Source organism: Aedes albopictus, chromosome 1 (genome assembly GCF_035046485.1).
Source record: "Aedes albopictus strain Foshan chromosome 1, AalbF5, whole genome shotgun sequence".
In the NCBI taxonomy this organism is placed as follows: Eukaryota; Metazoa; Arthropoda; class Insecta; order Diptera; family Culicidae; genus Aedes; species Aedes albopictus.
The window spans coordinates 334,867,072-335,011,250 of NC_085136.1; the positions used below are offsets into that span (position 1 = coordinate 334,867,072).

General features: G+C 42.4%; 6 protein-coding genes and 1 long non-coding RNA gene across 7 annotated transcripts; 5 read left to right on the forward strand and 2 right to left on the reverse strand.

Moving 5' to 3' along the window:
* Positions 1-441: 441 nt before the first annotated feature.
* LOC109432065 (mRNA cap guanine-N7 methyltransferase) lies at positions 442-2,301 on the forward strand. The gene is made up of 3 exons (XM_019708365.3): positions 442-517; positions 594-1,808; positions 1,874-2,301. Exons 2-3 carry the CDS (start codon positions 626-628, stop codon positions 1,945-1,947), a joined length of 1,257 nt encoding a protein of 418 aa, XP_019563910.3. The 5' UTR covers positions 442-517; positions 594-625; the 3' UTR covers positions 1,948-2,301.
* Positions 2,302-19,362: 17,061 nt separating this feature from the next.
* Positions 19,363-22,476, forward strand: LOC109432063 (exosome complex exonuclease RRP44). Its single transcript, XM_019708364.3, has 2 exons — positions 19,363-19,517; positions 19,576-22,476. The coding sequence occupies exons 1-2, from the start codon at positions 19,478-19,480 to the stop codon at positions 22,446-22,448; spliced, it is 2,913 nt and encodes a 970-aa protein (XP_019563909.3). The 5' UTR covers positions 19,363-19,477; the 3' UTR covers positions 22,449-22,476.
* A 12,992-nt stretch (positions 22,477-35,468) lies between these two features.
* LOC109432061 (ADP-ribosylation factor-like protein 2-binding protein) lies at positions 35,469-36,591 on the forward strand. Its single transcript, XM_019708362.3, has 2 exons — positions 35,469-36,112; positions 36,174-36,591. The coding sequence occupies exons 1-2, from the start codon at positions 36,011-36,013 to the stop codon at positions 36,516-36,518; spliced, it is 447 nt and encodes a 148-aa protein (XP_019563907.1). The 5' UTR covers positions 35,469-36,010; the 3' UTR covers positions 36,519-36,591.
* Positions 36,525-39,490, reverse strand: LOC109404024 (nuclear pore complex protein Nup93-1). The gene is made up of 4 exons (XM_019676889.3): positions 39,094-39,490; positions 37,673-39,030; positions 36,809-37,605; positions 36,525-36,736 (listed from the first exon to the last, which is right to left on the reverse strand). The coding sequence occupies exons 1-4, from the start codon at positions 39,252-39,254 to the stop codon at positions 36,617-36,619; spliced, it is 2,436 nt and encodes an 811-aa protein (XP_019532434.2). The 5' UTR covers positions 39,255-39,490; the 3' UTR covers positions 36,525-36,616.
* Positions 39,491-41,066: 1,576 nt separating this feature from the next.
* LOC134287891 (uncharacterized) lies at positions 41,067-79,140 on the forward strand. Its single transcript, XM_062851071.1, has 2 exons — positions 41,067-41,558; positions 78,632-79,140. The coding sequence occupies exons 1-2, from the start codon at positions 41,361-41,363 to the stop codon at positions 78,959-78,961; spliced, it is 528 nt and encodes a 175-aa protein (XP_062707055.1). The 5' UTR covers positions 41,067-41,360; the 3' UTR covers positions 78,962-79,140.
* A 30,724-nt stretch (positions 79,141-109,864) lies between these two features.
* On the reverse strand, positions 109,865-110,681 carry LOC134287893 (uncharacterized). The gene is made up of 2 exons (XR_009997622.1): positions 110,248-110,681; positions 109,865-110,170 (listed from the first exon to the last, which is right to left on the reverse strand). It is a non-coding gene; the product is annotated as an uncharacterized LOC134287893 (long non-coding RNA).
* Positions 110,682-119,701: 9,020 nt separating this feature from the next.
* On the forward strand, positions 119,702-125,023 carry LOC134284131 (uncharacterized). Its single transcript, XM_062842452.1, has one exon. It carries the CDS (start codon positions 119,702-119,704, stop codon positions 125,021-125,023), a length of 5,322 nt encoding a protein of 1,773 aa, XP_062698436.1.
* The last annotated feature ends 19,156 nt before the right edge of the window (positions 125,024-144,179 follow it).

Below are 144,179 nucleotides of genomic sequence, written 5' to 3' on the forward strand. Positions count from 1 at the left end.
CGCTTAGATCCGGTAGGTACTTACGAACAATTTATGTGATTAATTTGAGGAGCTCTTGCTATGCCTCCGGAGGGCGATCTTCCGGATTTTTTGTTAGCTGGCCAACCCGATGTCTGTCGGCGTGGGCATCAAGAATGATGATCATGGAAGCCATTGCAAATGGAAAATAGCAACTTCTAGAGCAAAAAATGAGTAAAATTTGACGACAAAAAATTGACCTTTTTATGTAAACAAACGATTTTCACCTTATCTCACCAAGCGCCTCTACAATTGGGGGTCATCTGGATTAGCCTATTATTCTTCCAAAAAGAGGCATATCAAATCGGACTAGTGCTGTACCTCCTTAATCATTCCAAGCTCTAAACGTACGTTCACATCGCCGTTGGGCATTTGCGTGAACACAAGTTCACTCAGAAGTGCATTCGGTGTGACAAATGCACCAAAAACTGCATTTTTGACGTTTCACTTTCAGGTACTTTTCCAGTGGTGTGCGTGGATCAGCCGAAAAAGTAGTCAGGTAAAAAGTTGTACTCTGAAAATCTACTGATTTTTCGTGTTATTTCTCATTTTTGTGACTGTAATTCATATTCTAGGCCGTTTTATCGAACGTAGAAACTTGCTAGACATGTCGGAAACCGAGAAAAGTGATTTCATTGAGCAGCACCAGGGCCATCGTCTTTCGGAGGAAAGTTCGGATGACGAAGCGGAAAGTGCCACTGCCAGCAACCAGGAGCCATCGGGGAGTGCGAAACGGAAGGCCGATTCGGACGGTGACGAGCAGCCCGAGCATGAATTGGAACCACAAGCGAAGGTACCAAGGGATAACAACGCCACCGTGGTGGCTTCCCACTATAACAAATTGGAGGAACGAGGTCTGCACGAGAGGTCCAAGTCGAGGATATTCTACATGAGAAATTTCAACAACTGGATCAAGAGCATTCTGATCAATCGGTATCTGAACCGGATAAAGGAGAAAGCGGCCCTGGGGACTCCGCTCCGGGTGATGGACATGTGCTGCGGAAAAGGAGGAGATTTGCTCAAATGGATCAAGGGGAACATCACGCATCTGATCTGCACGGACATTGCGGAAGTGAGCGTCGAGCAGTGCGAGGCCAGATACAAGAACATCACCCAGAAGCCGGACCAGGGTGGCGGAAAGTTGTTCACGGCGGAGTTCTTCGCAGCAGATGCAACCCTCCAGCGCTTGAGGGAAAAGTACCGGGACCCGTCGATTGACCTCCACCTGGTCAGCTGCCAGTTCGCCTTCCACTACTGCTTCGAGTCCCTGAAGCAGGCCGAGTTCATGCTGAAGAACGCCGCCGAATGCCTGAAAGAGGGCGGCTACTTCATCGGAACCATTCCGGATGCGAACGAGATCATGAAGCGGCTGCGAGCGGCCGGTGAGGGAGCCGACAGCTTCGGAAACGACGTCTACCAGATTACGTTCCTGTGCGACACGGAAACGCCGCCGCTCTTCGGAGCCAAGTACAACTTCCAGCTGGACGGCGTGGTGGATTGTCCGGAATTCCTCGTCCACTTCCCCACCCTGGAGAAACTGGCGCTCAAGTTCGGATTGAAGCTGGTGGAGAAGAAACGGTTCGACGAGTTCTACGAGGAATCCGTGTCCACCGGGCGGGGACTTCTGGAGAAGATGCAAGCGCTGGAGACGTTCCCGGGCTTCTCGAGGGACGACCGCGAACGGCAGCAGAACCGGGAAGAGTACCGACACGCACAGCAGTACCTGGACCGGAAGGACGGACGCTACGGCAAAGTGGGAACGCTGTCCAAGTCCGAGTGGGAAGCTAGCAGTGAGTAGACGCTTGGAATTTCTTATTTTTCCTAATTCGAATCTAATGATGATTTCTATTTGCAGCTCTGTACATGTTCTTCGCTTTCCAGAAGATGAAAAAATCCTGGGATAAGGATGGAAAGCCAGTTTACTCATAAAAATGCTTTCGTATTGTAATCTACGAAGAGCTTCTTTTTAGTCTACAAAATATTCTGTCGTATTGTGTTTTTGAAAATTTTGATCATTTTGTGTCTAATGTATTGTATGTATGCATACTAAATGCTGATGTAGAAGTTATTTTTACTAACCTTTCTAAATTGTTATATTTCTTGATGAAAATCTCATTTTGGATAACATTTTACTACTGAGCTCTTCAGTACATAAGTAGGCACGTTGAATTATTTTACAACTATTCTTCAAATTGTAGAGAAGAGTCCAATCAATTATTATTTTGATCTTTTCCTATTCATAAGAAAATAAAAGTGCAGTTTGATTAGTGGTACAGGCTGTGTTAGTGTGAAATAAATGTAAATGATCCGAAAAAAAAAACTCGTCTGAAGCAACCCAAGTGGGTAGTCCTTCCCAGGGCCGGATCAACAAACTATCAAAATCTGGGAATTCCTCCAAGAGATCTCAGGGAATTCCTCCAGGAGTTTCCCAGAATTTCATTCAGGAGTTTCCCGGGAGTTCCTCCAGGAGAACGGTGGGATATCCGAGAATCTTCCAGAAGTTCCTTGAGATCCTTGGAAATTTGTTCAGGTATTTTTCGGAAATTTCCCGATAAGTTCCCCCGGAATTTCTCCAGAAGCTTCTCTGGAATTCCTCCAAGAGTTTTCGAAGAATTCCTCTAGTTTTTCCACGGAAATTCCTCAAAAATGTCTTCGGTAATACCTTCAAGAGATCCTAGAAAATTTCTCCACGGGTTTCTCGATAATGCCCCTTAGAAGTGGTTCCCACTAATACCCATCAGTTTCTTGTAAATGGTCCACTGCACGAATTTATGCTAGCCTGCTTACTCTCACTGAAAATTTGACGTTTGAACGGTGTCGGCACCGATCCCTGCAGGAGTTTATCTGGAAATCCTCCAGGAATTTTTTCTGATGAATTACTTCAGGAGTTTTTGAAGATTCTTCCAGAAGTTCCCTAGGAATTCCTCCAGTATTTCCTCAGACGTTTCCTAGAAATTCTTGAAGGAGTTTTGCTGGACTTCCTGCAGGAGTTTGCTGGAAATTTCTCCAGGAATTCTTTCTGATGTCGTTTTCGTTTTTGCGGTGGAGCTACACCGGTGTAGCACTTTTGCACCAAAAATGTTCGTTTTTGATTTTCGTGTTACACCGGTGCAGCACTTTTTCTGCACCGCGCATGATAGTGTAGCACTCAAAAAATCGGGAGTGTAGCTGGTGCACACCGTGTCCACCAATCAGCGTTTGCAAAGTTGTCAATATTTTGGTGTTTATACACGCACAACATTGCAACTGCACCGAAAATGTTCGTTTATTCTGCAAAAAGTGTAGCACGAAACGGTGTAGCACCGCCGCAAAAACGAAAACGACATGAGATTCATTCGGGAATTCCTTAAGGAATACCCGAACTCGGGTATTCCTCCAGGAATTAAGTAAAATGCAATTGGTTACTCAAATTGATGGACCCCCCGTTAGTTAGAGCCACAACAATTTTTGCAGACCCCTCGATTTTGGTCAAAATGGTGGCTCATTTTAACCGTTATAACTCGAAAACTTGTCCAAAACCTTGGGTAGCAGCTGTTTTGTTAGTGGGGACTCCTATTCGATTTGTTCAAGTTTTCACATCTTCCGGGAAATCTTCCAGAGTTGGAATGGAGTGCAGTAAAGACAGCCCCAGTGACCAACCCCATGAAACGGCTGTCATCCACATACAACTGCATTGAAGCCAAAAATATGGTGCTGGACGGAGTGCTGATTTGAATCGGCGGTTGCATAAGGCTGAAAACACAGTGATTTTTTTTCTGTAGAAGCTGGTGCGACATTCAAATTTAATTGACTTTAGTGTTGTTTTAAATGTGTTAAATTTATTTTCATACTTGTGCGTCTTGCTAATTTAACAAAGAACACTAAACCCATTGAACAATATGTGAAAATGATCGTTTTTCGCTCACGAATTTATCTTCACACGACAAAGTTCGCTTCCGCACGTAGCAGATTGGTCAGCAGACTGAAATTTCGTAAACAAACCTGTGGCGCCCCACCAAAGGTGGCGGCTTCAAGAACTAACGCTTTCTTCAGGGGGTTGCCAGCGACAAGTGATTGATTTCTGAAAACCAATTTTGGTGCTTAGTTTGCAGCCGTGTATTAGCTTATGGTTTATACACAGACAAACAGACGTAACCAGGGGGTGGGAAACTCGGCACACTTGATTTTGTGCCAAACGTGCCGGTGATGTGCCGAAGTGTGCCGGCGTGCTGGCAGTTATGCTGTCAGTTGATTCAGTACATTTTATCTATCTGGCAACCTTTTTCTTGTTTTGATTTCGCTTTGATGTGTTCCTGATTCTTCGTAATCATAACCAAAAAAATCGCTGATTCGGCAGCGGTATGTGAAGTTTATTTTGAGCAAAACATTGCAGAACTGAAAAATTTGCAGTCGTTGCAGGATTCGATGGCCAAATCTATCCTAGAACGCACTAGAGCCTTGACTAGAACGCCAAACTTTATAGATCCTCATTACTTGTCTTCGCTCTAATCATGCGTTCCGTCCAAAATTCTTCGCAAAACTCCATCGCAGATCTGTAATTTTAAAGCATTTGTCGTGGGAATTGCAACTTTGTTTTTCAGGTTACAAAACATTCGATGTCTTCGGAATGCCTTTGAAACGGTCTGAACCCTCGTCATGCTTGAATTTCAGTATGAAATTAGAGAATATGAGAGTTAGACCTGGAATCCTGCCTGGAATTAGATTGCAATTGCAACAGCCGGAACAGTCGCATTTTTTAATCAGTGTTGATACAAGTTGTCTTCGTTATTTTTTTTCTTCTCCAAAAAACACAAAAAAGTGTTGCCAGTTTGATGACAGCCAGCTCCATTAATGTGCCGGTGAGTGTGCCGAAAGTGTGCCGGGCACTTTGTGCCGAGTTTCCCACCCCCTGGATTCGTGCAACTTTTCCACCAGATGGTGGTAGTGTGAACTGGGCGATGGATATCCATGATAATCGTTCAAGGTGTTACGTCTGTTTGTCTGTGGTTTATATTTGACTAGCTTCCCTTTTATTCAGCGTTGGCTGCTTCTATGTATTCGATGGTTACACAACAGAAAGCAAATGACTGAAGCTTATAGCGCTGAAAATGTTAGTTGAAAAGGCATTCCGGAAACGGTACCGAATGTTTAACCTGATTCAGCTGCAAATCCTTTGGAAGATATAGTAAACATGTTGAAAAGATACACTTGATGTTGTTGTTTCCTTGACCTGAAAAAAGGGTACTACCTACAGGCTTACGTATGTTCAATAAAAATTACAATTACAATTACAATAGGCTCCTAAAGGCCTATCTCAATTTCTGCATAATTCGATCAAGCATTGATTAAAACGACATGTTTACTCATTTTTTAAGTATTCCTATTAGGTAAAGCCCATAAAATATATTTTCAAAAATTTTAATAATTTTTGCAACACTCCTTGTTTAGCACTAAATTTTGGGTAAATTTTGTTTACCGTGTATGTCAAACAGGAACATTTATTGTCAAAAGTGAGGCAATGTGGTGTCTTTTGCAACCCGCCGTTTCACTTTCGTTACGTCAAGGTTGACCTCGAATGTCAAACAAGACCTGCTCATCATTATTTTATTTTCAAGTTTATTAACTATTCTGTTATTGTTTAAGTTCGGAAAAATTACCATTGAGATCAGAAAAGCATGCTCTTTCGTGTTATGCAGCAAAACCGGGGAAATATTTTTCATTTTAGGACCCTATTAATTACTTTTTTCCCGGATGACGCGAATCCCGGGACGGGTATTTAAGGTCGGTCGGTTGTTCATTGGTGAGACCGCAGGGGGTGGGAAACTCGGCACAAAGTGCCCGGCACACTTTCGGCACACTCACCGGCACATTAATGGAGCTGGCTGTCATCAAACTGGCAACACTTTTTTGTGTTTTTTGGAGAAGAAAAAAAATAACGAAGACAACTTGTATCAACACTGATTAAAAAATGCGACTGTTCCGGCTGTTGCAATTGCAATCTAATTCCAGGCAGGATTCCAGGTCTAACTCTCATATTCTCTAATTTCATACTGAAATTCAAGCATGACGAGGGTTCAGACCGTTTCAAAGGCATTCCGAAGACATCGAATGTTTTGTAACCTGAAAAACAAAGTTGCAATTCCCACGACAAATGCTTTAAAATTACAGATCTGCGATGGAGTTTTGCGAAGAATTTTGGACGGAACGCATGATTAGAGCGAAGACAAGTAATGAGGATCTATAAAGTTTGGCGTTCTAGTCAAGGCTCTAGTGCGTTCTAGGATAGATTTGGCCATCGAATCCTGCAACGACTGCAAATTTTTCAGTTCTGCAATGTTTTGCTCAAAATAAACTTCACATACCGCTGCCGAATCAGCGATTTTTTTGGTTATGATTACGAAGAATCAGGAACACATCTGTTGGCGTTGGCACCGGGGCGCAATCTTTCAATTGGCAGCACGATCGGGGTGTGGTGTTCCTCTTGCGGTGGGACTAGACCAAATACTTACTGAATCCAGCAGCACTTTTGTCCACAGCTATCGCGATGATGAATCGACGATGATCAGGATGACGAAACCCACAATCGTTTCACGGTACCGTTGCGAAGGGATACGGTATTACATTCCGTGCGTGCCAACCAACAGACTAGACGGAACGCGTTACTTTCGAACACCGATACTACTCACTCAGGGTAGGAGGTTCAAGAAGGAAAATAGTTAAAATCGAACGTCCAAATCGTGTGTGATAGGATTTAGGCCTTTCTAGACTCATGCCAACGTTACTCGCATTCGGAACCTTGGCGTACCAGAGTGAGAAATAAATGCCTTCACACTTGAATCTAAATCGAACTGGCCTTTTCTAGACTCATGCCAACGTTCTCGCATTCGGAACCCTAGCTTACCAGAGTGAGAAAAAGTTCGATAGATTCAATGATTTGGGACTCGTCTAAAATCGTGTGTAGAGCACTTAGGCCTTTCTAGACTCATGCCAACGTTACTCGCATTCGGAACCTTGGCGTACCAGAGTGAGAAATAAGTGCCTCTACACTTGGATCAAAATCAAACTGGCCTTTTCTAGACTCATGCCAACGTTTCTCGCATTCGGAACCTTGGCTTACCAGAGTGAGAAAAAGTTTGACCGATCCAATGACTTAGACTTCCACGATTCTAAATATCAACACTTTAGAAGGATTGAATTATCCAATCAAGTGATCAGAATAATTTAAGCTTCGCAAGTGCAAGTTCAGGATCAAAGGAATTTGAGTAGCAAAATACTTATCCGGGAGGTATCCAGTGTGGAGTCCAAAAACAAAAACTGACTGTCGTCTTTATTGATCTTCCTCTTTTATAGCCGCAGGGCCTACCAAAAATTACACATGATCTTTCCTGAAAGGATGATGAAATAGCGGCTCTCGTTACGATCTACTCATTTACACTTTCAGTACGTGTTTTAACATGAATATATGAGCGGCCAGATTTCTAGAATGATCTTTCGCGGATACATGGTTTTTCGTGTTTTCACAGGAGAAATATTTTCTTCTCCGAAGAGAGAATTTTCCTGAATTTGAGCAATCTCTCTAGCTACATGATTTGATTGTATTTGTACAGAATTAGATCTACCATTCATATTTTGCACGATCCCGATGCTCAGCTGGCCTAATTTTCAAGATCAAGTTCAATGATTAATTTTGATTACATTTAGAATGCTACCGATCTGCTAGGCTATTGGTATGGTTTCCATCGGGTGTCGCTTCAGATTTGTTTATTTTATCATGCTGCTCAAAGTCAACCGAGTCCCTCAGCCGCATAGCTTTTGCTTCGTTATGCTGATAAACATTGCCGCTCTGCTCTACGTTTATAATCGCGGGCCCTATTATATTGTGGTAGGTCATGATTGTTCGAATTTGATTGGGGTTTTATGATGCGGCTCGCTTGGTTAATTGTAGGAAATGGTTGGAAAGGAATTCGTTCCGAATTGTGTGGATTCAAATGTACTTCACGCTTCGCGTTCGTAACATTCCGGCCCTCGTAAATCTACCGGGGAGATTTACCTAGTATCTTTCGATAAGCGAAGTGATCTTCCAAACATTTCCTTTACAATGTTGATTATGATAAAGTATAGTAATTATTTTTCTTATTACTATTATTGATCTTATTATCTTGAACAACTATATCTTATTAATTGTTGGATACATACTGGCTCTGTATGGCTCTTCTACATTTTCATTTAGTTTAGTGTCGCTTTTCTCTTTGACTGATTCCAGGTCTTTTGTTCTATCGTTTTCCTTGGTGAATTTTTTGGTTTCTTCCATAAATTTCTTGTGAGATAGAAGACTAGTGAGTGAATCCCAGCATGATGCAATTAACTTCCAACTAAATCCATATATGTCATATAAAATTCTTCCATGAATAAGTGTATCGACGAAGAATTTAATAATACGCACTATTAGGTATAAACCAATAGCAGTAGATGTTAGATTGCCCAGCCAAGTAGTCCAAGATATTAACTTCTTCCAATATTTGCTGAATACATTATCCAATACCTTTTCGGAAACCATAGCTTCAAATTGAAATCCTTGTCTGTTTGGATGCTGTCCAGCCATTATTTTGTACACAACTGCGGAGGCCGCACGTTTTTCCCCTTGCTCATATATCATGTTTCTCATTCTAACCAAATTATCAGAATCATATACTCCACTTTCCATCAAGTTTGGTAGCGGTGTATAGTTCCAGCTTGTGACAATGTTAGTTGATAATTTGTTTGGGCTTGTGCTTTCTCTCAATCTCCCATCAGTTGTGTACCACCGAGACCCAAATTTAAACTTAGCAGGCAACAGGGGAGTACAATCTATTTCTGTGCCTCTTGTTTGTAATACACGTGTTACTGGGGCTAAATACATGGTTATATTATTATAGTTCACTGGTAACTCTTGATAACATCTTTCTGAAGCTTTGGGAGTAACATACACTGGCTTACATTCCAAAACATGAAGAACTTCTCCTGCCACGACTGCCGTATAGCCGTTTCCTTTCATAATACTTGAAACGAATTCGTTCGGATTCAATCGTGCGAGGGTTAGTTTGGTTTCCATTATAGTTCGGTCCAACTTACACATTTCAGTCATTACCATGTTGTAAATATCATTCAAATTTTGTCCAATGTAGTGTTCCACTATAGTTATTTTCGAGTTGAAATATGTGAATAGGTCTAAATTTTTTCCTGACTCTACCTTTTTAGAGAACGGTGACTTAAAATCACTGTTTTCAATAATGAGAATACGAGGATGATCAGTTGTAAATCCTGAGTACCCACAAATCCTCGTTAACTTCCGGGTTTTTATTGAAAATATTTGTGACTCGGAAATTGTGCTATATATTACTGCTGTAGAAAGATGAACTGCTGGTTCTGAATTCATTGTTTTGTTAACCAACCCTTCATAAATAACTTCGAATTCAGTATCCTCACATGACTTATTCAAATTCAAGTCCCATGTTAAATATCCTTCTTCAGAGTCCAAACAACGTCCGAGTGAATAGGGACAATACAGACCATTCCTCAATGAAATTTGATCATTTTCTATGTCTACATGAGCTATGTAGTCAAACAAAGAAATTTCGTATTCATAAAATACCAATGCATTTGTCCATGTATAAAAGGGTGTACTATAAGTCCCACCGTAACACTTACTTCCTGATAAACTTCCTAAAATAATTGTCTCTCCATGAGTTGTGGTATTTAATTTCAGTTCATGTATCAATCTGTCATGTGTAAGTGCAACGGTCCCCAATGCGTGCACCTTTCTGCATTCTTCTGAGTTAAATTCTTTCACTATATAAGAGTATCCATATTGATATTCCGATACATGTGAGAATGCTCCACAATGTTTAATAGATCTTTTAATTATAACTTTACATTGAAATACCCTTGTTGTTGTTCTGACATTTCGTTGTAATACTTGAATTGATACTTGAGATGAAGATAAATTATTCATTTGTGGAACGCATGGTTCCACATCAAGAAGCGAATAGCTTGTCATATTCACCTCGGGATTGGCACAATCATAAGCAATTAAGCCTTTAGAATCAAATCCAGCTATTAATGCAATAAAAGACAATATTACAACCAATGATAACCAAGCTCTTTGCTTGATTTCTGATTTGGTATGCAACTTTTCTTTTGTTTCATGTTTGTTGTCCATATCGCTTTTAGCTCTTTTTGCCAAGTGCTTCATATTCTGATTTCCTTTACGTTTTCCCAGAATTGCATTGTTCTTTTTCATAGTGCTTTGATTTTCTTCTTTGTTTTCTTCACATGAAATTAATAAAACACTATTGTTTTTCTCTGTTTCTTTTGTTCTTAAATTGGAGTTGATTGATTTTTCATTAATCGGTTCTATGTTCATCCCATTCACGTCCACTACAGCGATTTTTGTAGTTGGACGAGAATAAACTCCCTTTTTCGTTTGTATCAATGCTGATCTAACCTGGCCATCGTCAGCAGTATTAACTTGAATAACCAAGATCCAGGTGGCATTTTTTCATCGACAATCAACACAAGGTCGTCGATTTTTATAGGATCGACTTTATTATTCCACTTGTTTCTATTAATTAATGTAGGAATATATTCCTTTTTGAAACGGTTCCAAAAATATTTCCCATATTCCATTACACTTGAGCATTGCTTCTGATTAAAACTCCAATCAAGCGTATCGTAAGGAGGGACATACTCTCCTGCTCTTCCTATTAAGATATGAAATGGTGTCAAAACTTCATCTTCAATATTATCGACTGGTATGTGGGTTAGGGGACGCGAATTTAAGATAAATTCAGCTTGAATCAATGCAGCTCTTAATTCCTCCACTTTTGGTATCTTACCATTGTTAGCTTGCAGCATAACATTGAGGGATTGCTTAATAATTCTGATTAACCTTTCCCATGCACCTCCAAAATGTGGGGCAGCTGGAGGATTGAATGTCCATTTTAAATCTAATAGGGTCCTAAAATGAAAAATATTTCCCCGGTTTTGCTGCATAACACGAAAGAGCATGCTTTTCTGATCTCAATGGTAATTTTTCCGAACTTAAACAATAACAGAATAGTTAATAAACTTGAAAATAAAATAATGATGAGCAGGTCTTGTTTGACATTCGAGGTCAACCTTGACGTAACGAAAGTGAAACGGCGGGTTGCAAAAGACACCACATTGCCTCACTTTTGACAATAAATGTTCCTGTTTGACATACACGGTAAACAAAATTTACCCAAAATTTAGTGCTAAACAAGGAGTGTTGCAAAAATTATTAAAATTTTTGAAAATATATTTTATGGGCTTTACCTAATAGGAATACTTAAAAAATGAGTAAACATGTCGTTTTAATCAATGCTTGATCGAATTATGCAGAAATTGAGATAGGCCTTTAGGAGCCTATTTTGCAGCCTCCCCATTATCCATTTTTTCATTGATTTCGTCAATTAACGTTTTAATAATTCTAGCTGCTCCAACAAAGTTTGTTCCGTTGTCACTAAAAAGGTGTTTAATCTTGCCTCTGCGATTTTGAAAATTACGAAGACAAACAAAAAATGAATCAGTATCAAGCTTCTCTGCAAGTTCAATATGGACTGCTCTGCTAGACATGCATGTAAATATTACACCCCATCTTTTTTTTTCAACTGATCTTCGAATCATTACTTCCAGTGGACCAAAATAATCCACTCCTGTGTTTGTAAAAGGATAAATGAATGGTTGAGTCCTGAAGTCCGGTAAGGTGGACATCATGGGAGGAGATGGTTTTGCTTTATTTAGTATGCATTTCTGACAATACTTCTTAACTTTTTTCAATAATGATCTACACTTGAGGATCCAATATTTTTGTTGGATGGCAGCAATAACTGCATTGTCGTTATAGTGGAAATATTTTTCGTGATACGTTTTGACTACCCAAAAAGATATATAATGTTCGTATGGGAGTATGATTGGAGTTCTAGCGTTTCTAGACAGACATACTGCCTTTTCTAAACGGCCCTTAGCTCTAAGAACTCCATTTTGATCCAAAAATGGATTGAGCTCACGAAGTCTACTTGATTTATCTATTCCATTACCATTTGTAAGAGACACGACTTCATCGTTAAAACATTCCCACTGAGCCTTTTTAAATAAAATATTTTCTGCTTCAACCATATCCTCATAGCAGAGTTTATGCAATGGTTTTCCTTTATTGACAATCCATTTGACGAATTGTTTGAATATGTTAACATGTCTTTTCAATTTCCAAAAGTCAGAAAAATGATCGTCTTTGATGAAAGAATATTTCTCTAACTTATTGTGCAAAGAAACATAATTTCTGATTTCTTCAACTGTTTGTCCAATTTTATTTCTGGATGGCCAATTTCTTTCATTATCACTCAGAAATGATGGACCAGAAAACCACTTTGGATTTTTCTTAACAATCTTGGTTCCTTCATCAGCAGGATTTTGATTTGAGGGAACATATCGCCATTGATCCATGTATGTTGTTTCTAAAATTTCAGCAACGCGATAAGCTACAAACTGTTTATATTTTCTATGCTCACTATTGATCCACGCTAGTACAGTTTGACTATCTGTCCACATTATGATTCTTGATATATTCAAGCGCAACTCTTTTTTAACTGTGTTCATTAAACGAGTACCAAGTACGGCGCCTTGTAGTTCTAGACGAGGTATTGAAATTTTCTTTAATGGAGCAACTCGAGATTTTGCTGCTATCAACGTAACCATTGCTCCATTATTAGTTTTATTTCTCAAATAAACTACGGCTGCAAATGCATCTTCTGAAGCATCAACGAATGTGTGTAATTCGTAATACTCTGCTGATGGGTGTGTAACACACCTGGGAATTTCAATTTTCGAAACTTGATTCATCATTTGTAGCCACAATTTCCACTGATTAAACGCTCTCTCAGAGATAGGAGTATCCCAGTCAGAAGTTTCTTTATGTAATCTCTGAAGTAAAATTTTTCCATGAATAATAAAATTTGATATGAGCCCTAGTGGATCATAGATGCTCATTACAAACGAAAGCACTTCGCGTTTTGTTGGCATTTGATCTTTTCTTAATATGTTTTCACCCAGTTTATCAAATTTGACTCGATATTGCAAAGAGTCTCTTTTAATATTCCAAAACACTCCGAGTACCTTTTCGGTAATTGAATCTTTATGTTCAAATTGTTTCGTTTCTACTATCTGAACTCTTTCTTTTGGAATGTGATTAATCAATTTATTTTTATTTGAAATAAAATTTCTTATAAAGAATCCACCATACTGATGAATTTTTATTATTTCATTAACCGTTTTAATTGCTTCTTCCATGCTTGAAAAACTGTCTAGATAATCATCCACATAATGTTGGTTGACAATTGCAGTAGATGCAACTGGAAATTGATTTTCAAATAATTTAGCATTATAATTTTTTACTGCTTGGGCACAAGCGGGTGAACAAGTTGAGCCAAATATCATGGATTCCATGACATAAATATTCGGCTGTGCATCTGTGTTACAATTACGCCAGAGATATCGTTGAGCATACTGATCTTCCTTTATAATTTTAATCTGCTGAAACATTTCCATAATATCTCCAGATACTGCAATACTGTGTTCTCTAAACCTCAAGAGAACTCCAAAAAGTCCCATCAAATTATCAGGACCAGTCATTAGTTCGGAATTAAATGATATTCCTTGGACTTCTGCCGCTGCATCGAATACAACTCGTGGCTTTGGCGGAACCTTATTCTTGTTAATGACAATGAAATGAGGCAAATAAAATATTCTGGGATTCTCACTCATCAGCTCTGCAGGTGAAAGCTGTCTAGCGTAACCTTTCTCCAAGAAATCACTAAATTTTTCATTTGCCCAATCTTTTAATTCTGGGTTCTTCATTAGAGACCTTTCTAGTGATTTTAGTCTATTCAGGGCATTGTTATAGCTTGGAGGAAAACTAGATTTATCATTCTTCCACAAAAGACCTAGTTCATAATGTCCATCCTTATAATTGAGAGTTTGATTAAGAATTTTCTCTGTCCTTTCGTCATCTTTTGATTTAGGGAGCTCCTCAATGATTTTAACTCCAAAATTTTCTAACGAACAAAAGTCTTCTAACATTTTGGAGAGATTTTCTGCTTCCTTTTCTTCTTTAATTGACATTGAAAAATAATCATCTTCCCTACAGATCTTACCAAAAATCAGCCAACCGAGTTTGGTTCTTACTGCCATAGGAGAGTTTTCATCAGCGTGTCTTCTGTCAGTTGTCATCAGGAGGTGGGGATGCTCCAGCCCGATTAATATAGTTGGTTTTGCATCATGATATCCGTCGATGTCCAAGTCTGCCAAATACTTGAAACGTTTTTTGATGTGCTTGATCTTCAGTGATTGCTTTGGCAGTTGTAAGTCCGGAATTGTTCTAACACCTTTCATGACGTACTGCTTGCCTTTCCCTTGTATTTGAATGTTAACTCGTTTACTCGGAGTTTCTTTTGATAAATTTTGCGTCCAAGTGAGGCATAATGGATCAGATTTTCCATCAAGCCCCAACTGATCTGCGATGGCTTCGTCGATCAAGCTGAGTGATGATCCCGGATCCAGAAATGCAAATGTATTGATGACTTTGTCCTTGTTGCTCAGTTTTACAGGTATTATTTGAAAGTACACATCCTTTTTATATCCATGATGATTATTCCTCTCCGATTTGTATTGTTGTTGCTTAGGTTGATGTAATAATCGATGATGCTTGCTTTTACATCCATTCAATTTACATTCCGTCTTTTTGGGGCAAAACCTTAAGTAATGCCCTTTTCCAAGACAAGAGAAACAGAGTTGGTTTTGCGATAATATTTCCTTACGTTGATTAACGTTAGCAGTTTTTAATTTGTTGCATTGCTGAGTTTTATGATTTAAATTGCAAATGTTGCACAAATCGTTGGATTTAGTGTGAACATGTATTCTAGATTTTGCAGGATGTGTCGCTGGCATTACATTTCTAGATGTTCCAGATGTGGGTAACAATAATCGAAGTGTCGATGCATGTGGTTTCAACCACTTGCTCAGATCAATCAGTGTGGGTTGAGATTGATTACGCTGCACCACTTCTGTCCAACTAATTTGCAAATTGAATGGTAACTTTTTCGTGATATCTTCAATTAGGCGATGGTCACGTAAAAAGTCTATTTTCTTCAACGATTCCATGTTTGTTACAAGATTGTCCAGAGCGTCCGATAACTCAACCGGGTTTACTCGTATTTGGTGAAGTACTTTCATCAAGTCGCTTAACAGCTGCTTATAAACAGTTTCAGGTCTTCCGAAAGTTTCTTCAAGTCGTTTAATGATTTGCGGGACATTCGCTGCGCTTATCATCAAATTCGCAACGCATTTTGCTGCAGATCCACTCAAAGCTTGTTCCAACCGATTTAAATTTTCCAAATTAGTGAATGCTCCTTCTATTGTAGTATCATCATAAATATTTTTAAATTTTGGCCAATCACGTGGAGCTCCATTGAAGGCTGGAAGTTTAATTAGGCCTTGTCTTTTGAAATATGGTGTTGCATCATTGTTTCTTGCTAACGCATTACTTATCGATTGATTTATATGCTCTGACAGATTTTGTTTTTGTAGCTTGTCGAGCAGGTCATTGCGTTCAATTTCCAATTGTGTGCATTTTACGCATAAAAACCTTTCTTGTTTAGTCGGTTTATGATCCAGCTTTGCACACGTTAAGTGAAACCAGCGGTCACACTCATCGCAACATACCATATCACACACTGTATCATCCTCATTACAAAGACGGCAATGGCCGTTCTTGTTCAATACGAACCTTGTAGACATGTTTGCTGATTCCCAGGTTAGCTTCGGGATTTCCTTGAGTTCACTCAAGCCTCGTTGCATAAAAGTCGCCGTCCAAGACTGTCTGCACAGTGCTGTATCTCGTACCACCAAAACCTTGTGAATGTCAGTTCACTTTCACTAATTTTTCACGACTGTTCAGTTCAATATTGCCTTCCCTAAAAGGGCGCTAGTCACTATGGCACGACTAGACCAATTTGTGAATGTAAATTCACTTATATTCTTCAGGATATCGTTGAGTTCAATGTTGCCTTTCCCGAAGGGAGCTAGTCACTATGGCACGACTAGACCAAATTTCTACTTGTGAATGTCAGTTCACTTCTAATTGCCTTCCCAAAAAGGGCGCTAGTCACTATGGCACGACTAGACCGATTTGTGAGTGTCTGTTCACTTATATTCTTCACGATATCGAGTTCAATGATGCCTTCCCAAAAAAGGGCGCTAGTCACTATGGCACGACTAGACCAACTAGACCTGTTCAGGTCAGTCACATAAAAACAATCGTGATTTATTTTTCTTCTTTTTTGTTCTGGATTGCTGGGTATTCGTATTCCTTTTCACTTGGTTATCGTGAATTGGGACCTTCTTGTTCCTTGCACACTTGTGTCACTTGTACCGCGAGTTTCCTTGCCTGTATAGGCTTATTTGCCACTATCCGTGAATGTCAGTTCACAGTTTGGATCCGATAGAATTGTAACCGTATAATTTGTGACTATGCATAACACTCAGACTGCACTCTTGGCGACAGTAAACCACGTTACAACTCGAAAAAACACTATTCTTGATTATTCGTTTTCAGTGATTATTCAGTTCACTTTAATTTGCCTTCCCGAAAAGGGCGCTAGTCACTATGGCACGACTAGACCAGTTTGTGAATGTCAGTTCACAGTTCGGATCCTATAGAATTGTAACCGTATAACTTGTGACTATGCACAACACTCAGACTGCACTCTTGGCGACAGTAAACCACGTTACAACTCGAAAAAACACTATTCGTTGGCATTGACTTCTACCCACTTTGCAATCAGTTAATTCACTATGCTTAACGTTGACAGTCTTCCACAATTTTTATTGTGGATTCAAATTCACTTTCCGGCACTATTTTTCAGCAAACATAATCCATAAGTACTCTTTTTCTTCAGTACTTGTCACTGTTCACGACAAGGTTCACGACGGTTTGATGATATTCAGTGTTCAATATTCTTCACTGTTTCACACTAGACTCGGTGTCGATTTCCACTTTTCAGCGCGCTCCTGGAGTTCGATTTTCCTTCCTCTCTGGCAGGCCACCAAAATGTTGGTGGCAGTAGCTCTTCCTCTCTGGAGCCACCAAATTGTTGGCGTTGGCACCGGGGCGCAATCTTTCAATTGGCAGCACGATCGGGGTGTGGTGTTCCTCTTGCGGTGGGACTAGACCAAATACTTACTGAATCCAGCAGCACTTTTGTCCACAGCTATCGCGATGATGAATCGACGATGATCAGGATGACGAAACCCACAATCGTTTCACGGTACCGTTGCGAAGGGATACGGTATTACATTCCGTGCGTGCCAACCAACAGACTAGACGGAACGCGTTACTTTCGAACACCGATACTACTCACTCAGGGTAGGAGGTTCAAGAAGGAAAATAGTTAAAATCGAACGTCCAAATCGTGTGTGATAGGATTTAGGCCTTTCTAGACTCATGCCAACGTTACTCGCATTCGGAACCTTGGCGTACCAGAGTGAGAAATAAATGCCTTCACACTTGAATCTAAATCGAACTGGCCTTTTCTAGACTCATGCCAACGTTCTCGCATTCGGAACCCTAGCTTACCAGAGTGAGAAAAAGTTCGATAGATTCAATGATTTGGGACTCGTCTAAAATCGTGTGTAGAGCACTTAGGCCTTTCTAGACTCATGCCAACGTTACTCGCATTCGGAACCTTGGCGTACCAGAGTGAGAAATAAGTGCCTCTACACTTGGATCAAAATCAAACTGGCCTTTTCTAGACTCATGCCAACGTTTCTCGCATTCGGAACCTTGGCTTACCAGAGTGAGAAAAAGTTTGACCGATCCAATGACTTAGACTTCCACGATTCTAAATATCAACACTTTAGAAGGATTGAATTATCCAATCAAGTGATCAGAATAATTTAAGCTTCGCAAGTGCAAGTTCAGGATCAAAGGAATTTGAGTAGCAAAATACTTATCCGGGAGGTATCCAGTGTGGAGTCCAAAAACAAAAACTGACTGTCGTCTTTATTGATCTTCCTCTTTTATAGCCGCAGGGCCTACCAAAAATTACACATGATCTTTCCTGAAAGGATGATGAAATAGCGGCTCTCGTTACGATCTACTCATTTACACTTTCAGTACGTGTTTTAACATGAATATATGAGCGGCCAGATTTCTAGAATGATCTTTCGCGGATACATGGTTTTTCGTGTTTTCACAGGAGAAATATTTTCTTCTCCGAAGAGAGAATTTTCCTGAATTTGAGCAATCTCTCTAGCTACATGATTTGATTGTATTTGTACAGAATTAGATCTACCATTCATATTTTGCACGATCCCGATGCTCAGCTGGCCTAATTTTCAAGATCAAGTTCAATGATTAATTTTGATTACATTTAGAATGCTACCGATCTGCTAGGCTATTGGTATGGTTTCCATCGGGTGTCGCTTCAGATTTGTTTATTTTATCATGCTGCTCAAAGTCAACCGAGTCCCTCAGCCGCATAGCTTTTGCTTCGTTATGCTGATAAACATTGCCGCTCTGCTCTACGTTTATAATCGCGGGCCCTATTATATTGTGGTAGGTCATGATTGTTCGAATTTGATTGGGGTTTTATGATGCGGCTCGCTTGGTTAATTGTAGGAAATGGTTGGAAAGGAATTCGTTCCGAATTGTGTGGATTCAAATGTACTTCACGCTTCGCGTTCGTAACAACATCAAAGCGAAATCAAAACAAGAAAAAGGTTGCCAGATAGATAAAATGTACTGAATCAACTGACAGCATAACTGCCAGCACGCCGGCACACTTCGGCACATCACCGGCACGTTTGGCACAAAATCAAGTGTGCCGAGTTTCCCACCCCCTGTGAGACCGTCTCCGCTGCGTCTTGGGTTTTCCCAAGGGGAATGACATTTCCTTTGCTAACCGCAAATATCCGCATTTATCCGTTGCTAACTGTCGTTAACCGCGTCTAACTCGTGGTCTAACTGCTGCTCGGTTAGCAGCGGTTAGCGATGGTTAGAAACGGATAAATGCGGATTTCCCGGTTAGAAAAGGAAGAGTCAATCTGCCTGGGTTTTCCAACAATTGCGTTTCCCCGTAAGTAATCCTTATCGGGTTAATTCAACGGGGGTAGACGGTACGAATGCATTCTTTCAACTGCTCGAATGTAAAAACGCTTTGCAGCAAATAAGCGTGCAGTTTTCACAGCATTTTCTGCTAAATTTTAACCCAAAACTCTGTTACCTAACTTTAGCGTACAAACTCATCAAATGACGTTCACCCGAACAAAACCACGCGACACCGCGAATGTAAACAGAAACAAGTTGATTTCCAGGGAGCCGGTTTTCGTAAAATTTAGTTAATTTCCGTACAAAAATCCTTTCAAAATGTTAACGAATCGTGTTTTTATGAAGAAAACTAGGAAAGGTAAGTAACAGTTAAGTTACCAGCATATGAAATCCCTAACAAGTCCGTTTTCTCCCAGGCGGAATAATCAAGGTCGTGCGGGAGCACTATCTGCGCGATGACATCGCCTGCGGAATCGCCTCGTGCGGATTGTGCATGCTGACCGAGTCGCGGACCAGTCTGGACCGAGTGCCGGAGTTCAGTAGCAACGCTTTCACCGGACCGCACTACCTGATGCTGGATACGAATGTGATTTTGTATCAGATCGATTTGCTGGAATCGGACGCGATCCGGAACGTGATCGTGCTGAGTACAGTGCTGGATGAGGTCCGACACCGGAGTCCGGCGATTTTCAAGCGGCTGAGGAAAATTGTGGCCGATCCGGGGAGGAAGTTTTTCACGTTCGTGAATGAGCACCACAAGGAGACGTACCTGGGGAAAGGGGTGGGCGAGTCGGCCAACGATCGGAACGACCGGATGATCCGGAGGGCGGCCGTTTGGTATGGGAAGCATATCAGGGAGGAAGATAAGGAGAATAGGGTGCGGGTGGTTGTGCTGACGGATGATGCGGAGAATAGGCGCAAGGCGAAAGAGGATGGGCTGCTGGTGGCATCGGTTGCGGATTACGTGGGATCGCTGAGTGGACATCCGGAGTTGAGGGATAAGGTGTTCAATACGGAGAAGTGGCAGGATGAGTCGAAGATCATATTCTCGGCACATTTGACGACGACACAGATTCACGAGGGGATCAAGAAGGGGGAGCTGCTGCAGGGAGCATTCTTTGCCTCGAGGGACAATTTCCTGGAAGGAAATGTTCGGGTGGAGAGCATCGAGGAACCGGTGCTGATTCAAGGCCGATTGAATCTCAATCGTGCGGTGGATGGAGATGTGGTAGCTATTAAGCTACTTCCGAAGAGTGAATGGAAGTGCCCGAGTGGGGTGGTTCTGGTGGACGAACAGGCGGTGGACAGTGAAGCCGTGGAAACTGCGGATCCGGAGTTTGAGCAGAAGGATGGTGAGGATCGGGTTCCAACCGCAACCGTGGTCGGTATCATCAAGCGGAAGTGGCGTCAGTACTGCGGAATATTGGCCGCTAATCCGATGGCGTCGTCTACCAGGCATCTGTTCATTGCGTCGGACCGGAACATTCCTCGGATTCGGATTGAGACCCGACAATCGGCGCATCTGATTACGCAGAAAATAGTCGTGGCCATCGATTATTGGCCAAGGCATTCCAAATACCCCATTGGCCACTTTGTACGCGCGTTGGGTGGTATCGGAGAGAAGGATACGGAGAATGAGGTAATTCTGTTGGAGCATGATGTTCCCCACGGCAGCTTCTCGGCGGAAATCCAAGCTCAACTGCCCAAGCTGCCTTGGACTGTTGATCCGGAAGAGTACAAAAAGCGTGTGGATCTGAGAGATATTACCATCTGCTCGGTGGATCCTCCGGGTTGTACGGATATCGACGACGCGTTGCACGCCAGAAGGCTGGGCAACGGAAACATCGAAGTCGGAGTTCACATCGCCGATGTGACCCATTTTATCAAACCCGGAACTCCGTTGGACAAGGAAGCTGGCCTCAGAGCAACAACAGTCTACCTAGTGGATAAACGAATCGACATGGTTCCGGATGTTCTCAGTTCTAATCTCTGCTCGCTCCGAGGAGGGGAAGAGCGGTTGGCATTCTCCTGCATCTGGGAACTGGACGACGGGGCTAACATCATCAACACCAAGTTCCACAAATCCGTCATCAAATCGAAAGCGGCGTTGACCTACCAGGAGGCACAGCTTATCATTGACGATCCCACCCAAACGAATCAGACCGCTCAATCCCTCAGACTCCTGAACAAGTTGGCCAAAATCCTGAAAAGGCGTCGTATTGACAACGGGGCCCTCGTCCTGGCCTCCCCGGAAATCCGCTTCAACATCGACAGCGAAACGCACGACCCCATCGACGTAGTCGCCAAGAAGATGCTGGACACCAACTCCATGGTCGAGGAGTTCATGTTGCTGGCCAACGTTTCGGTCGCGGCCAAGATCGAGCGAGAATTCCCCGAGTGCGCTATGCTCCGTCGCCACCCCTGCCCACCGGACGCCAACTTCGATCCCCTCAAAAAGGCCGCCTCCTACCAGGGATTCGAAATCGACACCTCCAGCGGAAAGAAGCTGGCCACCAGTCTGGACCTCGCCGTCAAACCGGACAACCCCTACTTCAACACGCTTCTTCGAATCCTCGCCACTCGCTGCATGATGCAGGCCGTCTACTTCATCAGTGGTACCATCCAACAGCAAGAATACTTCCACTACGGTCTGGCCTCGCCCATCTACACCCACTTCACCTCTCCGATCCGACGTTACGCCGACGTCATCGTCCATCGACTTCTGGCCGCGTGCATTGGAGCCGACGCCACCTACCCGGCCCTTCTGGACAAACAGGCCAGCTCCCAACTATGCAACAACCTGAACTACCGCAACCGGATGGCCCAGTACGCCGGGCGAGCATCCGTGGCCCTCCACACGCACCTTTTCTTCCGCGATCGCTCCGAGGACGAGGAAGGCTACATCCTGTTCGTCAAGAAGAACGCCATCCAGGTGATCATCCCCAAGTACGGCCTCGAGGGAACCATCTACGTCGCGGGTAAGAACAACGAGAAGCTCAAAAAGGACGGCCCGACCTTCGTCTACAACGAGGAAACGCAAACCCAATCCTGTGGCGCGGTGGAGTTCCATGCCTTCGATCCGATCACGGTCCGGCTCAGTTTGGATTCGACCAACGTGCAGCACCAGCGGTTGGTGTTCGAGCTGGTCACGCCGTTCATCGAGGGGTTCAGTGTTCCGCCGCTGGAGGGCGGTGCCTCGAACGGAGCTGCCGCCAAGCGGAAGGGGGATAAGGCGGCTGTGGAAACCGGTGAGAAGGCGACCAAGAAAAGCAAGAAGGGTAAGTTTTGATGGGGTTGAATTCTGATGCACTGAAACTGATTTTCGTATTTTTTACAGAGGAAAGTAAGAAAAAGATGAAATAGGTTCTGGCACGTTAGGATTTACTTTCTTAGGTTTAAAATTACGGAAATAATTGTATGTATTTCATTATCTATTCAATATCTACATGCTTCATGCTTTATTAGTACTCGATGACGTCCATTTAATCTTGTTGAACTCTCGGTAATAGAAACGGACGTGATATAGCACTTTGCTGATCGTTCTGAAGTTCTCACATTTCTAATGGTCGCATTTCCTGTTTAAAAGAGCAGATTGCCCGTTTACTGCACTCTTCCAGTAGCTCTTCGGTTTTCCAGATCCCAACTATCAATCGGTGCAGGCAGGTGGCCAACTTTTCTGGGCATGGGCTTATCTTTTTTTATAAAATCCTTTTATTGCGTTCAGTTAATACTTACATAAAATCTAAAACTATCTACATCTACCATATTTTCTGGAGTTTCTAATAAGTAACAGTAGAATTTTGCTAATTGCTGAATAATGTTTCGTTTTGATCTTCTAGAACGTCTAAAGTTAGGGTACACAAAATCCTCTGGTTCACATACTGCTAGACTAGGCTCTTGAATTACAATCTGTCGCCTTTGGAAACGCCAAACTTGTCTGACCTGCTGACAACGGAACAGTTTGTGCACTATCGTATCTGGTTCTCCAGGACACGTTTCGCAGTTTGGATCGTCAACTACATTACGTAGGAAAAGCAGTTCCCAATGTTTTATTTTCTTGTGCATAATCATGTACCAGACAGAACGCTGATGAGAGGTAAGCCCATTTGAGTGCAAATTTTTGTAAACTGCTCTCCAGTCTCGAACATCTGCAGATACAGTGTATCTTCGCCCGTTGATCAAAAGTTTCGAAAAAGATTGATTCCATATGCTTGTTAGAAGAGCAATAAGATCGGGATTGAAGTTCATTTTTCTCATTGTTTCGGCAAGAAATTGGTGGTTAACCCTGTCGAACGCATGGTCTAGATCAAATGATACTAGAAGGGAACTTCTACGCCTATGCTTCAATTTAGAGATTTCGTCCTGTATTCGACCTGTTGCTTCGTAGATGGTTCTTTTGCCGTTTGAACATTTTTGGTGTTCTGACAATACCACCGGAAGGAGGTTCTGTAAACGTAACTTAAGTACTCTGGCAAACAACTTAGGGTCGATTTCTTCACCTCGGCTTAACCGGTAAGCCAGGCTTACCCATATAGTTAAACCAGGTTTAACGCTTAAGCCAGGGTGAAGAAATCGGCCCTTATAGTCATAATTAAGAAGCGATATAGGCCTGTAGTTCTTGATAGAACTGTCTCGACCTTTCTTTTTGATCAACACAACGATACCATCGAAGAAATCCTTTCTAGCTCTTCCACCCAGAGCATCGTTGATGACGAGAGTGAAGTCGTTGCTGATAATCCTCCAGGTTTTTTGATAAAATTCCTGTGGCAATCCATCTGATCCTGGTGACTTCCGACTGGGACTGGTCTTTAGAGCGGTCAGGACCTCGTCCGACGTTATGGGCTGCATAATTGAGTTGTTTAGATCGTTAGTATGTGGGATCATTTGAGTAGGATTAAAGTTATCCGACAGTCTTCCTTCCACAGCTCCATACAATTGTCCAAAGCATGACTGGATTATTTGGCGTATTTGGCCTTGATCGTTAGTATCATTACCATTATTCATCCGTAGAGAAGTTATTGTTGTTTTAGTCCTGGGGCTATGCAGCTGTCCCACATGGAATAGCGTAGTAGATTCCCCCGCAATAAACGTTTCGTTCATCCGTCTAAAATTGCTGGAAAAATTCTGCTGATGACGTAGCATTTGTGCCTTGATCATGTTAATCGTCACAATCTGCTCCGGATTTCCAAATAAATTGCTATACGCATCGTTTAAGATGCCACGATATAGTTCCATTGTTTCACTGAAGTCACGATGAATGATGGATGCTCGCCATTTCAAGAAGGAAATTGTCTTGGGTTTCGCATATTTTGTCCACCATTCAATCCAAGATTGAAAATTTTGTCGAGATCTGATCCAATACGCCCACTTTCTAGCATACTCCTCCAAGACTTCTGGTTGATCCAGAATATGAGGTTGAAGTCTCCAGATCCCTCTACCCGCTGGAGTGCCGAGATCTGGCAGAACCAAACGAACAATGTAAGCTTTGTGATCCGTGAAGGAAGTCGCACAAAAGTGCACCGTTCTCAAATTGTTCCTGTTATAAACGCGTAAAATGGGCGATTTATGTGATTTCTTAAGAAAGAAATAAAAAGACCGTTCTGGTTCGTAATTAACAAATATCTAATATATTTCTCGTTCTACAATCGTTGAGATGCTTCGATCTCTCGTTTCTCTTCTAGAGCTCTGAGTACCCTCTTAGGGGTATCGTCTATTTATCGAGTATGGAGTCACAACAGTTCCTTGCTGTTTTTGATATCAAAATACGATCCAAACGAGATGCTGTGTTTGATCGTATGTATGAAAATTGAACCGAATTGTCCTTCAATGCTTCCCACGAATCTACCAGTTGTGCAGCATCCATCAGCCTTTTACACATTGGGCTAATGTTTGACGTTCCTGTAGCATCTTTGGCAGAAACTACAGAGTTAAAATCGCCACCTAGAATTATTTGGTTTGTGGCATGTTGGAGGTAATGTGTCAGCGAGGAGTTGAAAAAATCTTCCCTTGAATTTCTGTTTACTGGCCCGGATGGAGCATTTTTTTTCCTTCTAAACCATAGGGGGATAAATCTGCTCATCAGACACCCTAACAGGAAGGTTAGGGTAGTGTGGGGTTAAGGCCGTCTTCTACAACGCCAGTAGAAGCCAGGACTACTCTCTCCTCGACCCACTAAAACACATTCCTATGGTCGCCAAACCCTACGTCTCTCCGGAACCACCAAGAAGATATTGCTTCAGAGAGGGGCTAGTGCATATCGCACCCTCAAGGTTAGCTGCCGTAGCCTAGCAGCAACGAACATCGATGACTCGCTCTGGAGAGTCCCATCACGATAGCATGCTGGCGCTTAGCCAGTTTCCCGAGTGGTCCTCGCCACTCCCTTTGTCCTCGGAAGGCGGGCAGGGTGAACCCCGCCCGCGCCCTACTGCTGAGCGGACATCAAGAACTGATGCCCACATGCAACCCGATCTGACCTGCCCGCAAAGGAAGGGTATCACTACCCTTCAGGCCCTATCAGATGCATCCGTAGGTTGCAGACAGCAGGGTCTCACCTACCCCGACCCTTGCTGGGGACCCCTTTCCAACCGCGGGCTCGGATCCAACCCAGTAGACTGACGCCACGACAGCACCGCTACCGGGACTTCCTCTCCGCGGCCACTTAATCGCTGTAAGGGTCGATCTCGACCGCAGGGCACCGGTATGGCCTACGAAGCCGACTTCGAACCCCTGGACCACCTCTTGTACTGCATCTGGACTAGCCATTCTCCGAGTCCACGCGCCACCTCCTCTGTAGCTCCCAGACGATGTGGGTAATAGCCGTTGAAACGGCGTTCCAGCCAAACTCATCCCTACACATTCTCTGGACCAAGTTGTCCGGAGTTGTGTCCTCTCCGCATGTGGCAAGCATGCGGTCACGCATTGTGCGAAAACGCGGGCACACGAACAAAACGTGTTCCGCCGTTTCCTCTAAACCATTGCACACTGGGCATTCGGGAGAATCCGCATGCCCGAAACGGTGTAGATACTGTCGGAAGCAACCATGACCTGTAAGGACCTGTGTCAGGTGGAATGTAACTTCCCCATGGCGCCTATTAATCCAACTATCTACCCTCGGTATCAAGGGAGCATAGATGTTTACGAATGTTACGCCACTTATTTATCTTTAAGAGTTAAACTACGATACTATCCTTAACATCTGCTTTGTTGGTTTTACTGAAGGTGATAAATAGCATCCTTAACTTCACTTAGCATCGAAGTTAGATCCATCCTCTGCTAAACTGACGTAGTCGTTTCTTCAGTTGTCTTGGTTTTCCGTGCCTTCGTTCTCCTTGCTATTCTGGGGTTCACCGAAGTGCTGCTTCCGCCTTTCAATCACAGCTCTCGCGACTTTTTGCCCTGCCCTTAGCATAGAAACATACAGTTACAACCTAGTTCAGAAGGCAAAGATGGCGCTTCCGCGAACCTGAGCGTCTGTTCTTCAGGAGGAGCGGCTCACAACAGCGTCTGATCCCCATGTTAGGGGCGACTGATCAACGTGCCAGGGAAAGACTCTAAGCTCAACTGTGCACTATGGTCCTCCGGAAAGTAGGGAGTTGGTGTCAGGCCCTACGAGGCAGCCATAAAAAACCATTGTAACGGTAAATCAGCAACAGAATAATGTGAACCGAGATCAATAGCAACGACCCTAGCGAACAAGAAGGACTTGCGATTGGAAACTCGGTACGTGGAACTGCTGATCTCTCAACTTCATTGTCACCCGCATACTCGCCGATCTACTAAAGGACCGCGGGTTCGGCATCGTAGCGCTGCAGGAGGTGTGTTGGACAGGATCCATGGTGCGAACGTTTAGAGGTAATCATACCATCTACCAACAGTGTCAGCTGGACCGCCATTGAGTGCGCAATACACCACCTAGGAGTCCCGGTTAGCCTATGCCGGATATTGGAGAGCTACTTCCAGAATAGGGTGCTAATCTATGACACCGAGGAAGGCGAGAGGAGCTACAACATCACCGCAGGGGTCCATCTTGGGCCCGGTACTATGGAACGCGGCGTATGATGGCGTATTGAGGCTCAAACTTCCACCGGGCGTAAAGCTGGTCGGCTTCGCCGATGATATTACCCTCGTGGTATACGGCGAGTCGATAGAGGAAGCGGAACTGACAGCAACTCACGCAATTGACATAGTGGAGGACTGGATGAGGTCGAGACATTTGGCACTCGCGCACCACAAAACAGAGGTGGTGGTGGTAAATAACCGCAAGTCTGAACAGCAGGCAGTGGTCACCACAGGTGGATGCACGATCAACTCTAAGCGCTCACTGAAGCAATTGGGGGTCATGATCGACGATAAGCTGAAATTCGGAAGCCACGTAGAATATGCCTGCAAAAAAGCAAGCATGGCGATAATGTCAAATAGCTCGGCAATAGTCTCGAGTAAGCGTAAGCTGCTCGCGGCAGTAGCGGTCTCCATACTACGGTATGGCGCCGCTGCATGGTCGAAGGCGCTAGTGGTTAATCGAAATGTGAAGCGACTTGAGAGTACCCACAGGCTGATGTGCCTTAGGGTGGTGAGCGCATACCGCACCGTCTCAAAGGACGCGGTATGTGTACTAGCGGGTGTAGTGGATATGTAAGGATAATAAATAAAATGCTTGGATTTACTTAAAAGTGTATTGGAAACCATGTCAATGGAACAGCTTTAACGGATCCAGCGTGGAAACACAAAGAATACGCAAAACTTAACGAAGGTTTCGAATGACTGGGAGAAAACAGTGAAACGATGCGGGGATGATTGTAGTGGTGTCGCTTTCGGCGTCGCGGTTCCGAGATTGAGCCGAGGATGTGGGCAACACAAGGGGGTTCGGGAGTAAGAGTAGAGACTGAAGACCATTCTGGTAACTATTGTAGCTGCGAGCAGATGGGTATTTTGGACTGCCATCTTCCGTTACTACAGCGAGCATGATGCCCATAGCCTTAGTGGTTGCAGAGGATGAAGAATGTTTCGAGCGACGCGGCATAAGAGGCGCGAGGCGTATCGCCAGAACCTCGTCTATGCTGAAGTGGCAGAGGGAATGGGATTCCTCCAGCAAGGGTAGATGGACACATAGACTCATACCGAGCGTGTCCATGTGGATGAGCAGGCCCCATGGCGAGGTGAATTTTCACTTGACTCAATTTCTGTCAGGCCATGGGTGCTTTAGATGGTATCTGCACAGATTCGGACACGCAGGCTCCCCCGCATGTCCGGAGTGTGCAGACTGCGACGAGACCGCGGAACATGTGCTCTTCGAATGTCCACGTTTCGTGGAGCAAAGGTCGAGTATGCAGGAGGTATGCGGTAGAGATATCACGCCTGACAACATTGTTGAAAGGATGTGTATGGGGGCGGACAAGTGGGACTCCGTTACTTCCACGGTTTTTCGAATCGTACTTGAACTACAGAGTAAATGGCGAGCCGAACAACAGCTAGTTGAATTGGCCCCCTTCCCCATCCAGGAGCTTGAGTTCAATGGGTAGTCTAAGTACTAGCCAGGACCCGAGCCTCCAGGGGAGAGTGAACAACTTAAGGCGGTAGCTGGTGGAACGCTTACTATTAGAGTGTACTCATGTACGGTCCCCCCTTCCCGAAGTCATCCCTAACGGGCGTACCGCGAAGGTAAGGAAGAGAGAGAATGAGTTTTTAGTGGGTCGATCCCCACATCACCCGAGTGTAACGACCCGATCAATGTCCGCGTGACCAACCGAATGTCCGCACTAACCAGCCGAATACATGTTTACCGCGTCTTGAGAATGCGTCCGTACTGTTGTGTGTCCGAAGCCAGACTGTCTTCTCGGTCACCGTCCGACGGATGACATACACTCAAACGTGTATGTGTGACCGCTATGTTACCAAACGGGGGAGCATCCGCAGGTGTCAAATCTGCATCTTTGGTATGACCGTTACACCGAGGAACCACCTCTTGGGTATCTGTTGCAGATTTTCTCATTCTATAAAAAAAATACCATCTACCAGAGCTGCGGCAATACACGCACAGAGAACAGACATTTAAGCTCGAACAAAAATACGTCGAAATCGTGTGTAAAGGATTTAAGTGTACCTCAACGCCACCAACGGAGACTGCCCCACATATAAAGTCGATTTGACCACACGATGGCAGTGTTCATCGTTAAACTACACTAACCTACAAAGCGACACTAGCGCCAAACGGCCAAAAACGGCGAGCACTGGTAACAAAAATGACAACACAACAATGTAAGTAATGGGACGCTAGCGCCACGCAACGGGAGCATAACCACATACTTTAAAATGACCGTTACAAAGTTTTACACAAGGCAGAAAGCAAAGATAGACGTCTGTTCTCTGTGATACACGCGAGCTGGGAACAGCTTTCATCGTGATGGGTGATATGAAGAGGCGCGTGACCGGTTGGTGGCCGATCGACGAAAGAATGTGCAGGTTGAGGATCAAAGGCCGATTCTTCAACTTCAGCATAATAAACGTGCACAGCCCACACTCCGGGAGTACTGATGATGACAAGGACGCATTTTACGCGCAGCTCGAATGCGAGTACAATCGCTGCCCAAGCCACGACGTCAAGATCATCATAGGAGATTTAAGCGCCCAGGTAGGCCAGGAGGAGGAATTCAGACTGACGATTGGAAAGCTCAGCGCCCACCGGCTGACGAACGAAAACGGCTTATGACTCATTGATTTCGCCGCCTCCAAAAACATGACCTTACGTAGCACCTTTTTCCAACACAGCCTCCCTTATCGTTACACCTGGAGATCACCACAGCAGACGGAATCTCAAATCGACCACGTTCTGATTGACAGACGACGGCACTTCTCCGACATTATCGACTTCAGGACCTATCGTGGCGCCAACATCGACTGCGACCACTATCTGGTGATGGTTAAACTGCGCCCAAAACTCTCCGTCATCAACAATGTACGGTACCGGCGACTGCCACGGTTCAACCCAGAGTGACTGAAACAACCGGATGTCGCCTCAGTATACGCGCAGAATCTCGAAGCCGCGTTGCCAGACGAGAGCCAGCTCGATGAGGCCCCTCTAGAAGACTGCTGGAGTAGAGTGAAAGCAGCCATCAACGACGCAGCCGAGAGCACCATCGGGTACGTGGAACGGAATCAACGGAACGAATGGTTCGACGAAGAGTGCAGAACGGTTTTGGAGGAGAAGAACGCAGCGAGGGCGGTAATGCTGCAGCAAGGGACTCGACAGAATGTGGAACGTTACAAACGTGTCGTTCCCAAGAAACAAGGAAGTTCTATCAGAAGCTCAACGCATCCCGCAACGGATTCGTGCCGCGAGCCGAAATATGCAGGGATAAAGACGGAGGCCTCTTGACGGACGGACGTGAGGTGATCGAAAGGTGGAAGCAGCACTTCGATCAGCACCTGAACGGCGTGGAGAACGTATGCATGGGAGCCCACGGCAACGGAGGAAACGACGACGCCAGTGCAGCGGAGGACGGAAATGAACCAACTCCCACGCTGAGGGAAGTTAAGGATGCCATTCACCAGCTTAAAAACAACAAAGCGGCTGGTAAGGACGGTATCGCAGCAGAACTCATCAAGATGGGCCCGGAAATGTTGGCCACCGGCTGATAGTCAGGATCTGGGAAACCGAACAGCTACCGGAGGAGTAGAAGGAAGGGGTAATCTGCCCCATTCACAAGAAAGGCGACCATTTGGAATGTAAGAACTTCAGGGCGATCAAAATTCAGAATGCCGCCTACAAAGTAATATCCCAGATCATCTTTCGTCGTCTTTCACCCAAAGTAAATGGGTTTGTGGAAAGTTACCAAGCCGGGTCTTCGTTGATGGCCATTCAATATCGGACCAGATCTTCACGGTGCAGCAAATCCTTAAAAAACGCCGTGAATACCAGGTCCCAACGCACCACCTGTTTATCGATTTCAAGGCGGCTTAAGACAGTATCGACCGCAGAGAGCTATGGCCAATCATGGACGAGAACGGCTTCTCCGGGAAGCTCATTAGATTGATCAAAACGACGATAAACGGTGTAAGAAACTGCGTAAGGTTTTTGGACGGAGCGGGCCATTTGGCATAAAGCCATTTGGCATAAGGTCGTTTGGCATAAGTTCACTTGGCATAAAAACAAATGCACCCTTCTTTATTATGCCAAATGTCCATTATGTCTGTGAGAATCTTTCTCTGTAATGATTATTCAACAACTGTATTCATTATTTGTATACACTTTATTACCGATACTTCAATATTACATACAATGATTCACACTCCAGACAACAATAACAACATCTCAACATATGACAGATACTCAATGTAAACATACACGCTAAACGTAATACAGTAATACAATAATTTATTATGTGCACACCACAAGGTACCACAATGTCAAATGACCGTTATGCCAAATGGCTTTATGCCAAGCGACCATATGCCAACCGGCCTTATGCCAAATGAAACAGACCCGTTCTTGGGCGATCTGTCTAGTTCGTTCGAATCTCGCCGGGGATTGCGACAAGGTGATGGACTCTCATGCCTGCTGTTCAACATAGCCCTGGAAGGTGTTATGCGCCGAGGACGATGCGCGATTTTCACGAAATCCGGTCAATTTGTCTGTTTTGCGGATGACATAGATCGCAGTCAACCCTTCAAGAAGCAGTCCCCAAGTAACCACGAAGCCGTATATAAGTGCATCAATTATGCCGTATATTTATATTTAAAATTGTGTAAATAATGCTGCATTACTTTAAATACCTCATTGAAGCAATATTAAAGTCGAAAAGGGCCCCACTAAAATTAAATTAGTGCCACATATTGCTGCACGTTGACAGCCATTGCTAAAGTGACATAAATGCATGTGCTGTACATTTGCATTTGCACATGCTTAATACGTGCAACACGAAAAACCAAAACAAAAATCTATTTTTAGCACCGTTTCGTTATCGACGGTACTAATGCCCCCCACATGAATGTTTTAACCATTTTTTTTTGTTGCCAGGTCGGGAGTCGAACCAGAAGTGTTGAAGACCGCTTGATGAGTTCCATTCGCGCTGGTGCTGTGGACCGTTTCTGCTGCTGTGATAACAGCCGATATTTCATTAACTAGAAGAAAACTGTTCTTCTGCCTCAACCATTTCAGTAGAGGGCAAAACGACTATGGCATATGTAATTACAGGGATTCGTAATCACATTCTGATAAATCGCTGATAAATGCATAATGCATTCTATAGAAGATATTCAATCAATATAAGAAAAATAAAAAAACCTTTCGTACAATGCTCATAATATTATGCTAATTGTGGTTTCCATCATAATTGGCATGCGATAGCAGTCAACAGAAAAGAGAAAAGGTCATCTCTAAAAAGGGTTTTCTGAAGAAAGTCGTCGATCGGTGGTTCAAACGAGGATTAAGTTGGTCGGGATTAGAACCAGAAGTGTTGAAGATCGCTATAGTTGACCATGAAGTTGTTAACTTTTCTTGATTTAATTTGTTTACCATTAGAGTCAAGCTTTTATAATTGTATTGTTAGAGCAACCTTTGCTAGTTTGTACATTGCATTTATACAGTTTTTGCAGTGTTGAATTATTGAATTATCGTATATCACCTTTTAATGCACCCTAATGTAAAGAAAAAATGTAATGCATCAATACATTGATAATGCCAATCTAAAGGTATATTGCATGAGAAGTGTGGAATTACTGCATTTCGCATTGCAAAGGTTGATATTCAGTCTAATTCGTGCAATGATATAATGCTTGTGGTTACTTGGGTCGTCTGAATGAATGTTCGTGTACAATGCAGCGAGCACCCCAGTGGCGAAAGTTGGGAGCTACTCGCCAGTGTGGAAGGTAAGTACACCGATCTCTCGATACTCTGCTAAGCTAACGTTTCGAGTGTTCCAGATCTCGCCCTGAATTTATTGTCTGTGAGAGAAATTTACAAGAAGGGGTATCGAGTCACGTTTACCACCGAAGCGTATGAAGTCGAGCATGAATCAACAGGTGATGTCTGTCGACTAAATGCAACGCAGCATGCCATCGACAATCGAAACGGTCCATGCTTTTGAAATTTTCAATTTGATTTTTTAGTTTGTATTCTGAAATCGACTAATAAAGACGTTAATTGTAAATAGTTAAGTTGATTTATTTTCAAGTCCAGTTCGATTCGCTGCCCAATTCCGCCAATAGGTTATAGGCCATTGCGACCGGAATCGGAACTAGTGAAGGGAGACAGGCTGGTGTCGTTTCCGAAGCTCTACTAACAAAAGTAGCTGCATAACAGCTTATGGAGCAAACGCTTTTGGAAGGTAGCTCTCATAAACTCTTATACAGCAGAAATGTTAGTTGGCATGGCGTGAATGACCTTATCACAGACATAACACCTTGAACGATTTTCATGGAAATCCATCGCCCAGTTCACACTACCATCACCTGGTGGAAAAGTTGCACGAATCATTGTGTTGTGCAATATCGTCAACAGAAGGCGCTAGTGTGAATCGTCAAACGCATAGAAAAACGATGCGCGCGCCTATGGTTGTGAAAGCCACAACTATGAAAATTTAAAATGCTCGGTAAAAGCGTGATCGATGGAAATTTCGCAAGTGTTATTGACGATCTTGCGCCTAATACGACGCACAGGCAAACACAATTGTCCCACCACAAAATATTCATACCGGTTTCAGCATACATTGGTTGTAGTGTAGTCACCGCTACAGTAGTTTGGCAGCGGGTGCGCATTTTGGGGTGGTGTTTCGAATAATCGGTTTGTTTACGCGCTGTTTCCTTTGTTGTTGGAAGTGTGAACATTGTTCTTTCATTGATTGAACATTTGCACGATATCCTTGCAATGCTCAATACGTCTGTTTGTCTGTGACCTTATCGTGGCGAGTGATGATGAGCGCATCGTAGGTGCGTTGAATCTAGTACTGCAGAAGCATTTCAAGATCACCAGTCTCGGCGATATCAAGCTTTACTTGGGCATCAAAGTATATCGAGAGTGTTGTCCAATCTGCTGGTCTTCAAGATGCCAAAGCGTCTAGCGTGCCTATCGATCCTAGATACTACAAGATAGAAGAGGACAACGACCTGCTTCCAAACAATTTGGAATATCAGAAGGTAGTTGGGCAGTTGTTGTACATTGCAGCCAACAGCAGACTTGCCATTGCAGCGGCGATTTCGATCCTGAGTCGTAAGGTGAGTTGCCCTACCCAACGTGACTGGGACGAGCTGAAGCGAACGGTTCGCTACTTGAAGGGGACGGCAGACATGAGGCTTCGACCTTCGACTGAGCAGCAGCGGTGATTCATCTGGTCTAGTTGGTTTCGCCGACGCCGATTGGGCAGAATGTCGTACCGATCGGAAATCCAACAGCGGGTACGTGTTCCAGTACTGTGGAGGTACAATTTCATGGGCTTGCAGGAAGCAAACCTGCGTCTCCTTGTCCACAGCAGAAGTGGAGTTTGTAGCCCTTTCCGAGGCATCCCAAGATGCGGTTTGGCTGCAAAGACTGTTGGAGGACCTAGGTGAGAAAACAAAAAAAATTTTTATATGAAGACAACCAGAGCTGTTTGAAGATGCTGGACGCTGAAAAGTTCAGTAATCGTACGAAACATATTTCGACCAAATTCCATTACGCTAAGGACTTGAAGACGAAAGGTGTTGTTATGACGTCAATTATGTACTTTTCAGCCGACTTGCAACCCGCCGAATATGTACTCGTGAGCTTCCGCAGCAGACCCATCAAAAGCTACCCTCCAGGTATTCTTGTTGCATCCGGATCTCTTACGAACATCAGCTTTGTAGGGTTATTGTCCGGCATTCTCACAACATGTCATGGCCTTGGTTTCCTTCCAGCTTTTGTCACCTTCCGGATGCTAGGTTCATCCTACATCCTAGGTTTATGCTACACCCTGCCAAAAATGGTCCTAAGCACCTAACAATTCGAGTGCTTGCATGTGCTTCTCGAGCATAGTCCAGGTCTCGTGCCCATAGAGAACCATCGGTCTTATCAACGTCTTGTTAATAGTGCGTAGTGGCAGTCGACCAGCAGTTGAAACAGTTCAACTTGACCGTTTCCTCCTACTCCTCTCGATGTGAACCAGCGGCTCACGAAGCAAATTTGTCCTGCAATATTGTTCTGAAGAATTGGAGAAGATGAAAGATGTTCCTTTCCAAGACCTAGTCGATGAACTTCAATTCGTTGCGTAGTGTTCAATGTAGGGTCTAGCTCGAATCCAAAGTAAGATTCAATAAACCACGATCAGATGATCAACAGAAAATACATAATTCTTCAATTACTTACGCTCTGAAACAGCGTCTTTATATCACCACATCTCAGCCAATGCTCTCTTCCCACATGGTTCTCCCGACTACTAATGACCGTTTCTTCTCGTTGTCCATAACAACGAGCACATGTCTCGGAATACCGAAGCAAATCTACTCATTATTTTATAATAACATTACTATTTTCCTACATTCAACCCCGGAAATAAGTATTTACGTCTTCTTCTTTTTGGCATAACATTCCAACTGGGGACAAGGCCTGATTGTCAGTTTGGTGTTATATGAGCACTTCTACAGTCAAGGGAGATTCCATTACGAAAAGTTTCTGGACCGACCGGGAATCGAGCCCGTCACTTTTAGCGTCCCAATGATTACGTTTCCGACTCGAAACAAAGTTGTTTATTTATGAGCCATCTGTTGCGCTTTAAGAGAAATTTGTTTGTGCCACATGGCCTCCATGGTTACGGACCAACGATTCTTTTATTATGACAACCGGCACCTTTCCTTGCGAGAACCCGTCCCCGAAGCAGAATTATATCGATAATCCCCGGAAAGATGGATTTCGAGGAAAACCTAGTCAAGCGACAAAACTCCACCGAATATTTCGACACCGTAATTGGCCACATCGAGGACATCGTCATCGGGGAAGAGTTCCAGGTGAGTGAGAGTTGGACATTTCGGATAAACGGGGTTCAGCGTGTGTTTTGGCCATTTTCAGACCATGGTGAACCACTTCATGGAGTGCTACTACCACCTATTCGACCAGGGCGAGGAGAACAAGATCGTCTACACGGAGATATACCAGAAGTACACCAGCCTGATCGAGACGTTCATCGTGGAGAGCCTGAACGACAAGATGAGCTACTTCGATATGGACCGGTTCGCGCTGGAACTGGAGACCAAAAAGTCCCAGCTGGATGGGGAAATTTTCGAGCTGCTGTACACGTTGACCGACTTTCTGGCCTTCAAGGACATGGTGCTGGACTACAAGGCGTTCAAGGAGGGGCTTTATGACGATCTGAGCAAGGATTTTAGCGTGACCAGTCTGAAGCAGAAACAATGAGGGGGGTCGGTTGGGTGTGTTTATATTTAGGGAACTAGGACTACTTATTGGCAATAAAAGCGGACATTTATTTGTGGACATAATCGTTGGGTGTTCTTTCAATGCATGAGAATTTCCGTTTGGACGAGTCGATTGTTGGTGTCGCCAGGCATCCGGTATGGTACGGTTGCAGCCATGTTGGTCAGGGCTTTCGCCTGCTCGCGGAGGTAGTTCAGTTGCTGAAAGTTTCATGAGAAATATCCAAAATACATTAACCTGTTTAAAACGCACACCCTAGTCCCAAAACCTACCTTCAGTTTCAGTTCGTTCAAATCGTCCTTGCCCTTCAGCACTTTGTACTTATTGTAGGCGATGTCCATCGTGGCCAGCAGCAGATCCGGAATGACCTTGCAAACTTCGCCTCCGAGGCGTTTGAAGTTGTGCACGCACGCCTCCAGGTCGGCCATCCTCAGCGGCACCAACTTGATCCGTTCCAGCACTTCCAGCGCCGGTTGGTAGTTCCTGTTGTGATAGTGATCGAAAAAGATGACCAACTCCTTCAGCAGGCTAAACGTGGACCAAGTCTGAGGATCGCAGTTCTTCTCTGCTCCGGCGTACCTTTCGGTGAATTCCAGTGCCATCCGCTGCAGCCGTTCCCGCAGGGATCCGGCCTTGCTCGGTTGATGAACCACCTGAGATAGCAATATCGACGAATAGCGCAGCGCTTGCTCGTTGTTTCCGGCCAGATCGAACAGCTTGATGGCATCCTCGAACATGCCCTTCTTGACAAACTCCTCGGCGATCATTTCGCAGGCCATCTTGGCGTCGATGTGGCTACTCTCGAACTGGTCAATCAACCCCCGGGACCGGATTCCGTCGCGCTGCATCTTTCCGAACAGCAAATCAAAGTCGCGACACTCGATGGCCAAATCGGAAACGCACACCAGGAACAGATTGCGCCCTTCGGTGTCGCGGAGGTTCCGAAGGAAGAAGAAATACTGCAGCGCTTCGGCCGGATCGGTGATTTCGAACTTTTTCACGTACAGCATGATCAGCCGGGCGATGTTGAGCCGACGCATGGGCTGTGGGTCTTCGATGTCGACCGACACTGCAAGGATAAAGGGGGACATGTTACAGCAGTTACTACAGGTCCCAAAGTTCACCCAAATACTTACGCAACGGTTCCTGAAGATTCCGGGGACCTCCGATCATGTGCAGTTCGCTCATTGCCAGCGCAATATGAACCGCATGGGCACGGTACTTGTCGAACCGCGCAAGGAATTCGATCCCCGCCTCGAATTGGCCGGTCAACGCCAGAACCTGGTAGTACAGATGGGGCTGATCGTTGGCATTGAAGTGCTTCTCTCCATATTGTTCCAGAATCATCGCCTGCAGTGCCGAGTAGGTCAAGTGTTCGGAATTTTCATCCGATTCGGGCCGGATCAGGGACAACTGAATCCACAGGAAGTCGTCGGAGCTCTTGGCCACCTCCGGATGCTGTTCCTGAATATCGCAGCAGCCGATGATGCAATAAACGGCCCGTTTGTACGGATCGATCGCGTTTCGGATCTGACGCTTGTACTGCATCCGGATTTGCAGCTCCAGCTTGGGATTAACCTTCTGACCGGGTTTCCGGCACTTCTCCTCCAGTATCGCGATGAAGTCGTCGTGACCAGGACCGGCCATCTGCATGCACTTCAATGCGGAATTGATATCTCCACAGCGCAGACAGTAGTAGACCATCGGCCAGAGAGGCTTCCCGTCCACGTGGCCATCCTGCAACCCGATGAAGGTAGAATTGTTCTGATTGGCGAACTTCAATCCCACAAACGATCCGACCAGATTCAGAACACTCGGAATCCCACCCCGTTGGGCGTCCCGAAGATGCTCCGAAATGACCGTCTGCATAAACAACTTGTAGCGATTCTCCAGATATCGCTTGGCCTGCTCGATGAACTGGGTCTGGGTGCACCGGGCCCTCAGGGGATCCTGTGTCCGCGGACTTGGCGTCACATTCGTCATATACTTCATAATCTCCCAAATATCGTTCACCTTCGAATCGTTGAAGCTCTCGGCCACCTGGGCGAACCGTTGCACCAACGATGGCCGCATGGCACCCTCATTGACCAGCTTGTTATACTCGTAGACTTCCCGAGCGTAGGCCATCTCCTGGTTGTTCAGCGATGACCTTCCTCCGAACGTGCTCTCGTTCAAAATCGTCTGCTCCGGTCCCTTCCGGATGTCGATCCAGTTCTGCGACGGGCCAATCAGCGCATTCATCAGCTTCACCTTCTCCAGCTTCCAGTCGTTCATGGTGTGTTCCCACTTCTGGTTCTGTGCCGCCTGGTACGAGTTCTTGTGCACTTCCTCAATCACCGACAGGATGGCATTCTCCTTCTCGTTCCGCAGGAAGCTTTGGATGTCGGTCGTCGAAATCGGATCCAACGGTTCGAACGTTTTGCGCGAACTCAGCGTTTCCAGCTTTTGCGAAATCTTCGGCAAATCGATTCCCTTGTGTCCCAGCAGGATGTGCCTGTTGGGGAGATAGACCGCTTTAGCAACAAATCGTATCAGATAAGATAGACCATCAACTTACGCTTGCATGTCCTGCGCTCCGGTTTGGGACACTCTGGAGTGCAGTTCTTGCGTGGCCTGCAGCACCTGCGGAAGGGTGCGTTCCACCCGGGGCAGGTCATCGGAGACCTGCGTTTCATGGGTCAGCTTCTGGGCCTGTTGAAGCAGTGCACTGAAATCCATAGTGAATCTTAACCTCAAACGGATGGATGCGGTAGAACGCTTTTTCGGGGTGTGAAACACACGTTATTCCACTAGATTTCACAAACACTTGAGGCGTTGCAATTCTTACGACAACTTTTAACAACTTTCGCTGTAATTTTCACGGTTTTTGCACCATTTAATTCGGATTTTTCTCCGGAAAACAAATCGAAAGATGCGGCGGTCAAACGAAACTAGCGATTCTGTTTACAGTTTGCAGGTGGATTCTGCAGTATAACTTTTTGAAAGAATAACTGACAGCATAAAAGCCAGAGCTGCAGCTTGCACAGCTGGTGATTTTTATTTTAATGGTCAAAATGTAACCATATATGGTCATCAGGACTGACAGACGTACAGCTGACTTCGGTTTCGAGCAGGGGGACAGCCAGGCTTCTTGAGCGGTGTTGAGACAATCCCATATTCTGAATCTGCATGCCAAACTGAGCCGAAATCCAAATTTTCATGAATTTTGGTGCCCAGGAACCTATTAAAAATTCAATTTAAAGTTTGTATGGGAGCGATTTGTTGAATCATCCCTCGTCGCATTTTGTACTGCGTGGAGCTGTCAAGCAGTTGCCCAGCTGTCAAAAGGTGATTTCAAAAAATATTGCAGACTACATCCCAAATTGGACTATCACATTTTTATTGGCACACCTTAAAAGTGTGATAAAAGTGCACAATTACCTCGGATCGTCTCGACGTCTTCGGTGCACTTATTTCTCCATTTACAAGGAATAAGTGCACCGAAGACCTCAACTCGATCCGGCGTGGCCCTGCGCTGCAATCACACTTTGAAGGTGTGTGCACACTATTGTGTCAGTCCAATTTGGGGTGCAGTCAGCAATATCATTGAAATTGATTTTAAATACCAAAATAAAGTTCTAAAAATCTGAAATGAAATCATAGTGGTTCAGAAAAAGGTAATCTTTCGTATAAAAAAAAAATCTTACAAAATTTAAAAACCCCGCCCAGGGGGTGGGAAACTCGGCACAAAGTGCCCGGCACACTCACCGGCACACTTTTGGCACATTTGCCGGCACATTAATGACGCTGGCTGTCATCAAACTGGCAACACTTTTTTATGTTTTTTTTTTCTGGAGGAGAAAGAAAATGAAGAAGAAAATAACGAAAACAATTTTTCTCAATACTTTGGAAAAAAATGCAACTGGTATCGAATGTTTTTGAAGCTCGAAAGCTGCCATGAAAGCTGCAGTTTTCTTTCCAGCTGTGTCTAATGGGAGGCGTAACAAGAATGAGGACCAGGATGAGGACCCAAAGCGCTGGATTTCTTAGCAGCAGCAGCATCAAGATCAAGTCTTCCCCCTGTCTTCATGATTTTACTGAAACAAGCGCATCCCTTGGCGCAGCTAGTGGAGGTTTCCTACGGTACTGATAAACTGATACATTTATTCGGTCTCGATGGAGTAAATTTTAGCCAAAAACATGCTTTCAAATACCAGCAAGATCGCAGCATAATCAGGAGATTGCTTTTGAATCGGTTTTTGATTCCAATAAAGTTGCAAGAATCAGGATCAAAACAAAACAAGTGAAAGGTTGCCAGATACACAAAAAGCAATTAATCAACTGACAGCATAACTGCCAGCACGCTGGCACACTTCGGCACGTTCGGCACATCACCGGCACATTTGGCACAAAATGAAGTGTGCCGAGTTTCTCACCCCCTGACCCCGCCTGAAGGTTTTCTCGCTTATCGAGGGTAGTGAATCGAGCACATTTGATTTTTCGAAAAGATTAAAACTGCTCGAAACTGGGTATGACCCAAATTAACAGTGTACATGCTGTCAGTTTCACGAACCTCCCTCTCAACTGACAGCATTGTGCAAAAAACAGCGAATCATCGGAGAAACGTCAAAACCAACCGATATGATGTTGTTGTTTTGATTTACGTGTCGGATACGGGAATTTGCGTGAAAAATATTCGTGTTTTTTTCGGTGAAATATTCCGGTTAATTGGCGTGTAATTCCGAGTTCGCGTCCGAGTGATGTCCGGTACCGTGGTGGTGGTGATTTTTTAAAGTTCCAACAAGTGAAAAGTGACGATATCGGGATATCGGAAGCAGTGTGAAAATGTCGTGGCTCAAGTTGAACGATAGTTTGAACAAAGTCAAAGGTCAGATTACCAGCTTTGCCCAGGAGGTGCTGGCCGAGGGAATAGTGGAAGAACAGCAGGACGACGATGGCCAGAGCAATCCGGTGCGGGATCTGCACGAGGCGCGGGAGAAGATCGGCGAGTTGACGGGACTCTGCGCTACGCAGGACCAAGAGGTAGGTTGGATGGGTTGGGGCCAGAGAAGGTATTCCTATTCGAAAATTTGAAATTTCTGGATTTGCCGAATATTTTAGCTGTGATCCTTCCAAGAATCACTCGAAACACTATCTAGAAAAAAAATCGAGGTTCTGATACTAATCATTCGTCTAGCAACTATTCCGACAATCTTTGCAACAGCTGTTGATCTCGATCTAAATATGTACAAAGTCTTTCGAAGGGATTTTTCTATGAACATATTCAACAATTTCTCAGGCTTAGACAATTCCCTACAAGGTTTCGTCTTGTAGACATGTCTCAGGATTTATCCTGGAATTCCTCCTAAGGGGTTGATCCCGAGATTTTTTCACAGATTTCTCCTGGGATTCCTTCTCAGATTCCTTTCGGGATTCTCCCAGGGATTCCTTCATCGATTTAACCCGAGATTTCTGCCGGGATTACTCCAGAGTTTCCGTCAAGGATTCCTTCAGAAGCTTCATCATGAATTTCTTCATTGATTTCTCCAGAGATTCTTTCAGGAATTTCGTCAGGCATTTTCCCGGGATTGGTGCAAGGATTTCTCCCGAGATTCTTTTGGGGATTCTTTCTAGGACTCCTTCATTGATCTTTCCCGGGTTTTCCATAGGGATTTTTCCTAGGATTCTTTCATGGATTCCTCTAAGAACTCGTCCTGGTATTCCATTAGAAATTCCTGAGATTCCTGAGAAATTTTCCGGGATATTTTTCGGCGTTCCATCAGGAATTCCTTTTCGGATTTTTAGGGATTTCTCCCGAGATTTCTTCCAGGATGTTTACACAGATGATTCCTCCATCATTATATGGGGATTACTTCCAAAATTCCTCCCAGGATCCCTTCATTGAGTTCTCACGGGATTGCTTCATTGATTTTTCCCAGGTTTCCTTTAGAGATTTCTCTCGAGACTCCTTCAGAGATTTCATTCGGGATCCATTCTGATACATATTGCCTCATCGATTTCACCCGGGATTCCTTCCGGCATTCTTTCCGGTATTCCTACCGAAATTCATTTGCTCTCAGGGATTTCTCCCCTGGATCCTTTCAGGGATTCCTTCAAAAATTCCTCCCGTGATTCTTTCATTTGTTCTTCCTTTCTTCGAAGTTTATCCCAGTATTCGTTAGGGACTTCTCCCATGATTCTTCTTATGATTCTTTCAGAGATTCCTGTACAAATTTCTACAGGAATTCCTTTGGGATTCTTTTCACTATAATAAAAAAAATATTTTCGGGGCTCCTTCACAAATTTCTTCCTTGCTTCCTATATGAATTCTTGGGATTCCTCCAGCCATTCTTCCAATGATTACGTCAGGGATTCCTCCAGGATTCTCTCAAAGATCCTTTGCTGTTTTGTTCAAGGATTTCTCCAGGATATTCAAAGGAACTCCTTTTGAGATTCTTTACGGGATTTATGCTAAGATTCCTTCAGAATTCTTCCTAGGTTTTCTGCTGGGGTTTCCTTCTAGGATTTCTCGCGGAAATAGTCACGACAAGGCAGGTTTCGATTGCGCAGAAGTCAGTGTGACTTACTTCTAGCAAGTAAGTGCTTATTTGTTAGAAGTAAATCATAGTGACATAGTCTGTGCAACCAAAAGCTGCGTTGCTTGTGACTCTTCTATGACATGTGTGTTGTTTGGCTGCCAGGATTCCTCCATTGAGACTTTTCAGTTTTCAGGATTCTTTCGGTGATGCTTGCCGAGGTTTCCTTTGAGTATTCCTCCCGAGAGATTCTTTTAGAGATTCTTTCAAGGATTCCACCAGGATTCCTGCATTGATTTTTCCCGCGACATCCTTCGGCATTCCAGATATTGTGATTCGTTTAAGGATTACTCCAGGGATTTCTCTTTGATTGTTTTAGAGATTTCTTCAACAATTTATTCATGGATTCTTCCCAAATTTTCTTGAACAATTTCCCTTAAGATTCGTTCACGTATTGCTCCCGATGTTCATTAAATGTTTTCTCCATGAATTCATGATCCCGCAAGAAAAAAAAAAAAAATATTTTTTTACGAGAGAGACATTTCTTGTGTAGTAAGCCGTAATGTAATCTGTCAGTCCTTTTTCTAATATTTTTTGAGTAGTTATCATCACTTGTATTCGTTTAGAGTTGTTTTGTATCCATACGATATTATAAAAGTTGTGTTAAACTGTACTTGAGATAATTATTAGATGCTGAGGTCCTACATTAAAACATTTTTTTTGGAACTTCGCCAATAGTGTAGTACACCATAGACTTTTTTTCTGTAAAAGCATGTTTTTATACTGAAACTTGACGATTGATAATAAATTTATTTAATGATTTAAATTGTAAGACACCTTGGGCGTCAACGGGTTAACACAACTAATGATAAACGTCTGTCTGTCTGTCTGAGACCCCTCCCATCTCTGAAAAGGGAACGTTCCATACAAATGAATTAGCGGGGGACTTCTCTTTAGAGCTGTATGTCAAACAAACGCAATAGGTAGGCAGTAAGGTACTTGCCGGGACAACTAGTATTTAGATAAAAATGGTCGTAAATGATGGTTTAAGAATCGTGTCTACTGAACATCTAGAGCACGTCACTATAAACACGACACCGCACGGTAAAACTTCGTTCTATACTCTGGTTCATGAAGATTGATCGAACAACATCCGGAACATGTCGACCGGAAGTGTTTAGAGATCATAACGTCCAACAGGTTCTAGAAAGTACACCCGTTATTTCATAGTTTTACACAAGCTATGATATATTTATTACACTCTGATGATCGGTTCGGCACCAATTATTGCTGACAGAGAATAATTATCCGGCGCAAAGCTTCAGCAGCACTAGCTGCCATTTCAAACCAACGTAAAGATGACCGTTGTATACCTGCGTGGTGGGTGGGATTACATAGCAAATGATCAGAGCCACGGTGATTCCCATGTCACCTTTGAACATTTTGCAAGCTCGACCAGCATATGTAAATGAACTATTCGGACAAAATCTTTTTCCTGCGATCTTTGAGTTAGTACACTGATACTGTTGAGGCGTGTGGTACTTTCGGAACTAGAATACCATTTTGAGAGCAGCTCCTATTTCAAGCAGCTTCAAAAACTGCAAATTTATTAGACCACAAATTAGTTTACAGTAATGTTAGCCACAACAGCCCCAACCATCCCTATGCAAAACTAACACGAACGTTTCAACGGTTCAATGCACATCTAGGAAAGACAAAACAGATAAAAAACAATAACAAATGTTTTCGAGGTGATGTAGGCAGTGTTAAGTGAGGAGATCGTTTGTAAGTTTCTAGTTTGTAATTTATGGTGAATTATTATCTTGTCTAACATTAATTGAATTATACTCATATGCTAATTTGTAGGAGTAAGCCTAAAATACACCAATTTGTTGCGATTAAGGTCAGAAGCAGGTCGGAGACTGAATTGTAAGTGCAACGTATATCATTCCTAACTGTAAACATATCTAAATATATTACATGTTTTACCTTTAAGCTGATTATCACGGAATCGGGAGTAATTTGATATCTGCTGGAAGAACTCCATCGACCTATCGCAACAAGTAACTTATTACAATATAAACTATATTACGTTGTAGTATTAATTTACGCACAAATCGCCCATACAACAGTGCACAATTCATCGTTGTTCTGCTTCCACGAACTAAAACGCACTGTTCTTTATACGAAATCTCCAATAGACAACTGCTCTATCGAGCTCTATCGCTCTTGCTTCAGGGTTGCCAGTTCTACAAGACCCTAACCAACGTATAGGAACTATTCGCAACAGATACCTTCTTTCCTTTCCTAACTTCCAGTGGCATTTAAGTAGCTAGCTCCAGAGATGACTAATGTTGGTTCTGAGATTCCGATTAAAATCCTGTACCTACTTATTGGAAATTTTGAAATTACTATGAAAATTCGGTACAGTCATGACTCGCTGGTTGGGGGCTTAATAGTTGGGTGACTTTTTAGTTGGGGCCCCGTTAGTTGAGCTGTCAGCCAACTAAAAAGTACCTGGATGTCATAATTCAATGTCAAACTGAAAATGACAACCAATCTGTAATTCCGAGGGGCGAGCTAATGAGTTTTTGGTTTCTTTAACTTTACTGATAATCGAAATAAATTTCTATTTCATATTTCTTCAAAAAAAAAATAAATATGTACAATTACTTCGAAACAAATGCAAAACATCGGTAATCTTTATTTTGTCGATCATTGAAAGCGTTTTGTGCTTGCTTTTGGTCCGGGTGGTTTCATAAACATCTATGACATTTCAATGGATGTCAGTGAGTTCTGGAAGCTACCTTTGAGCAACTCTTCGCTAGATTGGAAGTTTTTACAGAGACTTGTTCGCTTTTGATTTGAAATTTACCTTCAGAAATTCTTCTAAAAATGCTATCCGACTTTCCTTCTTGAATTGCTTTTGTGATTTTAAATTGATTTTTTAGAGAATTTTAAATATCTGAATACCTTTCGAAGTGTTCCTTGATAGTCTTCTGCGATTTATTAGAGAACTTTCCTGTGATTCCTACTGGCAATACTTTCAGAATTTCTCCTATGTGTTGTTCCTTGCCGGGAAATTACTGCTGGAATTTCTTCCGAAAGTTCTTCTGTGATTTGGCGTGAAACTGTTCATGTTAGCATTGGCATTAGCATTAAGCGGGTCGCACGAATTTGTAGGTGATACAGTCCTAGACCGCTGTTATGAGGGTTGCTTCCTTCCCGTCCGAATCAAAGCAAATACAAGATTGACGCAATCCTCCAATGATCGAGAGCTGTGTTGGCCACGTCCATACGCCTGCTCGTTGACGGATGGGAAAGGATGGTCAGTTTTGGACACCTACTTACTTGTTTCTTTCTTTGATATTCTAAAATATAAAATGATATTAATATCCTACGTCGAATAAGTCACGTATTAGTGATATGTTTGCAACAATTATATTTTTAAATTGTTTTTGTATCATACGATAAACTTGCCTGAATCCAAGAATCTTGAGATAAAATGGTAATTCTGGTATCCAAGAAGAGTTGAAATTGATTGAAATATTATGCTTTTGGTTGAAATTCGAAGTGACCTGGGGTGCGAAAGTAGAGTTTTTACCCACTTTTATTTGTCGCAACTCGATTCGGAGGTGCGCAAATTGTAGCTCTTAATTAACTGAATGATGCGCAATGCCAACAAAAAGCGCAATTTTACTTCGCATCTGTACCTTCGCATGTCGCGCGAGTCGCGACTTCGATTTGGTGCTGCGACGATAATATGACAAAGATATCAACTAAATTCTTTTGTATGTTTTACGAAAGTGACCCCAAACTTTCGACCGATGACATCAATAGTTAATTGATTTAATAACCTTTTGCCTTAGATTTTTAGCCAAGTTCTGTAAAAAGCAGGTAAAAGCTAATAGAAAATAGGTTATATTAATTAACGGTAATTATTTATGTTGACAAAATATTTCAAAAATACGTACCGTGGGGTGCCCTAATTTCGCGCGGGTCCAAATTTCGCTCACTGATAAAATTTAGAGATCATTAACATAGAACTAGTTGTTGAATTGTCCAAATTTCACTTTAGATAGTGAAGCCAAAGTGAAATTTGGACAATTGCACAATTAGTTTAATGATTATGATATCTAAATATCATCAGTGAGCGAAATTTGGACCCGCGCGAAATTAGGGCACCCCACGGTATCTAAATATGAAATTTGACATAAAAACCTCAAAAATGTCAAAATGTAACATGTGACATTTATTCGTCTCGTGGAACGGATCTGGTGTGATGGTTAGAACACTTGACTATCACGCCGAGGACCTGGGATCGAATCCCACTCCCGATAAACTCGCAAAATGTGAGTTCTTCCTTCGGAAGGAAAGTAAAGCGTAAGTCCCGAGATGAACTAGCCTCGGGCTAAAAGTCTCGTTAATACAAATAAAAAAAAAAAATTATGCGTCCGACGACAGTAGAGACCTTGCGTAGTGTGCAGTCGTAGTTCGCGGCATAGAAAATTTGACACAGTATGCTATACAGATAGTGGGGACATTTTTTGAATATTAATGAATGTAAAAGAAACACAAATCTTAAAAGAAAGTTGTTGAATGTGTAATAGGTTTCAGTTTTATCAAATCTGGCAACACTTGTAAAAGAACTGTTAGTTCATTCTAGAATGTTCAGTTTGTGTAGTTAGGCAGTTGTGACCAAGGAAGCGTGTACAGCGGATCGAAATAAAATACTTCGTAGGAAGTTCGGGTGTTTTCTTAATAAGTCCGATACTTATTACAGAATGTACAACCAATCAATGATTTGTGCAGATGAGAAACAGGAGAATATCTAAATATTTACATTGTATACAAATCATACACAGCAATGAAGAGCTACTCTGAGTTTATTCATAATGTAAAGATATGACTGTGTGATCACAAAATCGCAGAATAGTAAATGCGGATAGAGCAGACTCCTTAATAACTTCAGCTTTGTATCTTGTCGTAAGAAATCAGCAGTATACCGTAAAACCGAATATATCTTCCCACATTGTTAAAAAAAACTATCCCATTCGAAGTTACGAATAGTTTAAAAAACTAACCACTGTCTCTGAGTATACAATTGGAATATCATTCAAGCTTAAATCAGGTTTCTCGTAGTTTTGATTCGAGCGTGTGATACAACAGGCTTGAGTTTTTCGAGCATTCAACTTTAACGAATTTTCTGACGCCCATGATGAAATAGGGTATCGCGCCACTTGGGCGGTGGCTTCTATATTTGTCTGTTTTCCACTATAACTCAGTCAATTTTGAACCAATTGACTTGAAATTTTGTACACGGGTAGATACTATACCTATCTCACCACATTCTAAAAGGTGTGTCAATTGGTTCAAATTTGACTAAGTTATAATGGAAAACAGACGAATATAGAAGCCACCGCCCAAGTGGCGCGATTCCCTATTTGATAAATTCTCGTTGATCAAATTTGCAGCAACCTCTGGTGTCATACAAGATACATGAATATAAATTTAAACGTCATGTGCAAATACATGGATTTGGCATTCGTTAAGCTCCAGTGGTAGATCGTTTATATAAATTGAAAATAGCAAAGGCCCTAACACAGATCCCTGTGGAACTCCGGATAATATTGGACGATATTCGGAAAAACAGTCATTCACGAAAACAGTTTGGCTTCTATCAGAAAGGTATGAACGTATATGTTGAACTACATCACATGAAAAATCGAAGTAATTCTCAAGTTTCTTACATAAATTAAAATGCGAAATGGCGTCGCTTAGCAAAAGTATTACAGATCCTCCCTTATCTAGGACAATACCAATATCATCGCATACCTTTATTATGCTGTGTCCTTTGCGATATCCTTATTGGAACTGTGATAGAAGACTGTTTTCAGACAGATAACTAGTAATTTTAGTTTTTATCAATCTTTCAAAGACTTTGGAAATTGCACTTAAAATACTTATTGGTCTAAGATTTTCAAGTGAGTTATCCATGGACTTTTTCTTGATGGGTATTATTTTGGAATACTTACACACTTTAGGAAGATACCACTTTCAAAAATATTTTTTTTAAATATGTTTCAAAGTCTTCAGAATTAGGGGGCGTATCATTTTTATAAATTAATAGGTATATCATCAAGACCAACCGCATTAGACTTAACATCGTTGATTACATTCACTATATGAAAATCTTGAACCTGACTAAACCGGAAAGATGTAAAGCATGATTGATTATATTCCGAAAAATAAGTTTGTACAGTTGAACTAAAATTCTGAACGAAATGTTTGTTGATGTCATCAGAGCCACAGTTCAAAGAAACGCAACCGTTCTTTTTTGATATATTCAATGTTATTAAGTTCTTCCATAAATCTTTAACTGTACTAGAATTAGACATTTCGGCACCTACATTTCAAAAGGGCGTAACTGCATTTCAAAACAGTACCTTCTTTTGAAGCTGTGGATCGTATTTCATATTTCCCATGAAATTCATCCCCACTAGCAGAAAGAGGGGGATTTTAGCTTTCTTTTAGTGCTTATAGATTGTCCAAAAGATTGAACATACGATCCACAGCTTTGAGAGAAGGCACTATTTCAAAAAGCAGTTACGCCCTTTTGAAATATTGGTGCCGATTTTTGCGTTCAAGTAACGTGTTTTGGCATATGTAATAATTGACTAGTACTATTTCGCAGTCTTTTGAAATTTTCAAAATCGTCATTATTTCCTGTAATTTTCCATTTTCGAAATGCAAGATCACGATCGACTATTGCTCTGGATACCTGAACTAGACCTGTGCGCCGTCGCGCCACGCCGCCGCCGACCGTGATATCGGCGGCGCGCCATACGCCGATGTTTGCCACGCCGCCGATTTTCATTTTTCACGCCGGTGATCAGTGCACGCACAAAATTTTGTTTACATTAAGTTAAGATAAAATACTAAAACTCTTTCGAAGATTTCTCTAATAATCCAATCAAAGAATTCTTCAGAAGTTCCTTTAGAGATCTCTTCAGAAGTTTCTTCAAAGATATCTCCAGTGGTTCCTTCAGTGATTTAGGGATGCCTCTAGGAGTTTGAACATGCTTTTTTTTTCAGAAGATCTCTCAGGAACATCTCGACAGGAGTACGATTAGTTTTTTTTTCAGGAGGTTTCAGGGATTCCTCCTAGAAATGCATCCGAGATTCATCGGCGGATCCAATAATCTCTGAAGGACCTCAGTCAGAGAGTTTCTCCAGGGATTTCTTCGGAAATTCCTTCAGGAATACATACAGGAATTTCTCCAGAAATTAGTCCAGGAGTTTCTTTAGAGATTCCTCTAGGAGATCTCTCAGGAATTCCTCTAGAATTCTAACAACGGGTTTCTCCTGGCGTTCTGTGTTCTTCAGAAATCACTCCAGGAGTTCCATCAAGGGTTCCTTCAGGATATCTTTCCTGGATTTTTTTTTCAACAATCCCTTCTGAAATTCCTTCAGGGATTCCTCTCGGTATGCCTCATGGAAAACTTTCAGAAATTCTATCAGGAGTTCTTTTAGGGATTTATCTAGGAGTTCCTTCAGATATTCCTACAGAAGTTCCTCCATAGATTAATTCATGAGCATTTTCAAGGACTCATGCAGCATAGTAGTTCTTTCAAGGAATGATCCAGGAGTTCCTTCGGTGACCTCTTGAGGAGTTCCTTCAGGGATCTCCTCAACAATTCCAGGAGGATTCAGGAAAGCCTCCAGGTGTTCATTAGGAATTCTATTAGAGGTACTTCAAGCTATTTCAACAGAAGTTCGCTCGGGTATTCTTTCAGAAGTCCCTTCAGACATTTTTTCAGGAGGATTCATAGATGCCTCCTGGAGATCCATCAAGAGTTCCGTTAGAAGTTCTTTCAGGAAGAATGTCCTAGACATTAGTGTAGGAGTTCCTGCAGGGATTCCTTTTGAAGTTCCTTTAGGAATTTTACTTTGTAATGCCTTTTCCAGTCTTGATAAATTTCAAACACAGCTATTATTATATCTTGTCCGACGTTTCGGTTACATTTGGTACCTTCCTCAGGAACTCAAATATTGCTGACTTTTCGTCCAGTGTTGTTCTGTCGAACAGCAGTTAACGATTTTTGGATTTGACTGCGATAGAATTTGACTTTTAAATGGCTTATCTAGTCTTGACATTCGAAATCTACTCTTGACAAAATTCGAATACAGCTATTTTATTAAGTTCTTTTAGACATTCATACAAGAGTTCTTTACAGAAATAAGTCCAAGAGTTCCTTCATAGATTCCTCCAGGAGTTTCCGGGATTCATGAAGATGTTTCTCCAGAGGTTCCTCCTGAATTTCTTTAGGGATTCCTTCAGAAGTTCCTTCAGAATCCTTCAGGATAACCTTAGGGGACTCCTCGAGAAGTTCATTTAGGAATTCATCCATGAGTTCTTCAAGGGATCGCTCTTGGGGTTCTTTCTGAGATTTTCCAGGATGACTTACGAATGCACCAGGAGTTATATCAGAGATTTCTTACAGCAGTTCTTTCAGGGAATCTTGTTAAAGTTCCTTCGAGAATTTCCTTAGGAATATATTCAGGCATCTCCAGGATATTATTTAGGAATCTCTCATGGAGCTTCTACGAGAATTCCTCAAGCATTTCCTTCTGGAATTCTTCCAGGAATTCTTTCGGGGACCCCTCCTGACAATCTTTCGGGAATTCCTCCTACAAATCCTGCAGGGATCCCTCTACCCAGAAAGATTCTCTCGGGAGATTCCGCTGAAAATCCTTCAAGAATTCCACCTGGAAATCCTTCGGAGATTGCTACCGGAATTCTTTCGGGGATTCCCCCTGGCATTCCTGCAGCAATTTGCCCTGTGATTTCTTCGGGGATTCCTCTTGGACTTACTTCAGGGGTTCCTCATGGAGTACCTCCGAGCATTCCTCCTGAAATTCCTACGGGAATTCCTCCTGGAATTTATTTGGAGATTCTTCAAATAAATCATTCGGAAATTCCTCCTGGAATTATTTCGAAGATTCCTCTTGGAATTCGTGGATTTCTCCTGGACTGCCTTTGGGGATTCCTCCTGGAATTCCTTCGAAGATACAACTTAAACCTCCTTCTTGGAATTCTTCCGGGGATTTCTCGTACAATTTCTTCGGGGGTCTCTCCTAGAGTTCCTTCAGGAAATCTTCCTGAAATTCCTTTGGAGATTTCTTCTGGAATTCCTTCGAGGATTTGTCCTAGACATACATTATGGATTCCACAGAAATTCCTTCATAGTTTTAATTTGATACTCCGTCGTGGAGTTCCCCTGGAATTTCTCCAGGGTTTCCTCCTGCAATTTCTTTGATGATTTCTCTTAGAACTCCTTTGGAAATTCTTCCTGGATTTCCTCAAGGAATTCCTCCAGCATTCCTCCTGGAATTCCTTCGATAATTTATTCTAAAATTCATTCGGGATTCCTCCTGGAATTAATTTGGAGATTCCTTCTAAAGTTCCTTCGGGATTCCTTCGGGAATTTCTGCAGAAATTACTCCTGGAGTTCCTATGGGGATTCCTCTTGGAAATCCAACGAGGATTTCGGTTTAAAATCCTTCGGGGATTCCTCCTAGAATTCCTCCAGAGATTCCTCCTAGAGTTCCTCCTGGCCTTTTTTCAGGGATTCCTCCTTGATTTCCTCCGGGGATTTCTCCTGGAGTTCCTTCGGAGATTATTTCAAGAATTCCTTCGGAGATTTCTCCTAGAATTCTTCCTTGAATTCCTTCGGATATTCCTCCTAGAATTTCTTCAGAGATTCCTCCTAGAGTTGCTTCTGGGATTCCTCCTGTAATTTCTTCAGAGTTTCCTCTTGGAGCTTTCACTTCCAAGTTCTTCGGATATTCGTCATGGCATTCCTCCTAGAATTTCTTCGGGGTTTTCTTCGGTGAGTCCTCTTAGAATTCCTTCGGGGATTCCTCCTTTCTGAGTTCCTCTGGATTTTTTTCGGGGATTTATCTTGGAATTGCTTCGGTCCTTTTAGATTTTTTAGAAATTTCTCCCGGAATTTATTCAGAGATTCCTTTTGGGTATATTTCCCTGGCCAAGTTCGCAGGGGTTGACGGTATTAAAGTGAAGGAGTTTCATTGTGATTATTGTAATGTAGTGTTCTTTAGTGAAACATATCACCTTTTTAACACTTTAATGCGCCTCCAACGGTTCATCACGAACCGGCTGCTGCAGATGGAGTATGGCTGATCATATGCATCAGACATGCTCGATAAACACGGAGGAACCGCCAGGGCTCAGTAGAGTCTATTCCCAAGCAACAGTTCCAAGTCGGTTGGATTTGAGAAGGTTTTGATGATCGTTACAAATCCTAATAAAAGTATTATAGGATTTGTGACAGGTTTTGGAACCTTTAACAGCCAGCTGACTTTAAAATGTTGTTTGGGCTGTATTTCCCACGTTTCTCGGTTGATTTTGATTAGTAATTCATTAATGTCGTAGTCGCTTTTTCGATTTTTTACCATGTTAGTTGGTCATATTTTCTTTAAATAATGCAATTAAAATCAACCGACGAATTGATAGTGGGAAGGAGATTTGCAGCACTTAATTGTGCTGATAGATTCGAAGCTAACGTGCGAACATTTAAACGCATTGTTGACATCAAAGCGTTCGACGTGACATTTTGGACAAAAGCTGACTGCTTTTTATTAACTGAAAAACGTTACTTTTGTATGACTAGGTTGACATTTCTAGGCCACGCATGAGAAAATGACATGGTTTATCGAGGTAGGACCGATAGGATAGAACGAATTTGAATATTTTTCATAGTATTTGTAGGGGGATGAATACATAATAGTTGACAAGCAATTTTTGTTTTATTACAATCAACTGACCAACTTTGCGTATTTTTGTTCTTCTCTTAGATAGTGTTATGACACCAACAGAAAAATATCAGGAGTTCAGTTACATGTTTTTGTGGGTTTTTCACCGATGACAATTTAAGGACACAAGAGATGAACACAGAGAAGTAGAAATCAAGAAAACAATTTGACAAAGAATCTACTATATTTTAACATACGGGTTCGACTGATTCGATGAATCTATCTAGAAGTATCTAGAAGACAATTGATGCTAAGATTGGAAAATAGCTTGCAGTTGGGACTAGACTAAAATAGTGGCCAATAGAAAACAATGCGCTAGACAGCATTATTATTCATTTTTTTAAATATTTACCCGTAGGCTTTTCGACGGTTGACAGTACGGTATTTAGCTGAGTACGAAGATACGGATTAGTTGGTGTACAGATGACAGGGTTCTCACGGGAAGTGCTTCAAGCGAGGCTTACATAACAACTGACAATAAAGAAACCTATTTTCCTTGACTTTCTACTGACCGAACACACGTGTTTTTGTTAATCTCCTAGGCATTATTAAGACATGACGTATGTGCATGACGCAACAACTACCAGGACACAGTTCCATACGTCTCTTTTTAATAACGACATTCAGCATATTTCCAATAAAACTATACTTCAATAAAGCAATGACTAAAACTGGTATGATAGAACAGATCAGAATGACTTAATTGACTATTACCTTGGGAATCTACTTCGAATAACTGACAAATTGACAAGAACCTAACTAAATACATGGACCATACTACAAAAAACCAATTGACAAAAAGAAAAAAAGGGAAACTTTTATTATAACTATTTTTGTTCAACGCAGGCCAAAACAGTGTCGACTTGGGCCACGATATGCCTACGTACTTCTGTGTGTTGAAACAAAAATAGAGGCTCATAGAAGCAAACGTAGGGAAAGGGTGCGGTGTTAGAACATAAGCACAGTGTGCTACCGCCGTAATCACTACGAAAAAAAAAAAAAAAAAAGAGATTCCTTTTGGGTATATTTCGTTGGTTCGTCCTCACAATTCTTTGGGGATTATTTCTTGAATCCTCCTTGAAATTCCCACTGAAATTATTTTAAGGATTTTTGCTGAAATTTCTTTGATGTACATCAATGCTTGAACTCCTTTGAGATACGCGCAGGTATTCCTTATGGATTTTCTCTTTGAATTCCTGCGGGAATTCTTCACAGAGTTCTTTTGGGGATTTCTTCAGGGATTCCTCCTGTACTTTCTTCGGAGTTTCCTCTTGAAACTTCTTCGAGGATTCCGCTTGGAATTCCTTCGGAGATTCCTCCCGGTATTCCTTAAGGGGGTTCCCCCTGGGATTCCTGCAGGAATTTCTTCTGGAATTCTGTCGGGTATACCTCTTGGACTTCGTTTGGGGATTTCTCCTGGCATTCCTTCTGGAATTTCTTGGAGGATTTCTCCTGAATTTCCTTCGAGGATTCCTCCTAAAATTTCTCCGGGGATTCCTCCTGCACTTTTTCAGGGATTCCTCCTGGACTTTAACGAGTATTCCTCCTGATTTTTTCCCAGAGATTTCTCCTGAAATTCCTTTGAGGTTTTCTCCTAGAATTCCTTTTGGGGTTTCACTTCAAATTTCTTCGGAGATTTCTCCTAGAATTCCTTCGAGGTTTCCTCTTGGAATTCTTTCGGCAATTCCTCCTAGAAATCCCTCAGGGATTTCTCCTGGAATTCCTTCAGAGATTCCTCTTGGATATTTTTCGTTGATTCCTCTTAGAAATCTTTAAGGGATTCTTTTTCGAATTCACTTTGAAATTCGCATTGGAACACTTCCGAGGATTCTTTCTGGAAATCCTTTGGGAATTCCTGTAGGGATTTCTTTGGGGATTACCGCTGGAATTCTTTCGGGATTTCCTTATGCAAATTCTGCGGGAATTTCTTCTGGAATTCTTTCAGGGCTTCCTCATGGAATTCCTACGAGCATTCCTCCTGGAACTCCTTCCAGGATAACTCCTAAAATTCCATTGGGGATTCCTTCTGAAATTCCTCCGGGGATTCCTGTTCTAATTCTTCTGGGGAATCCTCTAGGAATTACTTCGGGAATTCTTCATAAGTTTTTTTTCCTGTGATCTCTCTAAGAGAGATTATTGAACTACATATCAGTGATTTCAGCAGAAGTTTCATACAGCAGGGTTTCATACAGCAGTTCTTGCAGGGGTTGTTCCAGCAGATTCTTCATGGATTCTTCCAGGAGATTCTTTAAGGCTTCTCATGGAATTCTTTTGGAAATCATTCGAGGATTCCTTGAAAATAGTGCGACCTTATTATCAAATGTGATAGCTTCTGAAGTTTCTAAGAAAACAAAACGAAAACTGTAGCAAAATCTATATTTTTGCCCGTAATTTGCAATGGAGTAATGCAACATGCACTAATACGGATACGGGTAATTTCACGATAGGTCTTATTCTATAGATTAACGGCTACGCAGTCTTAGGGTTCAAAAATCGAGTTTTATTATTCACCCGACGTTTCGACACGGGGATGGCACCATCCCTAAGACTGCGTAGCCGTTAATCTATAGAATCAAGATTACAGTCGATTCCCAACAGCAATAGGTCTTATTACTGGCCACAGTGATAGACCCGAACAGGAATAAAAAAAGGTGTTCATTCAAACGTAAATGTATATTATGCGGAAATTTAAAAAATTGGATTCTGGTGCGGTATTAATGCGCAGAGGGCTACCCCCGCGTAGAAGAAAACGTACCCAGTATGCCTTGATTTACGTATATTGGAATTTGACTGTCACTATTGAATCTGATAACAAAACATCTGTGTGTGAATTTTTGGTGTCGGTTTTTTTAAGGAGACAAGCAGATTTCGCCGTCAATGCCCTGGTGACCCATGCGGATGAACTCCCCCTAGTTAAATACGTAGTTCCCAGATTTGTGTGATGTGTGATTCCCGAAAAAGACCATGCCGGATAACGTGTTAGATACGGGCTTCATTTATTTCTCTACTTGTTCGACGGATGATGGCATGTTTTAGCATGAATGCACATTCGAAAATGCAGACAAGACAACACGACTGCAGGAGTACGACCAGAGATTCATAACAGAATTACCTGACCTGAGTTGTATTTACAATAGATAATGTAAGAGACACCCTCCTCGTAGCACTCTTCTCTCCTAAATCAATATACACATAATGTAAACCCGCGACCCAAACACCAATTTTTCAACCTCATGGCCGTGTACTCCCAATAGCTCCCAATCAGTGACAAACTCGGCATTTCTCATGAACTTTCAAGTTGTGTTGAAAATCAATCCATATTCCATGCAGATTCGATTCTGTCAAAACGCAAAACAACACCCATTGTGCATAGCTACCTATGATCGTTGTCCAGGAAAATATTCCTACGGATGGGTTTGAATTTTCAAGGAATCAAAATTTTTCTTGCAACGCGTAATAATTACACAGGGTCAAATATTTGTCAAATGAACTCAAAAAAAAAAACATCTGTTTGACACTAATGAAACAAATAAGATGTTAGAGCATTGGTTTCTTTTTGGTCAAATACTTCATCCTGTGTATTGGCATAATAATAATTCCTGTCATAAATGATCATGAAAAAGCAAAGACTGAACTACAAATTCTACAGCGTAGAGACAACTTCTTTGTTTCGCCAATGTTGACATTACGGTCAAATTTTGGTCACGCCGATTCACGCCGCCGCCGCCGCCGCCGAAAGCTGCCACCGGCGTGACGCCGATGACGCCGCCGCCGCCGGCCAAAAATGGCCCTCACGCCGCCGCCGAGCAAAATAAAGTCGGCGCACAGGTCTAAGTCCTGAACATCAAACCAAAGATTACATTTTTGTTTCCTTGTGTAGTTTTTCACAGGTGTAGTAGAATCGTACATACTTCTTACGTGTTCATTGAAAAATGGAAGCGAAAAATCAGGAATATTTATTAGATAAAAATCATCCCAGTTGATGTTGAATACAGGTATAACGGCGGAGAGATTAAAGTTTCTGTAGTCTCTAAAAGTTGTTGGTTGATTAGACCGTAAAACATCCACGTCTAAAGATGCAAATAGTAAATCGTGGTTCGACATGAATGGAGCATCAATTTGATTAAAACGAAGCACAAGTTCAGTTCTATTAGTAATCATTCGATCAATTTGAGATGATCATATCCTATGGAAATGTGTCAGAGTATCGCCTAAGAAGAAAAAGATAAATTTTCTATTAATGACGTAAACCTCCGAATTTCATGACTTTGCGAGTTGAGTATAGGTACCTATTTGTGTTGAAATCGCCCACTAACAAAATGTGCTCGTATTGAAATTCAAGCCTGGAGAACTTTTGTGCTAGCAATGGTGAACAATCAAATTCGGGAGGAATGTAGAAGAAACCTAAAAGGATTTTTTGCTTGTTGATTTGAAGTTCTAGAAAAATATAGGGTATAGGGATGCTTCGTTGACATAGTCCCCTCATTCGGCATATCTCAAGTAAACCAAAAATTCAAATAAACACGCATAACTGGATATCGGAAAAGCTATAACGCCAAACAACTGTAACATTTCGTTTCAATTTTAGCACTTTGGAGCATTAAAATTTAATGAAAATGTCACTTTGTTTAGCTTTTGTAGACGCCATGATTCTTAGGCTTAGTGGGTAGTGTATACACATGATCATAAATGGCATGATTCTGGAACATTTCGAATTGACTTTTCAATAATTGAACCTTGTGCGACGGTCAAAGAAGCTATTTTAAACTTATATATTTGTTTTCAACGAATAATAACTATTTATGAAATTGCATGTGGGCCGAATATTGAGGACATTTTTTTCATTATGTACCCAAATCTTGGAACATCAGTAAAGTGATGTCAACAACACCGATGAAGTGACGTCAACAACATTGCTTGCGTAAGAACCAGAAAAAACGAACAAGAAGAAAGATTTTGTGTGCGGTGACTGTAAAAATATAACACAATAATAGGGTTGCGTTGTTTTCGTTACTAAATCAAAAAAGAACTTTAGTTTAAGTGATTTATTTAAAGTTTTTTGACAATTTGGCTCCGAAAATTTAATTTAAATGTAAGATTGGTGAACAAACAGAGAAAATACTTCAGCAAAAATATTGAAAAAATAATAAAAGATAATAAGTGGTTCTAGTGCATTGAAAGCAATAGGCCAACCACGGTGTACAGAAGGTGATATATTCCCGAAATCTGACAGGTTTTTGATGACGTAATTCAAATCGTTCATAGGTGATCTAATACTCCACACCAATTTGTCACGTGAAAGACGATAAGAACGACGTCACATGTTTACATCCAAAATAGATGTTTACATAGGCTACTAGCCTGCCTTGTGATGTTTATGCCGTGGGCCAACGTTGTATCCACTAATAGATCAATTTTTGTACCATAGACCAACGTTGCATACCATCGCATTGAATCTTTTCAACATAATTAAGTAAATTCTTGAATATTTACGTTAGTTTACTTCCAATTGGTGAAACATGCATTGCCTAGAGAGTGTGTAATAGGGTCAACATATTATTTCTAGTGTTATTAATTCATGAGTTACTAGCTGTACTCGGCAAACTTTGTCTTGCCTACTGCGTTTTTTGACGTTTCAAGTTTCTAGCCAAGACCAAGTCCCCGGTCAAAATGTATGGAAGATCGATTTTCAAAAACTCGCAAATTTTCCATGTTTTTTACCTTCCTTGGGTGAAAACTAACAGAACAAAACAAAGACGACCCAAATCCGACATTCCATTCGTGAGTTATGCGCGGTCCCACGTATGCCATTGCATTTTTATATTCATGATGAGTTATGATCAAAATTGTTAAGGCAGCTTGCAACTTAGGCCAAAGAATCGTACATATACCCTATTCGATTTCGCCAGAGATAGGGTACTGGTTCCCTTATTAAGCATATGGCTTCCATTTGCATCCTACGAAAAACAAAGGAATGAAGCGTTGTTTGTTTTGTGTGAGTGAGCACGCATGAAAACAAAAAGAACGGAATTAATCGGTGCCGTAATCGCTAGATTTCGAATAGGATGAATATGGGAGCGTGAGATTACTGATGGAACACATACCCTATAACATGATTTTTCCAAAATTCTGAAGTGGAAGTGTTTTTTAATATAAACGATTATGCCCCCACCCAGTAGACCCAAACGATCATTTCTGATAATCGTGTAGTTATGAATATTCAGGACACCATCAGATACTTTTTTATTCAGCCAAGACTGAGAAATGCTCATCAGATTAATGTTAGAAATATTTGATATTTTCTTAAGTTATTCGCGCTTAGACGTTTTCCTTGCTTTACTTTGGCTGTTCATACAACAAAATATGCTACACTTTCCTGTACCGACTTTTTGAACCCTCTAAGCAGAATAACGTCTTCGAATGAGTGTAATCAGTTTTGTACCTTTTAATTCCACCCTATGTGGATAACTGACACTGAGGAAGATTACAAGTGGTAGTCGAAATACGTGTATCTGTCAAAGGATACTCTCAAAAAGTTAAGTTTTATTACTCCCAAGTACTCTTCGAAAGATATCTCAGTAATCAAATGTCCACGTGAATTTGGTGAATTCTTGAATAACCAGAACTCCTTAAGAGGTTAGTACCGTCGATGGGGGTGACAATGGGTCTGGGGGGTGAGATTGGGTCAAAACGGAGAAACATAAAATTTGAAATAGTTCAATAACTATCGCTAGTTTATATTGAAAACTTTATATTATTTTAAAGGGGAGATGTTTTTACACGTCATGATGCAGAATAAGATGTTTTGCAATAATCGTTTTTTGTTAAATTTGGGGCTAAACTTATATGATAAAACTACTAGTAAATCACTCTGAAAAAATTTCTCCTTCGTAATGTTTAACACAAGTACCTAACAATAAATTTTCTTATAAGTGGTTAGCTGTAGGTATTACCTGGTTGATGTAATGAAAAAAGCGGGCTGTCATTGCTCTTTTTATTTAAAAACTTAATATTTTTGACCCTATGTCTAAATATTAAGAATGGGGGTGAGATTGGGTCAAGCAAGTTATCGAGTGCACATAACCTTAACTAAAAATTCAACTTGTTATCCAGTCCCCATTTGACGTTAGAGTGGTGCCATGTTTACCGTATTTTGACTAAAGCACGCTTTCTTTCAAAAATATGTCGAGAAGCGTCATACGAGTGTGTTAATACGTTTAGTGCCTAAAATCATTTATAACAATACACCCATGCGTGTGGACAGCTCCTCTAATCATCAGCTAATCTTTAGTGTACTGCAATATCGTAAGCTCACAAAATAGACTTAACATAATATATGAACGACCCTCTATCTTGAGATGGAGTGATTTGCTTTAGCAATATAGAGGCCAATGGTCATGTACATAAGAGTTTATAACGGAGGGTTTGGTTAAACATTTCTTATGCAGTATACAAAAACTAGCATGTTTTTTTACAATCAATCTTTCATTCTTTCTTCGCCCCTCCCTCATTGTAATCTCCCCTGCTCTCCTGGAGGTTGAAACCCTTAATGAGGATGATTATGATGGCCAAAAATGGTGATACAGTATACAAACGTTATTTTATCAAATTTCAACCATTTTTTCGGTTGTATTAGCCCTTTTAGGTGGATTAATCTTTTAAAATTACCTAAGCTTTTATTCGTCACGATAACATTGTGTTTTAAGTAGGTTTACTATATATCTATATATATAAAAATGAGTTTGAAGTTTCTTTGAGGCAACAAAACTCAAGAACGGGTAAACCGATCAGCATTACTCTTGCACGGTTCGATTCGTATTCGTGGTGGCTGTGTTTATATGCAGAAAAAGTTACGAAAATGAACTGAAAAAGTGAATAAATTATGATTGTACTGAAATTTGTGCGAACTGGGTACAAAGTCAACACGATCGCAGTGAAATCAATCTAGAGTGCGGTGCTATAAGGATCTCATCAGCTGTCAAATCACCGCAATTGGCAAGACAAAGTTTGCCGGGACAGCTAGTGATCAATAAAATTAATTTATATTCTTAGATAGGTGATTTCGAATACTTTGACCCATTCTCACCCCCTCTAAGGGGTGAGATTGGGTCAATTTTCAATCATTTGTAGTTTACTAAGCAATTCATATAACGTGATACTTTCTTGCTAAACTATCATTACCACATAGGAGAGTATACATACCAAATAAAAAGTTATTCCGACTTCAATTGCATTTGTTATTTAACAAACAATCTTTGAGTATCCTTTTTTGACCCATTCTCACCCCCAACGACGGTACGCAAATAGATACATAAAACATGTTTATTTTTCTAACATCAAGTGTAGTCTCGGATGAGCAAAGTCCTAGTACTATCAGAAAACTATCGCCAGTAACAAGGGCTTTGTACCATGAATCCTTATTACCAAAACACATTACCCCAACTTGACAAACCGGATGTCACTTGGGTTTGGTGGGCTCCGTTAAAGATCGAGCATCTTTTGAACCCCCTCAATCATTCACCCATCAGCACGGGTCGCCTGACACCTTGGGTTAGATTCCCTGTTTGGTGGACTTTTACCCCCGATACAGATGGTCCGTAGTGTTATTCTTAGCCAATTGAGACAACCGCTACCGACACTACGCAGCTATCTAGGCTGATCGGGGAAAAAAGTTAATGTTGATGATAAAGTTCTGAACGAGCCCGAACAGCCCGACCTAGCATGTTTTCTTTATATATTTTTTTATTTGTTTCGTCTTTAGAAATATAAAAAATAGCAAAGTATCAAGTGTTTCTGTTTTATTACCGCAATTCTTGCAATCCTCATTTGCTTTTTTAGAAATCATTACGTAAATCATAGAATAACACAACTGATCACCGTCGTCTCTGTATGCATTTAACGATCGCATGTTCCAACGACATTTTTAAACTTCACAGATTTCAGTTGATTCAGTTGTTACAAAGCCACGTCGAGTATAAGGAAAAAATGCCAACCGCTCGGCATAGTGGAAACAAATCTGTCGCTTTTAAACAAGTACTGTATAGGTTGGTGGAGCTAAGCTACATTCAACACAGCTTTTTTCTGCCTCAAACGTGCGACAGTCAGGTAAAATACACACAGTTGTCGGTCATAAAGGTAACATGTTGGGTACTGGTTTCCAAAATCGTATGACCATTTCTTGTTAATACGAAAGAAGTAGGAAAAATATTGCGTTGTCATAGTTGATGAGGATCACTAGTGTTAAAAACAGATATGACATATTTATCATGAAGATTTATAGTATGAACATTAGCATGCATAGATGATCAGTATGATCATACAATTTGTAATTATGCCACAGGGGATCAACAGACCGTGCTATAACGTCGTTAATGTGCACCTTTGAGAATTTCAAGCATTATCAAGCGAATAACAAACTGGTCACGTCCTTATTAGGATGTAACGTGTGTTGGTACCTACTAAAAAGAAATCACCTCTCCGTCTCCATGATGGTTGTCACTGGAAGGAGTTTTTTTAGTTAAAGGGTAGGTGCGAAAAGTCACATGATCTGGATTCACCATGATTATCTATGTGATCAATGCAACCTCTATTTGAATCAATTCAGTTTTCAATTTATTTATTTACTAATATTATAAGAAGTCAACAGATCAGATTAGTTCGTCTAAAATTTAAAAAAAAATAAAAGATTGGAGTTAGCATTAGTTTAGTTTGATTTCGATAAGTAAAAAATAATATGGAACGAGCTCACCGATTTCATTTATCTACATGTAACCCGCATATAAATTTTGACACAAACGAGCAGCTAGCTGCGCTATTTTCCAGACGACTGAACCTCGTGGCTATTCCGAAGGGTTCCTTAAATCCTTAAATTGACCTACTGCCGGCGCTGGTATTGAACCGGAACTCGAATTCGTCACCTCTAACATGTTCTTTTCAACTTCTGCTCTTTGATAAAAGGCGATCATATCTTTCCGAACATCAGTATTGTACCTTCCAACGACTCCACACCACCGACTCTAGGTAATAACTCGGCGGAGGGAAATTTTTCGTTATCACAAAAAGCGTTTTTTTATTATTACTATATTTGTGACCGTTGTTGTGTTCCGTCAAACGTTCCTACATGCCTCGCTCTCTCCAGCTTCGGAGGTACGTTGGCTGCGCTGCTGACACGGACGGCCGGACGACGACGATATCAGCGCTAGGTTAGTTGTATGCCACGTTTGTTCTAACTATGCATGGGGTTCCGTCCGTTCAATAGAGAATGGTGTCCGTTGTTGTTGTTGTTGGTTCCGTTTAGGCAGAGGGCGGTAATGTGCCGTGTTCCCACGTCCCTGGTTCCAATTCGGAGCCACCCGCCCCCGACTCCGCGAAGCGGACAGGTATACCTATCACCGCCGGCGTCCATTGCCGCCAGCGTAATATTTGTAGGAGGTTGTGCTATATGGAGGGTGTAATAGCCACGTAGTTATGGTTTCAGGGGTGTAGTAAGGGTTGTGAAAATGTCTAAATAATAAAGGGAAGAAAGTCGTCGGACAAAAAAGACACAAAACAAACGACAAAGAAGGCGTGGAGTTTATGCTTTGTTCCATCTGTAAAGATAATGACATCAAAAAAGAAGCTAAATTTGCTGCGAACTTTTCCACTCGTGAATAATTACCCAAAACCAGAACTGTTTGATGGTGGCTCTTCAACAGTGATGCAAAGTTTACCGACTCGAAGTAACCCCACCCGAGCAGAAGAGAATAACAACAGCAAAACAAAATGCGTTATTTTGACAAAATAACTGCATGATGGAATTAGTAATTTTCATGTTATTAACATAACGTATTGAGTTATAAACTTGTCTGTCATAAGCGGCAAAATAACAAGTCACATAACAAAAATATGTTCCTGGAAAATCAATTTAATAACATGTTTTGTTAGTGTCAATAACAACTTAATAACAGTGAATTTGGGAAATATTTTAATAACAAATTTTGATATTAAAGAGTTATTGATAACATTCCGAAAGCAAAATTAGTTATGATATCAAACGATCGTATATGCTGTTGAATAGGATGCTGAAGTGGAGGCGATATGCGTACACTTTACCCGTGGTCAAATGGAAGCATGTATGCATATGGCCTCCACTTTAGCTTCTTGTTCTACATCATATATGACTTCGTGTTGGCTGAGAATGCTATATATATTTAGACCAACATGTGAGAATGGCGGAACAATCATTGCGAACTTCAGTTTCTCTCTTCCCTAACAGGAGTATTTTCAACTATTCATGTAATCTTTTACCACAAATAGGTAGATCCGACTTCATCCTCTGGAGCGGCAGGGAAAACATGTGAAAATTCAAAATATTTCTGAAAAATCCCATTCAAAACCATCCACAATTTTGGATTCAGCTGTCTGTATTAGCTTCGTTCAAACAAGTTTACTCAATAAGTTTGAAATTTTTATCATTGAAATTCTCATGTCAAAGGCGGAATCTGGAACGTCCCTTTCAAAACCTTAAAAACCTTCAATATCGTCTGCTATGTTCTCGTTTTGATGTATGTAGGGTGCTGCGCCACTTGGGCAGTGGCTAGTATTTTGGGTACTTTTCAGCTGCAACTCAGTCAATTTTAGAAATTTAGCAAAACCTCGCGCCGCCCGGCAAGGACTTCGTTTTGTACACATCGCAGCACCTCCATGTCACGTAATATACCACACCTCTTATTAAATGTGATACCGTAAGCGTACCATACTTTGCACACCTAGGGCCTAACTTTGCGCACTTTTCAAAAAATCGTTAAACTATTTTTCTGGTGCATTATGCAAACTTTTTCCCACGGAATACTAGCCAGTGATAGTGGGCATGTACTTTGGCTTAGTTAGGATGTAATGATAAATGGCACAGAAAGACAAATTGATGAGTGGATATGCAGTTGCTTTCCCTCACTCACGAAATGCTGTAGCTAACGTTGTAGGTTTATTTCAAAACTGTTTTAGTTTTGATAGCAATACCATAAAGTGTTTGTACACTCTCAATAATACATTAATAACCAAACTTGTTCCACAACAAAATGTAATATTTTAATGTTATTTAATGGCTGTATACCAATAGCTTGGTCATAACAAAATAAGATTGTCCAACAAAACATGTTATGGAAACGTAATGCCTTGATAATTCAATAATAACAAAACAAGATATAAAAACAGGTTTTGTGATTTCGTAGTTATTAATTTGATATTCCCCTCTGCTCGGGCAACAAACCCCTTCAATGTCACAATAGATCTATCAACAGTTCGTAGTGACTTGGGTATTTACAACAAGGAATAATTACCCCTTGAATATTCCAATACAAGGCGTAAAAATCTCTAAACGAATACTATCTTTGTCCTATTCTGTTCAAATTGTGACAAACCCATGTCATGGTTTGTCCCATGACATTGTCACATGGTGCATTGTCGCAACAAATGCGGGTTGTGACATTGTCAATATTGGTTTGAACGATTGAAATTTGATTCAGTGGGCATGATAGACAGATAGGTAGATAGATAGATGGAAATAACGACGGGCTCTTTCAGAAGTACAGTTCAATCATATGACCACTATTATACCGTACGTCGACGGGTTGAAAGTAGATGTCGGCGAGAACCGGGTGTCTAACAGAGAACTACTTATAATAGCCAAAATACTAGAAGTGAAGAAAGCCCCTGGTCCAGATGGTATCCCCAACATGTTATTGAAAGCGACGATCGTGGCATTTCCGGACATGTTCAGGACAGTGACGCAGAAATGTCTGGCGGATAGCTACTTCCCAGACATTTAGAAGATCTAGAAGCTGGTGTTGTGTGTGTATATTTTATTGATTTTATTAATTTTATTAATTTTAACACCTTCAGTTCGAAATTCCAAGGAAAATAGATATAAAAATGGATTGTTTAGAAGCTGTTAGGACGGCTGACGGTGACGGTGAGGGGTCATGTTTTGTATTCGGAACTCAAAAATCCCAACTCAAATAAGGCGGTTATCAGAATCACGCATGAAATCGACACATAAATTGACGCAGATTATTTTGTACGATAAGGAGCGAAACCAGTGTAGAGCTGGTTTTGCTGATTATCTCAATTATAGAGACAAACAAACAAGTTATGATCGTGATGTAAGTAAAAATGTCGTCCCAAAACGTTTGAGACAGCACGAAGACCTGGAGATCGACAGTAATTATAGATGACAGTTTCTTGAAATATTTACTTTGAATTACAAGCTATTGATAAAATCGAAAACTAAGCAGAATCATACAAAGTCCAAATAACAATTTAGGAATTTTAACGAAAATTCCGGAAATTTGAAAATTTTGTAAAAACCTAAATGTTTGATGAGAATATTCAAAATTCCGGAAAACATTCGTAGACTTTGGAATATTTACTTTTTAATTGGAAATTCAGAAGAGGAAACCCCCCTTTGAATGACTTTCTTTTGAAGTCTTCCTCAAAAAGGTAAGACATTTGTATAGAATACAAAATGGGTTTGAAGGGACACCAGTTTTAGTAACAATACAAAAGCAACTAAAAATATATTCTGCCTTCGATAATAAGAGTTTGTTATTTGTGTTTTGGCTCAAGAGCCTGCGGCGCACCTGAGAGATGTTCACGGCGCACCAGGGCGCCGCGGCGCACAGTTTGGGAAGCACTGGTGTATACAATTCAACTCCCGCTGTCCGGCAGTGGTCTGTGTGATTTTTACTGTATTTCTCATTAACTAAACACTGAAATCATCTTAAGCCAGGGAGTTGAAAGGTGATAGCTCTGTTGGGTTTCACTGACCCGTTTCAGAATGCCTGGTTTCTCACGACCATTCCGAAGTCACTTTCACTTACGATAAGCCCCGCATGTTGTTATCAAATGGATAATGATATTGCAAACACACATATAATCTTCGATGCTGGCACGTATTTAGTTCAATTTGTCATAGTAATATGTAATAAGAACAATCTCACCACATCCCATCCAAGGTAGCGCTGTTATCACCATGGAAACATCTTTACGGCGCAGTCAGGCTTACACCTTGCCTCGCCTCCATTGCGCATGCATTTCGTCATCATTAGAACCAACTTCGCTTCATCACTCACATAATTATGAGTATGAGCCTCCACTGTTTGACTCTGGAACCACTCGCGAATCACTAATGACGGCATACGTGAAAAAACACGGAGCTAATCAAAGTCACACCACAAATACCGTGACCGCGCCTAATTCCAATCAGCTCCTATTTCCGTTCACACGAATCAAAACACCGAGTATTTGCCGAAATTGTCGCAAATCTTTAGCAAATTGATTTTTGTAATTTTCAATAAGTATGTCCACGCCAGAATGTAATCAAAAAGTTAAAGGGTTTCTTGTGTATTAATGTGAAAATACATTAAATGCCATTAATTATCCAATCGGCCGCCATTCTACTTTTTTCTTTTGCGGACCTGTGAATTGCATCAATTTATACATTTAATGTATTTTCATTGAAATATTAACAAAATCAATCAAAATAGCACCAAAGCAGAACAATAAAGGACATATTTTTATAAATTTAACACCAAATCAACTTTTCGAAGAAGATTCCTGATGCTAGAAATGAAAAAGGCACATGACCGGAATTAGGATACTACAAGTTGTACTTGCTCCTAGTTCCAATCACCATATAAATCCAAAGGAAACTATGAAAAAATCTGCAGTACAATCGATACAACCAACTCCAGCATAAGTCAAGGCTCCCAGACGATTGATGTTTGGTTCATATCATTTATTGGTAACCCCAGCTAGCAAGCATAAATTGTGGTGTCGTAGGTTTAAAATTTATAGATGACGTCAAACCCGACATAAACCTATCATTGACCTGTTTTAATTTTGGTCTCCAAACCCAACATAGACCCAACAGTTATGCGATGTGGGCCCAACATTGGTCCAACATTCGATAAAATTTGACCCGACTTTGACGCGACATTCGATACTGTTTCAGTTTGGTGAAATTTTGTAGTTTTCCCAGAAAGCTCTCAAAAACGCAACAACATTAAAACAATCCAATGTTATTACTTCAAATTATTATAGAACTACACACTTAATTTGGAATACCGTGTTCGGTAAATTTTCGACGAAAATAGAACAGCTGTATACAGCTATACTGCATTGTTTTATACGTTTTGCACCAGGTTTTGACAGTTGGTGTACTGAGCCTCAGTAAAATCGATTACCGAAGGTACCGAAATAGTTCTACTGTTCTATTTTCGTCAAAAAAGTGCTGAACAGGATTTAGTGTGTAACATGTTTTGATAAGTAAATAAATATAAAATATAAATATAACTATAACAACCTATGATAATATGATTATTTTGTCAACTTGATAATTACTTGGAGTGACCGGAATTAGGAACACAAGTGAACGGAATTAGGATCATACTGATTGGAATAAGGAACAACAACTTGTTTTAAATAGCGGCCCATTTTCAAAAAAAGTGGAGTGCTAGCAACCTTGATTATATTTTTCTAGCAGTATAGAGACATAATGGAACAGCGTTGCACAATTACAGTCACTAAATGCAGAACATGTATTTTCTACAGCTATTAGACTTAGTTGATCGCCTCAAGTGAACGGAATTAGGTACAGTCACGGTACTTTATAATCGAAAAACTACCGGATGACAAAACGCGGACTTGACGATGAATTTCGACACTCGATGCGCTCATTGGCACCGTTTGCAAAACCCGAACTGCGAGTAGTGGCATGTAATCACGCATAAGCCTTTGTATCACCTCCGGATGGCGTAGCACTAACAGACGTTCCAGCAACGCGTAACTACGTTACACAATCCTCCACATTTCTTCTCAAAATCCAAAAGTCATTTTTCATCCAAATTATCATTAACACAACAAACACTATCACCTGCTGAAGAACCATCCGGATGGCGTAGCACCGGTCGAACCGTCAGCAGAATCGCGAAGAAAAAAGAAAACTAGCAACGCGAACTAAATGTGACGAGCAGCTCAGAACACGTCGGCACGTGGTAACGCCTACTGCACTTTTTCTACACCTAGAAACTGGTGCTTTTGCCCAAACTAGGCAAGCAGCCAGGAGACCCAGCATTATATCGACCAACCTAATAGGCAGTTCGGGTTCCGGAAAGGGGAGTCGACAGTGCAGTTGATGTAATCAAGACAGTTGGTGCGAATGCGGAGAAAGCCTTAAAGCAGAAGAGGAGAGGTAATCGATACTGCGCTGTGGTAGCTGTAGACTAGGCCGTCCCTTATTTTGCAAAATTTAGAAATGTTATAAGTTCGTTAGTGGAAAATGATCGTTTTAGCTAAAAAATGATCGTGTCAAAATTTGAAGTCCGTATCTCAAGGCTAAGTGGTCCCTCAAGGGGCCTAAAGTTGTCAAAAATTGTATGGGACCAAAAAAACATGAAATTTTTTTCGACGAAAAAATACGCTATTCTACTAAAACTAGTGATTTTAGGATCCTACGGGGCCAAAAATGTGCTTAGATTTGCGATATCTCTACTCGTTTTTGAGTTATTGAACAAAATAGGGTAAGTTTCCTTCGGAATCTAAAAAAAATGCTCAAAAATGCTGATTTTTCAGTGTTTTTTGTAAATATCTTGATATCGCAAATCTAAGCACATTTTTGGCCCTTTAGGGTCCTAAAATCACCAGTTTTAGTAGAATAGCGTATTTTTTCGTCGAAAAAAATGTCATGTTTTTTTAGTCCCATACAATTTTTGACAACTTTAGGCCCCTTGAGGGACCACTTAGCCTTGAGATACGGACGTCAAATTTTGACACGATCATTTTTTAGTTAAAACGATCGTTTTCCACTAACGAACTCATAACATTTCTAAATTTTGCAAAATAAGGGACGGCCTACTGTAGACGTAATTAACGCATTCAACAATGTCAGCTAGGAAAACATTGGTCTCGCCATTGCACAGTGGTCCACGAACCAGATTTACGAGGAAAGATGCATTCAGCGCCTTCAAATGATTTTTAAGACAAATATGGTCTTCTACAAAGTTGTTTCTAAAAATAAGGCCTTCTTTCCAATGAACATGAAAATTAGGGTGGTCCATATTTTCATAGAAATTGAAAACCAAACTTTTTTATTTGCAAGAATAACTATATACATTCTTCGGAAAAGTTGTAGATCTATCGATTCGGAGCAAGTTTGCTGAAGACAGTTTTTGTGTAGCTTTAAAATTGACCGATCTAGAGATATTTTATTTAATAAGCTTAGGGTGGTTCAAGAAAAACCGGTTTTCTGGCATTAACTTTTTCAGTTTCGATTTTTAATCAAAGTCGCCCAAGAAACACTTGTAGAGCTTTTGAAGACGCGTCGTTTCGTGCGCTGAGATGGTCGCTATCTCTTTTGGTTCAATAATTAAAGGTGCTTTTCTTTAAAAATCATAGTTTTTTTAAAAGGTGATATGACAGGTTGGGGCAAACATAAAAAATATCTTTTGCCGACATTCAAAAGAAGAAATGTTGTTTTAAAACATATCAAAAAATTAGAGGGGTGTTATTTTTGTAACTCAAGTAAAAAATACTTGAAAAGTGCCTATTATTTCTAGTAAATCATCAATATCTTTTGAACGAAATGACGTAGCAACATTTTCAGCGCACGAAAATGTGCGTTTTTGGAAGCTCTAAAAGTGGTTCTTTGACTACTTTGACGAAAAATTTGAAACAAAAAAGATAAAACAATAAAACGATTTGTTCTAGCGTCACCCTATAAAAACTATGGGAAGATGCTCCAAATTTGGTCAAAACAGTTTAAACGCATTATCTCTTTTGTTTCAAATTTCTCATCAAAGTTGCCCAAGAACCATTTTTAGAGCTCAGAAAAACGCACATTTTCGTGCGCTGAAAATGTTGCTACGTCATTCCGTTCAAAAGATATTGATGATTTTCTAGAAAAAATAGGCACTTTTCGAGTATTTTTTACTTGAGTTACTAAAATAACACCCCTCTAATTTTTTGATATGTTTTAAAACAACATTTCTTTTTTTGAATGCTGGCAAAAGATATTTTTTATGTTTGCCCCAACCCGTCATATAACCTTTTCAAAAAACTATGATTTTTAAAGAAAAACACCTGTAACTATTGAACCAAAAGAGATAGCGACCATCTCAGCGCACGAAACGACGCATCTTCAAAAGCTCTACAAGTGTTTCTTGGGCGACTTTGATTAAAAATCGAAACTGAAAAAGTTAATGCCAGAAAACCGGTTTTTCTTGAACCACCCTAAACTTATTAAAAAAATATCTCTAGATCGGTCAATTTTAAAGCTACATAAAAACTGTCTTCAGCAAACTTGCTCCGAATCGATAGATCTACAACTTTCCCGAAGAATGTATATAGTTATTCTTGCAAATAAAAAAGTTTGGTTTTCGATCTCTATGAAAATATGGACCACCCTAATTTTCATGTACATTGGAAAGAGGGCCTTATTTTTAGGAACAACTTTGTAGAAGACCATATTTGTCTAAAAAATCATTTGAAGGCGCTGAATGAATCTTTCCTCGTAAATCTGTTTCGTGGACCATTGTGCATTGCCACGGTACTGTACAACATGCGGGTTCCTGGCTATCTGTGCAAAGGTCTCAAAAGCTACTTCCAGAATCGGCATACGAGACAAACCAGGGTCATGGGAAGACTAAAGTCACGGGGGGTGTGCCATCAAGATGTGGAATATTATGTATGACGGAGTGTTAAAACTCGAACTACCCGGGGGAGTCGAGATCGTCGGTTCCGCGCATGACGTCGTCCTTGCGATAACCGATGAGAGCCTGGAAGAAGTCAGCCTGGTCAGCAACTGTAAAGCAGTTAAGCAGACCTAAAGTAGCGTCGGCGTGGGGCAGCAGGGATGACACAGTCCCGGGGCCTGACGAACGACTTTGCGTCCACGAAGCCCAACATAAGTAAGGACATGAAAACGGCCCTGTTGACGGAGACCTCCGCTTTCGCAGGAAGTCCAAAAGCTATGGCGGATGCGACTGCTCGTGATAAGCACTCGCAGAAGCGGGTGAGACAGCCGGCAAATAAGGAGCAATCAGGCGGTGCCGCAAGACTAGGAAAATACTAAACCCAAGTGGTAATGCCACCAAGTAGGACCCCAGCCAGGAGCGGAAAACGCCTACTGCGCTTTTTCAAGATCTAGAAGCTGGTGTTGTTGCCAAAACTAGGCAAGCTGCCAGGAGATCCGGCATTATATCGACCGATGCCTAGAGAAGATCATCCTGAAGAGTGGGCCTGAAGAGGCTCGCCCGTCCCGGATGGAAGGGAACATGGGGTTGCGACCGTTGTTGTTAGGCCCTCAGCAACCACAGAGTAGGGTGAACCAAGGGGCCTCCCATTGGACGAAAGTCGAGCGGAAGAGGAAGTAGTAAAAGCCGCAGATCGAGGAAATCAGCGACGCCAAACCAAGAAGACGTAAAAGAGTAGGTACTAAGCGCGAGAAAGGTGACACCTCAGTTGTTCGGCTACGGAAGGGGCCGGCAGGGACACAGTAAAAAGTCCGTTAAAGTAGGGAGAGTCAAGGTAGGCTGGTGCGTATGTCATCTAACATTCCACGAGCCACCGAAGGTTTGTTTCAGGTGTCTGGAACCAGGACACAAGTCATATGTAGGAGATGCGGTCCAAGGTGCCCGGCTTTTAAGAACGCCACAGTAAATAAATCACAGTGCAGGTATTTAACGCAACTGAACATGGACAACTGTGACGCAGATCAGCAACTGCTTTGTCAGGCGGTTTCTGAGTGGAGGACGGATATCGCTATCATAGCGGACCCATACCGAGTACCCGCCGTCAAAGGCAATTGGGTCGCGGATGGGTCCAGAAAAATGGCGGCGGTATGGACGACCGGTAAATACCCCGACTAGGAGTTGGTGTCTACTAGCTATGAGGGCTACAGCCGTTGGCTGAAGACGGTGTCCTTGTCTTTTAAAAGTAGCTATTGCAGAGGCTCCCGAGATGTTCAGGTCTGCTATGCAGAAATGCCTGGACGAGGGAGTTTTACCAGAAGTATGAAAGAGGCAGAGCCGGGTTCTATTGCCAAAGGCGGGGAAATCACCCGAAGACCCGTCGTCGGACCAGGAGCTCGAAAATACCATCCTCAATAGAATGTTGATTGTTTACACCTGCTATTGTTGTAGTAGATACTGTAGCGAGCCGCCCGGTGATCGCCGTGAGTATAGCTATCATCTACTCTCCAGTTCGCTAGGCTAGGACTACAAAAAGTAAATAATGGACTCCGCACCGTTCCGACTAAAGGTACTCTTGGTACCGACATTAGCCAGGTCGACATCTAGTATGGCCAGGGTCTCTAGCAGGATCTGATCCTGCTGGGTCGTGAAACGGCTTCCCCATTTCACGGCCGAGGCATTAAAGTCACCCGCTATTATCACCGGTGTAGGCGCAGGAGTCGACAAGCTGGCAACCCTGCCATGCGATGCTCCGGAAGCGTCGCATTCATGTTCAAAGCGTCGCGTCCGCGGACAAAAGCGACGCGATGACAGCTGTGACAGACAAGCTGAGTGACAGCGAGACCCGGATTGGACTGACAGTTTGACACGAGGGACGAAGCAATCATTCTTGTAAAGATTGTGGAAGAAGCGAGTTGTTCTCGGAGCGAGTAGAAATTAAAAGTTAAAGTTAAATCGACCCTATTGAGCAATTTCAGTTCAGTTAGTTCTCAAAGATTGGTGACTTGGTTGGTGACTGTGTCCGATTCTCGGCCGGGAGAAAATTTAGCCGGAATAGTCGGTCTGTAATCCCAGCAGCAGAAAGTGAGGTTAGTTTAGTCGAGGAGGTTTCTCGTGTGCACCCAATTAATGCTTGATATCCACAGTCCGAGACGTGCACTGCGCTGCCATTCCCAGTCGAGTGTTCCACTAGATCCGTCCGCAAATTCCGCTAGGTCCTGAAAGGAAAGTAAGAGATGATTAGCTTTGTTAATATCAAATAATAATATAAATTGGATTTAGATCTGTAGGCATATAGGTTATAGGTGTGCAAGCCGGAAGGGCCCACCGAATTGTGAGTAGAGGTTATAAAACGTAAAACATGTACTTACCATTGAAATTTACTTGCAGTTGAAGCATTAATATAACAGCTATCAAAACCGGTAAAAATTTGTCGGGGCCTGTAGCTTTGAGGTACAGTTTCGCTTAGTAAAGCGGATCGTCATGGATGAAATTCCCAACCCCTGCAAAAAACACTTCGTCCAGCCACCAGAAGACGCCGCACGGAGGACAGTGCATTGGGAGGGCACATCCATCCTCCGTCAGCATTGGATGGTGACTGAGACAACTGACCCTCTTCGACGGCAACAAGCCTGATATACGATTCACGGCAAACGAACCCGCGGCACACACAATGGACTGGATGGAAATGTATTGGAACTACACGCTGCTGTAGCACAACAGTAGCGACAAGTACGGCATGAGATCTCTCTCCTACCTACTGCGAGGACGGTAGATATAGAGACACAAGCAATTGTCAATAGAGCTAAAAATAGACTCTGTATCAAAGTGTAGGAGCTTAGGAAAGATATAGATAAACTATGGTAATCGGCACAGTAGAAGCCTAAGTGCACAGGGTGCCTACAAAATAAATAAAATGAATAAAAAAAAAAAAACCGGTAACGTCTATTCACTGCACCCTACCTGCGTTGACAACCGGCCTTCGCCCTATTATCACGGTCGTCATACAGTCGGTCTTCATGATTCTGGATGTAAGGAAGGCGTTCAATAGCGCCAGTTGGCCAGATACGCTCCTGCGTCTGGAGATACCTGTACAAGATTGTCGGAAGTTACTTCCAGAATCGAGTACTAGTTTACGACACAGAGGTGGGTCGGAAGTGCTTTCCCATAACCTCAGGAGTCCCACAAGATTCCATCCTGGGTTATGGAATGTCATATACGACAAGGTGCTGAGGTTAGAGTTTCCGGTGGGAGTGGAGATCGTCGACTTTGATGGCGACATTACGCTCGAAGTCTACGGTGAGTCGATTGAAGAAGTGGAGTTGACTACTACCCACTCGATCAAGGTTGCGAAGGCGTGGATGAGGTCCATGAAGCTGGAGTGGCCTCCATGGTCAAATGGCAGCGCGCGTGGGACAGTTCCAGCAAAGGAAGGTTATGGGTCCATCTTAATTCCGAGGGTAGACAGTTCGATTAATAGGCGTCATGGGAAAGTAGCATTCCAACTGACACAGGTCCTTTCAGGCCTTGGTTGCTTCAGACAGTATCTACACCGTTTCGGGCATACAGGTGCTCTCGAATATCCGGTATGTGCTGGTTTACAAGAAACGGCGGAACGCTTCGTTCGTGTGCCCGCGTTTTCGCACAATGCGTTACCGTATGCTTGTCACATGCGAAGAGGACACAACTCCGAAAAATACTATACAGAAGATGTGAAAGGATGAGTTTAGCTAGACTAGCTAGACTAGAATGGCTAGTTCAAACGCTTACGCTGGTCCAAAGATTCGGAGTCGGCTACGCAGCTCATACCTGCTGTCGAAATCGACCCTCACAATGATTATGTGGCCTCGGGAAAAACATCCTGGTAGTGTTGCTTCATGGCTTTCGTTTACTGGGTTGGATCCGAGCCCGCGGTTAGAAAGGGGTCCTCGGCAAGGTCGGGCAGGTGGAGGCCCGATGTCGGCACGTCCTTCTGTGTGCTGGCTGATAGGGCCTTACTTACGGGAAAGTAAAATCGCTGTGTACGCGGTATCAGTACTTGTTGCCGCAGTTCTGAGAGATGGCATGATTACCTCAAAACTTTCGCACCATAAATGCTGTCCAACACACCTCCTACGCCGCGACGATTCCGAACCCGCAATCCTTCAGTAGACCGGCAAGTATGCGGGTGCTCCCGATGAAGTTGAGAGATATGCAGTTCCACGTACCGAGTTTCCAATCGCAAGTCCCTTTTCGTCGATGTGGTCGTCGCCATTATTGGTATCTGATCGATTTCTTCTCAAGTTGATGTTTCGGTGCTTGTCTTTTTAAGGCTGGCTTGTCGGGTCTGACACCAACCCACTAATCCAGGGAACTGGGCTTACCTACCCGGAAGTTACGGGTTCGGCATTGGTATTTCCTCCAACTACAGTGCTAACTATCTAGGCTTAAGCGCCAGTCTTTGCCGGGTTTGGTATTTTTTTAATGGGTGCCAAGGAAATAATATTTAGCCCAAGCTTCCATCCCAAACCCAGTTTAAGTGATAAGCACAGAGAAACATACGTCACATTGTACGCGCACTCCGTCGAACACCTTTTTAACGGTGGATTCAAATATATGGTAGTTGGTCAATTGACCACTCGCGGCGCTCACATCGTTTTTTTTTCCTGTTTGACGTTTGCTCACTACCGCCATCTAGTGGTTGGTTGACCAAGCACAGCTTCACACTTAAATTATATCGCCGACCTCAGCAAACGGATTGCCGAGAATCCAACAGCCGAGAATCCGGTAATAATTTTCACTGAATCTCGGTAAAAGTTTTACCGAGATGTCGTTAAAACTTTGCCGAGATCTCGGTAATCCAACTTTTTACCGAGATCTCGGCAAAGTTCACCGAGACTCGGTAATGGTTTACCGAAATCTCGGTAAAAATTTTACCGAGAATCAGTAAATATTTTACCGAGATATCAGCTGTTGGATTCTCGGTAAACCGTTTACCGAGATCAATTTCTGAATTTAAGTGTGTTGATTAGTATTTAGCAATTACGTTTTCGTGACGATGATTTAACTGAAATTTGTTCCAAGAGTTCTGCCTGATTCTCTGTGTACATATGTTTTCTGATTCGAACAGTACAGAAGTTTAAAATTTCTAAGTCTCACTGGCATTACCTAGTCTAGTGGATAAATCTAGAATCAACTAGTTCATCATCAGATGATTCTTTATGTCTTGATGCAATAAAATTCTCCTATGCGGCTGATTCTCGAGATACAGATAAGTTTAGAATTTCCTATATTTTTAGCGTGTACATTCAGATACAACTAAATAATCATTGGATAGCTCTTGATGCCCTGATAAATTTAAAAACTTGCGATGTCTACTTACGCCGCTGAATTATAGCTATCGCGCAATCGTGAAATTTGTACAGGTGCAAACACGGGTCGGTGGAAGTACGCCTCACTACCTCAAGCCACCCGAACCATCCACCATCCAGCTTCCCAGCTTGGCGCGTGGTTGGTGGAAAATGGCCGGCCGGCCCCTGTTTGCGCCCCTTTCTTTTCCCTCTTGGGTGTCCTCGATTTGAGCAGAAGCCCACTCTGAGAATTATGAATAGCGTGGCGCTGCGCACTCTGGAAATTATGATGAATAGTAATTATTGCATATTATTTATAATCGGAAAATAGCTAGGCTTTTCACCGATTTGATTTCCTTTGTCCCCTTCAATACAATTTGTATGAGGCACATCACAATCAAACAGAGCATCACAATTGACTATTTTTAAAGTTGAGCCTTTTTTGAAGGGCAAAAAGTGCTTTCATTTACATGAACAGTTTATGTTTGTCTTGAACATGAATCATGAGGGTTCAACTTATATGACAACTGTATGTGAATATTTATGTACATAACTGTAAATCAGAATACCCATAAGGCTTATTAGCTCCAATGTACCCTAAAACCGTAAAGGTAGCATTCTGCATGGCAAAACCGATAACGATATTCACATTCAACGTTTTTTTTTCGCTTTTCTCTCTTTTTAACCCACAGATTGCAACACTTCGCAAACAAATTGCGGAATATCAACAGCAACGGTACCAGTCCAAGTCCCCAACCGAGCTACCTTCGTCATCGGGCTCAAAACTAGTAAGTACCAGAAACGGTTTTTCTTTTTGGAAGAATTGCCTGTGCCTTGGTTTCAACCGCTTTCTCTTATCAGTACATTCTGGGCTATTCTTGAGTGTATCGGTATCAAGAATAAGAAACCATAGGTACCTATACTTACCTAACGTGACGGGTGGGAACCAAACATCCACGATAGGGACCCGGATGGGGTCACCCCGTCCCCGTCGCCATGTTCACCAGGAACTACCGGCTTGACTTACTTGGATGGATGGGTACATTTCAGCTGCGTATGTCACATTTACCTTCATATGGGCGTTGGTTTTTTGCCCCAACGACGGTTCGATATCCATCGCAGTAGGCTGCGCATGGCCCATGCATGACCGACTATCACCGTCGCCGCCGACTTGGATCGAAGCACACGTTGCTCGCCTCTTATCAGCGTGAGAGCGAGTTTTGTCCGTTGGCGTGGTTTTCGTTCTGATTGTAACCAGGTTATGGACATTTTAGTAGGCATTGTGATGTCGGAACTCGAAAAAACTTAAAATCAATCCACGTTTCGTTCTTGGAATCGTGAACGAACATAGGATGAGACTTTTTGAATTGTGAGGTATTTCTGGGCTACTATGGACTTGTTATCTTTCATGAATCCAAAATTATCCCATACACGTTTGTCATATACAGGGAAGGATGGATGATATCCTTATATATTGAAACTAGCTGTCCTGACAAAGATCATACTGCCTTTTTGACATCCAGTTTTATTATGAAGTCCTCCTCAAAATTGAATTGCTTATTTTCCCGTTTTCCAGCATCCCAGTCACTTCTTCGAGTGAAAACTAATGGTACAAAACCAAGACGACCCAAATCGGACCATTAGGGGAACCAACATATTTTAAACACAGCAACGCGCCAATATTTTTTGGACACTTACGGCAAAAACAAATGGAAGTGTCCAAAATATATTGGCGTAACGCTGTGGGCTTCGTGGCCGAGCGGTTAGCGGCGTCAGTCGTTTAGGTGTCTCATAAGCCTCGGAGTGTGGGTTCGATTCCCGCTCCAGTCGGGGAAAACTTTTCGTCAACCGGAAAATTCTCCACTGGACCACTGGGTGTTCTATGTGTTGTCCGTTGTCAAATGTTTGTAATGTTCAGTCTGTAGAGGCCGCAAGGTCCAAGACGGTGTAATTGTCTTTTTTTTAAATAGGTACGTTCGTTCCCCTAATTTTCCCTTGATTTTCCTTTGAGGCAATATAGCCTATACGACGAATCAGCATGAGCTTTTGCACGGTTCAATTCGTCTTCAGAAAAGTTGTATTTATAAGTAGAACATTATGGAAGTCAACTATAAAAGTATAGAGAAACTGTAAAAGTGACGAACTGGGAAGAGTTTAAACAATCGCAATAAAACTAATCTAGAGTGCTGCAATAAACAATGTCAATATGGTATAGGGCACTGCATTGTTTTTATTTTTATTTTTTTTTTGTTTTTATTAATGTGTATTTTAACTTAAATGCTTATTCTACACTGCATTGTTTTTAATTTATATAGGATTTTGAGGTTTCTTGGACTGCTTGTTTACAAAATTTATGATAGAGTGAAAGAGAAGGAGAGAATTTTCATGCAAAGCCCTATTGTATGCCGCGATTGCTAAGGCAAATTCTTCTAAGGGTTTGACGTTTCGTACCCTTGTTGTTTACGATTCGTAATTTCGCCAGCTTTCGGACTTAGAAAAATTTCGTAAACTTTCCATGGGCGGTGTGATTCCACTCGGAAATCCTCCAAGAAATCCTTTGGGGGCTCTCCACAAATTTCTTCCACGATTCCTCCAAGAGTTTCGTGTGAAATTTCCAGGGAATTCTTGACGAGATCCTTCAGGGGGTTTATTTAGGATTTCCTCAGAAATTCTTCCTGCTGAGATTCCTAAAGAGGTTCCGTCTGGGATTCCTTCAAGAGCTCTTGCCAGGATTCCACCATGAAGTACTGCAGGGTTTCCTCTACAGATATTTCCGGAATTTCTTAAGTGATACCAACATGGTCGCGATTTTTTCCGCAGTCAAGTTCGCAGATTGTGAGTGAATCCTCTCCACTTATGTAATTTATGTTTAGTCCTTTACTGTCAGATCAGTGTAACTTATATACACAAAAGGCAATTTACACGGAAAAAATACACGGTTATGAATATTGTTGGGTAGCGGACTGGACACACAAAATTTAATGGTTTTCTTTGGTACGTTGAGGTTTTGAAATTAGTCTATGGTGATAGCTTCTGAGATTACTTCAGGAGTTCCTGGGTTCCTTCAAAATTCCTTCCGAAATTTCTCTAGGTATAAATTCCAAATTCCTTCAAAAGTTCTTTCTGAGATTACTCCAACAATTTTTCCTAAAATTCGTCCAGGAATTTCTCCCGTGGTTTCTCCGCATTCTAAGATCTCTCTCTAGTATTACATATATGTATCCTCAGAATGCTCCATTTGAGATTCTTTTTGAAATTCCTTCATAAGTTCCCTTTGGGATTCTTCTAGTATTTTCTTCTGAAATACCTAAAAGATTATATCTGAGATTCCTCCTGGAACTCCAGGTACTCCTTCTGAAATTCCTTCTGGGACATCGAGTGATTTCATCCGGGGGTTTTCATGGAATTGTGGGAATCCTCCAAGAATTCCATTCCAGATTCCTATAAAGTTTTTTTTTTGGAATGTCTTCAGATTTTTTTTTATTGAATGTCATTGGAAAAATGGAATCCGGGAAAGAACGGCTGGAGGAAAACCAGACGAAATTTTTTGGAGGATTTCCTCAAGGAACACGTGTAAGAATTTCATGAGGAATTCCATAAACAACAAGTGGTGGAAGAATTCCTCAAAATACTCCTTAAGGAATTCCCTAATGTACTCCTGGAGGATTTCCATAAGCAACGTCTGAAAGAATATCAGAATGAACATCCAGAAGGATCTGCAGGTATTTCAGAATGAATTCTTTGAGGAATCCAGATAAGAGTTCAAAGAAGCATCATGGAAAGAGTTGCTGGAGAAATCCCGGAAGCGGTTTCTGAAAGAATTTCAGAATAAGTTCCCTGAAGAATCCCGGAAGAAGTTCTCGGAGAGATCCACGAAGGTGTTCCTGAAGAAATCCTAGAAGCAATTCCTGACAGAAGTCCCTTTGTTCCTGGAGGAGTCGCTGGAGCAGTTCCTGGAGGAACCCATGAAGGAGTTCCTAGAGGAATCGCGGAATAAATTCCCGGTGGAATTACCCTAAGAATCCCGGATGGAATTCTTGAAGAAATCCTAGAAGTAGTTCTTGAAAGAATCACGGTAGGAGTTTCCAGGAAGAATCCAGGAGAAGTTTTTGGATAAATACTAAAAAAGTTCATGGAGGAGTCCTGCAAAGATCTTAGAAAGACTTCCTGAAGATATCCAAGAAGAACTCCGGAAAAAATTTCGCATGGAATTCCTGGATGTAATCCCTGACGGAATTTTGGGAGGAGTTCCTGAAAAAATCTCTGAAGGAATTCCAGAAGCAATCCCTGAAAGAATTCCTTGAGGAATCCCGGGAGAACTCCCGGGTGAAATTGCTGGAAGGATCCCAGAAGCAAATTCAGGTGTCATCTCAGCATAAAACCCTTGAGGAACCCCTAAAAAACAAAATTGCTTCTGGTTTTCCTCCAACAGTTCCTTCCGGGATTCCATTTTTCCAAGAATAGTTTCTTGAATTAAAAAAAAAAACTTCTGAAGACATTTCGAAAGAGACCCTCGGTGGGGATTCCTGAAGGATTCCCGGAACTCCTTGAGAAATCCCGGATAATATCCCGCAAAGTCCCAGAAGAAATTTTGGAAGGATTCCAGGGGAAACTTTTGAAACAATCCTCAATAAACCCCAAAAAAAATATTTGTATATTAAAAAAATGCCCAAAAAATGGATGATGCAAATATGACGTGCATCAATTTCGGAAATTTTTGGACTCCACTATCCTGTTTAACACGCTTTCTCATATATTTGATACAATGTACCCTTTATTTATGTCAAATCTATTGAAGTACTGCCATTAATATGAATATATGAGAACTCCCTGTAGGTATACCGATCTACAATAGTAATCAGTGTTCTATAGGAGCACTATTAAAGGAATTCACGCTTACACGTCTAAATATGTGCTGTCAATTGATGAGTTCAATATCTGTTTGAGGATCTCCACGAGTCTGGCCATTGGATCTACGAACGTAACCATTCGCTTAGATGCATTCGCAAAAGCTATTGAAGCTCACCTGAAATCCTTTAAAGTCCCCTAAAACATCCGGGAACCCCTCTCAAACGCCTTAAATCGCTCTGAAACGCATTGGAAATGCCTTCGAAACGCCCTGAAACATTCCTACAGCTCACCCGAAAGCCTGTGATTCCTCTAAACTCTCTGAAACGCCCTGAAACCCCCTGAAATTACCTAAGGCTCACCTGAATACCAATCCCCAGAATACCCCCGGGAATCTATCAGAAACTCCCTGAAATGCTTTGAAAATGCCACTGAAATCCCCCTCTAAGGTATCCCTGAAGCTCACCTGAAAGGCTGTAATTCCTTTTCAAACCCCCTCTGAAAAACTCTGAAACTCTCCTGAAACACATCTGAAGCTCACCTGAAAGCCTTTGAAGCTCCCTAAAACTCCAAGGAAATCCTCTGAAATCTCTTGAAACACCCTGAATCGCATTGAAACGCGTCTGAAATTCTCTTGAAGCACACCTCTGAGCCTGTGAAGGAAAAAAATCACTTGAAACCCTTCTGTAACCCGCTAAAACTGCCTAAAACGCATTGAAATGTCCTTATCAGGTATCCAGAAGGCCGGCTCCAGAGGCACGTTATCCTCCATTTGGGACAATCGTGCCAGTATATGTGCCATTGTACATGCGCCTATTTTATCAACTATCTGAGGGAAATGGGAAATAGGATGGGCATAAGGGACGGGAAAGGTGATGACATAGCGAGGGCTACTCTAGAAGAAGGAATTTACGTATAATTAGAGTCAATAGCTCATACCTCAATGGGTTCAATTAGTGCCCTAGAAAGGGCTATATGAACCCGCTCTGGAACTGACTGATGCGAAAGTATGTGAAGTCCCTCTGAAAGGCCTCGTAATCTCCTGAAATTCCCACGAAACGCTTCTAAAGTCTAATTGATTCCGTCTAAAAACCTCTGCAGCTTCGTGGAGTCTCCTTAAACTCCCTCCATACTGAAATCTCCATTTTAATGTTTTGAAATGCCATGAAATCGCTTTGGAACCTCCTAAAGCTTTCCCGGAAGCCCTTCAAGTCCTCTGAAAATCTCTCTGAAACGTCATGAAGCCTTCGAAAGCCTTTCTGAAATCCCCCTGAAACTTCCTTGAATTTACAAACAGTTTGTCGATTGTGCTAACGTAAGAATATTACCGTCTACCCCCGTTGGTTTGAACGACACCTCATGCAAACCAACGGGGTTCATTTTTTAAGTTGAACATCTAGTAACCCTGTGGGCGTCGAAAAACACACTGATGGTAACCTGATTTGCTGTTTTGTTTTGATTCTGCGTTCCGTTTCACCCCGTTCCATGGGAAGAATGACGTTTGAACCATTTTTAGTTTGAACGATGTGCAGATTAGCGGGGGTCTAATTGAAAAGTGTTCAGATTAGATTAGGTCAAACCAACGGGGATAGACGGTTGACTGACCGCCCGTAGATGCTTCTCCAGTAGGGAAGTGAAACCATCTCGGTAGGGCTTCTTTTTTGGGCACTTTTCTGCTATAACACAGTCAATTATGAACCAATTGACACAGTTTTTGGAACACGGTAAGATGTTCCTGGAAAAATTCACGCTAGTGTTCGTGTGTTGAAATGTGATTTATCCTTATAGCTGCTTGGGGTTTGCAGGGGCCATCAGCATATAACTAGTAGGGTATGTGTTCCATCATTAATCTCACGCTCCCATATTCATCCTATTCGAAAACAAGCGATTACGGCACCGATTGATTCTGTTCTTTTTGTTTTCTTGGGTGCTCACTTCTAACAAAAAATACAAAAATAATAAACAAAGCAAACAGCGCTTCACTCTTTTGTTTTTCGTAGGATGAAAATGGGAGCCACATGCTTAAGAAGGGAACCAATACCCTATTTCAGTATTGACCCATGCTAAATATTTGACCACTTTTGACAGTTAAATATTGACCAAGGTGTCTTGGGCAAACAAAAATATTTGTCACTCTCGAAAAAACGAATAAGGACAAACAGAGCCAAACAACATTCCAAAATTTATCTGTCAGAAGTGGTCAAATATTTGGCGTCTGGCCAAAGAGCGTATCAGCACCTTATAAGTGTTGGTGATCTTCTATTTTTATACGTGAATTGCGCTTTCTATGATCATTGCAATCGCTTGCTGATGACAGACCGCTACGTTTGAACAAGCTCATGCGGATGTCGAAGTGTTTGTGGAAAATGGTTGTGTGGCTGAGGGTTCACCTTTGGTGCGTGAATGCCTTGCGTGTTCTATGATAGATTGACACTGTTCTGTGAAGTTGAAGTTGGTATTATGACGCCAGCCTCAAACCGAATAGCGACGTTTTGACTAGCAACACTTTTTTTCTACGCTGTGTGCGTTCAATAGGCCTAATCAGAAGACGTTTAAAAACAGCTGATTTTGAGGGCCTTTAACAGTTCTCCTATAAAAATGACAGTTCAATGTTTGCCCCTTTGTTCGGCAGTTGTAAACAGTGTCATACACGGACCTGTCAACAAAAAAAGTTTTGATTTTCGAATCGATCCATAATACAAATAGACACGGGTTTTTCGCGATGGTTATGGCATATGGATATACTTGAATTCCAATTTAGTGCTATATGTAGAAAGGAGAAGAAAGTAGATAGAAAGTACCAATGTAGAAATTATCCCAACAAACATTGTTGCTGTACAATAGATAAATAAGTCGCTCTGCCGCTCTTAAGCTTGATTTTGAAATTTTTGGTTGCATAAGCTAGTTGTCATTGTTTCTTGGCAAAGGGACGGCGGACCAGGGATTGAACCCAGGATCTTTTGCATACGAATCAGAAGCGGTTGCCACTAGACCACCAAGCCCGTATATCAACCTATAAAAGTCATGGAATCAATCAACTCCAAAAGTTCAAAGTTCACTACTTTTCGTTTTTTTTTTTTCGAATTCGATAAAAATCCCAAATGCCTACTGCGATCGGCTTGATACATGGGCGTTGTTGGTACCAAACCAGACAAACTTTCCCGTTTTTCTGTCACTCCTCGCACCTCGACACCACCGCCACCTTCGATCCCCAGGAGTAGTTGATCAGCGGCTTATCTTCGCAGATAAGAACTACGACGACGACGACTACGACCATTTAATAACCCTGCTGCTCCGATGAAGCGTTTTGCTGTCTCACTCACTCAGCTTCTTCGGCGATATCCGATGTAGATACCAAAAGTGTGATGTTTTCTCTGGCTAATCGCGTGGATGTTTGCATAATGATAGCGAACGAGAGAGCCTTTCCACGAACCACCAGCAGCAGCTCCGTGGGCCAGCCGCGTGTATATCGTGCTCGATCCGACCGGGAACCAGGGACCAGACACTCTGTTCTGGGTTTAATTTTAAGGGTGTTTCCATGTACTTATATGGTAAAGGAGTGAAATCGGTATAAAAGCCGCTCGCTTTCTAGAACTGAAATTACAAAACTCAATCAACAATTCTAGATCAATTCGATACTCTGTTTGTATCACATCTATTCTCTAATACTTCGACATCCGAATGAACTTTTACAGACACCGTGGATCATGTTGTCTATAACATATTTGACTTTGAGGTCGCAGTCAAACAGTGATAGCATCTTACCCCATTCTCCCCTTTTTCGACAGAAGAGTATTTAATCGAATGCTGGTTGGAGTGCGTCTGCCACATGGCCTGCTGCTCTGCTCTGCTGGTGTGAAACGGGAGAAATTATCGAAAAAAAAACGCATGGCCTGCTGTGTTCTTCGCTCCACGACACACCGCACCCACTTGAAACTAGACAAATATTGGCAATCGGTCGTCGTGTCGTCGTTCGTATCGGAGATAAGGGCGAAAATGGAACCCGGATCGATAACTGAACTGGGAGAAGGGTTCGTCGTTTTTGTACAAGAAAAACGACGACGAATCGCGTTTCCACGCCACGAAATCATGTTTCGAAATATTCTGACTTGAATGTTTGCTTGCGCGATTGATGGTTGACATTTTAGGTTACCGCTTTTTTTTGCGAAAATGGGTAGTGACAGCTGCGTTGATGAATAATAGGGCTCAATCAAGTGTAATATAAATAACAAACTTTGCTGGTGAATGTTTCGAGTTCCGGATTGGCTTGTGTTTACGATGTACTATCTCGCATAGATAAACTTATCGATTTCCTTTAATTTTCCTCCCTCTGCTCAACGGAAGCACTGATAACGGAAAATACACTGTGAATATTTTTAACTTGAAAGGTTCAAATACCGTTCGATGTGTCAAAATTATTAGAGAATTGGCAAATATTGTGAGGTTAGCTTTTTGTTGCGCGACGAATTTTACGTCGCGTTAGAAATGATGAATAAATCTGATGTTCAAAAATGTCACTTTTTCCCCATCGAATTTCAAATGCAATCCATTCTCAGTGTAGGGGATCAACAGGATTCAAGCGGGGGAAAAACGTTCGTTATCACACTTCTCACAAAATGGCAGATAAACCGCGATGCGATGAGTTGCGCCGTTGTTACCCTCTGACATTTGCCCCCATTTGAACGGAGGGGGTGGTGTTCCTGTGGGCCCCTACCCAACTGGAAAAGTGTATAAATAGGCAAAACCACCTGCACTAATTACGCATTCCAGTTCAGTTGACGGTTGATCTGCACAAAAGTGCTGGTAGTTAACAGTTGTTGGTCGGTTTTGCATAACGATTAAATATTTTTGTGTAGTGTTTGAGCTAGTGTAGTGTAGTGTCTGAATCATCGCATTCATCCATGTGTCACGACCATTATCGGCGGAAAAGCAGTTGGAAGGCGCTCCAAGTCGTCGAAGACGACTTAAAATACCCAAGGAGACCCCTCAAGTCCGGCATCAGAACGCAGTGGGTACCTCTAATTTTAATTCAACTGTTTACCGACTTTGTATAAATGCGAAATTCACAAAAAAAACGCAGCAAGTCATGAGTCAGTTCAAAACGGTTCGAGTAGGGTGCGCGCTATGTCTACTTTGATGGTGTTCTCCCATGCCACCGACGTGACGACGCAAAGACGGTGATAACTCAGTGCCTACTTCGATCCAGCAGCGTTACTTACCTACGTTCTGTTTGAATTTATGTGTGTAAAACCTTCGAATGCATGCCCCGGCATCAGTAGTGCGACAGAACACGGCACATAGATAAAATTATGTGTGACAACTTTGAAGGAAAACAGTTTTTTTTCAGTGAGGTTAAAAAGCCTACTTGGCTTGGCGTTCAAATATTCATTCCGTTTTTAAAGGCAAGATAATTGCATATGCCTTTGCTAGTAGCCGTACGACAAACTTTGGGAACTTAGGGTCTGTTATCGTGCTGCTGTGGTTGTGACTTTCGTTGGTATCAACTTCAGAACGGCAGTCACTGACCTCCATTGGAAGTGTCGTATAAATTAGGTAACAGAGTCATTTCCCTGAATCTCCCTGTTTGGCCATCGAAAAGAAAAGGTCATGGAAAACTAAAGATGGCCTACGGAAGAGTGGCTACAATTAACAGTTCTCAATCGGAGAAAACATGTTCAAATTATTCTTCAATTATTCAATTCAATTATTATGGTTATTCATCCGATTGAATTTAGATTCCCTTCAATTCAATTTTTTTTTTAAGATAAATGAAAACATTTGTACCGGAAGTTTGAAACTCAACCAACTGTTGAACGTTTTGAGAAGAAGAAGTACGTTAGGTGAGGTGGACGTTGTAATCAGGTTGGCTTTGAACTCAGCAAAATCGTTACCTGTTCTGTGGCGAAGTTGGTTAACGCGCCCTGCCTAGCGTACTTGGGGAGGAGTGAGTTCAAACCCCGCCAGAACTACATTTTTTTTAAATTTCTCCATCTCGATATGTCCATTTTTTATCACATTTATGTCTATGAACTTCAGGCATTACGTATGTTCTGGTGGTTATCTGAAAAACAACAACATATGTGTTGTTGACACATCCTAATGTTAACCAATATTCACCATTGTTTAGGACAAATGTCTTGAAATCCCGCTTCAACAGTGCATCAGAACTTTAGACGCACAAATCTCAAGAAGCAAGCTTCAAACAACAATGGATTTTATTATTCTGTTCTTGCTCACTTTTAATAAGCTTAAAATAAGATGATCAGGTGCGCTGTTTTTACAAAGAGATTTGTGCGCTTAAAACCGTGAATAGGTGCCAAAGTCGGCCATTGCGGTGGCCATTTTGGGATTCTAACAAGTCTGTCCTTAAACGGTTTATTCCGGTAGTCCAAATGTAAAATGATCTGGTACAAATTTGTCAGTTTTTTATTTTTTTTATTTATTTATTATTTTTTTTTTTTTTATTTATTTATTTTCAAGTCCCCGAGAGTTTAAGAAGGGTGTCGTAGGCGTTCGCGAGGGTTCCAGGGGGCTTGTTTCAGAGAAGTTTAAAGGTGGATCAAGGCTTTTCAGGGAGTTTCAGGAGGGTTCAGGAGAGGTTTGCGCGGGATTTAGGGAGCTTTTAAGGCAGTTTCAGAAGGTTGTCAGAGTTGTTTCAGGCGCTCCAGAACATTTCAGGGGTTCAAGGTTGTATCAAAGAGTTTCTGAGGGGTTTGAAAGTGGTTTCCAAAGTATTAGGGATGCTTTCAAGAAGGTTTCAGGGATGTTTCTGACCATAGCATCTTCCATCTAACTAGATGGCTGCCGTCTGATCCTCAATCAACAACCTCCACACTCTTTATTCATTCCAAGTATATACAATATACAATGATCTTCTCTCAAAACATACCTTTTTCCAACAATTATACCTATCAAAACTGTCATCAACAATCCAATCTCACGACGCTACCCGAGCATTCTACAGCTGTAAGGGGCTGTCCATTAATTACGTAAGGGAATTTTAGCAATTTTCTGACACCCCCTCCCCCTCTTGTAAGATTTTTTGTATGAGAACCCAAAAATTTTTGTATGGCGCGTAAGATTTCTCAAACCCCCCCTCCCCCCATAAACCCTTACGTAATTAATGGACAGCCCCTAAATGCGTCGCTATCTAGCATGACCATGCTGGGGGTGACGTGTTCGATTCCCGGTCGGCCCAGGAACTTCTCGTAAAGAAAATTTCCTTAACTTCCTTGGGCATAGAGTATCTTTATGCCTGCCACACGATACACATACAAAATGCTCATTAGCAGAGGAAGTTCTCAGTTGAAAACTGTGAAAGTGCTCATAGAACACTAAGCTGCAAGGCAGGCTTTGTCTCAGTGTCCCCGTTACGCTAAGAAGAAGAAGAAGAAGAGAATGGAACTTTCAGCGGGGTTTAAAGCCGGTTCATGGATTTTGGGGGGCTTTCAAAGGAGTTTAACGGCACTTCAGGTGCAGCGCCTTATGAAATCGCCCGAAAACTCCTCAACTCCTGAAAACCTGTTCCTGGGACTCCCTAGAACGCCCAAAAACCCACCCCTCTCCTCACTAACTAACCTTAAGCCCTTGGAACGCCTACGAAACCTTCTGGAACGTCCCTGAAACCACCTAGATTGATCCTTAAACCTAATGAAAGCCCCTGTAGCACCCCTGAAATACCCTGATACACCTTTAAGCACCCCTGAACGCTCATAAAACCTCCTAGAACGCTCATGATACCCCGTTGAAACCCTGAAATTGTGTATGGATAAAACTCTACGAGGGGGGAGGGGGATCTGCGATTGTCAAATCTGAGTATACGTAGTTTATGGGCAGCCCTTCATAATTCGACCAAACGTCTTTGGCCAAATGGTCGGACATCTCCCGGTACGGCCCTAAAACCCCCTTGAAAGCCCCCGAAACGCTCTTGGGCGCTGTCGATAAAGTACGTAGACTCATTATTGGTCATCTCAGACATCCTCTCCCCAACCATAGACTTTCGTCCATACAAAAATTTTAAAAGTTGTATGGACCGTAAACTTTGGCCAGGCCCCCTCCCTACATTCGAGTCTACGTATTTTATGGACAGGCCCTTGAGACTCCGTGAGACATCTCTGGAACGCTCCTGAAACTCCCTGGAACGCCCTGAAAACCACTGAGATCCCTGAAACAACACGCTGATTTTCAGCATTATGCGTTAAATGACATTTTCTTTATCTGTAACTATAGCGATGTTTGCAGTTTGTGCCAATAATTCATTCGAATCTGAAGGAAAACACGTGTGGTTGCAACAGAATGACAAACTAGAATGATTTATTGTTCTTAAATAATTCAAGGGTTACTGTGACCAACATCCCCCCTTAACCCTTAATTTGAGAAACCCCAAGTGATCTTCTTGCTTCTCAGAGTTTCGGATACGGAACCGGCTTCGTCTGGACATCCGCCAGTTGACCTTCGGATGGAACGTGTTGAAGGGCAATAGTTTTCTGCTCCAACTGCTCCTTGACGAAATGATGACACAGATCGATGTGTTTCGTCCAGTGAGCTTCTTCCGGGTTGCTGTTGAAACTGCTGACTGCATTGACCGCGAATGCTATATCCGGTCTGGTGCACTGACCCATGAACTGCAATCCATCGACGAGTTCGCGAAAAGGTACATTCGCCATCCTCTCGACTTCATCGGGCGATTTCGGGCTCATTTCCTTGCTCAGTTTCTGGCTTTCATCGAACGGTGTGGAAACGGGATTGCAGTCATTCATTCCAAATCGTTCGAGTAGTTTCTCAATGTACCTACTTCTCCTGGTCCAATGTGATCCTTCCGTCAGCTTGTGTGACCCCAATTCCGAGGATCTGCTCATCATCGTTGGCGAACACCAACATATCGTCTATATATACGGCCACGATGAGAATCTTGTCGCCGTCGATCAGGGAACACACGCACGAGTCCATCTTCCATTGCCGCAGACCGATTCCCCTCAGTACATTATTGAGCTTCTTGTTCCATACGCGACTCGCTTGCTTGAGTCCGTAGAGCGCTTTCTTCAAACGACACACCTGGCCGCCGGGGATTGCGAAGCCTTCTGGTTGCTCCACGTAGATCTCCTCATCCGTCAAGTCGCCTTGAAGAAAGGCCGTCACTGTGTCGAGTTGGTAGATCTTTAATCCTAGCCTCGCTGCTACTGCCATCAGGTAGCGGACCGTAGCGTATCGGACAACTGGTGAATAGGTTTCTCCGTAGTCCACTCCTTTGATTTGTGAGTAGCCCTTCGTCACAAATCGCGCTTTGTACCGCTCGATCGAGCCGTCCGCTTTCGTCTTCAGCTTGAACATCCATTTCGATTTCAGGGCCTTCCGCCCCGCCGGCAGGTCGCACAGCTCCCACGTCCCGTTATCGCTGTGGGATTCCATCTCCGCCTTCATTGCTTCATACCATCGGCTTCTGTCGTCGCTTTGCATCGCTTCTCTAAACGACTGCGGTTCATCCAGAAGTACTTGAGATGGAGAAATGCTTTGAGGGACGGTACTGAAGCTCAACTGAATTGTACTTGCCTGGGATACGGCGCTCCCTGCCACTGCGCCTTACCACACTTTGGGGGTCCTCTGATTGTGAAGGGAGCGCAATTTGTGATGCGTTCGACAGCCCTTCGCCGCCAGTTTCATTCGCTGGTAATGGTAGCTTCTTCGCCTTGCTCGAATTCCGGGTCGATGTCCACTGATGCCATCCGAAACTGTAGCATCTCTGGTTCGGGAGCTTCCAGAACATAACGTCCCTACTCACATACACCTTCCTGGATTTCGGATTGTAGACTCGGTAACCTTTCGATCCCGCTGCGTATCCGACAAAGATGCCCTGCTCCGATTTCGGATCCCATTTCTTCCTTCGTTCCTTCGGTATGTGTGTCATCACTCTCGTACTGAAAACGTGCAGATTGGATAGGTCCGGCTTCTTTCCGCTGAACTTTTCTTCCGGGGTCACTTGAAGACCTTTCGTTGGTGAACGGTTCACGAGATAGCACGCTGTTCCAACCGCTTCAGCCCAAAACGATTTGTCCAATCCTGCATCTAACAGAAGACAACGAGCACGTTCCACGAGGGTTCGGTTCATCCGTTCTGCCGGACTATTTTGTTCCGGATTATGCGGCACACTGGTTTCATGTCGGATTCCACATTGTCGCAAATATCGCTTCATGTCATGATTCACGTACTCCGTACCGTTGTCACTTCTGAACAGGGTCGTGCAATTTCGAAAGGAAAACATGACGTACGACGACTGTAGCAAATCGTTTCCCATGCGAACGGACTGCTGTGATGCTTCATCTCTCACCCAGCAACACACTCGTTCGTTGCTGCTACAGAAACAAGTGTGTATGAAACATGGGATGATACACTTGGATTTTCGTTTCATTTATGAGTCATTGAAATACTTCAACATGCTAAAAACACTATTTAAACCACATTTTTAAATAGTGGTGCACGTCAATAGAATGATAATTATGTTTTATGAAAGAGGATAACAAATTCGACCACTTAAATCCAATTAACCGGCGCCTGTAACCATTGAGAGACTAGCGCGCACCAGTGAGACACTAATGCTCTGACGGGTGAAGCACAAGCAATGCGACCGGGTGGGAGACTACCGAGTGCTACGATGAGTGGAAAAGTTTTTTTTAACGACCGAGTCATTAGAAAAATGTATGAAACACTTGAAGTGACTCATTCAAATGTTGCATGAAAGTGTATCATTGAAACGAAATTGTACGCCCCTGCTTCTGAATCGCTTCACTCGCCTACCTGTTTGGGTCTCTGCATATACATAGTTAAAAATCTTTGAAGCATTCCAGCGCTTCCGTCTTCGATCGAATGAAGTAGATGAAGCACTTCCTGCTGCAATCGTCAACGAAGGTAAGGAAGTACTTGCTGCCTCCTACGGAAGTCGTTTCCGTGGGACCAAACAGATCACTGTGGACGAGTTCCAACACCTCTGCTGCTTTGGCCCCTTTGAATTAGAACGGTTGACGTTGATGCTTCCCTTCCAAGCACGGAATGCACGTCGGCATATCGGATTCGTCGAATTGCACACCACAGATTATACTGCGAAGTTGCTTCAAACTGTGTGCATTCAAGTGTCCCATGCGGCGATGCCATAATCCGATGTCCTCCTTGGGCGTCGCGATGCATGATACATTTCTTCCGGTTTGGCAGAGACGATATAGTCTGCCTTGGTGATCACCAACAGCCACAATCCGACCGGTCTGGTCGAAAACTTCACACACGTCCTTGGAAAACACCACCTGATGACCACGACTGCAGATCTTGTGCACGGATAAAAGATTTATCGCCAGTTCCGGAATGCACAGCACTTCCGAAACATCGAGCACTTCGGTTGCATCACCCAAGTCGGCTTTGATTACCACGTTGCCCTTCGCAACGACTGCTGTCAACGACTCACCTCAGCCTGGCTATCTGAACAGAAGTATATTACTTTGCCCATTACGTGCTGCTGAAGTGCTGATTGCACTCCACACATAAGAGCAAAGATTTCGGCCTGAAAAACGGTGCAGTGTCTACCAAGTGAATAAGACTGATACAGCCTTAGCTCACGAGAATAAACACCAGCACCTGCTTGACCTTCGAGAAGGGAGCCATCAGTGTAACATACGATGCCGTATGAAATACTTCTCTCCAGATAACCAGATGTCCACTCTTCCCGGGAAGGGAATTTCGTGGAAAATGTCCTATATGGAAAATTACAAGCAATTGTAAGATCACTTGGAGCAAGGACAATTTTGTCCCAATTCACCAAAAGTGAAAACAACGAGGTGTGTGTTGATGTGCGGTTCACAGGAGTTTCCTCTAGTAGACCGAGTACCCGTAACGGGTAAGTGCAAGAAAGTGCTTCTTGTTTGAGATGAATGTGTAGTGGGGCAACGTCAAAGAGAACTTCGAGCGCTGCCGTGGGAGTTGAAGAGAACGCTCCAGACATCGCCATTAAGCACATCCTTTGGAGATGGCCTAATTTTGATTGGACCGTTCTCACTTCACCCTTTTGCCACCACACAAGACATCCATAAGCCAATATTGGCCGAACCACAGTTGTGTAAATCCATTTGATATACTTGGGTTTTAGACCCCAAGTTGTACCAAAAGTACGCCGGCATTGCCCGAAGGCCATACAAGCTTTCTTGATTCTGAACTCAATGTGAGGTGTCCAGGAAAGCTTGGAATCAAGAATGACTCCAACGTACTTTACCTGTTCAGTCACATCGATTTCAGAATCAAAGAGACGCAAACGTCGAACGCCATTACGGTTTCGCCTTTCCGTGAAAAGAACAATAGATGTTTTACTCGGATTAACCGAAAGGCCATATTGGCGACACCAACCCTCAACTACCTGAAGGGCGTTTTGCATCAGGTCGAAAAGGGTGCTGATGCACATACCAACTAACAATGTTAGGTAGTCGTCGGCAAAACCATAAGTAAGAAAACCGCTTTAATTGAGTTGCCTCAATAGCGTATCTGATACGAGATTCCATAAAAGCGGTGATAACACTCCCCCTTGGGGGCATCCACAAACACTCAATTTTCTAATCCCTGCTAGACGCAATGTCGAGAAGAGATATCGGTTTTTGAGCATTTGCTGAATCCAATTGGAAATCATTGGAGATATACATACCATGACTCCGTGCGGCTTCCAATATGGCATCGAAAGGCACGTTGTCAAAGGCACCCTCGATATCTAAGAAAACACCCAAACAAGATTGCTTTTGAGCGAATGCTTTCTCGATATCGTAAACAACCTTGTGTAAAAGAGTCACAGTGGACTTACCAGATTGGTAGGCATGTTGGTTCACATGAAGAGGCACGTTGGCCAGATGAACATCACGGATGTGATGATCCACAATGCGTTCTAAGCATTTCAGAAGAAAAGAGGTCAAACTGATAGGTCTGAAACTCTTTGCTTATTCATACGACGCCCGACCCACTTTCGGAATAAACCTTACAGTAATATCCCGCCAGGATTTGGAAATATACCCTGTAGGAAAACTGCAAACAAGTAGTTGTTTCAAAACATGTTTGAAATGATCAAATCCCTTCTGAAGCAAAATAGGATAAATCCCATCTGCCCCAGGAGATTTGAAAGGAGCAAAGCTATTAAGTGCCCATTCAATCGATTCTATAGTGACAATACTCCGAGCCGAAGCTAAAGAATCATTACTACAAGAAAAGACATCAGGTTCATCCGAAGATGTAATATCCACACATCCGAGGAAGTATGTACTGAATAAACATTCCAAAACTTCCTCATCAGAGGAAGTGAAATCACCATTTGGTAAACGAAGTTCGTTCACGTGAAAATCCTTAGATTTTGCAAGGATTTTGTTCAGCCGACTGGCTGGAAACATTTGTACAAAGGTTTTTCCAGCCGGATCGTTCAGCAGACCGAAGAGCTTTCTGGTAGGCCTTGCGAGCCGACCTGAAAACCTCCGATCCAGCAAAACGTCGTCTGTTCCAACTCTTTCTACATTGTTTCCTGAGCTTCGCTAGATCAGAGTTCCACCAAGGGGTTCCTTTTGTGATCTTCACAGACCGCAGAGGGCAAGCCTCTTCAAAAGCTTCCGTGATGAAGGCCGTTGTAGTATCAACGGCATCATCTAAATCACTTGGATTGTCAATGGATGTTGTTGTTGTTGTTGTTGTTTATTTAACTAAAAATTTTGAAAAAGGGAAAAGCCCCTTTGAGTGATTTCCTTGCATTTCAAAATCGTTCTCAAAGAGGCATAAAACCTCTTTTTCTTTTCAAAAAACAATAATTACAATAACAAGTCAATGGATGTTGAGTATCCATGAAATTTGGCTGCAACCAAATCGGTTAAGAGATCCCAGTTGGTTGACCAGGGGTTCCTGAAACGCAAAGTTTGCGAAGTAACATTCACATGTTCAAACAAGATGTAGCGATGGTCAGATAAAGATTCTTCATCTGACACATGCCAATTGGTCAGCTCGTGACTAATTCTGCTAGAGCAAAGCGTTATGTCTAACACTTCCTCTCTAGCAGATACCATGAAGGTTGGGCGGTTGCCTATGTTAAGTAAACCATGATCTGTACTACTTAAGTATTCCATCAAACTGGAGCCTCTCAAATTGATGTCTGAGCTGCCCCAGATTATATGGTGAGCGTGTACGTGATATTTTATTCACAATTTCAAATCCTATGTAAACAATGCATTTCATCGTTATGGACACGCACCCCGAGTAGTCAAAAAGACAATTTCTAGAATTCTCTGATAAAGTATTAGTAGGAGTCTAAACAGTCAACATCCACAATAAAACCTCATTTCAGCTATCGTTCGCTTGTATTAAGAACATATATGATTGAATCCAAAAACGATTCCATCTCCCAATCATACCATAGAACTGGAAGAAAATGCTACTCAAAGTTTCTAGTTAGCGTTTTGTAGCATTTCAGCTTCGCGCGTTTTGTAGATGGACGAGATCTGTATTCTTGAAAATATGATTTAAAAAATGCGCCAGAACGCGCGGACTGAAAAAAACATAGTCAATGACTACTATGTTCGTACAATAATTACTTCAAGAAAATTTAAATTAGGTATTTCAGCACAAACTAGTAAAGTTTAGAAAACAGACAGTTAAACGTCAATGATTTATATATTTTTGCCTTATGTGTTTTAAAATCACATAAGCCCGTCAATGCCAAGTTCTACCTTCAGAATCTACAGCGAAGCCACCCTGCGGCGATGTTTGCTGATAAAGCAAGATGGTGGAAAAAGCGATGACCTTTTCTCAAGCATCAGCACAATAGTAGTGCGGAGCTGTGTGTGGAGTTAGTTAGTTACCTTGCCGTGGCTTTGGACACGAGTGGACTTCTCGCGCGCTTGTTGCACATTAGCCTTTGGAACGACGATAATTAATAATATTAATATGCTAATTGCTGACAGAGTAGGTACACGACGGTACGGATCATCGGCAGACACTCAAGTCGAGAGTTATGTACCCACAGTACCTATGACTAAATGCTATAAATATGGTGATACGTTCACGAAATCAGCGTAAGAAATTTTCGGCTCATTATCACCATGTAAAGGCCGGATAAAGTCCCGTTAACGATAATGATGATACAGTTCCGCGGAAAATGTCACTTCCGTCCAAACAACAGCGCGTTCTGCTGTGTCGAGAGAGCTGATAAATCATCGTCAGGTGTCAGAGTCTATTAGCGAGCGCCGCTCGCTGCCTGACTGAGTGTGGTGGTGATCGTCCGCCGATAGAGTCAAGTAGGCGGTGCGCGACTCATTTTCCGCTTCCATGGAGCCTAAATTCGGGCTACTGTGATGATCGGCCAAACCGATGATTATGATTACGCGCAGGGGGGCTTTCCCTACGCCTCCCTCACTGACAGTTCTTTGACCAGGCTACTGCGGTTACATCAGCTCAGCGCGCCACAAGTGTTGCATCGAACCGCAATGTGACCGCGACTGCTGCAGAAGCGCACCTCTTACAAAAACACGTTTCGGGTGCATTTGGGTTTGGAGGGATGTTTTTATGGCCCCCGTATACGCTTCAGAATACACAACATAGTGGCGAAAAAAAAAATGTGTGTGTGACGAGTGCGCGACCGACCGGCTGGTGGCTCAAATGACATCAAATTAAATTTATTCAAATCACGAGTCGGTAATAAAATTAACTTTAAATGTAATTTTACCTTCCACGCACATACATACACATGCATGCAAACAGTGTGCACGGCACGCTGCTGCTGTCTCGTTCCGTTACGGTCTTTTCTGTCAGTCATTGAACGAACTTTTTTTCCGTGTCTACTCTGAAAGTCAGTGTTTTTCGTCATAGCTTGCTTTTTTTTTCCTCAACTCAACCACCAGCAGGATCGAGAAGATAACCAACCCCGTTGAATAGGCAAGACAAGTTGGGCATAATTTGAGAGGGAAACGCATAAAACACCACATTGATGCCATCATAATGGATAGAGTAACTGAGGAGTAGTAGGCTGATAGTTTTTTTTTTTGCAGCCGAGTCAATTATTTGTATACCATTGAATGGCACAAACTTCGAAGCGACATATAGGTTTACTTGGCAGTAGGCCAAGACAACACGTTAGGTATTGTGAATTTCATGTAAAATATGATTTCAACGACCATTTTCCAAGATTTCGTATACTGGTCGAAATTCAATTACAGTGCAAATACTCCGTGCAGCCGCAGCAGGCATCATAGATCCTTGCATGACAAACATATCAATAAGCAAGTTAAATGAGGAAGGAATCTGGATAACCGTGGAACACAAGGAAGGTTCTTATCCTGGCTCTTATTTCCTAGATATTTCCGTGAGCCGACGATTCAGATAAAATGCTGCGAATTTCACGTGCACGTGGATGCATCTGGAAGTAGAAATCCATCTAGAAATTTCGCTACAAGGATTTATTACGAAAATAATGAAGTACTATTCCGTCAGGTCTTTCTGGAACTTCTTTAGAAATACCTCCTGGAATGCCTTCCAGGATTGCTCACAAGATTTCATGCGTATTTTTCACATAATTTTATTTTATTTTATTGGTATTTCTTTTTGATTTTTTCCCGGATAGGTATACTTCCGGATTCCTTTCAGTATTTCTCCTGCTTTTGCTCAAAGAAATTTTCGTAGAATTTCTACCAGAATTTATCCCGAATTCTCTATGAGATTTTCTATCTGGATAAATTTAGGAAGTTGCCGAGGACTTTCCCTCAAAATTTCTCTCGAGATTCCTCGATATTTTACGCGATTTCTGTCGGTGTTTCTTTGGACTTCCTCAGAAAATCTTCCTAGAATTTTTCTCAGTCCTAGGGTTTCTACTACAAGTTCCTCCAAAGAATTCTTAAACAGTTTTTCACGAATTTTCTGCAGAGTTCCTCCGGAGATTTCTTCCGAAGTTTTACTGTAATTTATTCAAGAACTCTCAGGGTTTATTTTCATGTTTTACCTGAGATTTCTGTCGGAGTTTCTCCTGCAGCTCCTCTAAGAAGATTCTTTCCGGTGTTGGTCCTGTGTCTCAGAGTTTTAAGTTTTTTTTTATTCCCACACAAAAAGAAATTCTGAATACCTAAATATTGGAACGTTTAAATTTCCATTTCATTTCATTTGTTTTTTGATAAAATAATTTCTTGCACGCAAAGTTGTAAACAGGCTCCATACTGCAGACAACCTGTAATTTTACAATCCGATTGGGGAATGGTGTTCAAAGAGATGGAGATCATTTTGTTACAGCGAACTCGATGAAACAATTTTGAACTGTGCAGAACTTTTTCCGGAATATTCACCCTTATTCTTGTTTTCGATCGAATCCATTTTCGTTCGCATTCCCGTTTACGCCAGTAAAATCAAACGGCCTACTGATTCGATCGAACCGAAAACGTTCGAAAGTGGAAACGTTCGTAAACAAGAATAAGGGTGATTGTCCCGAAATTCTGGATCTGAATACTCCTTTAGGGACGTTTTTAATAGGTACTCCCAGAGCTCTTGCAGGGATTTTTCCATAGGTTTTCCTCGGAATGTCCCCTGGGATAACTTACGAAATTCCTTACAAGAAATTCCCGGAGGAATATTCGAAATCTAGCAAGAAACTCCGCAAAGTCTTACTGTAGAAATCTCTACAAGAACTTCAGAAAAAAAAACCTAAAAAAATGTTAACGACATTCAAGGAGGAGCTCTGCAAACCTCATGGAGTCCTGGGAGCAACTACGGGTGAAATTCCGTGAGAATATTCAATAGAAATATCAGAAAACTATCGGTAAAAATCCCGAGATGAACTGTTGGAGGCTATTCCGGAAACTTAGTGGGTCGTGAAGGAACTTTGAATAATTTTGGATGGATCTTCAGGAGGAATCCAGCGAGAAACTCTGGAAGAAATATCGGGAGGTACTCCAACAAATATCTCGTGAAAAACTTCTGCGGAAATCCAGGAAGGAACTCTGGAACTCTCATAAATCTTGAAAGATGTTTACCAAGATGTTTACTGAATGTTTGGGGATATTTTTGAATAGTTCCAAATGTACTGGCGATAATGTCCATGTCGTCCGCAAAGCGGATTTTGTGAACATCGTTCCCCGACTGTTGAGCCCGACTTGTCGCATTACACCTTCCAGACCGACGTTGAAGAGTAGGGGAATGAGAATCCGTCACCTTGTCGCAGTCCCCGGCGAAATTCGAATGAACTGGATAGTTCACCCGAAACCCTTACGCAATTTTGACGTTGAATAACGTCCTTCGGCAACATATAGGGGTGTAACTTCAGAAAACCGAAAATTTGAGCATGTAACGAAAAGTGGTTAGATTTTGACCGCTAATAACTCTGCCATTTCTTGATGGATTTTCAAAATTTTTGCATGAATTGATCACAAATTTATCTACGCATCGAATCTATCCAAGGTTACTATTGATTTTCAACAACAAACTATTGAAAATTTGGGAAAAGTGAACCCATGTTTTATCCAGCCAATCACGTTCGAGCGCAGTTTTGGACTTTTCCGTCGAGCGCCTGGCAGTATAAAAGCTATTTCTTCTTCCCCTCTTCCTTCATTCTTCATCAACACCTCGAGGGGGACGCATCGGCAGAGAGCTGTGCAGTTTGCTCCACGCTCAAATCGGTCCACTCAGAAATGTGTAATGATCACTCATTTGTGCATATTTTCCAGACCACACTAAATTTGTGCAAAACGACCTTACACATTTTTGTGTTGATGCCTGAATATCGAAACAGTCTGTGTAACTGTCACACATTGAAGCGTTTGTAGACTGATTTGAAGAATGTGTGAAGGTTACACATTCAGAAAGCGTTTCCCTTGCTTCGAAATGAGTGAAAGCTACTCATTCGAATCACAACCGCGATAATAAAATTGATTTCAGTGCTTGCTGAGGAGCTCGAGCTCGAGAATGTCGATAGTTATCGCTTCTTTCCGATCTTTCTGCATAGTCTACCAACCGGATCAGAACTGAATGCCTAAGTTGCAAATTTCGCTCCTTATCTGGTTGGTATACTATAGCAGGGTGTCGACTACCTGGAAAAACCTGGAAAGTCAGGGAATGTCAGGGAATTTATTTTTGGACCTGGAAAATCAGGGAAAGTCAGGGAATTTTGTTGATGGTCAGGGAAAAATTTTCACGGTAATCTTAAAACGATGTTTTTTTGAGTTATACAAGTTCCAACAATTATGGAATTTGAAAACTTGCTAAATTTTAACAGTTTAATAATTCAAAAAACATCTTTTTAAGATTACCGTGAAAATTTTTCCCTGACCATCAACAAAATTCCCTGACTTTCCCTGATTTTCCAGGTCCAAAATCCATGATTCTCACTTACTATCAAAGCATGATCTTATTTCTGAGTTTTGAAGCTTTCTTCCATGTCAAAATTACAAGCCCATTTTCAAGCAAATTAGCTAAACATTACATTGAGAACAGCAATATAATGTTTGGTGAATTTTCGGCCTATTTTTTGGGGATATTGTTTTGACTTTGAGATACCTCACTCCTGCATATTGAGCGGTTTCTAATGGATTCAGTCTTGAGATACACAGAAATTTGTTGTTTACATCACCTATGATTTTTTTTATTTCTAGAAAAAAAAAAACATTGTTGAATTCCTAGTAATAACCCCGGAAAGGAAACAAGATTCCTGGTGGGAATCTTAATTATTTTCCATATTTTTTTAAATATTTTTTTGCCAAATCCTTAGCAGACTGCCATTAAAAAATTTTAGATTATCTTTTTTTGTATCCAAACGCCATCTTTAGTGATCTATTGGCGTATCCCTTACTGGATTCAAATGATTGTTTTTCGCAGAATACTGGTGACATTATTTGGTGATATTTAAGTCCTATCGTGGAACCGTGTTCTTTAGAGCTTCTTCTAAGATTCATAATAGTTTTCTACCGTGCCCTCGAACAGACCACTATGAAAAAAATCTTGCAAATATCTAAAAGAAAGTCTACAGTAAACAAACAAAGTAAAGACGAATTTACCAAAGATCCCAATATAATTGCGAATTGCTTGAGATTTAAGAAGATAAAAGCACAATAAAAAGAGATTACAGTCTCTTACATAAGTTCTATACTGATTAACTATAATATTCTAGACAGACTTTTGAAAATGTCAAAATCCATTCCTGAAAAGATTTTCAATCAAGATACCAGGTAGAGTTTAGCAAGAAAAGCCGTACGAATTTTTAAAGTGCTTAGTGGAGCTAGTTTTATTGCTGAAACATAATTTCTGTTGAAATCTATCTATATATATAAAAATGCAGTGGCATACGTGGGACCGCGCATAACTCACGAATGGAACGTCGGATTTGGGTCGTCTTTGTTTTGTACTGTTAGTTTTCACCCAAGGAAGGTTTATGAGGCATAAAACATGGAATAAAATAAGATTTTTCGAAAATCGATCTTCTATACATTTTGACCGGGGACTTGGTCTTGGCTAGAAACATGAAACGTCAAATAACGCAGTAGGCAAGACAAAGTTGGCCGGGTACAGCTAGTTTCGAGTAAAAATACTAATGAGATCTGAGTGAGTTTGTCGGCATTGTGGCCTCTTAGAGAAGTCTCTATAGAAAGTTACAGGATTCATTCAAGACCTTTTGACAAATGAGGAGAGTTAAACTACATTCAGATGTTTCCAATACATTTACTGTACATATTTAAATCAGTAGGTATCAGGAATAATATTGTAGGACTTTTGGAAGAATACCTTGCTGAAGCGTTTCTGTAAAGCGCTCTGCGTATATTCAGATTTTATCTTTGAGATTTTTTCATTGCGAAATTTTAACATACAAACAGGCTAAATTTGTGACAAAATTGCAGCCACAGAATCTGAACATCTGGAGTACCTTCAACTAATAAAACACATTTAAGATGTCATTCCAATGATGTTCTAAAGATAATGCTTATCAAATATCCTAGTTGTTATTTTATTGAATATTTAAAATAAAAGGTAGGTCTGGCGTACGATTTGAATGGGGTTGCAAATCTCTCTAATAGACACCTAACCTAACCTCGATTTAAATAGGTGCTGAATTTGCTGTAATTGCTATGCAGATTCGACCTATTCAAATCGAACGTCGAATCTAGTCTTCTGAAAATGGATTTTTATGTATATTGAGGAGTTTTTGGTGAACATATCAAAAGTTCTTTCCAGCACAGCGTATCATGTAGACGAATTCTGAAGAAAAACTGCCAGTATCCCTTATATATCTCGGAAAAAATCGTGCACTTTACTTCTTTTGTGCTATTTTTCTACTCCTAGAAAAACCAGCGCAATTCAGAGAATTTTATTTTGTCTCATGAGCAGATATTTACATAACCTTTACCATTTACATGACCTGGAATTTTCAATGAAATAGACTGGAAAGTCAGGGAAAGTCAGGGAATTTGATTTTCAAAATTGAGTCGACACCCTGTATAGACAGGAAGGCCGGTAGCCAAACCCAGAAAGAAGCAATGATCCAGCAGCACACAACGACATGTTACTTTTGGGCTTATTGATTCGTAGTCCATCGATTTACACAATTGACCGCAACAATAATTGGATTTTACGTGGTTTTACTGAGCTGGGGAGTTGTAAAAACCGCAGCTCGCCAGCGCTCGTCAATCGCCACAGCAGTTAACTCAAGTGTTGTAAACAAAAATGTCTTCTCTAAGCGTTTGTCAACCGCACACGGCTTGCACAAAAATGAGTAAGGTGCCATCAACTCATAGCATGAGCTTGCCTTACACATTTTTTTCACACATTCGGCCGGCTTTGCAAGCGACGCCTAAAAGTGTGTAAGGGTTACACATGCAGTGTGCAGAAACATTTAAGCGTGTCCGTTTGCGTTTTCATTTCAGTGTTCTTTGACAAGCCGAGCGCGGCAGCTCGTCTACCGGATCAGAGACGGAGGAGCACAGCTCGATTTGCATTTTCGCTCAGCATTCTCTTCTCACAGCACATTCTCTCGCTGTCGACCGCGGTGAACGGACGGACGCACCGACGACAACCGAGCAGCAGCGGCGGTGGGGGAATAATTTATCATTTCCCTAGTACGGAAGCGGATGGGCGCCGACGACACGGCAGCAACGCGGTTTGGTTTTGTGAAATCAAAATTAAATAGCCCTTATTAGGGCTATAATTCTAAATTCCACGTAAGAGTTGATTCGAATTCCTGCAAACATTTTAAAACCTACTTCGAGAGCACCGCCAGCAACCATCTAGAAGCAGCCGCGGCGATGGCTCATTCGCATTTTCCCAGTGCGGTAGCGGATGGTCATGGCAACAACTGGGAATATTTTAACCGCTTGATGTAGAATCTATTCTAAATTCAAGATACGGTACCAAAAGCATAAACTTATGCGCGCATCATAAATCTGCTTGAAATTTCTACAACTTTGAAAAATGGCAGGTTTGCTGAAAAATGAAAACTGTTAACCAACGTTGCCAAATTTCAATAAGAATTTCAAATATCTGTAATCTTTAGACATTTTGGTCGAAAATACATGACTTTTGTACTATATACTGTCATTCCTTACTAAACATTATAATATTGGTTAATCCTAAGCCTACCTACTGATTTGGCAATGTCTAATAATAATCATTTAAGTATATTTTATTATTCCGCTACAATAAATTATTGCAGATAAATTTGTATGGCATCGTTGAATTTTACTCCCCTCACATCTAACCAATCACGTTTGAGAGGGGAAACCAGGCCATTGTGCCGTATAAAGGCTCCCCCAAACCAAGGCGACTTTTCCGGCGACACGATTTTTTATCGCCGCGATTTTTCTCAACGACTACAGCGATAAATGCGTCGCATCAACCATCTACATCAACGCGAAAACTAATCACAAACAAAACTTAGTCGCCCCGCGACAGCGACGAAAACTGTGCATGCAGCGACCAGCGCCGCGACACACCGGCGACAGGTACAAGAATCGCTGCACTGTCGCTTGTCGCCTGCACTCAGCCAAATAACCTTAAGATTTCCATAAGGCCCAACTTATGAAACGGCCTTTAAATAATTCATAATGATTCGGATGAATTTCATAAGGTCACTCTATGACGTAAAATCGTCTCACAGCGTGGCTTTTATTGATGTTTAGCAACATGGTATTCTCAAGCGTCGGTAGCCGTGTGGATAAAACACGGGCTCGGTGATCCCGACGTTCATGGATCGAATCCAGTCTGCATTATTTTAAGATTTTTTTGTTCTTTTCATAAGTCTATCTTATGAAATTTGTCATAGCAAGCACGATCAATTTTCATAAGGTATTCTTATGTCATCCATAAGAATTAGTTATAGCAAATTTTCATAAGGTATTTCGATGAATTTCGCTGGTTTTTTTCGCTGAGTGTGCGACGACGTCGTCGCAGTGTGGAAGGTCCCCTTCAAATCAGTGCGCAGCGATTTTGCGACAAAAACATAGCGACAAAAAGTCGTGTCGCTGGAAAAGAGTCGCGTCGGTTTGGGGGAGCCTTAAAAGCAAACTGCTTCTTCTCATCTTCCATGATTCTTTCTTGACCCCTCGAAGGGATTGCATCGAAGGAGAGCTAGCCAGTTTCTCCGTTTGCGTTTTCCATCAGTATGCTTTGGCAAGCCGAGCGCGGTGGTTGTCGGCTGTAACGCTCTCCTTCGTATCGTTGTACGCGGCGCCAGTGGAGCAATCAGCCAGTTCAAACTGGTGCGCGGCAACAACGAGGGCTTGCTTTTGCTCAGAGTTAGCGCAGCATCGCCATCGCAAAACCCCAATCGAAGTCAACGCCACCGATGCCGTTCTGGATTTGGTTGGCATAACTACCGATTTTCACTCCATGCAATAATTGAACGATTATTGTACAACAAATAAAATTAAACAGCCATTCTAAGGGCTTCAAAAATGTTCCCCACAAGAATGACCCGAATAATTTTCCTAAACGACGCGCCAGGTCACAAATATGTCAAAACCGGCTAAGTCTTAAAACCATAGCATAAACTTTGCAAACGGAGTAGTGGAAATATATATGATTCTTGTAGCATCCTTGATATTTCCCAGCCAAATTTCAATGTGTGTGTCTCCGCAAAAATTGAACACTTCTATGCCCATTTTTGCCACACAATCTAGAAGAAAACTGTATACAGTATACGATATCTGAAAATTCTTAGTTATTTAATTAACTATTGGTGAATCCTCCTCTCCTCTTCTTGGCGTTACGTCCTCACTGGGACAAAGCCTGTTTCTCAGCTTAGTGTTCTATGAGCACTTCCACAGTTATTAACTGAGAGCTTCCTCTGCCAATGACCATTTTGCATGTGTATATCGTGTGGCAGGCACGAAGATACTCTATGCCCAAGGAAGTCAAGGAAATTTCCTTTACGAAAAGATCCTGGACCGACCGGGAATCGAACCCGTCACCCTCAGCATGGTCATGCTGAATACCCGTGCGTTTACCGCCTCGGCTATATGGTGAATCCAGTTCACCAATTAGCAAAAGCTTGATGATTTGCATTTTGAATGATCTGTTGGATTGCATCAGTTTAAATTCTTATAAAATGAACGGTTACAATGACAATTCTGTTATAGGTAAAGATTATTAAATAGTTTTGACAAATTCGTTTATGGAAATATGTTAAAACCAACTACTTCGCAGGTCAAGTCTTGTCGCGTCCATTCAAAATTTCAAAAACCAGCAAAAGCATTGATATTGTGGGAGAGTTTCTGAAATCTGCATCAATCTGGCGTCAAACACTGCTCAAGCAACAACTCAAAGAGGATTATTAGAGGATTTGGCATTCACTCGAAATGTGAGGTATGGAACCTAGAGATGTTATGCGGTGCACTATCAATCGCCGTCTACAATAAAACTAAATTAAATCAAAATGTCGCATCACAGTCTTTAGCAATGTTAATTACAGCATTCAATAATTGAAACTAATGCATAACCGGACGTTATTCAACGTCAGACTTGCGGTCGTGTCTAGTATACAACCCCTCCAACTTTTTCACACCGTCCATCGTTGCTTTAATCAGTCTAGTCAGCTTCCCAGGAAAGCCGTTTTCGTCCATGATTCTCCATGCCAATACCGATATGTGTACTTTCCAATAAACGCAGTTTTGTCCCACGATGAACGAACTTCCTGTAGAAGTTTTCTGTGGGAATTTGGCTAATGATTCTCGATGAGAATCGCCCAGCGCAGCGACCTGATACACCGCAGTACGCTGACAGTTGGTCGCACGCTGCTCGAAGAAAGAGGAACTGTCGTGGCCTGCTATGATCTCGTTAGCAGCTGTCAATCGATAGAGTAAGCGTTATCCCGAGTAGGAGGAGAACTCCTTGGGGATCTTAAATCCAACCTCGCGTAGATGGTGCGAGTCGTTTTCGATGCGCGAGCCTTTCGGTCCTTGACTGCATCAACCATAGCATGCTCTTCAGCTACAGGAGGGCACTTCAAAATGTCCCAGAGGTCTTCTATTTCCAGGAACGTTTCAACGGTGAATTTCCATTTTGTCTAGTTGTCCCGGCTGGTCAATCGCTCTACTGAAGGTAAACTGGCGGTGACTGTTGCGAGTTTCTTGAGGATTCTCTCTCCTTCCGGTAGTTGCTTGTAAACCGTCTCCCGCTCCGCTTACTCCAGGGTTCACGGTGAACTCGTTACAAAAAAAAATGTATTAATTGGTTTGAAATTGACTGAGTTATAGCAGAAAAGTGCCCAAAATAGAAACCCTGCTGAGATGGTTCCACTTCCCTACGTAGAAAGAATTACCGGTTAGTTCGAGAGGTTCGAGAGGTAAACATAGACTGACAGTTTTGTTTTTCAAATTATTATATAGGGTTACTATGATTGAATCCAGATCCAAGCGCCTACTGCTAACAATTGTAGCAAAGTATCGTAAATTTCAATGATTTTTTGGTAATATGTAATGTAAAAACGAATTTCAATTACATTTTACTGTTTTTTATGCTGTCTTATAACATTAGGTACAGACCTATACAGACATACATGTAATGTTAGAGCAAAAAACAAAGCTTCAATCGAGCTGCAAGAACCTCAACTCATTAAAATGACTGGAAAAAAGAATATCACCATTAGCGAATGCGTCGACGCCCAAGACTGCACAATCACTGCGCCAAATCATACTCTGTTGAGCTGAGCTCTGTAGTCGTTGCACTTTGTTCCATGAACCCCCCAATAATGCACCGGATTAACCTTGGCGAAAAAAATGAACCCCCGTCTCGGGCGCCAAATCTGGTAAGGTAGTATGTAAGTACCCAGCTATTTTCCACCGGCCAAAAGATATTGTTAATTACCTACGCGAATCGCTGCGCTGGGCCCTCGCTAACGCAACTCGCGCTACCGGTCGTCGGTGAGTTTGCAATAATGCGCTTCGCTGCGAATTTGAATAATGCACCGTCGTCGTCATCGTCGTCGGAGTCGCTCTCGTTCCTCAATGATGCACAAAGTCCGCGTTTTGTGCGCTCACACACAACAACTAATTTATTCGAGAGAAGAAATCATGACCAGTCACGGCCGGCGTGACGTGACGGACGACAGTTTTACTTGGCTTGCTAGGATTTGCGTAATTTTGTATCGTGGTGCGCAAGGACCTACCATAAGACGCATCACATAAGTAGGAATCAAACTAACGCGACATGCCACGTTGTCGTGTCGAGAATTCGTTTCGCATCGGTCCGGCTCACTTGGATATGCTGGAGTGGAAGCATATCCAATCCGCGGGTTAGTTCTGTTTGAACAGCGCAGTGCAGGCGAAAATGACTTGACGACGGAAACAGAAACAAACGCAAATCGCCACAAACAACGAGCGCGCTGGGCCTCACAATCATAGCAAGCGCTGGCGCTGGCTGGGCTGAGGTTCGCCAAAGTTCGCTGGAAGAACCCCACTATCCACAACAGCGAAAGCTCAGCACAGCACAGCAAGCTGTGACTTCATGCAGCTAAGGAGAGGGTACGCCTGCTGCGATGCGACGTAAACGATGACACGGCGAGTGCATATGATGATGATTGCAACCGAGGAAATGAGAATGACACAGAAATAAACTGTCTCGAGTGCCGTATGAAGACATATTATTTTTATTATGTTCTTAATCTGAAAATTATGGAAATGGAAGGTCCACTGTCTGCCCCCGTCTGTCCGCCATCATCGTCGCATCGTCTTGCCATGGCATCGGATGTTTGTGTTTTACCTGGGCGAGAAGTTTACAGACCTGCCTGCATACATCGCCAGAACCAGAACGTATTGTCACACATAAATTTTCCTATTTACTACCGTTTTTTTCCTCCATCTCCTTCGCTTGTGTGTTCATTATTTAGCGGCTATCACCCGACGACGACGACACGGTTCCAGTTGTGTAAGCTGCTGGCTCACATGTTTTTTAATTTATTTTCTTACGATTTGGAACCGTGTATGCATACACAGAGACTTAAACCTACCTATATGACGATGACGAACTGTTTGTACACCCATCCGAAAGTGAATTTGAACACATCACGTACGGGGAACGAGCAAGTCAGCGAAACCTCGATCGTTTGACGGCCAGCACATATAGCACCGTTTACCGAGAATAAGTAGTCGCATCGCTTCACGTTGCTGTCGCGTCCGCGTCCGTCGTCTTACAACAACACTGGACTCACTGAGAACCGCAGTTGGCCATGACTTGCTGACACGCAAAGCCTTAACCGGACTACTGCAGCACCAGCAGTGCACTGCACTGCGCAGCTGATTTTCCCACTGTGCAAAGATAATGTGCGTGTGCATGTGTGTTCTAATGTATTTGCGGACCCGCACATAGTTTGTCATCGCGTAAAATTTGTGCCTCTTTTAGTTGGGGTAGTGGATTCTTCAGCATGAAGATAACTAATTATAACTGGAAAACGCTTATAATGCAAAAAAACATTCTATATTTTCAATAGTGCCCTTCGTTGTGCATTTATAAGTATTCTTGGTACTCCTAACTGATCGATGACACTCAATCGCAGCAAGCCAAGTCACACAGCTCTAAATTTCAATCAGTTTTTGACACGACACTCCCTTTTGTGGAAGCTTTTGAAAACCTTGTCCTTCCAGAAAATGTCCAACGTTTGTGCACAATAACATTGACATGAAGAACAGGTGAAAGCTAGTTGCTCCAATGCAGCTAGTTACACCCATAGTTGCTCCAATCTCGCCAGTTCTACTACACTCACACAAGGAACCAATTAGATGACTTATGTGTGTGTGAGTGTTGGTGATCTTCTATTTTGAGGCGAGAATGGCGCCTGCTACGACAGATTACCGATCAATGTAGGGAAGAAGGAGGAAGTGATGATTGCAGTTGCTTGCCTATGGCAGTTCGTGGAGTCCTTTACGTCTGCACAAGTGCATGCTGATATTACAAATTCTTCATCCTGGCTCTACGTTCCCGCTGGAATTATCGCCTGCTATTCTTCGACTTAGTGTTCTTTCAGCATCTCCACAGGTTATTGAATGAAAGGCTTCTTTGCCTGCCGTCTGTTGGCCTTCCTAAGAAGTTTCTTCTGAAGTTTTGCAAAAGTCTCCCTTAAAATCACTCCAGAGGTTCCTTCGGAAAATCCAGCAATAAATACTTCCGGGATTCTTCAGGAGATTCTTTGGGGTCTCCATTAAAAGTTCCACCAGGAGTTGCTCCTGAATGTCTTCTGAGATCCTTGAAAATATGTCTGGGCTTCCTTTAAGTAATCTTGTACGATTTATCTTAGTTATCCCTTGTAGTTCCATCAGAAGTTTTTATTCGGATACCTAAAAGAGTTGATGGCTCCTGGGATTTATTCATTAGTTCCGTCTGGGAATCAAACAGATGCCCTTTTTAAAATTTCCTCTGGAGTTTCTACGATGATTCCTTTAGAAATTTAACCAGGAATTAGAATTCCTCGAGGAACTAAGTCTGGGTTTTACCCAAAAGATCTCCTTGGAATTCTTTCTGGAGTTCCTTCTCTACTTTTCTACAGATTTTCTTTTTGAAATTCAACAAGGCATTTCTTTCAGAAATACCTTACCGGAAATGTCCCAAGATTTTGCTCTGAAATTCTACCTTAACCCTTATGTGGCCGACAGGGTACCCGGGTACCCAGCACCCATTTAAAATATCCGGTGTAGAAAAAAGAAAAAAGTTTGTCGGACACATAACGGTTAAATTCCTTCTGAGATTCCTCCAATATGTAGTCCTTCTCAGGTTACCTTAGAAATTCTTTATTTGATTCTTTCCAAATATGTAATGGGATCCCATCGAAAGTTCCTTTTAACATCATTAAAAGTTTTGCTTGTGGCATTCTTTCAGGAAATTCTTCTCCGATTGCACACCCAAGACAGCAAGGGCAAGAACTCCAAGTATTTTTTTAGATTGGTCGTCCAGCAGTTTCTTCTGAGATTCCCCCAAGAGTTCATTATAGGACTCCTTTATGAGTTTTCCCAAGCAACACAGCATGCCGCAGAACACTTACCTTCAACAAAGAGATACTTACTAGCTGGAGTAAGTCACAGTGGTTTCTGTGTAACCAGAACCTGCGCTGTTCTGACACTTCTGTGATTTGTGTGTTGCTTGGATCTTGTAGAATTCCTGCAAAAGTTCTTTTTGCGACTCTTGCAAGAATTGAACCATAGATTTGTTTGTAGATTTGTTTAAGAGCTTCTGCTGGACATCCTCCAAAATCGTCTTTTCAAATTCTTCAGGATTACCCAGGATTACACACTCATGCTTCAAGGATTATTTGTGGGAATCTTTTTGGAGTTTCTTCTGAAATCTGTAACTCAGAAAGGGTCGTGTTACTCCGAGACGCTGTAAAGATGAGATCTCTTCAGGCCTCAGGGTCGACAAGACGCTCGTCACACTCCACGAAAGGAAACACTTTCCTCTGCCTAACTTCCTGGCGTCCGTCTTCAACATCGGACAATGCCTCCCACTTTCTTACTCTTTTGCTCCTATGTGGTACAGTCCCAGGTAGCTGTTATGAGCATTGCCTCTTTTTCGTCTGTTACCAAAGCACAGAGATGATTTGGGGCCAATCACTGTCTCAAGATTGACGCAATCCGCCAACGGTCAAAAGCTGCCCTGACGATGTCCTTGCGGCAGCTGAGGAATGGGAAAGGAAGGTTAGTTGGACACATTCGAAAGCTATGAAGAGGTCTTTATACGTCCTCTGCGAGACTCCTCTCAGATGTCACGGGAATTTGGGTGTTGTTAGTGGAAGGGTTGAGTCCAAAGGATATACGTTTGGTCAACGTTTTGGCACCAAAACGACGTACAGGAACAAACTCAGCAAATTATACAAATTCCTACTTTGCGAGGTAAAATTTGCGGAAGGCATAACACTGCCAGCCGTTTCTCAATTCGGCCGGACATATTCAAAACAACGTGGAGCTAAGAAAAAGTGTGACGGTTTTGAAAGCGCAGCCGCTTGCGCTCACAGCCTGCTTCACTATCCAGCTTTTTACGCTGGCCTGCCATAATCTTTAAATCACCCCCTTCTGACGCTCCTGCCGATACTTTTATTTTTTTTTATGGTTGGATCGAAGCAATCTCTGTGATTTTGGAAAACATCGAAACGTCACCAAATTAACATTGTTCTGGGAAATCTACTTTTTTCAAATGATTTCTCTTTGTAAATTAGAAATATCTAATATTTTACGGTTTGACGAATTTGTGGACTTGAAAAATAAGTGAGGTCTGCTGTCAATGACAAAACTAAGGGAATTGCATATTGCGCACGGAAATACTTTTCCAAAGACTTCGTCGGCGAACGAGTGGAGGGCGTCGTTAGAACTACAGCACGGGTATTCAAGTGCCTTGTCCCGGTCCCTTATATGTGGATTTGAACTTCTCCTTTAATATGTCCGGTCCCGGTAAAATGTTTTTTTTTTTTCATTTAACGCTCTTTGTATGAAATTAGAAAAATATCGTGTCTAGAAGCACATGTTTTAAACTAGCATAGAGTTATATGTGCTATTTCCCGTCATATTAGACGGACAATCGCCAATAACTACAGATATTCCAACTTACCTTTGCAAACAGCTCGTCAGATAGAAGAAGAAACTTGAGAAGAAAGATGTAGGTTATTAATAAACAGTCTCTACAGCAGTGAAAATCTAACAATTACGTGAATTTTCACTTTATTTACGTTTTTTTTTTTTTGGTTTTGTGTACGATTCCCAAGTAACAATGAATGCTGAACAGTGCGAGTATTAGCTGAACAATAGCTGGTTTTTTTTCTCCTGTTGGGGACATAGTACCACTGCGACCATTATATTGATGTATTGTGGTGTCATCCTCTTTATTTTTGCCGTACTGAAAAGACTCATCACTATGAAGAAATGATCATCCTCACAGCTATTGGCGTGTTTCCCAATCAGGTACTGTATTTCGTATGAAATCCAATACCTGCTTGGGATGAGAGGCCCAGATTTCCCAAGGCTCCATCAAGCCCTTATCAAGGTAACCGCGGCGCTTTTGGTAAAGTGCAGCACACTCACACAATAAATGCTCAGAGCTTTCGCTCTCAAATTTACAGAAACGACATTTGTTATCTTGTAATTTCCCAATTATACTTAAGTAATATTTGCAAAAGCAGTGGCCTGTTACTAGTGCAGTGTAAACAATAGCTGGTTAATAGTGTCAATGGCTGAACACAATAACAGCTGAGTATTGGCCTGAAGTATAGCTTGTTCAACCTCTTTAATCAGCAATACATAGATGGCTGAATATCAAATTGAAAAGAATATTATTCATCCGAGTAACCAGCTTTAAAACATACACCAACATGTAGAATTAATCATCTGTTGTTCAATCTTTAATCAAATGATTTTTGACAGCTGACCCAAGCATGTTTTCGTGAAAGCCACATCGCTTCGTCAGCCTCAATACATATTACATACGCATATTAAGCCTTAAATCAGCTTCCAATGAACCTCAAAACAGCTAAAGGTTAAATAAAATCATCAAAATTAGATGTTTAGGAGAAGAATAAAGGATTGTATCTCTTGTGCTCAGCTTTTGTTCAAATGAAAGCTAATTTACAATAGTTGTACAAACGTTTGTACAGCATCAAATTGTTACCTGGGCTGCACCAAAGCAGCAGTTAGCCGAATTATACTTCATCACTGTTCTATTTTGAATTCGTCAGATTCACTTGTTAAATCAATCTTTAATTCACACCCCACAAATGCTCTGTGGCCAGTGAATCAAAATTCAACCATCGCGCAACAATAACGACAATGTTGCAACCTGAATATGTTGCGACATTCTACCCAATGCGACATAGGTTTGTCCCAACTTGAACCGAATAGGACAAAGATCGTGCACCAAGAGTTTAAAGATTTTTAGGCTTGCATTGTGATTTTCGAGCGGTAACTTCGAGTCGGCAAACACTGCAACGCTGCTGAAGATGTATCAACAAAAAGTTTCGATTTTGGTAATAATTGATTATTCACGAGTTAAAAAGTACGCAACAAATACAGGTTCCTTTTTGTCTGCAACAAAAATTTTCGAGACATGTCATTATCTGTTACTAGTTGAGATAAAAAGTAATCGCCGCGTCTTCTTGCTTGTTTTGTGCCTCTTTTGTCTGACAATTCTCGTCATTGTCTGTGGCATATCAAAGTTTTAACTCAACAACGAGTTGTCTTTGCTTAGGCAGGATGCAAGTAAATGTGTGCGTATTATGATCTGGTAGGCAAAAATTAATTGAAATATTTTGGTTGTTATTCTAAAGCTACATTCATCTCAATTCAAAAGCTTTCTGCTCAATCGTCCTTTTAACACATGATTTGTTCTGTATTGCGAAGAATTTGACATGTTGACGGTCAAACAATCCATTGTTGCTATATTCAGCTGTACTAATTTCGTTAAAAAATACCGTACTCCGTATTCAATATTTGATCAACAGTTTTCGCTGTTTAGTGAATTCCCTAAACATGTTTCACATAATATGGAAGCTAATTTATAAATTACCAATTGATACCAAATTGGCCATGAGGCATTAGCTAGACGGGAATTAGATAAAAACCCTAATATTGAATTCAATCAAAAAGTTAGACGCTTTCTCCAGCATTTAGGTAGAAAGTTTTAAAATTGCCTTTTGCGATACCGAAGGATATATCATTGACAACTTTCTTATCATGGCTTGCTTAGAAAAACAAACTTGCCAGCTGTCATTTATTTTTTCAATATGGCGGAATGCATTATGTGCCATATTGGATTATCTTTATCATAATTACCTTGATTGGGATGTTCGTGAGATCCAATATCCAAGTGATTGCGCACAAGACTATTGTCAAGTACTTGATCATAAATTTGAATGACCGCTTTGGGAAAAACCGAGTCTACTATTTTACGTCAACTTGTTTGACAGGAAGTACTAATGACACCACCATGTTCGAAGATATACCTCCTAAGGTAATTCTCATCTAAGGCTGACTCATCACTCCAGACTAGACTATTGAATCATTCTTGGTCAGTTAAGCCACGTGTCCCAGGATCGGTCCCCTCCGTGGGGGTACCACCTAAGAGGGCACAATGCGCAATCATCGAATGGGGCACTGGAAAAGTCCTAATCAGAGAGTTTTGAAAACAACCGATTTGGCCTCGCATCACGCTCGATTACCGTCCCAGATTGCTGCGATTAGTGCAGCTTGGCATGCGATGCCACGGCGGCGTGGTCCCATATAGTAATCATCACCCATCCCGGCTAGTGTACCTCATGTCACCCCTCTAGAACGACCTGGGTCTCTCGTCCGTCATAGCCGTCAGAACAAACCAACTGCTAGTACTGCGCGACACATGTGTGTGCGGTTTTTCGAGATAACCTATTTTCCTAGTTACCCAATCAGCGGAACTAATTTGCCACCACCTCCTTGGATGGACGGATGGTTGGATGGATGGATGGCGGACTGTTGTTGCAATCCACCAGCCTGCTGCGATTGCTATCGTCGTCGTAACAACAGCGGCGTGGGGACAAATGCGCGCGCACTCTCTGTGTGCACCTACCTCTGAGTGCTGGCTGGGTACTTACAAAATGGCCACACATGAATGGTAATTATACCGTTTCAGGGGGACTAAATATTATTGTCGTCCACCATTATTGCGGCAGAGAAAAATGTGCCTGCGCACATGTTTTTTTAATGTTATCGTCGACGAGGGTGTCACCACCCACCGAAGGCTAAGCGGAAATACGGTGCTGCGCTGCGGTTGTGGCTCCATCCAATGGTTGCTAGATTGCAAAATGGTTTCGAAATGCTGGGGCTTCTTTTAAGTGCCTCCAGTAATAAACGGCGGTGTGATTTTTACAGTGCCATATTCCTCTCCCCTAGTAAATATAGATGAGTTTTTATTTTCAAGGTATCGATCCGCCTTCATTAATCACAGCACGCGAGAGCGCACCACGAAGGGTCGGTTTTCCGTTTAGTCAGGTGCTGTTATGCAACTTTGGTCTACTCAACATGAATGCCACTATTATAGTAGTTGCATCTCGTTGTTTTCTATGTGAGAATAAAATCTACAAAGTAGCAATAGAACCGCACAGGCAAGTAGGCGTTGATGTCCATCGGTGCATTCAATCAAATCGGTTAACAGGGGCTGTCAATATATGGATAAGGAGATTGCTACGTCCTCCAGGATCAGTTAAACGTGCGCTGGCAACACTGCCGTCAGTCAACATCGAACAAATGATCCATCTACCCGGCCGATGTTTGCAAATATGTAGCACTTTTATGGGCTGTCAGGTTAACCTCCCTCACTCAATGCATCGGACTGCGGGGAAGATAAATGAACAATTAAACTGAATATGAAACTAATTCCCGCGCAGTCGTCCGCTGAGTCCGTCGACAGGTGTGCAGCACCACGGCAATTGCCTCAATGACAAGCAGAATGCAAATCTTCTTGGAAATGAGTAAAAAATGTCAAGTTGGTTACCGTCTCTATGATGGACTCCATTATCTCTGTCAAAGGAGTCAAAGGAAACCGGAGAAAAACGCGAATCAATCTAAGCAATCCGTCCATGCTAAGTCTGACGGGCAATACCGATTTCTTGGCCTGCTCTGTTACTGCGGCGCACAGTGAACATCGCAGACGCAGCAGGCAATAAAACCGTTTTAAGAACGTTCGTCGCTTAACAACCATTAGAAGAGAGCGAGACCATGTAACAGTTTCAGTTCTGTTTTTAATATACATGTGGCTGCACTTGTTCAAACAGAGCACACATTTTGCTTGATGAGGCTGGTTTCCATTCCATTGCTACCTAGTACTGCAAGCAACTGCTGCGCTGCGGCGGATGATGATGAAGATGACGACAACTATTAATAGGAAAAGTGTGTCGATGCTGTTTACCAGTGCTGAAGTTGTTGGATTGCTTTGATCGCCAACGTCGTCGCCGGTGCAAAGGTGGTGCGATATGAACGACGACGAGTAGAGAAGTTCCTTGAATTCAATCGATCAGTTGTTGGTGGATGACCACTGCGCTGCACCGAGAGAATCAGCTTGCATTGACCAGCACGTAAACATCAAAAGAATGTTTACACAGCTCGTCAGCAGGGGGTAAATCTATATTCTGTCATGCTACAAAAAATAGTGCTATTTAAATAAGTAATATGAACTAGTGGACGAATGAGTTCTTAACTAACTCCTGTACTGCGACAAAATGGCCCTGAACAGTTGGCGTTGATAAATGGAACTTTTCACAAAAATGGTCTATTTCTGAATCACGTGTGTTATGATGTTGCTGTCATATTTTTCAACATCGTTTTGATTCTTTATTATAAAAAAGGACAAATCTCTAGTCACTTTGACAGATGATGCATGAGCGGATAAAAATAAGATTATGGCTGTTTTTGTCTTTCTGTCACTATTGCCAAAATGACCTTAGAATCATAGACAAACAGCCATAACTTTTAGAGGAAATTCAGCAATAACTTTTGCTCGATGCCTTTTGCATCAGCACACTGCCACTTGTTGGTAGAGCCGCGCGAGACACTGTCGACCATGATGAATTTCTATTTGACGTTTGTCTAACACGCACACTACTACATAAATCGCCTGTAATTTTCGTTTGCATCATTCAGCAACGTGTACACTGGCAAACGCCAAAGCGATCGAGTATTTGCGCCTCTGGTGGAAGGATCGCGGAGATCGAATGAAATTCGAATTGATCGTTAAATGCATGTGTCAAACTGTTTTGAAGAGTGTTACGTCTGTTTGTCTGTGTTAGAATTCTCAAATGAAGATAAACACGGGTAACTTTCCCTCTTGTCGTTTTGGTTTATTCGAAGAGCGAAACTAGGTCCGCTCTGGATCGGCCCTAACTACTGTCAAAAAGTTCGTTTATTCATTCGGGTTGATTCATTTCGGGTTCATTCCGGATCCACCCTAAATCCAACCAACAAATAGGAGTTAAAATACTCGTTAATAAAAATTTAAAAAAGCTTTCGTTTAAATGAGTTTTTTCAGAGTTTTCTTTCAAACGTCCTGATGCGTCGCGCAACGACGCTTTGATGAGCCCCTCGGCTCGTGCGCTGTGAGAGAGAGAGTGTGGAAGGGAGTAAGAGAGAAATTCATTTTTGTTTTGAGAAAAAGTTAGTCAGAATAAACGCTTTGTATCGAAAGCACGCGAGTTTTATTGATGCACCAAATTCCATCGAAAAACCAATCCCACTGAGCTAAATCCGCGAACATTTGGTCCACTCGAACCAGATAGACATTTTCGATGGTTTTTACGTTGGTTTCTGGTGCAATTCCGACGGAAAAGTGAAGTTTTCGCGATTTCCACCGTGTGGAAAAGTTCGGCATTTGCCAATCGACGCGGCGTACCGTTGTGTGTGTGCACGCGAAACCTGTCGGAACGTGTTCGACACACGTCCTCCGATGAAAAAAGTGAACAAGTATCAATGAGTGAAGAACAAACCCCACAAGCGTCGCGGAACATAACCCCAAAAAATCTGCTCGACGCTTTGATTGGGGAGCCAACAAGCTACGAACCGATAGAAGTGCAAAAATTGTTGAAAACCCGAGCACAAGTGAAGAAGGCCATGGCTCAGCGGCTGGAGAAGGCGGTTGATCGTCGTGATATGGCCAAAGAGAAGATGTTGCGGATCCACGCAGGCATGAATCAGCCGGATAAAAACATCCACTGGCTGAACCTGCAGCTGGAGAACCTTCGGCGCTGTTATGATGAGGTGGAGAGGAGCTATTTGGAGATCTGCGATGCTGTTCCCCGAGACCAGCGAGAGGATTTCAAGCTCCAAAACATCCAAATAGAAGAAATGTATGACCATCTGTACGTGAACATCCAATCGGGAATTGCGGAGTGGAAAGCGAGAGAAGAACAGAGCAAGCTGAATGCATTGGCCCCTGCATACAACCCTCCTCAGCAACCGACGGCTGCGTCTAACATGCCTCCGCACTTGCACGTCCCACTGCCAACCTTCGATGGCAATCTGGAGAACTGGTACTCCTTCAAGTGCATGTTCCAGACCATCATGGGAAGGTATCCGAACGAGTCTGCAGCTATCAAGCTGTACCATTTGAAGAACGCCCTAGTCGGAAGTGCAGCCGGAAAGATCGATCAGGATGTCATTAACAATAATGACTACTCGGCTGCCTGGAAAATGCTGGAGGATGCATATGAAGACGAACGTCTCATAATCGACACGCACATCGACGCCTTGCTGAGCCTGCCGAAGATGACGGCGGAGAACGGCGAGGAACTACGCAAGCTAATCGACACCTGCACCAAACACGTTGATGCCCTTAAAAATCGCCAATTGCCGGTTGAAGGATTAGCTGAGATGATCCTGGTCAACGTGATCGCCAAACGTCTTGACAAGGAAACGCGGAAGCTGTGGGAGTCGCAGCTATCCCAAGACGAACTTCCCGCATACGCCGAAATGATCGATTATCTACGAGAACGAGTCCGGATTTTGCAGAAGATGACAGGATACGCTGAACCACGAACTACCTTGAAGCCGAAGAACAAACCAGAACAGAAGATCCCGCAAGCCAGAAATTTCGTACAAACCAAGGAGGTGTGCCACTGCTGCAACGGTGATCATCTTATCTACAAGTGTGGTCAATTCAAGGAGCTCAACGTCAGCAGCCGGTACGCCAAGGTGAAGCAAGCTGGGCTCTGTTTTAACTGTTTGCGACGCGGTCACCGTACGGTCGACTGCAATTCCGAAAGGTCGTGTAAGAGTTGCAAGAGGAAGCACCACAGTCTGCTTCACGACGACAAGCCCGTTCAACAGTCCAGCAGTGCACCCAGCGAACAACCAGCGAAGCCCGAAGAACGACAAGAAGTAGCGGTACAGGCCGGGTCAGTAAACTGCGCCACGTCTCTGATGCTGAAACAACAAGTGCTTCTCTCAACGGCAGAGGTGCTTGTGGCCGGATCCGGTAACGTCGGTTTGCCGTGTCGTGTTCTGTTGGATTCGGGTTCTGATTCGAATCTGATCTCCGAAGCGTTTGCCAAGCGATTGAACCTGCCAATGGAAAACATCAACCTACCGATCAGCGGACTCAACAACGCTGAAACCCGAGTTAAGTTCAAGCTAACCACCAAGATCAGTTCTCGTGTCAATCCTTTCAACGCTATTTTAGATTTCCTGGTGGTGCCAACGATAACCACCAACCTACCGATGATGAAGGTCGACATCCGGTCTTGGTCCATCCCGACGAGCGTTGATTTGGCGGATCCATCATTCCACGTCCCAAAGGAGATCCAGATGATTATCGGCGCCGAGCTGTTCTTTGTCCTCGTGAAGAACGGCCGCATGAAGCTTGCAGAAGGAGCCCCAATGCTGGTGGAGACCGACCTGGGTTGGGTCGTCAGCGGACCGGTGAAAGGGCACTCGTCTGGTCCACAAGGAGGCATCTGTCAACTGAACCTACGCGAAGAACAGATCAACCATACTCTTGTCAAGTTCTGGGAACTGGAAACGGTCCAGGAAGCATCGCCACTGACGTCAAGGGAGCAAGCCATCGAGAAACACTTTGAGCAAACGCACTTTCGTGACGATACAGGCCGATTCACTGTGAGGTTGCCATTTAACGATAACAAGGGTCAACTTGGCGACTCCTTGGAAACCGCCCGAAGTCGATTTGATCGGCTACTACGATCGTTTGCCAACAAAACGAAACTCAAGCGCTATTCGGAGTTCATGACCGAATACCAAGCTCTGGGGCACATGGTCGAGGTTTTCGACAACCCCGTCGATTGTTATTTTCTACCCCATCATGCTGTGTACAAGGAGTCCAGCACAACGACAAAAATCCGTGTGGTTTTTGATGCTTCGGCGAAGACCTCGTCCGGTCTTTCGTTGAACGACGCCCTGGACGTAGGGCCAACGGTGCAGAAGGACCTGATCACGATTCTCTTGCGATTTTGCTGCTTTCCGGTCGTATTAACTGCAGACATCCCGAAGATGTACCGCCAGGTACAAATCCATAAGGACGATCGGAAATATCAACGGATCCTTTGGCTCACCTCGACAAATGAAGTTGGAACGTTTGAGCTGACAACTGTTACGTACGGTTGTTCCAGCGCGCCCTACTTGGCTACGCGCGCTCTGATGCAGTTGGCGAAGGACGAAGCATCGGACTTGCCGGTCGCGGCGAAGGTGGTCGAAGAAAACAGCTATATTGACGATTTTCTCACCGGAGGAAATACTACTGAAGAAGTGATCGAAATCTACGAGCAGCTGACGGAGATGCTGCGACGAGGTGGATTTGGAGTCCACAAATTCTGTTCCAACAGCGAAGTCGTTCGGAGTAGCATTCCGACCGAGCTACAGGAATCGCAAGTCAAGTTCGAAGATGCCGATATTAACAACGCGATAAAGACACTAGGTCTCATCTGGAATCAACACGAGGATTATTTCCGGTTCAACGTTGCGCCGCTTGACGAGAAGGTTCCGACCAAAAGAAGTGTTCTCTCTGCAGTTGGTCTCCTTTTCGATCCGTGTGGTTACCTCGGCCCGGTCATCACAACAGCGAAGATGCTAATGCAGGACTTGTGGCGGCTGAAATTGAAATGGGATGATGAATTACCGGAAGAACCAAGGAAAATGTGGATCGACTTCCGCAGACAGCTACCACTTGTGAACACTTTGCAGAAAAAACGATGCGTTGTCAGGAGCGACGCAAAACAAATCGAACTTCACGGGTTCGCAGACGCGTCACTACGCGCATACGGGGCAGTCTTGTACACAAGGTGCATCTCCCCTGATGGAACGGTTGAAGTCAATCTGGTGTGCAGCAAATCGCGTGTTGCACCCCTCAAGCCAATGACGATTCCACGCCTGGAGTTGTGCGGTGCTTTGCTACTGGCTCGGCTGGTCGACAAAACGGTAGCAGCCATGGGAATTCCGTTCAAGAGTGTGACACTTCATCTCGACTCGCAAGTGGTGTTGTGCTGGCTGGAAAAATCACCGTTTGCTTTGAACCAATTCGTTTCGAACCGTGTAGCAGAGATACTCGAGCTGACGCAAACCTATCAATGGCAGTACGTACGGTCCGAGCAAAACCCAGCAGACCTGATTTCGCGAGGGGTGCTTCCAGCTGAAATTTCGACAATGGATTTGTGGTGGAATTCCTCTCCCTTTTTGTGGGAACTAGATCCAAAGTACAACGATGAACGAATCAAGCTGAGTGACAACGAGGTACCTGAACTGAAGCCAACGGTGGTCGTTGCTACCACTGTACAAGCGAAACCGTTGATTGTTATGACCAGATTGAGCAACTTTCGACGACTACACAGAGCGTGGGCGTATGTATTGAGGTTCTGCAAGAACGTCCGCACTAAGAACCGTGACACTTCGGAGCTCAAGGCGCAAGAGATGGCAGATGCACTTCATGCCATTTTGAAGCAAATACAGAAGGAGGAGTTTGGTGAGCTGTTTCGTGCTCTGGCTGGTGATGAAGCGAAGCGGAACAGGTACAGTGGACTGGCCCCATTCATAGACACGGATGGTTTGATCAGAGTCGGAGGCCGGTTGAAGTATTCGTCGATTCCCTATGATGGAAGGCACCAGATCCTGTTACCCGAGAAACACCATGTGACGGCCATACTTATCCAGCAACTACATGAGGATAACTTTCACGTCGGACAGCGCGGACTGTTGTCAATTGTCCGTGAGCGATATTGGCCCATCAACGCGCAGATGCTGATCAAGAAGATTATTTCCAAATGCCACGTATGCTGTCGCCATAACCCCCGTCCAGTGGCCCAGTATATGGGAAATTTGCCGGACTACCGAATTACTCCAGCACCTGTCTTTTCGAATACGGGAATCGATTACGCGGGTCCAATTTTCCTCAAGGAAGCAGGTAGGAAGACCGTAGTATACAAGGCGTATATTTGCGTGTTTGTTTGCATGGCCACTAAGGCCATACATATGGAAGTTGTTTCAAACTTGACGGCTGGAAATTTCATTGCTGCTTTGCAGCGCTTTATTAGTCGACGAGGTATGGTAGCTAACATCTACTCTGATAATGGCACTACGTTTGTTGGTGCCAATCACGAACTGGCGGCTTTGCGCCAGTTATTCGAGGATCAGGCGACCCAGAGGAAGCTGACTGATTTCTGTATCTCCAAGGGAATCCAGTGGCACTTCATACCGCCACGCAGCCCCCACTTCGGCGGGATTTGGGAGGCTAGCGTTAAGTCAGTAAAGCACCATCTAAAACGAGTTGTTGGCGAGACCAAGCTGACGTTCGAGGAAGTGTCCACGTTCTTGGCACAATGCGAGGCGATCCTGAACAGCCGGCCCCTTATTCCGGTTTCCAACGATCCCAACGATGTCGAGGTGCTGACGCCGTCACACTTCCTCATTCAGAGACCGGCCTTGAGCATTCCGGAGCCTTCATACGACGAGGTGAAGATTGGTCGACTTAGCCGTTGGCAACATGTTCAGCTGATGAAGGAGCATTTCTGGAAGCGATGGTCGGCTGAGTACTTGCACCACCTACAATCTCGACCGAAATGGCATAGCGGAGTGACGGACATCAAGATCGGTGCATTGGTGGTACTCAAGGACGATAACACCCCGCCACATCAATGGCATATTGGACGAATCGTGGCCACCCATCCGGGTGCAGATGGAATTGTACGAGTGGTCACCGTCAAGACGGCTACATCGGAGTTTCGACGAGGTGTTGCGAAGATCTGCTTGCTTCCGTCGGTTGAGCCTGCGGACTCAACGGGGGGAGAATGATGCGTCGCGCAACGACGCTTTGATGAGCCCCTCGGCTCGTGCGCTGTGAGAGAGAGAGTGTGGAAGGGAGTAAGAGAGAAATTCATTTTTGTTTTGAGAAAAAGTTAGTCAGAATAAACGCTTTGTATCGAAAGCACGCGAGTTTTATTGATGCACCAAATTCCATCGAAAAACCAATCCCACTGAGCTAAATCCGCGAACACGTCCTCTAGAAATTCCCTTAACCCACAGCAGAAGGAATCCGTGAAATAACCTCTGGAAACACTGGAGAACTTTAAGAAGATCAGAAATCCCAGGATGAAATCCTGGAGGAATCCTTGAATAAATGTTCGTAGGAATATCAAGAGAAATTGCTGGAGAAATGTTTCGAAAAATCCTCCTGAAATTTCTACAGGAATACCTGATGGGGTTCTGCTAGAAACTTCTGCTGGAATTTCTCCACAGATTTCTCTGAAGATCCCTCTGTAAATTGCTCCGGTGATTCCCTCAGGGATTTCTTCAAAGAATCCTCTAGGAATTCTTCTCGGAATACATCCAGAAGTTCTTGCTGGGATTCCTTCATGAACTTCTGCCAGGATTTCTCCAAGCACTCTTGCTGAGATTACTCAAGCATTTTCAGATAGTGTTTCTGCTATTATTTCTTCAGGGGTGCCATCAAGCATTCGCTTAGATATTTCTTCCAGTAACTGTTTGAGCAGTTGTGTTAGTTATTTCTTCTGTTTTGGAATTCTTCAACTAGTTTTGCGGAAGTACTTGCACAGATTTGTCATCAAAATCTTCATAATCATTCAGGTTTTCAGATTTTCATGATTTTATTTCAGAAATTTCGAAGATTTCTCAAAATATATTTTACAAACAATTTCTCTTATATTTTGTTAAGATGGAGAAACCTTGAATTACAGTACAGGATTTATTAATTTATTAAAAATCCGGCTGTAACTCCTGCGGTAATTCCTTCAAGAGCTACGATGAAAATTATCCTCAGAAAAATTCTTAAAATATTTACCAGAACCGAGGAGATTCTGGCTTTCTCAGTCTAGGGAATCCAAACGATTAAATTTGCATTGCTCGACGTTTCGGTTTGATTTATTTGGCCTTTTCCAGGGGTAAAGCTATCTATAGTTAAGGTCCCATTAGACATGACAAATATTTGACCAAACAAGCCCAACAAATGGCCAACACAACGTGAATCATGGCAACCTTGGATAAATGTCGGACTTCAATGACAAATATATTTGTCCGTCTAATGGACTCTTTATCATTAGTGTCACAGTTTGTTTGGAGTATCTTGTACACAGTACAGAGTGAATTGTTGAATGTGAAGAAGTGTGTATGTCCTTTCAAAAATATTTTTACAATTTTCATAAAAACATATGTTACCGCAACCACTGTGCGGTGCAACAGATAGTCAGATGTGTGAAGCAACCGGCTCATCCCTACGCACCGATACACTTTATGCCGATTGACTGCGGGTGAAATTGACACATACGTATTGTACATATTCAGTCAATTATCAGTCAGTATGAATTTGTGGAGTACGTAGTAAGTACTTCTAGTAGTTAAATACTCTGCAGTATAGAGTTTAAAAAGCAGTGAATTGTAGCGCAGGTGTAAATAAGTGAGAGTATACAGAAATGTAAGTAAATCTAATAATGTTTGTATGTAAAATGTACTATTAATAAAATATTCTTGCAGCTTTAAAGTTGCACAGTTTGGCAACTAAAAGACTGTGTTTTCCTCCTACCTTGCGCTAACAACATATGTAAAAGGTACATGAAGCTCCAAACAAACTGTTGCACCAATGATAAAAACAAAAAAAAAAACGATTGACAGCTTTACCCTTGAAAAAGGGCAAATAAGTCAGGCTGAAACGTCGGGCAACGCAGAATTTAATCGCTTGGATACCCTACCATTTCCACTCCAATCGTAAACCTCTAGTTTAATCCAGGAATGAATATTTATTCGGGGTTTCCTTCAGAAGTTTCTTCGAAAATTTCTTCAGGAACTTTTCAGGAGTTTCTTTGAGAGTTTTCTTAGAGTTCCTCCGAAAATCCTTCGAGGACTTCATCCGGAAATTTCTTAGAAAAAAAACTCCTCTAGACATTCCTTTGAGAGTTGTTTCGGGACTTTTTTCTCAGGCGTTTCTTCAGAATGTCCTTCACGATTTTTTTTTCATGTATTTCATAACATACTCCTTCAGAAGTTCTCTCGAGAAGTACTTCAAGACTTCTTCAGAAATCCCTCCAGGTTTCTTCAAGAGATTCTTTTTTCATCCGGGATTTTTTTTCTGGAGATTGTCTGGCAATTCCTTCAGCAGTTCCTTTGGGGTTTCCAGAAGTTTCTTTTGGAATTCCTTCAATAGTTCCGACGGAGATACCTTCAAGAATCTCTCTTGAAAATTTTCCAGGAATTCCTTTGGAAATATTTCTGCAGCTGTTACTCAGGAGTTCCTTTAAGAGTTTTTCCTAGAGTTTCTTTGGGATTTTTTTTCAAGAGTTTCTTTGGTTTTATTTTTCTTTATTCCTCTTGAACCTATTTGCTATTTCAGAAGTACTTCCGAGAATTGCTGAAGAAGTTCCTTCGTGAATAAGTTTCTTCAGAAGGGTTTATGATAATTCCTGAGGGGTTTATTTTTCAGTAATTCATCTTGAAGCTACGACGGGAACTTCTTCAGATATCAATGTTTTTCAGGAGTTTCTTTTAGAATTCCTGCAGGAGTTCCAACAGAGATTCCTTCAATAGTTTTTCTGGATATTTTTCCAGTAATTCCTCCGGCAATATCCCTGTCGCAGTAATTCAGGAGTTCTTATAACAATTTTCTCTAGAGTTTCTCTGAAAATTTATTCAAGAGTTTCTCTGAAACTTCCTTCAAGAGCTTCTCTGGTTTGATTTCATGTTTCATTCTTTTAGAAATCATTTCAGAAGTACTTCCGGAAATTTCTAAGGAAATTCTTTTGTGAACTTCCTCAGGACGATTTATGTGCATTCCCAGAGCGTTTTTATTTTTAGAAAATTCCTGCAGGACTTCTGCAGGATTTTTTTAGAATTCCTCCGGCGGTGGTAAAAAGCTCCAGAATGAACTTCTTCAGAAGTGATTCCTGGAAAAACTTATCCAGGTATTCCCTCAAAAGTGCGTTGGTACGTGTTTTTTTTTCAGGGATAGCTGCAAGAATTCTTTCAGGACTTTCTTTTGACAATTCCTTCAGGTTTTTTTTTCGGGATTTGCTTTACAAATTCCTTCAGAAGCACCTCTGGGAAATTCTTAAGAAGCTCTTCGGTTCTGTTTTGTAGGCATTACTGACATTTTTTTTTCAGAAATATTTTTTTTTTGAAAAAGTTCTTACGTGAACTTTCAGGAATTATCTTGAGGAATTTCTCTGGGAATTCCTTCAGTAGTTCGAATAATGCGCAAGAAGTTTTTTTTTCAAGAACTTTTTCAGGAGATTTTTCTCGGAGTTTCATAAGAAATTCAGAAATTCAAATTTCAGTAGTAGTTCCTATGAAATTCTTTCAGTAGTTCTTCTGAGAATTTCACCAGGAGGTACTTTAAAAAATCTCTAAAGATTTCCACAGGGACATTTTCCGGGAGTACCCCAAGTGATTTATTCAATTAGAAGTTTCATCGAGAATTCCTGTATAAGTCGTGACCTTAATACAATGATTGTCACAAACGCAATCAATTTCTTTCTGCCGAAATACCCCTAGAGATTGATTCTTTTCGAAAATATGTATGATTCGTGCTTCATGTTACTTCAGAGAATTTTTTTTTTTTTCATAGTGATTACGGCGGTAGCACACTGTGCTTATGTTCTAACACCGCACCCTTTCCCTACATTTGCTTCTATGAGCCTCTATTTTTGTTTCAACATACAGAAGTACGTAGGCATATCGTGGCCCAAGTCGACACTGTTTTGGCCTGCGTTGAACAAAAATAGTTTTAATAAAAGTTTCCCCTTTTTTCTTTTTGTCAATTGTTTTTTTTTGCAGTATGGTCCATGTATTTAGTTAGGTTCTTGTCAATTTGTCAGTTATTCGAAGTAGATCTCCAATATGTAGTCAATAAGTCAATTAAGTCATTCTGATCTGTTCTATCATAACAGCTTTAGTCTTTGCTTTATTGAAGTGTAGTTTTATTGGAAATATGCTGAATATCGTTATTAAAAAGAGACGTCTGGAACTGTGTCCTGCTAGTTGTTCCGTCATGCACATACGTCATGTCTTAATAATGCCTAGGAGATTAACGAAAACACGTGTGATCGGTCAGATGTCCACTGCGTAGAAAGTCAAGGAAAATAGGTTTCTTTATTGTCAGTTGTTATGTAAGCCTCGCTTGAAGCACTTCCCGTGAGAACCCTGTCATCTGTACACCAACTAATCCGTATCTTCGTACACAGCTAAATACTGTACTGTCAACCGGCGAAAAACCTACGGGTAAATATTAAAAAAAAAATGAATAATAATGCTGTCTAGCGCATTGTTTCCTATCGGCCATTATTGTAATCTAGTCCCAACTGCAAGCTTTTTTCCAATCTTAGCGTCAATTGTCTTCTAGATACTTCTAGACAGATTCATCGCATCAGTCGAACCCGTATGTTAAAATATAGTCGATTCTGTGTCAAATTGTTTTCTTGATTTTTACTTCTCTGTGTTCATCTCTCGTGTCCTTAAATTTTCATCGGTCCAAAACCTACAGAAACATGTAACTGAACTTCTTTTTTTCTGTTGGTGTCATAACATCATCTAAGAGATAAACAAAAATTGCTTGTCAACTATTATGTATTCATCCCCCTACAAATACTATGAAACATATTCAAATTCGTTCTGTCCTATCGGTCCTACCAAGGTAAACCATGTCATTTTCTCATGCGTGGCCTAGAAATGTCAACCTAGTCATACAAAAGTAACCTTGTTCAGTTAATAAAAAGCAGTCAGTTTTTTGTCACGTCAAGTGTTCGCACGTTAGCTTCGAATCTATCAGCACAATTAAGTGCTGCAAATCTCCTTCCCACTATTAATTTTTCGGTTGATTTTAATTGCTTTATTTAAATAAAATATAATAGAGTATACCTAACATTGTAGAAATTCGAAAAAGCGACTATGACATTAATAAATTATTACCTAATCAAAATCAACCGAGAAACGTGGGAAATAGAGCCCAAACAACATGTTGAAGTTAGCTGGCTGTAAAAGGTTCCAAAACCAGTCACAAATCCTATAAAACTTTTATTAGGATTTGTAACGATTATCAAAACCTTCTCAAATCCAACCGATTTGGAACTATTGCTTGGGAATAGACTCTACTGAGCCCTGGCGGTTCCTCCGTGTTTATCGAGCATGTCTGATGCATATGATCAGCCATACTCCATCTGCAGCAGCCGGTTCGTGATGAACCGTTGGAGGCGCATTAAAGTGTTAAAAAGGTGATATGTTTCACTAAAGAACACTACATTACAATAATCAAAATGAAACTCCTTCACTTTAATACCGTCAACCCCTGCGAACTTGGCCAGGGATGTTACTTCAGAGAATCCTTTCAAAATTTTTCCAGGTCATGCTCCTGGATAAATCTTAGGTGTTGCATCAAGGGGAATAAGGGGAATACTGTGGAAACAATACGCCACGACAAACTCCTCGAGGAGTTTTAGATGAAACTCCTGGAGAAATCCCAAGTGGAACTCCTGGAAGAATCATACGTAGAACTCTTGGAGTAATGTCAGGTTGAATTCCTGCTGGAACCTCAGATGGAACCGTTGGTGAAACTCTTGGAGAAGTCCTAGATGGAACTCCTGTAGAAGTTTCAGGGGTCATTCCTGCAGAAATCAAAGCTAGAACTCATTAATGAATCGCAGGTGTAATTCTTAAAGAACTTCCAGATTCAACTACTGGAGCGATGTCAGGTGAAACTTTTGGAAGACCATTTTCGATCATCCAAAAAAATCTGTCATAAGTTTTCCCAAGAAATTCATTGAGAGAAAATTTCCCCCGAAAAGTTTCTTGAGAAAGTTCACTAAAGAAGTACTACTTAGCATTCTCCGACGGTATTTCCTTGGAAAGGTCTTCCAGGAGTTCCTCCAATACTTTCTTTCAGAAGGTCCTCCAAAAACATCTTTCAGATAATTCCCGAAGGAGTTCCCCAAAGAGTTCATCAAAAAGTTTTCGATGGAATTTCGTTAAGAAGCTTTTTTGCCCAAATACCTACAATAGTTATTGTGACGTTCTTATAACATTTCCCAGAATAAAATAGTAGTAACAATTTTAGGTGTTAGAGCACAGGCTGCTCTTTGCTATCTGTAAGCTAGGTATCTCGTTCTGCTCAGGATATCTTACGAATGTTCATCTTAGCACAGTTCCATCGCTGGAATGCAAACAGGATGCAGAACAATTGATCAAATTCAATTGAAAGCTCTTCCCCGCTGCTAGGTATCATTACCACCTTGACGGTGGTGACGATGATTAATCTTGGCATCCCGCCAAGAAGCAGATGCATGCAGAGATGTATTGATATAGGCTGAACGCGCAAGCGACAACATCTCCCTCCTCATCCTCCTAGATACTAACAGAGATTACGCCACCCAGCCTACTGTGTTCACAGGTGCCGCGCCAACAACATCCCATCGCGAAGGGGGTAAATATGCGCCTGCTTTGCTTCTCGCTTGCCCGAGAATGACAAATCGCCGCCGCCACCAAAGCCACCTGCGATTCCTTCTCCCGGGGTTCTGCTGCTGAATATCGCTGACGTGGCTCAGCCAGCCATCATTGAAACGCGAGAACCATGTTAAGGCTTACTGCGATTCAATGCGATGCGATGCAACCATACGGCTTATCCCTCGGGGGTCGAAGACGTGCCAAGCTGTGCCAAGCATAAACACACGCCACCTAATTGAATGTTGAGTGGTGAGTGATTTTGATTTAATTTACGCTTCTTACAAGCTATGTGGCCCCGAGGGTTCCCGGCCGCCTTCGATCGCGCGCGCAGCATCAGGGAGGCTCGCACACGGTCGATTAAGCCATTCACTTTGTGCGGCGCGATAAGTGCTACAACAAGCTGATGCTGCCGATCGATGCACCGGTGGACCTGGACGTGCCAATCGCCGCCTCCTGTGACTGATATGGCTTTGGCTGTGCGATGCGAGCGTGGCGTGCATATTCTACAAAACGTATTTAGCGTGCAAGGTTTTACCTCCAACCATCCATCCATCCATTTGTAACTGTTAGTCAATTAGATGTTATTGATGGTAAGGCATTTATCAGGCACAGGAGATGCAACTTGCTCCTGTCTGTCTGACTGTCCAAGTCCATATCTGCCGATGAGCGTGCGTCCTTTGGCCTTTCGAAGTTCTGCATCTAGCGGTGATTGCCGCGGAACGCAGTTAACACCTAATTAAGTGATTTATTGGTGTTCAAATTCAATAGCCGTACGCCATTACTATAATTTAATGATAAAATATTTTTACAACACATAAAAATGTTCCTGTACCTGTGAAAGTTATTATTTTTTTTAGTCTAGTCTAGTCTACACACCCATACACCTCTTGGAAAAAATCCTGGAAAACTACTTCTATCATTTTTCTTGTCATTATCAACACTTGCAATCTATCGCCTGATTTTTGAGTCGCGGACATCTTTTGCATTCCAAATATATTCAAAATGCATTAAACAGCCGCCATCTTGGATTTTAGACTGCCATCTTGGATTTCCTAGTCGCCATTTTTACTATGGACATCTTGTCCATACCAAATATACATTGCAATATGGTTTTAGAGCCTAAAACTCCATAAAACAGACGCCATCTTGGATTTTAGACCGCCATCTTTAATATTCTGATCGCCACGTTTTGTACACCAGACATCTTCCTCATACCAAATATACACTGCAATATGGTTTTAGAGCCTAAAAATCCATTAAACAGCTGACATCTTGATTTTTGAGCTGCCATCTTGGATTTTAGACCCACAGGTTGAATATTCTGGTTATTATTCTTGGACTTCGACCATCTTTCCCATACCAAATAAAAAAGACACTACACACCGTCTTCAGCCAGAGGCTGTACAGACCTAACATTACTTACACTAGACAACGATCAACATATACTACGCCTAGTGACCTGAAGAATTTTCCGTTCGACGAAAAGTTTTCTCCGACTGGAGTGGGAATCGAACCCACATCCCGTGTCTTACAATACGCTTACTGCATGACGCCACCACAAATATACCCATATGCATGATTTTTGAGCCTATAACTTCATAAAACAGTCGCCATTTTCAGTTTTGAGCCAGCATTTTGAATTTTAGACCGCCATTTTAGACATTCTGGTCGCCATTTTGGAACTTCGGACATCATCCCCATACCAAATATGCCCATATTGCGTGATTTTGGAGCCTAAAACTCCATTAAACATCCACCATTTTGGGTTTTAAACCATAATATTGCATATTTGTTCGTATTTTTGAGACTCTGGACAACATCCCTATACCAATTATACCCATATTGCATGGTTTTTTTTAATTGTATTAACGAGATGTTTAGTTCATCTCGGGACCCACGCTTTACTTCCCTTCCGAAGGAAGAACTCACATTTTGTGAGTTTGTCGGGAGTGTGATTCGATCCCAGGTCCTCGACGTGATAGTCACGTGCTTTAACCATTACACCAGGTTCGTTCCATATTGCCATACTCCTACAAGGCTTCCTCTCCCTTCTGAGTGGACTCGGGTGCCAGCCGGCAGCTTCTCTGTCAGCTCCTGGATCAGCAACAGGTTGACGAAAAGCGTAGTTAGTCCGGTCGCTTCAAGGTGATCGGTGAGCTGCTGAACTACCACTCCAAAGGAGATAAAACTCGCTAGCCAATTCGCTTTCGATGGCGCTGCATTGCGAACCTTTGCTCACAGCATGTTGAGAATTCGCTCTGGCCTGCCGTACAACATGCGCAGTGTCTTCACAATCTTTAAGACGGATTTCGGCAGAAGTAGTCTGCTCCTCACCGCCTCCAAGACCTTTCCTTTCAGGCACTCCTATAGCCAAATTTTCCACGTCGAAAAAGCCGCACGCTTTTGTTGACGTCTCCTAGTTGCTGATGAACATCGAACATTTTTCCAATCTGCCAGACGTGTGGTAACTTCCTAGACAGGAATTGCCGAGCGAACATCTGCGCCTTAGTCGGTCCTCGTTGCCGATTCTCCCGCTCATTTTTGCCTTTTCCACTTTTCCGACGAGACTTCACTTGACTTTCTCTTGACTTTCTTCTTCACTGCTTTCATCTTCCTCTGTGGAGATTTCCTCTTCCTCACTGGAATTTTCTTCTTCTTCCCAGATTTTCATCTTTTCAGCGAACTTCCTTTACTTTCTCGGGTTTGGGAACCCCTGGTCGTCCGAGTGACGCCGAATCTCCGCCATACCCGATCAAAAAACTCTCCGGCAGACTCGATGGACCTCCAACAGGCTTCAGTGTCAGTTTGCAATGAACTTTCGTAGACGAGTGTTTGTGGTACGCTTTTACAGAGTTTTCGTTTCTCGACTGTTTCTTCTCGAATCATTCCGCCGTAACATTTTGATGGCCAATTTGTCTTGTCGAAGTTTTTCTAGCCGTCATAAAACATCATATCTTTCATTTTGGTTTTAAGATGATTCTAAGAACTTTTTCTAGTCAATTTGACTGAAACCATGGTAACATGATACTTGGTCGGCTTCGTCTGCTCCGATTCCGCTTTTCGAGCTTCCCACTTCACTGCCTCCGACATCTGCTCCAGCACTTGCTTTAGTTTCTCTTCCATCTCCGTCCCTTTATTTTTTGGAGTACCCTGGAGAACAGCTCCTGCTTGCCGAAGGGATGCCACTGCTGGCAGTGATCACAAAATAGCATTTGCGATTCCGCATTATCCGGACGATCGCAAGCCGCGCAACTGAAACCTGTCCTGTCAGGACTTTGTATTTTGGAATTTAATCGGAACATTAATAAATTTTTAAGATTGTTCCTCTTTGGACCACTCTAATGGGAAAAGCGAATTATCAAGCAGGAAATTTACTTTGCAACACCATGAAACTTTTTATTATTATTCAATTTTACGATTCGACAATTCTCAGGTCACAATGACAGTTTTGCATAAGTAAATCGAAGACGGCCTTGGATGTGGTCCTTTTTTCACTCATATATTATATGTCAAAGTGACCTGAGATCTGTCAAAAATTGCCTTCGTGCGATGAAGAATGCCTACTGACATCTGTGCTTAGCGCACGGTCGGTGGTTGCGGGGTCGTCTCGTCCTGTGGACCACATGTTGCGTCCTTGGTTGTGCCCTGGTTGCGCTGTCGATGGGTGGTACGGAACACTTTACACTTATACTACACATCTATATGAAAGTTACTCCATATAGTTACAAAAGCTGAGAGGATGTCCTTCAAATTTTAGCATTATTCAAAATTACTTTTTCATAGTTATTTCATTGGATGAATTAAAGTTTTTCAGAATCTTTTCATTATGCATCCATGATCCATTTATTAAATACTGGCATAACCAAAGCTTTCAGCATAGCATGACTGCCGATTTCAATCATGTAGGGGCGCACCAGGGGTCTTCTAAGAGGTTACAGGGGGTTCTATGGACATTCCAGGGTAATTTTAGGGGCATTCGAGGGAGGCCTATGGGGTTCTATAGGGTTTCAGACGCATTCCAGAGGTGTTCCAAGAAGTTTCATGGGCGTTCCAGGGGGTTCCTGAGAATTCAAGGTGGTTTCAGGGGGCTTTAGGGGCATTTCATGAGGTGTCATAGGAGCTCCAGAGGCGTTCGAGAGATGTTCCAACGGGTTTCATGGAGTTTCAGGGACGTTCGAAAGATTTTAAGGGGTTCAAAAATGCTCCATGGGCTTTCGGGACTTCCTTGGAATGTTCCAAAGAGTTTCAGGAGCGCAGAGTCATTCCAGGTGTGTTCCAGGGGGTTTTATGGAAGTTCCAGTGGATTTCAGGAGCGTTCCTGGCGTTTTCAATGAGTTTCGAGGCGTTTCAGAGAGTTCCATGGGGTCCCAGGGGCGTTCAATGGGGTTTTCAAAGGTATTTCAGTGGATTTCAGAAACGTTCCAAGCGGTTTCAAGGGGTTTCATCGACATTCCAGACAAGGATGTTTTCGATCACCAAAATCTTATGGGTGATGGACCGGAGGAGTACGGAGGACCCTCAAATTCGGTCAATTGTAAAATTTTTGAACAATCTTAAACTTCGTGAAAACGCAAAAGCTTTCCAAAGTTTTTAAGGGTTTCAGGAACGGGGTTCAGGGGTGTTCCATGGTGGATTTCAGAGGGTTCAGAAACATTACTTGGGTTTCAATGGGTTTTAGATGCATTCCAGAAAGTTCCAGGGGTGTTCCAGGGAGCTTCATAAGTTTTTATTTTATTTTTATTATCATGTATTTTAACTATTGCTAATTCTACACTACGGGCTTAGGCACGTCACATGGGGTTTCCGATGGTGTTTCAGTGGGTTTCAGCGGATTCAAGAGCGTTGCAAGAGGTTTCAATGGGTTTCAGGAGCGTTCCAGGAAGATCCAGGGGTGTTTCATGAAGGGGTTCCATGCATGGGGTGCTCCAAGGGGTTTCAAAGGTGTTGCGTGGGATTTTATGGGTGTTTCAGGATATATCGCTGATATAACCAGAAACCCCGAAACTCCTTAAAACCTCTTCAAAAATCCGTGAAATCTGCTTGAAAGCCCTCTAACTTTTTCATGAATTCTCCGGAAACCCCTTTGAAACCCTCCTGAAACCCCTGAAAATTCTTGAAAATCTATGAAACATCCGAGAAACCACCTTAAAAGCCCTAACGAAATCCTACTAAAACTCCCTTGAAACTTGAACATGTAATTTTGATAAATTTGTAACAGATAAATTTAAAAAAATCGACTACATTAGGATGAGCCTGCTTAAAGATGTGTTCAACATATGGGTTCCAGACATATGATACAAATGTTCTATTTTCTCTTAGAAATTTGATTTTAAGAGAAATCAAATTCAGTGGGAAGTGTAAGTTATGACTGGATCTATACGTTCACTTGTTATTTACTGTACCACCGTGGAATCATGCACGAAAAGCATTGAAAAAAATCAGTACCAACCGTTCAACAATTCCCGAATTACCCAAGTATTACCAGGATTCCTCACAGAGTTTTTTTTTTAATTTCTCTAAACTCCTCCGGGTATATCGGAAGGAAAGCTGGAAAGAATCCCACAAAACCTCTAAAAAATCAGGGCGATACTTGAAAAACAAATCCCAGGAAAAAGCATCTGGCAAAGTATCGGAAGAAACTTCAAGAAAAAAATCTGTGACAACCTCTAAGGTCCTTGGATAAACGTAGAAATGCCATGAAAATTGCTAGAAGAAATCTGCAACCTGAAAAAAAGCCTGGAAAACCTGGAATTCTCAGGCAATTTTAGTTAACAAGATAAAAAAACCTGGAATACTCATGGAATATCTTTCTCCTAAGGTTTTTTTTCGTAGTGTTTTTGAAGAAATCTCGAGAGGAATTTCGGAAAAATCCCGAGAAAAAACTGGGACATCTCAGGAAATAGCTGTGGGAAAAATCGCTGGAGGAAATATTAAACTTTGGGGGAAAAATCTGAAAAGCTCTAAAAGAAATATTGCGATGAAATAATAGAGAAATATCAGAAAACTGGAAAAACTTCTGCAATCTCGCAAACAATCTCGAGAGAAACTGTTGGAAAGCTATCCCGGGAAACCACTGAGAGAAATTCCTGAAGTCACTTTCAATAAGTTTTGGAGACAACTCCGACATTTACTGGATTGTCAGTGAGAAACTCTGGGAGTTAATCGGAAAACCCTCTTGAAGAAATCCCACGAGGTACTGTTGCAAAGATGATAGAGACGTCTAGTCAAGTTAGAGTGCAAGTAACTAATGATGTTTTATTCATACATAATTCAACGCTTACTATGATCTAACATCCCCCCTTAAGCGGTAATTCCTAACATTTTTCTCTCTTCAAACAGCTTTGAATTTGGTACAGGTTTAGTGAAAATGTCGGCTGCCTGAAGGATCGATGATACATGGTTTAAACAAATTGCCCTAGATGCTAATTGTGCTCGTACATAATGGTGTCTTATGTCTATGTGCTTGCTTCTTGAAGAGTAGCCCACATCTTTCTCCGCCAGGCTGATGGCGCTCTTGTTGTCGCAGTTGATCGGTACTGACATTTCGGCGCCATGAAGCTCTTGACGGAATCCTCTCCACCAAGCCGCTTCCTGGGTAGCAGATGAAAGTGCCATATATTCGGCTTCGGTAGTAGACAGTGCTACCGTGGATTGCCTTTTCGAGCTCCATGAAACCGCACCGCCGCTCTGCATAAACACGTAGCCGGAAACTGAACGCCGAGTTTCAACGTCGTTTGCCCAATCTGCATCACTGTAGCCTTGGAAATCCTGCTCCGAATCAGCCCGGTACACTAGCTTGTGGTTTTTCGTCCCCTTCAGATATCGTAGAATACGCTTCGCTGCCGTCCAGTGTGCTGATCCCGGATCGTTACTGAAGCTGCTGACAACACTTACCGCGTAGCTGATATCCGGCCGAGAGCATTGTGCAACGAATTGCAAACCACCAACCAGCTCTTTGAACGGAATACTTTTCATCCTTTCCTTTTCTTCCACAGACTCCGGCTTCATCGCTTTGGTCAGCTTCTGGTTGACGTCCAGGGGTGTCGATACTGGGTTTGACTCCTCCATCCGGAATCGCTTCAAAAGCTCATCAATATAATGCTCCTGGTCTATGGCTACCATGCCATCGGATCGTGTGACCCGCAGTCCCAGAATCTGCTTGACCTGCCCCATGTCCTTCATTTGGAATTCGGAACATAACTGCTGCTTCACCTGGTCCACTAGCGCTTGATTGTTGGAAAATAGTAGGAAGTCATCAACGTAAACGGATATGATGATCACCTTCCCATCCTCGAAACGATAATATACGCACGAGTCGTACATCGATCTCTGGAATCCAATCGCCTTGAGCTTTTCATCCAGCTTCTGGTTCCAGACGCGGCTGGCCTGCTTCAAGCCATAAAGTGCCTTCTTGAGACGGCATACCTTCGTCGGAGCTCGTTCGTCCCGAAATCCTTCCGGCTGCTCCATATAAATCTCCTCTCCGTGCAGCTCGCCCTGCAGGAAAGCAGTCACCGCATCCATTTGGTGTACCTGAAGATTGTGCTTGGCTGCCATCGCCAAGAGGTACCGCACGGTCGCATACCGTACCACGGGAGAGTAAGTCGCATCGTAGTCCACGCCTTTGACTTGTGAATATCCCTTTATTACGAGTCGAGCCTTATGCCGCCGGGTGGAAGTGTCGGCATTCGTCTTCAGCTTGAACACCCACTTGCTCTTGAGTGCTTTCCGACCTGCTGGTAGATCGACCAAGGACCACGTATCGTTATCGCACAACGATCGATGCTCGGTCTTCATCGCTTCGATCCAGCAGTCACGATCTGGCCGTTCCAACGCCTGTTGGAATGTCTCTGGCTCCCCGGAAATCTGTGGAATAGATGACGACGGAAGCATACCGCTGCAGATCGAATTATTACTCCACTTGCCTTGGACTGGGCGCTCCCAGTCACTGTGCCCAGAATCGTGTTGCGGTCCAACATCTTCTTCCTTTTCGTGTGACGGGAGCGCAATGATGGACGACCTCGCTAGGTCTGGACGATTCTGTGAAAGTGCAAGATTCTGAGGAAGGATACTGTACGTCACCTTAAAGTCAGAATACTTGCCTGGTACCTTGCGCTCCCTCGCGCTGCGCCTCGTGGTAGGTTGTGAAACGTTCCGAGTTAATTGCGGAGGGAGCGCAGTGGATTGCTGCACTACGACTGGATCACAGTCTTCTTCGTTGTCTTCGAAGGCGGCCACCGGAAATGGCACTGCGGTCGGATCCACATCTGCATTCATCTCGACATGTTCACGCTTCAGATCTTCACTCAGGATAACCACATCACGACTGACGAACACTTGCTTGGTCGCTGGGTCGTACACTCTGTAGCCTTTGGAGCAGTCAGCGTAGCCAACAAGAACACACGACCTGGATTTCGGATCCCATTTCTTCCGATTCACTTTTGGGACATACGCCATTGCACTCGACCCGAACACACGCAGGTTTGCAACATCTGGCTTCCTTCCGGTGAATTCTTCAATCGGTGTAACTTGCTTCCCCTTCGTCGGTGATCGGTTGATCAAATACACCGCCGTCGACGTCGCTTCAGCCCAAAATCGTTTGTCCAGACCAGAATCGAACAGCAGACATCTGGCTCGTTCTTCGATCGTCCGATTCATCCGCTCCGCGAGCCCGTTTTGCTGCGGATTATAGGCTACTGATGTCTCGTGGCGGATGCCACTTGCCTTCAGAAACTGCTGGAACTTGTTACCAACATATTCGGTTCCGTTGTCGGTTCGGAAGCGCTTGATGGATCTACCAGTCTGTTTCTCGACGTACGCTTTGAACTCAACGAATGCGTCAAAAGCTTCTCCTTTGGACTTCAGAAAATAGACGTGCGTCATACGGCTGGCATCGTCTATAAACGTGACGAAATATTTGCTTCCTCCTATCGATGGCTTCTCCATCGGTCCGCATAAATCCGAATGAACCAGGTCCAGTAGTTCACTCGATCGGTTGCCCATTGACTTGAACGGAAGTTTGTGGTGCTTACCTTCAGCACACCGGGCGCAGGCTGGAATATCTTTCCCACGGACGTCGATTCCAGTAACCATTGACGGCAAACGCTTCACGCTGTCCAAGTTGAGATGCCCGTATCGTCTGTGCCACAGTTCTAGATTATCGCCGGATTTCGCAACACACGCTTTAGGTCGGTCATACTGCTTAAGCTTGTACAAACCGTCCTCCTCGGTACCGGTTGCGATGATTTCACCGGTGGATTCGCTGCTAACCTCGCAAGAGTCCTTCGAAAAACTCACACGATATCCTTTGTTGCAAATACGGCTTACCGAAAGCAAGTTGACCGCCAGGTCTGGAACAAACAGAACATCAGCGATATCTAGTGTGCTACACATACCTTCAACATCGGCATCCAGTTTGACCCTGCCGACGGCCGGAACAGGAACTTCGGTGGCATTCGCTACGAATATACTCTCCGTGACATCTCTCTTGTCGATCAGTGCCCGCTCGGATGTACACATGTGCCGCCCTGCTCCAGAATCCAGAATCCAATCTTCTTCCTCTAGCTTGGAATTCTTGCTTGCTAACAACGCCGTTTGCTTTCCGTGGAATCCTTTCTCGGGCTTTGACTTCGGTTTCGCTTGACATTCGGATGCGTAATGTCCCAGCTTCTCACACTTGAAGCATTTCACGTTGGACTTGTCCTTCTTCCTCTGCACCTTCTTCGAACGGGTGGCCAACGCACCAACAGTACCGCTTGACTTGCAATCTGTATCCATGGAGACGTCTTGCAAAATTTTAGATTTGACCATGTCCGCGGTGAGCTTGATCCCAGATGCATCGAGCCCCATAATCATTGGCTCGTATTGCTTCGGTAGTCCCATAAGCAGGATTAACGACAGCCATTCGTCGTCCAACACGAACCCAATCTCTTCTAGCTTGTGGCTCGTTGACATGATTTCGTCGACGTACTCCTCTACGGACGAGCAATCTTCCAACTCCAGCCTGGTCAATTTCCGCAACAAGCTTATCTTCCGGTACCGCCCGCAATCTTGAAACGCCGTTTTCAAACTGTTCCAGGCTTCCTTCGCTGTTTTGGACCGCTGGACGAGGCTATAGTTGTACGGCTCAATGCTGAGGCATATGGTTGCCAGCGCCCTGTCTGACAAATCCGGATCCACTTGAAAATCGTCCGGATGATCCACCGCGCGCCAGGTGCCCTCGCGGATCATCACCATGCGCATCGCAAAGGTCCACGTGACATAATTCTCCCGTCCTTTCAGCTTCTGCACTGCCGGAAGCGAAATGCTGCTGCTTGGGATTCTCGCCGCACTCCCCATCTGCGCGTACTGGTGCACATTTTCACCATGTCCTGCAGCCTGGTTTCCTGTGGGCTCCACAATATCGCCGGAACGCCGGGTCCGTGGCATCGCTTCGCTTCCTTTCTTCCTGCTTCGAGAAAAATTTTCACTTTCGGCCGATAACAACGACCGTTTCTATGGAAACATTCCCGGGCTCATAACCTGATAGAGACGTCTAGTCAAGTTAGAGTGCAAGTAACTAATGATGTTTTATTCATACATAATTCAACGCTTACTATGATCTAACAAAAGACCCTATGAAAAATTCATGCAGAAATCCAGGAAGAACACCGAAAAAAAAATCAAAATGAACTATACATGGGATCAAATGCTTAAAAAAACCTCTGGATGAAAACATGGGAAAACTGGAGTAACACAATAAAAAATTTCCAGCAAACAGGAAAACAAACCTTTGATGAATTCATGGAAGAATTTGCGAGTAATATTGTAAAAATCGCGTAATGACTCGTGTTGACAGTGACGCTTTCCAAGCCTGCTATTAACGAATTTACTTCACATGTATACTACATACTATGCTGAGCGGTTGGTATGAGATGTCCCCATTTTATAGCTTCATTGTGGCATAAATATCCACAGCAAAACGCTGCACAGTAGGCCTGGTCCCTTCAATTCTTGTATTGCATCCTCGATGTGCTGCAAGCATTGATAATGTCAAGAAAAATTATAGAAGTAGTCGATTCTAACATTTTCCAGGTTTCTTTCAATGAATGGCTGTTTATGTGCAGACTAGACTAGACTAGATTAGAGTGCAGTGGATGCCATTTCTGTTTTTTTAAGAATTTTCGGTGACAAAGAAATTTCTAGCAACTTACTTAAGAAAACTATGGGAGAAACATTCCCCAACCGGTTTTTTTAATTTTCGAAAGAGTTTTGCAAAAAAGTTCTTGGAAGAATTTAGAGATCTGCGCATTCTAATTTTCACTATTTTCTTAGAAGACTTCTGAAAATAAACTATACGCATTTTGTGAAACTTGGACTTGCTTTCAAATTATAAAGTTTCAAAATGCTCCCCTGGGAAAACCTGAAAACTCAGGAGTCAGGGGATTCCATTATTTATTATAAGTACATAGACCACTGATGAACTGCTTCAGAAAGCCTGCTATGAACTCTAGGGATAATACTGGGAAAACCTCTGGAAGCAATCCCTAAATGAACTCCTACAGAAAGCTTTTAAAAATCCTGGACAAAATCGTGGAAGAAATCCTATAAGCTATAAGGAATGACGGCCCGAACCCTGTAAGGTTTTCAAAGTGAAGTCTCAGGAATATTGTTTGGAAGAACCAGTGCAGCAAAAATTTCTGAAGGATTTGCCGTGTTAGCAATACGGGAAAATAAATTTTAAAAAATAAGATCGTCATAATTGTATGTTCCATGGAATGCACATCAGCATCATCAAAAGCAGTGCCATCTAGAGCGCTAATTTAAAACTAGAGACAATTAAGATAGCATGTTCCTCTGAGACTCCAACTTCATATCATTTAGCATGGTCGAGATGTAAGCAAAATAAACTCATTTCCAATTTAAGGCGAAACTGGAAGCATTTTCTCATTTTTTCGGTTTTTGATTTTTTATTAAATAACAAAGCAATATTTTCAAAATCGGTTTTCGTGCACAGGTAGAGTATGGATCAAGGTATCTTCTGAATTTTTTTGAGGTGGAAAATGTTTTCCATTTTTGCAGAAACCATTTTTTTGTGAAATTTTGTTCAAAAATGGTTTCCGCAAAAACGAAAAACATTTTCCACTACAAAAAAAATTCAGAAGATACCTTGATCCATACTCTACATGTGCACGAAAACCGATTTTGAAAATATTGCTTCGTTATTTAATAAAAAATCCAAAATCAAAAAGTGAGGAAATGCTTCCAGTTTCGCCTTAAAATAGGGGTCTTTTCTAATTCCCGTCATACTAAGCACCGACCAATAATGAACAAATTTATTCTTGCACCTCGCCCAGGTCCAATGTCTCTTGGCCAGTTTTGTTTCCATGATTTATTCATAAATTAGCTACATATTGTAAAAAACATATTGTAAAATATCTGCCATTTCCTTAAAATAATAAGATTGAATAATTGTCCCTCGAATTCTATTTCCATCCAGTCAGCGTCTATTTCGGGCACAACATGAATTTAA

What these genes read in the sequence shown, in the direction of transcription:
- LOC109432065 (XM_019708365.3), top strand. Translation starts at nt 626, where the DNA reads ATGTCGGAAACCGAGAAAAGTGATTTCATTGAGCAGCACCAGGGCCAT. An exon ending in GTCCGAGTGGGAAGCTAGCA is followed by an intron (nt 1,809 to 1,873) that starts GTGAGTAGACGC and finishes TTCTATTTGCAG; the next exon opens with CTCTGTACATGTTCTTCGCT.
- LOC109432063 (XM_019708364.3), top strand. Translation starts at nt 19,478, where the DNA reads ATGTTAACGAATCGTGTTTTTATGAAGAAAACTAGGAAAG. An exon ending in TATGAAGAAAACTAGGAAAG is followed by an intron (nt 19,518 to 19,575) that starts GTAAGTAACAGT and finishes GTTTTCTCCCAG; the next exon opens with GCGGAATAATCAAGGTCGTG.
- LOC109432061 (XM_019708362.3), top strand. Translation starts at nt 36,011, where the DNA reads ATGGATTTCGAGGAAAACCTAGTCAAGCGACAAAACTCCACCGAATAT. An exon ending in TCATCGGGGAAGAGTTCCAG is followed by an intron (nt 36,113 to 36,173) that starts GTGAGTGAGAGT and finishes GGCCATTTTCAG; the next exon opens with ACCATGGTGAACCACTTCAT.
- LOC109404024 (XM_019676889.3), bottom strand. Translation starts at nt 39,254, where the DNA reads ATGGATTTCAGTGCACTGCTTCAACAGGCCCAGAAGCTGACCCATGAA. An exon ending in GAATCTTCAGGAACCGTTGC is followed by an intron (nt 37,606 to 37,672) that starts GTAAGTATTTGG and finishes TTATCCTTGCAG; the next exon opens with TGTCGGTCGACATCGAAGAC. An exon ending in TGAACGAACTGAAACTGAAG is followed by an intron (nt 36,737 to 36,808) that starts GTAGGTTTTGGG and finishes TGAAACTTTCAG; the next exon opens with CAACTGAACTACCTCCGCGA.
- LOC134287891 (XM_062851071.1), top strand. Translation starts at nt 41,361, where the DNA reads ATGTCGTGGCTCAAGTTGAACGATAGTTTGAACAAAGTCAAAGGTCAG. An exon ending in GCGCTACGCAGGACCAAGAG is followed by an intron (nt 41,559 to 78,631) that starts GTAGGTTGGATG and finishes TTTAACCCACAG; the next exon opens with ATTGCAACACTTCGCAAACA.
- LOC134284131 (XM_062842452.1), top strand. Translation starts at nt 119,702, where the DNA reads ATGAGTGAAGAACAAACCCCACAAGCGTCGCGGAACATAACCCCAAAA.